The sequence below is a fragment of the Tauraco erythrolophus genome, chromosome 3 (genome assembly GCF_009769465.1).
Source record: "Tauraco erythrolophus isolate bTauEry1 chromosome 3, bTauEry1.pri, whole genome shotgun sequence".
In the NCBI taxonomy this organism is placed as follows: domain Eukaryota; kingdom Metazoa; phylum Chordata; class Aves; order Musophagiformes; family Musophagidae; genus Tauraco; species Tauraco erythrolophus.
This window is the reverse complement of record NC_141467.1, coordinates 73,679,388-73,823,566: the sequence shown is the minus strand read 5'-3', so window position 1 is coordinate 73,823,566 and position 144,179 is coordinate 73,679,388. Positions and strand designations below refer to the sequence as shown.

At 38.8% G+C, this 144,179-nt stretch overlaps 1 protein-coding gene across 1 annotated transcript; it reads left to right on the top strand.

The window, feature by feature from the left end:
* Positions 1–29,757: 29,757 nt before the first annotated feature.
* On the top strand, positions 29,758–141,506 carry LOC147529047 (uncharacterized). The gene is made up of 3 exons (XM_086609323.1): positions 29,758–30,076; positions 31,772–31,966; positions 141,028–141,506. The coding sequence occupies exons 1-3, from the start codon at positions 29,758–29,760 to the stop codon at positions 141,504–141,506; spliced, it is 993 nt and encodes a 330-aa protein (XP_086465449.1).
* The last annotated feature ends 2,673 nt before the right edge of the window (positions 141,507–144,179 follow it).

Below are 144,179 nucleotides of genomic sequence, written 5' to 3'. Positions count from 1 at the left end.
CTGCCTTTTTCACAAGTAATACGCATAGTAGAGTGTATATACAAGTTATAAACAGCATTTTAAGCAGTTGAGCCAAAAAGGAGAAAGGAGTATATTTAAATGCAAACCTGAACTACTCGGTGCTTTAAAACACCAGTCAAGTCCCCTTGAACCATGCTGCTGCAACTGATTGAAGCAGCCTGAGAACTTTGAAATGAGCTGAGATGACATTTCAGGTTAACATTGATTTAACACATATTGGCTTAGATGAACTAATATTGAACATAACAGAATGACAACACGTTATATATAACTGAAAGAGAGCTGTCAGAAGATAGTTTCTCAAAAAAGTAAATCCAACATATTTCTACAATTCTAGCCTTCATTGCAATCCCTCTCCTGCAAAGTTTTAATTACAGTATCAGCAACCTGTCATTCCAAGGACCATGGTATTACAAAACAAAGGTAGGTCTACTGAGGTCATAGCATTCATTAAGAACATGAATGAAAAATATTAGGCTTGGTTAGCTAAAGTAGATCAATACATTTGTAAAATTTCTGGCAGCTGAAGGTGTCCTTGTTATTATAAAAATACGATTATTATATTAATTTAATTTTAAGCCATATAATTATGATTTCCTTATTTATGCTTCCCAACAAAATGACAGTTGGAAAAGGATGTCTGACAATGGCCAAAAATGTTATAAGAATGTGGAGTAAGTTATCAAAAGGAGATAAAATATATTAAAAAATTTAAACTTAAAATAAGTACACTTTCTTTTTCATAAAGGATAACTACTGGAATGGAGGAACATGCTTGATGCCATGATAAAAGACACATCCAAACAAATTTAAGAACTTTTTGCCAAAATACTTGCTGACCTTTTTGATTTAAGGTTAGATTTCAAAAAATTTTACTCAATATTTTGCCAAGTCTGCACTGTTTATTAGGTAGAGGATTAAGGCACACCAATATCCACAGCCACCGACAGACTAAAAAGCAAGTTTGACTCTCCTGATGACATGCTCAGGTAGCCCTTTATATCTGACTGACCCAAGCACTCCCTCTCAGTTAAAGTCCAGATTAAAATTTAATGTCACACTTTTAGGTTTTATCTTGCTGCTGTGCTCTTAGAGAGATGGATTAGGTGGTCACAGTTCTCCCTCTGACCTTTACATTTCTGAATATAAGTACGTGATTGGATATGCCAGCTTCACCTTGACCACAAAGAAATGCTTTCTTTGAGGAAAATAAAGAGAAAAAGAAAAAGACTTTTAAATTTCACTACAAGTATAGCCAAAAGCTATTTTTTTTCTTCAGTACATTTTAAAATTTTCCTCTAATTCTACAGAAGAATACATTTCAAAATGCAGAGCTGGAGAGCAGGTCTGAAACAGCAAATGGCATTATATAAACCCCTGCCATGCATACAGGAATACTGGATCATCCTGACCCAGATTATGTTAGGAATCAGTTTCCGTTTCTTGATCGTGCAGCTTCAAGTCAAACCTTTAGAGTTGGTGGGGGTCTAGAAATCCATTACTTTTTAAATATAGCCCTAGATGTGTGTGTATATATATACTGGTATATATATATATATATATATATTTTGTAAGGCTTCTGCTAGCTGGAATCAAGCACATCTGCATATTCAAATATTTGCTCTTAACAAAGGTATTACGTATGGAGTCTTCGACGTTTTGCAGAGGGCTTATTTTTTACAATGGTCTAAATAGTGAATAGACTACCGAACAAGCTTGCGGTCAGAACTTTTTGACCTATAATATGCTTATAAATTAGCCAACAGGAAAGTGGGCAGGAAGGCTAAAGGGATTAATTGATTACAGTGTCACAGTGAACAGGTTAGTTCACACTGTAGTGGGTTTAGTCTGTCATTGTAAATGGGAAAGGTGACAGAAATAAGCAAGCAAAGATCAAAGCCAATCTGTTATAAAAAGCTCCCTTGAGACTAACTTTTTTTAAAAACAGTATAGCCTTAAGCAAAATTTGATTTTTTTCCTCCCCATCTAATCTTCCTACTGTGGATAGAAATTTTTTCTCTTTGTGGTTCAAGATGAGGTTATTCTCTCTGTCTAGGACAAAATAGAAGTCAGATGATCTCACAAGTCCCGAAATAATAACAAAAGTTACTACCAGGCACCCACATGATTTCACAGCTAATCCTTGTCCTCTATTGAAATTGGGTTATGTATAAATAAAAAAATCCAGATTTTATTAGGGTTTTTTCCTCGTGTTATAACCTCATTATGAACACACTACTGAATAATACATTTAGAAGTGAAAAGCTGAAAAAAAAGCTGCCAATTTTTAACAATCCTTTTTTCTGAGTATGCTTTAGTGACCACAGAGTTTAAAGGATGGAGATAGAGTAAAAAGAAAACAAACTTCTAAAGTCGATGAGAAGGCAGTTAGAAATCATGTGAAGGCTCACCTCCAGTTCACGCCACTCTATTAACAAGTGTCACCTGTTGCAGGTTGAAGATGTAGCAGGTTGAAGACACGGTATCATCACCTCCACGGAAATATAAGGTAATGCTCCAGGTAGTGTAGCTGGACAAGTTGAGAGAGGACTCATCACAGATTTGATATTTGGTTACTTTGCATTAGTTGATTTTCCAGAGACCAGATTCCTACTCTACACTCTCTTTTCAAACTCACACTGATCTTAGTTGTCCTAAATTAATGGAGTAAGTCTAGTGTCAGAGAGGTGGCCAAACTCAATCTTAACTATCGTACTTTCCTAGTACATATCCATGCTACAGGTCTATAATATAAATGGTAAATAATGCATTACTGTTATAACTGTATTATAATGGCATTAGAATTACATAATTAATAATTAATAGCTCATTATATATTTAATAAAAGGCACACTTTTGCTCATTAATTGAATGTGAAGTGTTGATTTGCAGATGAAAGGGTGTAAATCCCCTTGCCAAATCCCAGCAGCTGGCATACAATCTAATTCTCATTCCTTTCAAACATCAAATCCTCTTATGAATCCCTTTCTTTAATGACAGAAAAGAGATCCTATCTACATCAGTTTTGCTTATTACCAATATCTTTCTGAATTAAATAGTTGAAAATATAAACACATTTATTTGACAGTTTTTCTTAAGAGTTGTCTTTCTAATTGAGCTTCTTAAATGTTGTACATTCTTCATAGCCATATAAAGAAAACCTCTAATAAATTAGGATACTTGCAGTAGCAATGGGTTCTGTAATATAAGATCATAAAAGTTCTAAAACATAAATTTCCAAAATACAAAGCAATATGTAAATAATGTGATTTCTGCTAAAGGACTCTTTACATCAGTCTCTGTTATGTATCACTGTGGGGTTTTTTTAGACAAATGTATCTGCAAATTGGATTTAAGTGAACTGTTTTGCTAACTACTTTTATCATGTACATTTCCATCCATATGATGCCACAAATGGAAAGTGATTTAAGTCAAATTCATGTAAATCAAGAGAATATATCTACTCAATTGCATCATTTTATCATAGAATCATAGAATCATAGAATGGTTAGGGTTGGAAGGGACCTCAAAGATCATCTAGTTCCAACCCCCCTGCCATGGGCAGGGAAACCCTCCACTACATCAGGTTGCCCAAAGTCTCATCCAACCTGGCCTTGAACACTTCCAGGGATGGGGCAGCCACAACTTCTCTGGGCAACCTGTTTCACTGCCTCACCACCCTCAGAGTGAAAAATTTCTTCCTTATATCTAACCTAAATCTGCCCTCTTTCAGTTTAAATCCATTGACCTTTGTCCTATCACTACACGCCCTTGTAAAAAGTCCCTCTCCAGCTTTCCTGTAGGCCCCCTTTAAGTACTGGAAAGCTGCAATAAAATCACCCCGGAGCCTTCTATTCTCCAGGCTGAACAGTCCCAACTCTCTCAGCCTGTCTTCATAGCAGAGGTGCTCCAGCCCTCTGATCATCTTTGTGGCCCTCCTCTGGACCTGCTCCAGCAGCTCCATGTCCTTCTTGTGCTGGGGACTCCAGAGCTGAATGCAGTATTCCAGGTGAGATCTCACCAGAGCAGAGTAGAGGGGCAGAATCACCTCTCTTGATCTTCTTTTGATGCAGCCCAGGATGCGGTTGGCTTTCTGGGCTGCCAGTGCACATTGCCAGCTCATGTTGAGCTTCTCATCCACCAGCACTCCCAAGTCCTTTTCCTCAGGGCTGCTCTCAATCCATTCTCCACCCAGCCTGTTCTTGTGCTTGGGAGTGCCCTGACTGCAGAACCTTGCACTTGGCCTTGTTGTACTTCATGAGGTTCTCACAGGCCCACCTCTCCAACCTGTCGAGGTCCCTCTGGATGGCATCCCTTCCCTCCAGCGTGTCCACAACACCACACAACTTGGTGTCATCTGCAAACTTGCTGAGGGTGCACTCGATCCCACTGTCCATGACTCCAACAAAGATGTTAAATAGCACTGGCCCCAGTACTGACCCCTGAGGAACACCACTCGTCACAGCCCTCCACTTGGACATTGAACCGTTGACCACAACTCTTTGAGTGCGACCATCCATCCAATTCCTTATCCACCGAGTGGTCCATTCATCAAAACCGTGTCTTTCCAGTTTAGAGATAAGGATGTCGTGTGGAACAGTATCAAATGCTTTGGACAAGTCCAGGTAGACGATGTCAGTTGCTCTTCCCCTATCCATCAGTGCTGTAGCCTCATCACAGAAGGCCACCAAATTAGTCAGGCAGGCTTTGCCCTTAGTGAAGCCATGTTGGCTGTCACCAATCACCTCCTTATTTTCCATGTGCCTTAGCATAGTTGCCAGGAGGATCTGCTCCATGATCTTGCTGGGCACAGAGGTTAGACTGACTGGCCTGTAGTTCCCTGGGTCTTCTTTTCTTTTATGCAAGAATTAACAACTTTTCACACTAGCTGCAATCCTCAATGTGGTTTCTATCATACAAGCTTACATCAGCTGCCTAAGCATAGGCACCTAGTGCTACTGGAGACACTCAGTGGTACCTAAGACTTTGCACAGGGCCAGCAAATGTAGTCTAGAACCTATGAAAAACCTTTACCTACTTATGACAGCATAGTAGCTAGATGTCAGGCAGGATGCTCTAGGATATAATGAGTGTAATCAGGTGCCTTTATTTTGACAAATTGAATCCTTTACACCACCCTTCTACCCCTGCCCACAGTAAGCTTTTGAAACCAACACTCACTATGCAAACTTGAAAGCTGTCATGTAAGATATAGTACACTACATTTACATTGACAGTAATACTGTCAATTTTATTATTTTTATATCCCTATCCAAACATAACATCCCAGCTATGACTCTCTAAAACTGGGTTTTGTGTTGTGAAAATTCTGGTGTTAGGGTACTGTGTGAATTCGATGTTGTTTTCATGCTCTTATAGCATTGCTTCCTTTTATTATGAACTCTGGAAGTTCCATCATTCTTCTGCTACAAGATCTACATGTACTGTATAAAACTACAATAAATATTGTGGAAATGTAAATGTGTGTTTCTGTACTGGGTTTCTGTGATGGGGTTTTGGTCGCAGGGGAAGGGCTACAGAGATAATCCCTGTTAGAAGCTGCAAGAAGCTTTCCCAGCTCCAAAACTTGTCGGACCGGCTTCTGGCCAGGTCAGACCCCCTCATCTCCTCTGGCCAGAGCCGAGCCAGTTAGCGCGTCTGCGAATGCCATATTTAAAAAGAGGACAAAGAAGCCCAAAACAGGCTGGATCTACACTGCAGAGAGTGGGGAGGTGGGGGCTGGTCCCTCAGCCTCCTGAGCGGGTGGCTGCCAGCACTGGCCGTCATTGTTTGACTGGAGACAGCCACAGTGGCGCAGCTTGGAGAGCTCTGAAGCGACCCGCTCCCGGAGTGCCCACAGAGCCAAGTTCATCCTGCTGGGACTGCCGAGGTTCATTGGGCCGGTCACACCCTGCACAGCTGTAGAAGAGAGAGGGTGAAGATCTGAGAGAAACGGCCACACAGACACTGGGTCAGTGAAGATGGAGCGGGAGGAGGTGTGCTGGAGCTAAGATTCTCCTGCAGCCCGTGGCGAGACAGCAGCAGCCCCTGCTGCTGCCATGAGTGACACGGTGGAGCAGAGATCCACCCACAGCCTGTGGAGAAGCCCACACTGAGGCAGAGATGCCTATGCCCAAAGGAGTTCGTAGAGGACTGTCTCTGTTGAAAGGACACACACTCTCCCTGCTGCTGGAGACTGATGACAAAGCAGGGATGCATCTATAATCTGTGAGAAGGAACTCCACTCTGGAGCAGGCGGCTGCACGCTAAGAAGCCGTGACTCCATGGGAAAAGCCTGTGCTGGAGCAATCTGATGGGTAAGGATTGCATCCTGTGGGAAGGACTCAGGTTAGAGAAGTCTGTGGACTATTTTCCCGTGAGGAGGGACCCCACATTGGAGCAGGGAAAGTGTCAGGAGTCGTCCCCCTTTAAGGAAGAAGCAGTAGAAACAACATGTCATAAACTGACCTGCAACCTCCACTTCATTCTCTGTCACCACTAAGGGAGGAGACAGAGCCAGGAAGAAAGAAGGGGTGGTGGAAGGTGTTTTTAAGATCTGGCTTAGTTTTTCGTTACCCTCTAAATGAACTGTTAACAAATTAGATTGATTTGTCCCCAAGCTGAGTCTGTTTTACTTATGGCCATGGTTGGTGGGCGATCCCTCCCTGTTCCTATTTGGACTCTCAGGCCTTTTGTTACATTTTTCTCCTCTCCACCTCACCGAGGGGAGGAGTGTGCGAGCGACCTCATGGTGGCTGAGCTGGCGACTGGGCTAAGCCATGGCAGTTACTTTGGAGGAATTACATTTGTGCCTGAAAAATAGAAAACAAATTTATTTTAGTCATCTTTTTAAGTATTAAGATGACTCTGACTCTCATTTCCAGCCCATTCCTCTTCTGAATTCGTTTTGGCGTGAAAGAAAGTCAACATGAATATACATCTACAGTCATTATTGACTGGAACTACCTCAAGGCGTGAAAATGTCTGCTGATAAAAGCAGAAGCTATAGAAAACACAGATCACTGCAATGTGTTTCTAGTTCTTACTCACTTTTTTAAACTTTGCTAGGCAAAAAAAAAAAAAAATGACAGCAGTCATCTGTGTAACAGCAATTTACCAGTGAGGTGGACAGATAGATATTTGATCATCTTTAGGCTTAATAAGTAAATTCATGGTATGTTGTCAGTCTCCAAGATAAAGTTTGGCATTTTTCCATAAATTATTGTCTGTGGGTTTGTTTTTTTTTTCCATACGCACTTGTAGCTTTGATTTCTTATTCTTTATTTTTCTTTATTGCTCTTTTCTACACAAGTAAATTTACTTAAGTGCAGAAACTCTTAATCTACTTTGCGTAAGGAATACTGGTTTTTCTTATAAATTTTGCTAGCTACTGATCATTTTCGTAAAAAAAAAAAAATAAATCCAGCAATGTATTCTGCCTTATTTAGTTCAAATGAGTACTACAGGAAGGCTGGGTTAGTCCAAAAGATCCTTAACAGATCAAGATGGTATTCTTAATCAAATGACTCAAAGTAAATTATTCATTCCATTAGATTTGCCTATTTGTAGGTAGAAGCATCTAAGTTATTCTGATTTACAAGCTAAAAAAAAAGTAAAAGAAAGCCTGTCATGTTGCTCATGTCCTTTTTTCGGTTGTTCACCTGAAGAATCAGACTCAAAGAGTAGATGCTAAGCCTCTCTTGAATTTAGAACAACAGCTCAAATTTATAATTAAATTTCTGCAGTTTTAGAAGTTGATGCACTTTAATTCACTGTGATAACTGCCATGTATACTGTTATGTGCAGACTTGTGGCAATTGAGAAACTTAGCAGAAGTGCTGTTGCTTTTATATTTGCCTGGCAAGTACACACAGGCAGTCAGTTACAGAATGGTAAACTGGTAAACTACCAAAATTCAGAAAGTAGCCAGAGTTTTAATGCAACCAGATTTCATGGGCTGTTCAGAAGACAGAGATAAACATACACAGTTTTGATCATCTCTATAAGACTGAAAGCCAGAAAAATCTAATCAAGAACATAGCTTTGTCTCCAAGGTCAAAGTACTTAGATGAAAGGTGAAGTACAGCATAATGACACTCAGTGCCAATAAAAGCAGTAAGGCATAAAAACCACTTTAAACAATATTAAGGAGCAAGGAAAGCAGGGTAGTATTTTCACTGCAATTTCTTTTTGGAATATTTATGGCATGATGACCTTACTCAAAGAAAAAAATGCAAGTGACCAGGAAAATTTTTTTCTTGCATTTCAAATATGCTAAGAAAACAATAACAGACTTTTATAACTAAACCAGGACATTCTATCCAGATTTTTGTTCTGTTTCTGTGAACAATGTGAAAATACATTCAATTCCTTGCCTATGTATAGAACATACATAGATTCTCTTCAAGTTTTGAGTATTTCTTTTGCAAAGTGAACAAAAGTGAAAGTAGCACAAAATCAGCACGCTTGCAGAAATTCTGATTATTTTATAGGATATAAGGAAGAACCTTTGGAGTAAGCATGGGACACAAAAGTGTTCCCTAAACTTCCACTAGTATGGAAGTGCTGCTTGAAAATAGCAACAGACCAGAAGCAAGAGAAGAGACAAAAATAGATACTATGTCAAGTATTAATATCCTCTGGTTCCTTGTGTCTATGCAGAAAGCATTTAAAAATAAGTAGATGGCTGGTCTGCAGCACAACCTGGAAGATGGCCTACTGTGACACAGAGAGCAAGCTCTTTCTGCTATATAACATGCTCTATAGCTAGCAAGTAATGCTGTCCATTGCTGGAGTTGAAAACAAACTTAGAGTTTACAACAAATTGCAAATATCTCATTATCTTTCAGCAGGATTAGAAAAAAAACAGACACCCCTTTGAAAACCCTGGTTCAGTTTAATGAAAGTTTCTATAGCTTGTAGCTCTACATAAGTAAATTGCAATTACATACCCAAATAGGACTTGTAAATCTTCAGATTCACAATACAGAGTTAATATACTTAACACATACCTAGCATTGATAAACGTGCCCTGTGAAACACAGCAAATGGGAAAAGCAATGTAATATCTTCCAGTTATGGATATACCTCTCTCTTACTGACCCTAACACTGCCTTGCTTTAGCCACCTTTCAAATTAGAGGACACATGCATTGCATTTTTCCAACAATTTTTAGAAATTACAAAGAATTTCCAAGAATTATTACTTGTCATTGTGACAGCAATTGCTTCCCATGGAAAATGTAATGGATGGTGACAGAAGTTGATGTTTCAATACAAAGCAGAACACGTATATGAGGAGAAGAGGGACAGGGGGGCGACAAGAGTGCTGGAGCAGATTGGACATTGATTCAATAGATGGGACAGAACATTAGGTGTCTGTATCTATGTGGGTTGGTCAAGTATTCTCCTAGAAAATAAATTATTCTGCCATCTAGTAGGCCAGGGTTCTCGGATGTTCTTGTGTTTGCCTTATTTATATTGGTTGAACTTGTATAATTTCCTTCTCTAGAAAACCCACTGAGCAGAGGGCAGAGCAACAGAAAAGCTAAGCTTACCCACAGAATTTCTCTTCTTTTGTATCTGGGGAAGTGTTGTGAGGCCTCCTGAATGGCTGACATCAGGCTCCCAAACTTTAATTCACAGATGTTGACAGAAAAAGAAAGAAGTGTTTGTATTTAGATTTAAAAAGAAAAGTGTAATTCAAAGAAACAAACCAGTGACAAAGCGTTTCATGAGGAAAACTTTGACAAAATAAATAAGTGTAGAGAATAAGAAGGCTTTGGGAAACTACAGAATAAGGTAAGTCTGAATGTCACAGGAACACAAACACTTTTATTATTAACAGGAAATAATATAAGATAAGCAAGCATTATGAATAGCATAAATATTATTGATCTATATATATTGAATAAATTTATCCGCTGCCAGTACCATGATACCTACAAAATATAGTAATTGTTTTGTAACTAAACTGACTCTGTAATCTCCACTTTCTGAATCGTCTTCCAATCGTTTTCCAGTAATATATTTTCTGTTAGCATTATTATGTTGATCCATATGACTAAAGCTAAATAGAATGTACTTGGCAATGACAATATTTGTTAGATTGCTATTTATTTTATCTAGTCTCTTAAAGTTATCCTACATGAGTTCTTGTAATACCTTATTCTGTACAATACAGTTATTTCTATAAATATTTTTTAGAATTCCGTAACAGCTCTGTATTTGCTTTGATCTTAAATTTTTCTGGGGGAAAGGAATCAAAGTACTCCTAACTAATAACTGTGTCCAGTTTTGGGCCCCTCACTTCAAGAAGGACGTTGAGGTGCTGGAGCGGGTTCAGAGAAGAGCAACGAAACTAGTGAAGGGTTTAGAGAACTTGTCCTATGAGGAGCAGCTGAGGGAGCTGGGACTGTTTAGTCTGGAGACGAGGAGGCTCAGGGGGGACCTTATCGCTCTCTACTATTACCTGAAAGGAAGTTGTAGGGAGATGAGGGTCGGTCTCTTCTCCCAAGTTATGAATGACAGGACGAGAAGGAATGGCCTCAAGTTGCACCAAGGGAAATTTAGATTAGATATCAGGAAGAATTTCCTTACAGAGAGGGTTGTGAAGTATTGGAACAGGATGCCTAGGGAGGTGGTGGAGTCCCCATCCCTGGAGGTGTTTAAAAGCCGTGTATATTTGTTGTTGAGCAACATGGTTTAGGGACCCTGACAGTGCAGGGTGAATGGTTGGACTCGATGATCTTGAAGGTCTCTTCCAACTGGACGATTCTATGATTCTATGAACATCCCTTCTCCTTGTGTAGGTTGTCTATGTATAAGAAGGCCTACATCTAAAATGGTAGTATTGTAACTCAGTTTGAGGAAGAACTGATTGAAAATATCAGTCATCTGTTCCATTAAAAATGGACATTATTTTTTTAATTCTCTTTTGCTTTAAAAGGCTTTGTATATCGGGTATTCTGAGCTTGCTTGTTGAAATATGCAGAATACTTGAACATTAGTTTGTGGTGAGGCTGCTTTGAGTACTTACAAAAAAAGGGCTCAAGATGAATCATAGTTGACTGTAACAACTTTATTTCCTTTTCAAAGCTACATTTATATTCTTCAAAATTGGAATTTGAATTGCAACATTTCATTTTCCCTGTCATTTCTGTTTTGATTTAAGATGACAGGTACTTAAATATCTGAATTCCTGAATGAATTTTATTTTTGTTGACTATTCGAAGTGATCCTTATGTGTATGCATTAGTGTGCATTAAAAAAAAAAATATATATATATATAGTAATTGATAACATCTGTTTGGGGAAGGAGGAAGGGCTTCTAATGCTTTTTTTTTACTACATTGTTGGCCTGAATTGTGCTATCAGCGTATATAATTGGAGAATATGTAGAATATTATTCTATATCTTAACGGATGCCAGGAGTTTTTTTAGTCATTTCTTTTCCTTCCCTAAAGCTGTGACTCTGAAACAGACAAGTTACTGTCAAAATGTTTGGTTTTGTATTACTTTTTGTCTATGTAGAGAGGCAATTTACTATGTAAGCAATTCATTTTAAAAATGACAGGATTCCTCATTGCCAATTTGCTAGTCTTTATCAAATGTCTTTTGAAACTCTGGTCTTGTTAAGTTAAAATCACTGTTGCTTATGTCACAGTGGGAGATGGCCAAAGGCTAGTTGTAGGTTAAGAAATGTTGGTTTTTTTGAAAACCACATAACAGTGACAAAACATGAACACAATTCTACTGTCACAGTTCCAGGTCAGCTCGCATGCGGAAAGAGCCTATGCTCCCCTGATTAGACTTCACAAAAATGTGGGAGACTATGAAGTCATCAAATTTGAAACCAATCTGAAATCCCTGAACTCAAGTTTTTTATCTCAAATACTACACTAGCAATAGAGAGGCCACTTATTTGAATACTCATAGCTCTTATGAGATTAACCTAATTTAATAAAGGAATTTAATATACAGGATTGGATACTAGAAACTAGATAAATCTTTACAGATAAATGTGTTGTAAAATAGCAACTGTGCATGTGGTGGATTTATGATAGTTACTGCAACTCTCAGACTCAAATTTTTTAGCTTTGTGATACTTACGACTGTGCATCCCAAATATGTCATTAACATATAATATAATTTCTTTCCATAGGAGGCTTAAATTCCTTCAAAAGAAAAGTGCATGCCATCTCATTTCTTAGTCACTGAGGACTGCACATTTTTAACTTTAATTTCTATATGAAGTGTTTTGTGTGATCAGTTTCTTCCCCTGGTACTACCACTGCAGTGCTAGGATACAATGTGCCTTTCCCTTCCATTCTTCTTTTAGGTTCAAGGATATCTCCATCTTTAATGTCCATACTCAGTTCTTATTTCAGGAATATCCCAGAATCCCTTTTTGTCTGAATAAAAGGTGTTTCAGTTACCATACTAATAGGATCTCATGAGAACTTAACAATTCTTCTTGTTCGGTTATCTGGTACAATCCTTCTGTCATTTCCTAGTAGTTGTGTCACTCTCTCATTTAAATTAAGATAATTTACAAAATTGTCCTGCCTAAGGAGCAGGCAGGAGCTGTTTTATTGCATTTTTTATTGTGCACTCTCTTCATCGGAATATATTCTTTTCATATACTTTATATCAAATAAAACTTTTTTCCTGTAGGGAATACTTCTCCATGCCATACATACAGACTTCTCAGAAGAAAATAAATACACCTGCTGTGTTCTGGTGAAAAATGATTGTATCAAGGGAGGTGGCTGTTATTTCTCAGAGTACCAGCTGCTCCATCCTATAACTCGTATTAAAAGTTGCACATTTTTTATTGTTTTCTCAGCATCTTTATTGTACTTACAAATAAAATTGAAATCATGTGCTGCTTGCCCCTTTTGCTTTCCCTCAGGAAGTACTTCCTGCTTAACATAATTCTTCATATGGTAATATCCCCAAATTATTCTTGCAATGTTATAAGGCTATTTTTTACATTGCTCCATTTCTATCTGTAAATATATGCTTGATAACATAGATTTAACGTTAGTGATTTTTAATTACAGATCTCACAACTAAAATTAAATCATGACATCTCTCTGCCAAACAGTAACTTCATCGACAGCTGATCTGTCCATCTGAAGGTGGTGAGGCATTGCTGAAAATCAACACTATTCAAGAAAAAATAACTGCCTTTTTCCTGTTTGCTACTGGAAAGGGAAAAAAATAAATAAATAAAGGAAGGAAAACCTCAGGACTCTTGTGTCCTCTTAGACAAAGATCTCACTTTTAACAGTTATTCCTCCTAAATAAAAGTGGCAACACAGCCTGTCCCATCAAAAGTAACAGAACAATATTGTACAGTTCTTTCTTTGTTTTAATTTGTCCTGTTGCTCCTCACTGATGTTATTTACCCACAGGGAGATTTAGTTTCCTCGTGACTAGTGATTTCTGTAAAAGTAGACTTGGGTTAGTAATCTTTCTTTTTAAAGTTATTTCCCTCAACTTTTCAGCAAGTGTTTCAACATTTTGCTTAATGCCATTGCAGGAGTGGATACCAAGAGTCTTTCCTACTTCTGCTGAAGGCTCTGGTAGTTTCGACTGCAGTGAAAGAGCATTTAGGTCCTATATGATTCACGTCTTGAATCTACCACTCATTGTGATCTACTGTTCAGTATCATTCCTTGCTTCTAGTGATGTAAATGAAGATAAGAAAATTTGTAAAATATTCATGTATTCTCTACCAAATGCAGAACACAAATATATCTCAAGGTATAGGGGAAATCAGAACTTAAATTCTAATTCTATCACTAATTTTAATCAGAAGATTCTATTAAAATATGAAATTATTGTTATGTGTGATCCAAAGGTAGGTAAAATAGCTGAACAATTTCACAGGAAAACTAGCAGCTGCACTCTCAGCCTTCTGCCAATGTCTTGATGTACTGGCACCCACGGAATTAAACACATTTTTATTCTGCTTAAAGAATGGCTGTGTCCATTGTGATAGTAGCATTAAACCATGAAGAAAGCTCCCCAAACCTGGTGATAAGAGACATCATTTGGCTGGAGTAACAGATAACAGAAATACAATGGCTATTGGAAAAGTTCAGTAGGCAGAAAGGGTGGTTTGTCGTTTGTTCTCGAAGACTGGCAGCCCCTAGCCAAGTTGAAGACAGCTTTTATACATTCAACAAACAACTTCATTCACACACACTTAGAGCTTGGCTGGGACACGCAGCTGGAAACTGAAGAACAAAGGACGTTTAATGGGTAGCACAGATTGAAACATTTCGTTTGTAAAAACAGATCTATTTGTGATTGCCATTAGAATCTTTATATAGCTGCATTTTCCTTGGACCTGGGAACCTATACAAAGTTTTAAATTTAAAGCACTTGGAGACACTTAAAAACCAAAGGAAACAGGGACATAGTTGCTTTCCACAGGTGTATGAGATCTAACAGCACGATCCTGTATTTACTTAGTCACAATCTTGCCATTGACTTTAAAGGCAACCGACTCAGGTAATTATTTCTGGAAATAACCTGGAAGCAGAAGAAAACAGACAATTATTTTATTTGTTCCTTTACCATTGGTTGGTAACCATTTACCCATGCAATGATTCCATGCAGTGTCAGTTTCAGGTTTGACAGAAATAATTGATTATATCGTGTTCCTCAGTGGTCAGTATTAGAGCGGGTACTGTTCTTTATTAAGGACATATACAGTGGGATCAAGTGCACCCTCATCAAGTTTACAGATGACACCAAGTTGTGTGGTGTTGTGGACACACTGGAGGGAAGGGATGCCATCCATAGAGACCTTGACAGGCTGGGCCTGTGAGAACGTCATGAAGCTCAACAAGGCCAAGTGCAAGGTCCTGCACCTGGGTCAGGGCAATCCCCAATATCAATGCAGGCTGGGGGATGAATGGAATTGGACCAGCCTTGCAGAGAAGGACTTGGGGATATCTGCGAATAAAAAATTGGACGTGAGCTGGCAGTGTGCGCTCACAGCCTAGAAAGACAACTGTATCTCAGGCTGCATACAAAGAAGTGTGGCCAGCAGGTCAAAGGAGGTGATTCTCCCCCCAACTCTGCTCGCATGAGACCCCACCTGGAGTACTGTGTTCAGCTCTGGAGTCCTCAGCACAAGATACATGGACTTGTTAGAATGGGTCCAGAAGGGGGCCACAAAAATGCTTAAAGGGCTGGAATACATCTTCTATGAAGAAAGGCTGAGGGAGTTGGAGTTGTTCAGCCTGGAGAACAGAAGGCTCTGGGGACACCTTATTGTGGCTTTTCAATACTTAAAGGGGGCTTATAAGAAAGATGTAGAGACTTTTTTCCAGGGCTTGTAGTGATAGGACAAGGGACAATGGTTTTAAACTGGAAAAGAGAAGATTTAGCTTGGACCTAAGGAAGAATTTTTTTTGCTATAAGGGTGGTGAGACACTGGAGCAGGTTGCAAGTTGTGGATGCTCCTATAAAAAAAATCTTTATATCCAATCAGAACTTCTGGTGCACTAATTTGTGTCTGTTTCTTTTCATCCTATAGCTGTACACCTCCTAGAGATTAGAGTAACACTAGATTTACTATATAAAAATGCTCCACGGGAAAAAAAATCTTACTTTGATGTTGAAACTTATCCAACAAAATAAATAACTTAAAATCAGACAAAATTTCATCTGAGTTATACTGCATCAATTCTTGCTCTTTTTTCAACTACACATAATTAGTGATCAGAAAAAAATATTCATCTTCTTGATTGCAATAATTTACTGTTCTTTCAATTATGTGACCGCAAAATTGTGGATGAAGTGATCTATTTCAGAGGCTGTGAAAATTTTCTTATTGCGTCGTTTTCTACTTTGATCATTTATTAATATGCCTCTCACAAATTAAGTTGGTTCTGTCTTGATTTTTGTGTATTTCTATTTGCATTAATTCTATGTTTTCTGTTGAACCACTGAAAATATATCAAAATGAAGTCATTTTTAAAAATACCTCTGAATATTACAGATAATGGAGATGATAGCACACAATCTTGAGTTAAGTTACAAGTTAATGTGAAACACAAGGAAATATTAACTAGAGAGTAAAAGAATGTTCTGGCTAAATGTGATTATTGTCCAGGCTGGTATTATTGGGCAGTGGTAGCCATAGTCAGATGTTTAGAGGAATGCAATTAGCGAAACATATTCCCTCATTTCCATATGAGTAGATGGAGTCATCTTATTCTAGGGTTTTGAGAGGCTGTGGGTTTTTTACATTTTTAGTTAGTAGTTTTTTTCTAATAAGAAACTACAACTCCTCCATACATTGAATCGTAGATTTAATTATTTCTGCATTCATCAAGTAAATCTGACCAAGTTATAAGCCTTTAAAATTCCCGTATTATATGGCTTATATTTAAATTTATAATAATTTCTTCAAATTTATAACAACGAGATATGGTTACATTGTTCATTTGAACTACCAACTGGCATATAACTTATATAAAAGATATCTTTGGATTAAATCGTCAATTACTCTCTAAAGTACTGCACTGTTTGAATCATGTAAGATACTGGATTCTTTTTTTCTATTACATTTTGGGTTTCTTAGGGTTTACAGTTTGTAGGCTTGCAATTTTTACAATGTATTAAGTATACCTTTCACATAGCAGCTTTTAAATTCATCAATTAATATATCATATGATAATTTGTCTTCTATTTTGTGAACTTTGGAAAAATATCTTGAAAGTCACTAGCGATTTTTTTTATTTCATTTATTTTATTTGAGAATAATGCAGTACATTTCAAAGCTGATTATTTTTTTTAGTAAGAAGAAAAATATTAATTTGTAATGTGTCTAAAACCATGTTGAAAGCCTTTATATCAAAGTTACAAAAATTATTTTACTTTTACTTGGTAATCCTTAATAGAAGAAATAATACCAACTCTAAAATTGTTATTGCTTCCAGAATGATCCTCAAATGCTTAATTTATGAACATTTTTATATTTCAAAATAGATATTGATAATTTTAAAGTCAATAGACTGTGTCACGAGGTCTTACGCTGCTCTTAGCTTTATCCTTTTTTCACTTGACTGGAAGCTCAAAAAGCCAAAGCTGCTAAAATATTTCAAATATGTGTATTTCGGGTATAACAGTAGATTAACAACCTTAAAGTTACTATGCAGGTAAAATTACCTTTAAGATCAATCTTTTATCTGTCCATGAATGCTTATAACCTCTGACAGAAGAAAGAAAATCTAGTTCAAACCAATGACTTACTGAAATTTTGTGAACTGTAGCCATAGTGTTTTGAAAATACTAACAAAAGCAATTAATATTTTTGTTTTCTTCTGACTTGTACATTTTTTTGTCTATTTAAAACAGAATTACAGTTACATAATTACAAAACTTAAACTGAACATTCATCTTAAAAGATTGGAAAGAAACTTACATTTAAAGAGTTTAATAGGAAGCATTTTTGATTACTGCATAAATATTTCAAAATCAATTGTTCATAAGTTTTATATCTAAAAATTACTTATTTGTAAAACTATACTTTTTTTTCCATAGTCTTGAGAATTAAGAATGTAATTTGAGAATAAGCTATGTTAATTAGACTCCAAGGAGGGGATTAAAAAACAAAGTCTTAAAATGCATTAGAAATTTTTAAGGTAATGCCAATTATAGACATGTTAGTTTACTTATGACAGCCTGCATTTTCATTAGAGAACTATATTTCTCTTGAAAAGTTGCCCAAATATTTGACAATGCCATGCTTTCGTGTTGCTTTGAGTTCTTAAGATTTGGAGAACATCGTCATGTCTTTTGTGTCACTAAACACTATAATTAGATACTCAGAAAGATTGACCCTGTAGGTGTGACTCCTGGCTGGTATAGGGCTACTTCTTCATATTTTGTTCAATGAAAAATTCCTGAAAAACATCATATGATAAACCTTCACCAATACCTTAGTTAGAGTATTCCTTTGCTTAATATATCTTAAAGCCAAAAATGTTGTATTGATGTTAAATCTACCTTTTCCTTTTTGGTTTAATCTCTTGAACAATACCTGGATACATGACTTTATTCTGAAAGTTTATTCCTTTTGTATATTTATATACATTTTCATATACATAGAGAGAGAGAGAGTATTTTGTCTTCTTTTTTTCCAGAAAAAGAATGCAGCATTTTATTTATTAATAGCTATAAATAAGTTGGTGGCAATTTACAACATGCAGAAGAAAATGTCATCAAAATCTAACGGATTCATATAACAACACAGTCCCTCCTACTCTGATAGATTTTTCTAAGTCTATTAGTTATTCAGAGATGTCTTTAATAAAGAGCTTGTGTTATGTGCGCAGTTACATTTATGTTTTTTTTTATCTTGGCAGAATATCAAAATGCCTTCCATTCCTGCTGATCTGTTTGAGCACTGTTTTCTCCATAACAACCTAAAGAACCATCTTTCGCAGATCTTCCATTCTATCTTGTAGTTCGACATCATTTTTTGAAAAATATAATATTCAATATAATCTACATGCACAAAGTCTTACCCAGGTTTCTGGTTTTTGGAAAGGAGTTTTTCAAATTGACATTTTATATATGTCTTAGCAATATTTTGAAAGATTTTCTGAAAGATGTGAAGGCAACTTCCGAATGACAGGTCTGATAAAGACATCTTAATATCCAACAAGGCTGCTCTTTGAGTTGTACTGGTTACTAGTACTATTAGCTTTACAGTCATAAGCACCGTTTGACTTCAGAACATATTTACATCTTGAAGTGTTCGTTCCTAAATCTTTTCCAAAATATTCATAGCAGCAAGGAATTTGATGTACATAGATCAGTGCCAAAACCACGTCTTTCTCTTTAACCTGCTTCAATCACAATTTCAGAACTGTTTGAATTCCTAGCACTAATGAATATGTATCAATCTCTTCTATGTAGGCGTTTTCCTCAGAAGGCCATTCTTGTTTCTCTGACAGCTATTCTAAATTTTCATTCTTTCAGGTTTTTTCATATATATTAAAGCTTTCATCTCAATCCCAGAGAGCATGTAGCTATTTTTCTTCACTATATTTTCTTGTCCAGCTTCTGTGACCAGATATCAGGCACTCATACGATATACCTTCTCACAAAATCAAGTATCAGCTGAACAGATTTGTTTACAAGAGTGAGAAAACCTCCTGCTTGTTTGAGCTCCTCTTGTGAACAAGGACATGGCATATTTTAGCTCATTTGTCTGTTTCTTTAGAGACACACAGCTGACAGATATTTCAACTTAAATGTCTGCTTGTTCTACTGGCAGCCTTTATGTTTTATATCTATTCAGTCTTACAAAAATCTGTCCCATAAATCATACACTTATAGCAGCAGAAAATAGAAATGCTTTTCCATTCTTAATCCTACCAGAATCTGTATCAAATTAACTCCTTTTTGTGTTTGTTTTCCCTGCTAAATCTTAATTCTTCCAGTAGTTATAAATGGATTTATAGGGTGAAGTGTTTAGTTATCAATGATTTGCTAAGATTAGATTACTGAGAGGAGGTATTGGTCATGTGGTGTTTCATACTAGCATTTTCAAGAATACTACAGCAAACTAAGGTTTTTCCAATCTACAGTTAACATATTGTGTGGCTTTTGTGCTTTCTCTGGATACCTCTTGTCCAGAGAAGAAACTAGGTGCCCAGTGTTAAAAGTGAGGAGAGGCACAGAGGGCTTTGGGGGGTCACCCAGTAAACTTTGCTGGGACTCCTAGCTTGGGCTATCAAGGAGCACAGTCAAGGAGAGGAAGAGTGTAAGGACCACAGGTAAAAGAGGCAGTGGCACAGGGTTTAGGGCTTTGTAGGTAGAGCAAGTAAACAACAGTACTAAGGAGTACTAAGAAAGAAGCAGCAACAGCCCTAGGAGAGAGAGAAAAAAAAAAAAAAAAAGACAGGAAGCAGAAATTTGGGAAGACAGCTAGAAGGCAGCAGAAATCTGGTTTGGCTAAGCTGCCGTACAGCTGAATCCATTGCCTTAGACTAATTTGTACCTCATGGTTCTGCATAAGAACAGAAGACGTACAAAACTCTTGTCAAGCCCTATGGACAAACATATTGGGTTAGTAACTATAGTATGCTTACTTCTTCTCCCTTCTGCTCCCATCCCTGATGGAAAGTGACAAGAAGAGAAAAAGAGTGACCAAAAATTACATAGGTTTAGATTTTTCACTTCTAAGTTATCAAGTTTACGGAAAAGATACAGAGAAAAGTGAAAAAAAAATGAGCAAAGGGATAGGGCAGCTGCCTTTCAAGCAGAGACCACAACACCATTTGATAATTTGAGAGGAGAATGCAGAGAGGGCATGTGATCAAGGTTTATGAAATCAGGAAGATCATGAATAAACGGGATGAGAAATAGTTGTTCTCCAAATCCTGTCATACTTGTGAAAGTAAATGGCAGGAGAAAGTGTCTGTTCTTTCAAGGGTATCTGATCAAGGGCCTGTTCAATGTGGAAGGGGATGACAAGAAAAGGAGGAACTCATAAACGAGAACATAGACAGACACAAACCTGATTGACAAACAAAAGTGGAGGCAGCAGTAAGAACCAAAGCTGGTCAGTCACACTAATTGATAAGGGTATGAGAAACATGGGAATGTTTATTTCAGTAAGACTATCTGATCAAGGACCTTGTCAGACAGGATGCTAAGGAAAAGGCACAAAACACACAGAGACACAAATGTGACAGCCAAAATTAATGGAGACAAAGACAAGTAACAAACCTTGTCAGTCACACTAATTTTGGTGGGTTATCAAGAAACTGCAGGCAAACCAGGGCTTTGCAACTGATAAGAATGTAAACCTGAGGGTTGTTGGAGGGGGGTCGGTGGAACTCTGCAAACTGATGAAGGAAGGTGCAGGGGAAGGAAACTGGGAGGAACAAAGTGGTGAATAGAAAGAAAAGAATATAAAAGGGGACAGTTGTGCGTAAAATGTGGCTGGTCTGACTGAGCCCTCAGCATGACCACTGCTGTCTGTCCTGCCTTCTTGTTAAATACTTTCTAAAAGATCTCTCTGAGTAATCTCACTTTATCCCATGTGTACATGTGCTGCAAAGACTAAGTGCCAGCTACTGCTGGAGTGGACTGAATGCCAGCTATAGGAGTAAGACCAGAGCAGAGCCATAAGCAGGTCTGACTTACGCCAATGCCAGCTACTGGAACAGGTGAGGTCTTGGCCCCAGCCACTGGGGTGGGAATAGTGTGTGTCCCAAAAAATAGCTACTAGGAAGGACTAGCATGTGGGAAGTGATGGGCTCAATGCCAGCGGCTGGAGTGGGACCACAGGTCACAATCTGTGTACATGGTGCAGGCTGCTGCAGGGGGGAGCATCTGTATCTTCCCCAAACTGGGGTGGGGGTAGTAGGGGTGTGGTGAGGATGCATGTGTCCTTTGCTATCAAGCCTTAAGCTGGACTATGTGGCAAGGAGGAGGTCCTGGGTCCAGGGAGGGGTATCAAGTGGTTGGAGAGTATTTGAGGTGGGGTGTGATGCCTGTGGGGTTAGTGTGTGCACCATGTGCTTGCTAGCCAGCACCAAGCTGGACCAGCTGGTGAACAGGAGACTCATAGGGCAGGTGAGGAGTCCTGGGATCTGGATAGGAATACTGGGCAGACAGAGGGGCTATGCTGGAACTCAGGGGATCCAAGAGTGTGCATGTGCTTGGAAATCTAGGGAGTGTGGGGGGTGTGTGTGTGTCTGCACTAGTGACTTTCTATCTCTATCAGCCAAAGCGGAGAATGGGGACATGGCTACTTGTTCTTACGTTTTATGTTGGTCCTATATATAGGTGCTGTTGGAGGCAGCCCCTTGTCTGTGGCAGTCTGTGTGAGCAGCCATGCCAGTGTCCTCTGTGCATGTATGTGTCTGTGGGGTAGATGCTCAGCTCCCTGCTCATTGAACCTGCAAATGGGAAAGCAGCATCTGCATTCCTCAGCCTGGGAAAAGACCTCAGGTCTTCAGGACCCTCACTCCAGCAACTAGGAGCTGCTGGAGGCAATCACTGCTCCTATTGTCCTTTACCAATACTAAAACGAGACACAATTAGGGAAACTAACATGAGATCAGTTTAAAATCAAGAAAATAATATAGGCTTTAGATTTGGGGGTGAGGGGTCTCCACAGATGGTATTAAATTTCTCCACCTGGCTGTCACAATACGTATTGAAGTCTGATAGTTCAGCAGGTCTCAGCAGTTTCAAAACCAAAACAGATAAATTAATGAGAAGCAGTCTCTAAAGAAAACGAAAAGGCTGGGAAGGGATGTGCCCGCTGTTATCCCTAATAATTGTGGATGCTGGAGGAGCTGGAAGAGAAGGAACCACAGACCCATGTGCTCCCCTAAATCGCACCTTTTATCAGTACTGTCTGAGACAGAGTTTTGGGTTAGATAAACTTTCTCTTTATATTTTTATGTTGCAACTATCTGTAAGCAGAAGTCTAAAGAAACATTACTTTTTGTTCTTGGAACAGAGGTGGGAAAAAATTTCCTCCGGCAATTCTTGTTAAGCATATTTCTCTATGATAATGATCCTGAATTAGAACAGTACTGCTCAAAAGGAACACATACAACACCATCAAGCTGGCTACTTGAATTACTTGTTTCCAAAGAAACAAGAATATGTAGAAGAAAGACACTTAAAATAACCTCAGGAATTTAATTCCCCTATCCCTAATTTCTGATTTGAACAGTAGATGAATATGAATGATTTTTAGTTTAAGAAAAACCAGGCTATGCAGAAAGTATGTAATACAGTAAGTTTCATGAAAGTCAAGCCAAAAACCTCTGTCTCTTTTTTTGTCCATATAATAAAATTATATTTTCTGAATAAATTCTACCATACTCATCATTACTTTCTTTCCAATAACTCTTTAAAAGCTTGTCTTAATTGCAGCAAAGGTAACTTTCAACAATTTTCTTTTTATTCAATGACTTGTTCTGTTTTTATAATTTCAGAATTAAAGTGTGCACAGTATATCATAACCATTTTCAAAAAATGTTAACACCAGAAACTGCATTAGTAATACATTATTCAGCAGACACAAAACCACTGTGAGTTCAGGTAACTTGGCAAATCAACATCAGTGTAAGTATGACAATTTACACTGTTTAAGGATTTAAAGCTGTGTCTAAAACATATTTCTGTTTTCTATTCAATTTTCTCCAGTTAACTCCCTCTGCAACTGGCCACATTTATCATTCTCCCCTGAGTTCCTCCCTATATTTCTAATTTCAGAACTCACTGTAACATAGTCTCTGTTGTAATTGGTATTCACCACTTTCCTGCTTCAATATCTACCATAAATGTTATTAACAAGCTGATTCCTCCATCTTCTGCATTATTAATGGTGATGTTCATCCGTTCACTGATTTGCAGGTTTTGCATGCAAGGACTGCTCATATATGTTGAAACAACTCCAGAAACTTCGTTAGTCCTTTCAATCGCACTGGTCCACACAAATCTCAGGATAGTTTTCTCCACTGGTAAAACTCAGGGACAAATCAAAATACTTATTCAGAGCAGTGCATTATCAGTTTTCAGGAGATTGTGTTTAACTACTTGTCCTAACTTTAAGGCATGCTTATGGCAACTATGTATACAACAAGCCTGCAGGTACTTTTTAAATTGTTGTTTGTTTTTTTACAATAATGGAATTGTAAAAAGACTCTCTTTTTCTGTTTTTTTTTTCTTCCACTTGTTTTTGAGCTCTAGTAAATCAGTGGTATTGTTCAATGGTTTTGCCTTCACTTCACTGGGATTTCACCTCCAAAATTTTCCATGTATCTCTCTTAATAATATGAAAAATAATGTGGGCTGAGTTAGTCACACTTTTTAAATAACATAAAATCTTGGGACAATGTTAAGGGACAATTTTTCCCTGTCTCAGACTGTCTTTCTTCTGAATCCTCATTAAGTCATTTAGCCTGCTACCAAAAAGAGGAATCATAGAATCATAGAATGGCATAGGCTGGAAGGGACCTTAGAGATCATCTAATCCAACCTCCCTGTCATGGGCAGGGACGCCTCTCAACTAGACCAGGCTACTCAAGGCTCTGCCCAACTTGGCCTTGAACACCTCTAGGAAGGGGGCATCCACAACTTCTCTGGGCAATTTATTCCAAAGTCTTACCACCCTCGTACTGAAGAATTTCTTCCTAAAATCTAATCTAAATCTCTTCTCCTTCAACTCAAACCCATTTCCCCTTGTCCTATCAGTGGACACTCTTGTAAAAAGTCCCTCCCCAGCCTTCCTGTAGGTTCCCTTCAAAAAGTGTAGGAACCACTTTTTAAATTCTGACAGTAACAAACAAAAGAATCAAAAGATTTTTTTTGTGTATATCAAATTTATCCATATTGTAGTGTACTAACTTGGTTTCCTGACTGTTGTAGATCGTATAAAAGGATGGAGTATAAGGCTGATTTACAGAAAAAGAGAAAAGTTGCAATGATGTAACAGTAGTATTTCTAATCTTACATATCACAGTTAGTTCTTTAGAGTGGGTTACTGCAATGAGTCTATCAGATATTTCAGAACTTTGCTCTAGCACATAAAGAAAGAAGATACATACATTTCCCAAAGAAGGTTGTGTAAGTGGGTAGCATATAGATAATTTTCCTATCCAACAGTAAAATTCGCCGGTAAAATAATGAAGCATCTGTGAATAAGAATAGCACATGCTAAAGACCTGGACAATAAATGTGGTTTTTATTTCTCCTGAATGATGCACATAAGCATGTGGCTTTTAGAAAAGGCTTCAAAGATTTTCTCAAGCAGAAAGGAAACCTAAACATCTTTCTTCTAACTAAAATCCAAGTTCTCTTTTTTTGCTTTGATCATTAAATGATCATTAAATTACTACTGCAATATAGTTTAGGAAATGGTTTATATTTTTATTCTTAGTGCAATACAAAAGCAGAGATGGAGTTGAATGTAATGGATGGGGGGGAAACAAAGCAAGCTATTGCAGTTTGCAGGAAGGGTGTGCACAATAAAAAGCAATGTGAGTTCCTCTGCAGTTGCAGAGCACAGACCCACTAACTTCAGCAGAGTCAGCGTTTACTTTTGATCTAGAGGTTACTTCAGATATTAGCCAGGAAATTAGCAGCTGCCACACCCATTAAACTAGAGCATTAAAACAAAACTGCAAATCATGCCATCATTGATGAGATAATCTCATGGATCTGTATAAATAAATACCAATATGAAATAGTCCAAGTATGTCTTTGTTTTTTCTGAATGAATTTTCATTTCATAGAAACCCATATTTATTCTCATTCCCTTTCAAATCTTAAAGTAAAAGGATTAAAGATTAAAGCAAAGAAGTGTAGATTCCAGTAAACCAGCAAAGTTGCATTGAACTCTCAAGTGCCCCAACTGCCAGGTAGATGATGTCACCAACGCTGTAACCTCATTGTAGAAGGCCACCAAATTTGTCAGGCACGATTTGCCCTTAGTGAAGCCATATTGGCTGTCACCAATCACTTCCTTTTTTTCTGTGTGCCTTAGCATAGTTTGCAAGAGCATCTGCTCAATGATCTTGCTGGGCACAGAGGTGAGACTGACTGGCCTGTAGTTCCCTGGGTCTTCTTTTTTGCCCTTTTTAAAAATGGGGGCTATGTTTCCCCTTTTCCAGTCAGTGGGAACTTTGCTGGACTGCTACGACTTCTGAAATATGATGGATAGCAGCTTAGCAACTTCATCCACCAGTTCTCTCAGGCCTCGTGGATGCATCTCATCAGCTCCCATGGATTTGTACACCTTCAGGTTCTTCAGGTGGTCTCAAATCTGATCTTCTTCTACAGTTCTTCATTCTCCCAGTCCCTGCCTTTGCTTTCTGCGACTTGGGCCATGTAGCTGGAGCTCTTGCCAGTGAAGACTGAGGCAAAAAAATCATTGAGTATCTCAGCCTTCTCCATATCCCAGGTAGCCAGGTCCCCCATTTCCTTCCAGAGAGGTCCCACAGTTTCCCTAGTCCTCCTTTTATTACTGGTGTACCTGTAAAAGTTTTTAATGATGCCCTTGATATCCCTGGCCAGGTTTAATTCTATCAGGGCTTTGTCTTTCCTAACATGGCAATTTCTCTATATTCCTCCCAGGCTACCTGTCCTTTTTTCCACTCTGTATAGGCTTCCTTTTTGTGTTTGTGTTTGTCCAGAAGCTCCTTATTCATTCATGCAGGCCTCCTGGTGTTCCGACCTGACTTTCTCTTTGTTGGGATGCACTGCTCCTGAGCTTGGAGGAGGTGATCCTTGAACATTAGCCAGCTCGCTTTCTTGGACCCCTCTTCCTTCCATGGCTTTATCCCATGGTACTCTACCAAGAAGATCCTTAAAGAGGTCAAAGTCTACTCTCCTGAATCCAGAGTAGTGAGCTTGCTGTGCACCCTCCTTGCCACCCTAAGAATTTTGAATTCCACCATTTCATGGCCACTACAGTCAAGGCTGCACTTGAGCTTCACATTCTCCACCAGCCCCTCCTTGTTGGTGAGAACAATGTCCAGCACAGCAATTCTCTTTGTTGGCTCCTGCATCACTTGGAGAAGTCAATTATCATCAACGCATTCCAAGAACTCCTTGCTGTGTTGTCCCTCCAACAGATATCAGAATGTTTGAAGTTCCCCGTGAGGACCAGGACTCGTGAATGTGCGGCTGCTCCTATCTCTCTAGAGAGGACCTCATCTGCTCGGTCTTCCTGGTTGGGTGGCCTGTAGCAGACCCTCATTATAATGTCACCTGTCCCTCCCCTACCTTTAAGTCTGACCCGTAAACTCTCAGTCATCTCTCATGCATGCCCAGGCAGAGCTCCATGCACTCCAGCTGGTCACTGACATAGAGAGTGACACCTCTTCTTCATCTACCCTGCCTGTCCTTCCTAAAGAGCCTGTATCCCTCCATTCCAATCCTCCAGTCATAGGAGCCTTCCCATCACATCTCAATGATGCTAATAAGATCATAATCCTGCAGACATGCACACACCTTTATCTCCTCTTGTTTCTTCCCCATGCTGCATGCGTTTGTTTAGTAGCACTTCAGTTGGGCCCCCAGTGAAGTTAACTTACTCGTTGGAGTGGCTGGAATTTCTTCCTGCTGCTGTTCAGGTGCTCTCAGCTTGTCTAGAGTAAGCTTGATATTATCCCCTCCCGCTTCAAGTCTAGTTTAAAGCTCTGTCAATGAACCCCACCAGCTCATGAGCAAAAACCCTCTTCCCACTTTGAGAAAGGTGAATCCCATCTGGTGCCAGCATGCTTGGTGGCACGTAGGCCATCCCATTGTCAAAAATCAAAAATTGTGGCAGTGACACCAGCCACGGAGCCATGTATTAATAGACTGGGCATGTCTGTTTCTTCCAGTGTCGCTGCTCACAACTGGAGAGAGAGAGGAAAAAACAACCTGTGCTCCAGATTCCCTTAGCAACTGTACCAGGGCCCTGAAGTCTCTTTTGATGGCTCTTGGATTGTCTGTTCTTACTGTTTACTATTCTTGATTTCGTTATTTAAAATCTGGCTACTGGAAACGCAATTTCTTCTTTCCAAAGACTAAGACAGAAGTTACCTGGTCCTTCCAAATTTCAGTTTTGCTGGTTCACCATGTTCTACTTGTAGCAACCTTATCCAGCCATCACCTCAAGTCATGCTGGCTTACATTCTTTGCTCAGCATAACTGTCTTTGTTGAAATTTTAAGGCAAAATACTCCTTTATAGGAGCCCTCTGTACATTACAGTTATATTAAATTTCATTCTTATTGAACTGAGGCCTTACTCATCCTTGCCTATGTTCTGTCCTTATAGTATTTTATAGCTAAAAGACATGCTTAGTACTTATTTTAAATAGCTTTATGTGATTGAGCACAGCTTTTGTCAGGTCTCACTTTAATCCTGTTCTCATTTTGCTGTCTTCAAAATGTATTTCTCTTTCTGATCAAAAGATTTTTTTTCTTTTTTTTTTTTTTTTTTCCTTTTTGGCTCTCAGCATCCCCTTAATTCTATTTTTAGAAGGTTATTCATCCATCTCAATTTCAAGCCATTCCCTGCTCATTTGCCTTGTGCTTTGAAACTAAGCACTACTGCTCATTATCATGTAACTCTTGCACGCAGCTATGATGTTCCAAACAGACAAATCACAGCGAAAGTCAGCTACAATAAGCTTCAGCTTTCAACTTGTGCACTGTTTGTGTGATATGTTCAGTATTTTGTCTGGGATATATATCAGGGTTTTATTTTCAGGGTCACTGAATACCATTACCCTGTACTCAAGGACACATCCCAGATGTAGGGTCTGAAAAATATTTCAGCTCATTATAGCTTACTCATATTATTCAGTAGTCAATGGATAGAGAGAGGTTATCTTCAAATGGGTGTTTCTGCTCTTATTAACATGTCTTCCACAGAAGCTGGTGAGATTTAGTCTCGACACTAAGTCAGAGAGTCTGGCTCTTAGGATAGAGATTTTTTTAATAGTCACAAAAAGTAGCTATATATTTAATTAATGGGCTTTGTAATTTTGAATGACAGGATCTACCTACATATTTCAACTTAGTTTTCCAGTAAATACACAAACATTATAATTTAGGACTGAAAAGGAACTCTACTATTTAATGAAGAAACATAAAGATTACTTTAATTTTTGAAGAGCATTTCTCTTTGTAATTCTTTAATGTAACTTGAGTTCAGGCAAAAGCCATTTTTATTCAAACATGAACTGCTATACAAACCTGAAAAGATAATTTTGTAATCCCTTTATCAATTTAAAACAAAGACTGCAGTGGTTAAGTTTAATTAAGAAAAAGTAAATTGCTTTCTGTTAAGCAAATTAATATGTATCTATGAACCATGACTCTTTTCTTTCATTTACACTGGAAAATTACTCAAAATGATAGTCCTTTTCAAACTGTTTGTATAAAAAAGGAAAATGAATATCATCAGATTAATCCAAGCTGGGATGGAAAATCATAACTTTTTTTTCTATTATTTTCTACAGGAATTTAGCTGAGAAAGGGTGAGAATTAATTTGAAAATTACCTTCATTTTTATTCCTTCCATTTATCACTTGAGCATTTTCAGTCAGTCAGAGTCAGATTCTTATCTGATGTAAACTGGTGTATCAAGATTTATTTTTTTAAACTTCACTCTGATACAACAATATCAATCAGAAAATCTAGAGCAGAATCGTTGCCTTCATTTTATAAATGAGGTAACTGAGGCACAGTGAAATAATTGTGTCTTGTCCTCCACCATTTTGTGAACAATAACCAGTAACAGATCCAAGAATACAAGCCAGAATACCTGAAAGATGATTACACCACTATGGCCTGACACTCCATACTAGAAGTGCTACTTTACATCAGATAAAATTTTAAGGAACATTCACTCCAGTAAAAGCAGCTTTAGCTTTCAAATCAAACCTTGTAAATACCATTGTATAAAACATGAACTTCACAAAATAGAATTCAGTCTCATCTGTATTACTATCAGTTGAAGTATTCCGTCCGCAATATCAGTGTTACAACTAAGAATTTACCATAGGAAAATAATCTTTGTTTTCTGATATTCAGAATATAATTCTAGCACCAGAGCCTTGGAGTCATGTAGCTATAATTCCAGGTCTAGCTGGTTGGATCTACATGGCTGTACTGGACAGTCTTGAGGCAAGGCTTGAAAGCTGTACATCTAGATCATTTATGAGCTTTAGTGCCTTCATGGCCAGGTCCAGAGCAACCCCTTTAGCACTATGGAAGAGTAACCCCTCAAAGGATGCTCCAGAAGACTGTCCACTTGCTATTCAGAGAATTTCAACAATCTGCTGCAGACTTGGCTTTCTGTTTGACAATAATCCATCTAAACATGGCATTTCATCCTTGCTGAAGCACCACATCGTCAAAATCAGACTGTCAAACCAGCTTCCAGAGGAACCTTCAGTGTCAACTGTTGCAAAGACAAGCGGGGTTCTTAGGCAGCCTGAAGTGATTTTAGGAACAAAATCCAGAAATGACTTGAAATGTAGAAAATGCACATCAGGTAGGAATGTATGAAGTTTTTATGCCACACTGAGAAGCAATCTTTGTGCAGAAGGACAGTAAGAATAAGCTTGTTATTCAGAAGAGAAGTGGATAGTTTTAAAGAGGGTTCAGCTGTCTCTGCCAAAATCACAATACCCCTAGGAATTCCCTATGCTCAAAAACGCTTCCAGGTCAATAATGAAATTATAAAATTCCCCTTGTCAAACCTTCGATTTCCATTTAAAAATTTACATGAATCACCCGGAGAACTCCGTGCTTTATTCTTTTGCTGATATTAATAGCATCATTCACATCATCTCACAGTTTGAAAACAGTTAATCCAATGTTGTACTCTCATTGTTAAGGCAGCTTGGTCACGTGTTATTTTAATCTATTTCACTTCTACTCTCTCCACTCCTCTGTTTCACAGGATTTCCTTTATATCTATTTTTGAAGCCTAGCATCATCTGTCACACTGCAGAACCTAACTGCCACTTTAAGCAACCCAGAAATCAGAACCTCAGATCCCACTTACATCTTAAAAGCTCTGGTGGGATGTGGTATCTCTGTGCTCATGGATAGGTCTGTGAGAAGGTGACAAGTACTGCAGCCCTTTCTTTCCTTTCTCACTTTCACACTCCCCAGTGCATCCCACATTTTTTGTCACAGGACATGGGAGCTGTTTCAAACCCATGTCTAGACACGTTCTCGTTTCACCTAGCACCCAGATTTATTTACTCCTAATGTCATATGAAATGCAGTTTCAAGAAAAACTTCTGTTCTTCTTCAACCCTGTAGAAGCGTTAAGTTAAAATGGCATTTCTGGCTGATGTGGTCCAAAGATTTCCCACATTTTGTGAGAAGAGAGAACCACCACACAACAGTCTATCTATAAAAGCAATGTTGAGTTTTCACTTTTCACTTCCCATACACTCGCCAAAGGGAGCTGCGCCGGAGCTGGACCGACCTGCTGCGGAGCGGCAGACCTCTGCACACACAGGCTTTTCCTTAAGAAGTCAGGAGGTGCTCAGGGAGCGAAGAGACTCCCTCCCAGCAGCCGGCACCTCTTGTGGGAGATGCTGATGTGACCCGGGCGTTGCCAGAGCAATGGTGGTCCCTCTCACCCCTATAAAAGACCCGCCCAGTAAGCACGAGCATCCAGGGTGGGCAAACAGGGCGTGGCACTTTGCACGGAAGGGCACAGGAGAAGGGCGCAGTCAGTCAGTTGGGCTGCCCACTCGAGAGGGGAGTTCAGTTGCCGGCCGTCACCCTTTCGGAAAAAGATCAGCCATGGTGGCCACCTGATGGAAGGCAAAGACCTCTGCACCTGTCAGGAGGGATGTGGGAGCGCAGACAGAGCTCCCATAGAAAGACACGGCTGTCCAGGTCTCTGGCTGCAGGGAGTGTCTGAGCCTCTGCGTGGTAAGTGGTAAGAACAGCTGTGTGAGGTGCGACCAGGTAGATGATCTGCTCATCATGGTTGCAGAGCTGTGGGAGGAAGTAGAAAGGTTGAGGAGCATCAGAGAGTCTGAGAGAGAGAGAGATCAGTGGTGTCAGGCACTCCCTGACCTGAAGCAAAAACAGAAAGAGTCACAAAAGGAAACTCAAAATGAAGGGGATTCTGGTTCCTCACTCCACAAGGCAGAGGGCAGTAACTCAAACGTGAGCCACGAATGGAAAAAAGTCTGTGCTCGGGGCAGCAGGTGAAACCCCTCCTTGCCCACCTCAGGTCCCTGGGTGCCCCTGCATAACAGGTATGAGGCTCTGGAGGTGGAAGGCCCATTGACGGATGACACGGCTGAGGGACCATCTGCACTGGAGGTGTCACCAGGGTCAGAAAGGACTACCCATTGTATCAAGAGCACCTCCACAGGGAAGAAAAGAAGGGTAATAGTTATAGGCAACTCCCATCTGAGGAGGACAGAGGTCCAATATGCTGTGCTGACCCTGCTCAGAGGGAAGTCTGCTGCCTCCCTGGAGCCTGGGTTAAAGACGTCGCTAGGAAACTTCCTAGCCTGGTACGGCTCATGGACTACTACCCGTTATTACTCTTCCATGTGGGAGGTTATGAAGCTGAAACACAGAGTACACAGTTGATCAAGAGAGATTTCAGGGCCCTGGGAAAGCTGGTAAGAGGATCTGAGGCACAGGTTATCTTTTCTTTTATCCTTCCAGATACAAGCAGTGACACTGGAAGAAGTAAATGCATCCAATCAATTAATATGTGGCTCTGTGGCTGGTGCCATCGCCACAATTTCAGCTTTTTTTGACAATCAGATGGGCCACATGGCACCAGGTTTGCTGGCACCAGATGGGACTTGCCTTTCTCAAAGGGAATCAAAGGTCTTAGCACAACAGCTAGCAGGGCTCATTCACAGGGCTTTAAACTAGATTTGAAGGGGGAGGGGGATAATACCAAGCTTGTTCAAGATATGCTGGAAACACCTGAAGAGCAGCAGAGAGGAATTCCAGCCATTCCAGCCAGGAAGTCAGATTCATCTGGGGTCCAACTTGAATGCCTCTACGCTAATGCATGCAACATGGGGAATAAGCAACAGGAGTTAGAAGTGTGTGCGTGCCTGTTGGAATATGATCTTATTGGCATTGCGGAGACATGATGGGATGAATCCTATGACTGGAGTATCAAAATAGAAGGGTACAGGCTCTTTAGGAACAACAGGCAGGGGAGAAGAGGAGGAGATGTTGCCCTCTATGTCAAAGACCAGCTGGAGAGCATGGAGCTGAACCTGGGGATGGATGAAGAGCTGACTGAGAGCTTATGCGCCAGGATTAAAGGAAGGGCAGGGACAGGGGAAATAGTAGTGGGGGTCTACTACAGGCCACCTGACCAGGAAGACCAAGTGGATGAGGCCCTCTACAGACAGATAGGAGCAGCCTCACGTTCATGAGCCCTGGTCCTCATGGGGGACTTCAACCACCCCGATATCTGTTGGAGAGACAACACAGCAGGGCATAGGCAATCCAGGAGGTTCCTGGAATGCATAGATGATAACTTCCTTCTCCAAGTGGTAGAGGAACCAATGAGGAGAAGTGCTTTGATGGACCTTGTTCTCACCAATAAAAAGGGGCTGGTGGGGAATGTGATGCTCAAGGACAACCTTGGCTGCAGTGACCATGAAATGGTGGAATTCAAAATTCTTAGGGTGGCAAGGAGGGTGCGCAGCAAGCTCACTACTCTGGATTTCAGGAGAGTAGACTTTGGCCTCTTTAAGGATCTTCTTGGTAGAGTACCAGGGCATAAAGCCATGGAAGGAAGAGGGGTCCAAGAAAGCAAGCTGGTTAATATTCAAGGATCATCTCCTCCAAGCTCAGGAGCAGTGCATCCCAATAAAAAGAAAGTTGGGCAAAAATACCAGGAGGCCTGCATGGATGAACATGGAGCTCCTGGACCAACTCGGGCACAAAAAGAAGGCCTACAGAGGATGGAAGCAAGGACAGGTAGCCTGGGAAGAATACAGAGAAATTGCCTGAGCAGCCAGAGATCAGGTTAGGAAAGCTAAAGCCCTGAGAGAGTTAAATCTGGCCAGGGACATCAAGGGCAACAAGAAAAAGTTCTATAGATTTGTCAGAGATAAAAACAGATCTAGGGAAAATGTAGGACCTCTCCGGAAGGAAACCGGGGACCAGGCTACCCGGGATATGGAGAAGGCTGAGGTTCTCAATGACTTCTTTGCCTCGGTCTTCACTGGCAAGAGCTCCAGCGGCACCGCCCAAGTTGCAGAAAGCAAAGGCAGAGACTGGGAGAATGAAGAAACACCCACTGTAGGAGAAGATCAAATTCGAGACCACCTAAAGAACCTGAAGGTGTTCAAGTCCATGGGACTTGATGAGATGCATCCGTGGGTCCTGGGGAAACTGGCAGATGAAGTTGCTAAGCCACTATCCATCATATTTCAGAAGTCGTGGCGGTCTGGTGAAGTTCCCACTGACTGAAAAAGGGGAAATATAGGCCCCGTCTTTAAAATGGGAAAAAAGGAAGACCCAGGGAACTACAGGCCAGTCTCACCTCTGTGCAAAAGAAGACCATGCAGCAGATCCTCCTGGCGACTATAGAAAGGCACATAGAAAATTAGGAGGTGATTGGTGACAGCCAACATGGCTTCACTAAGGACAAATCCTGCCTGACTAATTTGGTAGCCTTCTATGATGAGGTTACAGCATTGATGGATAAGAGCTACTGACATCATCTACCTGGACTTATCCAAAGCATTTGATACTGTCCCACACGATATCCTTATCTCTAAACTGGAGAGACATGGATTTGATGGATGGACCACTCGATGGATAAGGAATTGGCTGGATGGTCGCTCTCAAAGAGTTGTGGTCAACGGTTCAATGTCCAAGTGGAGGCCAGTGACAAGTGGTGTTCCTCAGGGGTCAGTACTGGGGCCAGTGCTATTTAACATCTTTGTTGGAGTCATGGACAGTGGGATCGAGTGCACCCTTAGCAAGTTTGCAGATGACACCAAGTTGTGTGGTGTTGTGGATACGCTGGAGGGAAGGGATGCCATCCAGAGGGACCTTGACAGGCTGGAGAGGTGGGCCTGTGAGAACGTCATGAAGTTCAATAAGGCCAAGTGCAAGGTCCTGCACGTGGGTCGGGGCACTCCCAAGCACAAGAACAGGCTGGGTGGAGAATGAATTGAGAGCAGCCCTGAGGAAAAGAGCTTGGGAGTGCTGATGGATGAGAAGCTCAACATGAGCCGGCAATGTGTGCTGACAGCCCAGAAAACCAACTGCATCCTAGGCTGTATCCAAAGAAGCATGGCCAGCGGGTCAAGGGAGGTGATTCTGCCCCTCTACTCTGCTCTGGTGAGACCCCATCTGGAATACTGCGTTCAGCTCTGGAGTCCCCAGCACAAGAAGGACATGGAGCTACTGGAACGAGTCCAGAGGAGGGCCACAAAGATGATCTGAGGGCTGGAACACCTCTGCTATGAAGACAGGCTGAGAGAGTTGGGGCTGTTCAAGAGAAGGCTCCGGGGTGATCTTATCGCAGCCTTCCAGTACTTAAAGGGGACCTGCAGGAGAGCTGGAGAGGGACTTTTTGCAAGGGCATGTAGTGATAGGACAAGGGGAAATAGCTTTAAATTGAAAGAGGGTAGATTTAGATTTGATATAAGGAAGAAATTCTTCACCCTGAGGGTGGTGAGGCAGTGGAACAGGTTGCCCAGAGAAGTCGTAGATGTCCCATCCCTGGAATTGTTCAAGGCCAGGTTGGATGAGGCTTTGGGCAACCTCGTGTAGAGAAGAGTTTCCCTGCCCATGGCAGGGGGGTTGGAACTAGATGATCTTTGAGGTCCCTTCCAACCCTAACCATTCTATGTTTCTATGATACAATCTCTGCTAGGCTGCTCTGTGCTACTGCACAAGATACATTGGATACCTCTACATTATACTTCATCCTTTTGTTTAAAAAGATGCTTTATACTCCATTTGTTAGAAAGAGTGGAATTTACAAGATTCTGTAAGAATCCAAGCTACAAAAAATTACTGAATACCGAAAATAGTTATTGAATTTTCTCTTTTGACTGCAAACTGATGATCTTTCTGAGTTTCCCACAAAGAAGCTGATTTTTCTGGAATACCTTTTCCTCTTCTTTTCAGTGTCTTTAAGCCATTGCTAACAACAAGTATATCAATGTAACTAAAAAAAATAAGAAAGACAGAAATGAGAACAGAATCGAGGTTAACTTTTGCCAATAGTACAAAGAGCTGACTGAGTTTCTCTGAAATGTCCATCTTCTCTCCGATTACCTTCTCTGTCTTCTGATTGTTTAGCAAGCTTATTCTGTTATACTTTTTCTCCTTCTTTTCAGCTTATAAATAATCTTCCTGACTTCGGTGATTTGCCTTCCTAAATATAGACATTCTTTTGAAAAAGGAACTATTCTGCAAACTAAGAATGAGATCATTCTTGTACGGGGATACAACAGTACTGAGTGAAGGCATATGTATCATAATCATGTAATTACCATCCCTGCTTCTAAAATGATAGCAGTGTATCAGAATCTCAGAAACACTTTTCTTATGAAAATGGATCTAGTTATTTATGATTAAGCAATTGTTTGTGTTACATACATGCAATGAGTTCAGTAGTGTCTACCTGAACTTCCACAAAAATTAAGGTAATAATGTTAAGTGGAAAGTAAATGCTCCATCTGCCTGCCTTGATGGGCTATCTCAGTTCTTATTTCTCCAGGAAATGCACATCCCAATCTAAATAATCATTCAAGGAGAAGTGGTGTACATGAGGTGATACCCACTAATTCTTGCTTAAGTAGAATAAAGTCCTCTGATACTGACCTTACACCAGCCAGTGCATGCTATTGAGACTACTAGTACAATAGTTAAAATACAAAGTGATACACTGATGTAAACATGTGGGAAAGATTTGGAGTAACATTTCTGCACTGTTTGGTGGGGTTTTTTTTGATATCTCTACCAGTAACTGACTCCTAACCCTACTCCTCCCCTAATGTTTCCAACACAAGAGAGCCAGATTCCCCCCCTGCTTTGCTCCAAACATGGAGACTACGAGTGTTTCAGAATGCTTCTTAGATGGCACCATTCAGCTTTGCAGTTATTTTGTGAAAAATTTGAAACAAACAGAATATTTTTCAACTAACACAAAAGCAGAGTATGTCTGAGTGAAAGTGTATTGCCTGTTCCCAAGGCAGATCTGTAACTACATTTTTTGAAGATTTACCTGTTTAAAAAATTCATAATCAATTTATCATTCCCTGGACTTAAAAAATTAGACCTTTTTCTACATAAAAACTGGGCACTAGTAATTCCATGAGTCTTAATGTAATGAGAATAATAGATATGCAGTCGTGTAAAAAATGAATATAATTATGTGAAGAAGTCCTTGAAGCATCATAAACTATGCACATGGTAGTTAAGCCTTTTGCCATTGGAAGCTTGAAATGGGTAATTTCCTCCTCTTTGGCATATTCTTGCACCCTTGTATTTGTTTATATACGACACTAACTAATTTAATAATAATCTTTTCAAGTGACCTTGGTTTGATTTTGTGTAATCTTACAATTTCTCATACTACTTGAATGAACTGCAGTTTGTGAGACAATATGTAATTGTATGTGAAATTCAATTTTTCCCTCTTTCAAGTTTTTACCATACTAACATCCATCCTCCTTTGTAATTTAATCCCTTGCCCTCACTCCCAAGCCTGCAGGAGGTTATGATTCATGCAGTTATGCTTATGAACTAGCAGTCTGTCCCAACACCTTTATTTCATGTCTTCTTTGCCCTTTCTACTCCTCTACCCGTGTCTCCTGTCAGGTGAAACAAACTACTCTTTTTCTTCTCCTAATCAGCACATTTTTCCATGGAATCCAAAACTTACCTGTTCCAGGTGAGTCCAAGATATAGTCCTGAACTACAAGCTACCACCACTTCTTCATGACTATTTTAAAAATATATTTTGCCAAAGTTTGGAAGGACAGTAACAATGCCCTCTAATTCTCTTCCTTACCCCCCACCCTCCACGTTCCTCCTGTTATTCCTTCAAATATCAAACCTATGCAGATGTTGCCTCTCATTCTGTTGCTTGGGAAATTTCAACATTACCTAAAGACCTTCTTCTCCAGAAATACTTGAAATGTTCACTGACAACTCTAAGAGGAGGAAGAAGGGAAGAATGCTATTACATACAGTTGTACGGGTAAGAAAGACTGAGATCAAACTGTTAAAATATTCACCAAATGTCTGACAAAAAAGTGGAGGTCATTTCATTCCAGATTATATCACAGTGCACTTCACTGCGTACAGCATTCATCTAAGAGATCATGTCCTTATGACTTAATCTATTTTTAAACTCTAGATAAAATTATGTATTCTAAATTTATAGTTTTATCAATTTCAGGCTCAGGACATGGACAAACATTTCATTTATGAACTGTTTTCATTTGTTTTAATTGCGCTTTCAGTTGATATTTAACACTGTGGTGTGTCAAAATAAATTATTTTATCAGCCAAGCAAAAGTAATTGCTCTCTTACCAGGGAACAAAGCAAATAACTCCAAACTGTGTACACTATAAAAGTTAAACATTTGCATAAAATATGGTAAATCTAGGGCTTCTTATATCCCATGGGTATTGTGCTAGCTAATAAACTCTGTATCAAATTAAAGGTACAATTGGATCAACAAGACTTGATGTAAGCAGAAAAATATTAAGGAAATTTAAAACCAAATGTTAAATCCATTCTTGGTTTTGATGACAAAAGAAGAAAGTGTTAAGGTCAACCAGGTCAACCTGGCCACTCCGGCAACTGAACCCTACACAGTCGTTCACTCACCCTCCCCCAGCCCCAGGGATGAGGGAGAGAACTAAAGGATAAACAGGAAACCTGTGGGTTGAGATAAGAACAATTTAATACAGATGATTTAATACACAGTGTAGGTGCTCACCACCCCCTCGTATGCGAAGCCCATCTCGTCCCGAAGCTGCAATCCCGGACGAACGCGAGGCCCCGAAATAGAGAGGAGGAGAGAGAGATGGTACTCCAAAAGTGGGAGTACTGGGAGAGAGAGGGAAAAAAAAGGCAATAGAGCAAAAGCGCAAAAGAGCAAAAGCGGCGAAAGAGCCAAAGCGCAAAAAGTCCTTCCTTCCAGCTGTCCCTCACCTTTATACTGGGCATGACGCTGCATGATATGGAATACTAATTGGCCAGTTTGGCCCTCAATCTTAAGTTCCACCACAAATCACAAGGGGAATCGTGGCCCCCTTGTCCCGGCTATGCTTCCCCCTTATTCCACCATGCTTCTGGACTCTGGCCAGAGCACGGCACACTGAAAAGTCCTTGGAGTTTCACTTCCAACTCCAAACATCAGCTTGCTATCAACATTCTTCCAGAGTGAGCCTCTGCGTAAAACCAAAACACGGAGCTCTTCTAGCTGCTAAAAAGAAGAGCTAACTCTGTCCCAACTAAAACCAGGACACAAGCACAGAAAGATACTGAAGAAATATACTTGTTTCTACAGGGAATTACCAAGTTTTGTAACTGCAAGTGTCTTTTTTTTTTTCAGTCGTTGTAGCACAATCATGATTGCAAGTTAATATAATATCTAATGCTTCAAGAGATAAATCCTGAGGAGAAACTTGGGGTGAGGGAGCTGTTTATTTGCTTTCTTCCCCCATAATACAAAGCACAGTTTTCCCCTAATATTCACTGATATAAAGAAAGAAGCTACGTTTATTTTTAAGAAATCCTTGTGACTTGGAACTGAATTCAGATTAAGTACTTCCTAACAGGGAATTGCAAAAGATATTTTACAGTAAGCTTCATCTCCTTAGACACCTGGGGGATGAATCCAAGTAGTCATCTTCCTTTAAACTAGTGAAGAGAAAGAGGCGTTTCCAGAGGACAACTTGTATTTTCTATTTAAGAAATCATTCTCTGTAGGTGACCTACTCTTACTTTCATTGTCTTTTTGACTATAATGGAACTTACACAACTAAATTGGGTTAGATGTGTAAGTGCTGGTTAGTTTAGGATGCAATTTGTCTAAGGAACCTGAAGGTGCACAAGTCCATAGGACCTGATGAGATGCATCCGTGGGTCCTGAGGGAAGTGGCAGGTGAAGTTGTTAAGCCACTATCCATCATATTTCAGAAGTTTGGCAGTCCAGTGAACTTCTCACCAACTGTAAAAGGGAAAACATAACCTCCATTTTTAAAAAGGGAAAAAAGGAAGACCCAGGGAACTACAGGCCAGTCAGTCTCACCTCTGTGCCCAGCAAGATCATGGAGCAGATCCTCCTGGCGACTATGCTAAGGCACACGGGAAAAAAAGGAGGTGATTGGTGACAGCCAACATGTCTTCACTAGGGGCAAATCATGCCTGGCAAATTTGGTGACCTTCTGTGATGGGGTTACAGCATTGGTGGATAAGGGAAGAGCAACAGATGTCATCTAACTGGACTTATGCAAAGCATTTGACACTGTCCCACATGGCGTCCTTATCTCTAAATTGGAGATGCATGGATTTGAAGGACAGAGGGACCACTTGTTGGATAAGGAATTGGCTGGATGGTTGCACTCAAAGAGTTGTGGTCAATGGCTCGATGTCCAAGTAGAGACAAGTGACGAGTGGCATTCCTTACGGTTGGTATTAGGATGGGCATGGTTTTAGTATCTTTGTCAGCAACACGGACAGCAGGTTTGAGTGCGTCCTCTGTAAGGTTGCTGATGACACCAGGCTGTGCAGTGTGGTCGACACACTGGAGGGAAGGGATGCCATCCAGAGGGACCTTGACAGGCTTGAGAGATGGGCCCCTGTGAACCTTATGATGTTCAACAAGATGAAGTACAAGGTCTTGCACATGGGTCGAGGTCAATCCCAAGCACAAGAACAGGCTGGACAGAGAAGAGGTAGAGAGCAACTGTGAGGAGAATGACTTGGGAGTGCTGGCTGATGAGAAGCTCAACATGAGCTGTCAAGGTGTACTTGCAGCTCAGAAAGCCAACCGTATCCTGGGCTGCATCCAAAGAATTGTGACAAGCAGGTTGATGTAGGTGATTCTGCCTGCCCCTCTACTCTGCTCTCGTGAGACCCCACCTGGAATACTGCATTCAGGTCTGGGGGTCTCAACATAAGAAACACATAAATCTGTTGGAATGAGTCTAGAAGAGGGCTACAAAGATGATCCAAGAGCTGGAGCATCTCTACTATGATGACAGGCTGAGAGAGTTGGCGTTGTTCAATCTGAAAAAGAGAAGGCTCTGAGGAGACATTCTAACAGCCTTCCAGGACCAAAAGGGGCCTACAGGAAAGATGGAGAGGGACTTTTTACAAGGGCATGTAGTGATAAGACAAGGGGAAATGGCTTTAAACTGAAAGAAAGTAGATTTAGATTAGATGTAAGGAAGAATATATTCACCCTGAGGGTGGTGAGGCACTGGAATAGGTTGCCCAGAGAAGCTGTGGATGTCCCATCCCTGGAATTCTTCAAGGCCAGATTGGATGAGGCTTTGAGCAACCTGATGTAATGGAAGGTGTCCCTTCCTCTGGCAGGGAATTTGGAACTAGATGATATTTAAGGTCCTTTCCAACCCAAACCGTTCTATGATTCTATGAATTCAGCTGCCCATACATTGACAACACATACCATATAAGTACTCTAGGATGTCCGGTAACTCACATGGGGCTGACATATGTGATGCAGAAGTTCTATGCTTTTCTGGAACAACAGAAACTTTATGTCACCTCAAAAATTTCTAGACATCTGTGTCTTGGCATCAGAATCACTCTTTAATGTCCTAGTCACATAAATACTGCTCAGGCATACACTAATCCTATACTATTTGTATAATGACCTACCCAGTGATAGATGTTGTTATACCAGTGCTATGTGAATGATTTGGGGAAAAAAAAGCCTTTAGATTTTGTAATATTTTAATCAAGCTAGAGTTCACAGAAAAAGTGGCTATTTTCCTAGAAGTTACAGAAACACAATGTACTTTCTCGTGCTTTATTTCCACATTTAGAACCTGTGTACACAACAAACTAACTGATACAAGAAGAAATACCATCTGATTTTCTCCTTTAAATCCTTATAAGGAACGAATAATGAGAGGAGCCACTAGTAAAAGATGTGACTCATGAAGGACAAGGCCCTGAGCAACCTGATCTAGTTGGAGATATCCCTGTTCCTTACAGGGGGGTTGGACTAGATGACCTTCGAAGGTCCCTTCCAGCCCTAACCATTCTATGATTCTATGATTCTATGAAACACATTCACCATTTTTCTGTTTTGTTGTTGCTTCAGATGTACGTAAGTTTCAGCAACATACTCCATGCAATATTGATGAGCTCCCTGGCGAAGTTCTGACTGCCATCAAGAAGTGTTGAGAGTTTTTGGTTTCTGCTGAACAGGGTACAAAAGGCAAATTTTTAACATAAAACCCCAGTATTAGATCAATGAAAGTTCAAATAAAAAGCATTTCTTTTTGCAGTATTGCCTGTTCTATTTAATTTGCATTGGTGTACTATTCTTCAAAGTCAGCAGGGTGAATTTCACTGACAATTATGAAAATCCATTCTTTTCCATTTACCATTAAATATTCTTCAGGCACAGCAGAATCCAAATAGGTACATAAACTAAAGAATGTGTCCTGATCCGGTTATAAACAGGTTTTCTCATGCATTACAAAAGGCATAACTTGTGCTTACAGTATATTTTATTACACTTCTATCTTATTCAACATTAAACTTGTTCCTTTTGTAGTGCCTAAAATCACTTTATCTTGAATGATAAATAATTTTTTAATAAAAAAGAGTGAGCTAGTATATTCTGAAATGAACATGTTATGAAATCTATACTGTTAGGAAATTTATTTACATGCATTCAAAAAGATTTTATTGTGAGTTAAAGAAAACCATACCATTGTTAGGACATCTTGGAAAAAGCATTCTCCCCTGGTTAATATTGTCTTTTTATATATTAAATCACTCATTGCTTTAGTGCTTAAAAGAAACAGAGGGGTACATATTGAACTTATGTGCACGTAGATACCCTGACAAATGTTGATTACTCCAGCAAAAAATCAATGAAATCTTTCAGAAATTTTTCCCTTTTGGGTGACTTTTTAAAAATAATTTGAATAGAAAATTACAGATACTTTTAGGCTACAAAATTTGAAATTAAATGCTATACAGCTTCAGTACATACCTTACAATATAGCTTATTCACCAAGGTACAAACCAGAAAAAATAAAATATAAATTAAATTTCTAATTATTTTCGTATGATTATCTCCATATAAAAGTCATGTATTCAGATACAATGGCTGTCCTGCTCTGTTCCGTTTGAGTTTGGGAGAAGCCTTGACTCTTAATTCTCCAGATTAAGTTTTATTTTGGTGTTTTCTTGATGTTGATCTACAAGTCCTTCTATGAAAAAACTGCACAGGGATTGTTCTGGAGTAATTTAGTTGCAACTGCTACCAGAGGAATTAATATTCCACAGAGTTCCTCAGCCACGTCTTTATTGCCTTAGGTGTTACCAAAGGCCCTAGTTTTGGTGCATGCTTAAAGAGCTCCACATTTGTCCAGAGGTAATTTTCCCTGGACTGGTCATGTGTGACGAAAAGAGACTCGACTACAAGATCCAAGCAAACGGTTTATTCGTGCTGCACTTACAGGTTTTACTGTAAGGTCCAAGATAACAATTTACTCGAACTGCACTTGCAGATTCAATATGCCACTATTGCAGGTTTTTATGGGTACAATGGGGGAATGCACTATCGCAATTTTAAAAGCAAAATATACACTATTACAGTACACTATCACAGCACACAAAAAAAGTCACGGAATGCACTATTGCAGCACACAAAAGAGACGACACACAAGCGCACAGACCTAAAGCTGCTAAATAATCACTTACCCCTCCAGGTAAGGGCTCTCGATCCCAGGGAAGTTACCTTGGCCGGTGTCCCGATCAAGCGGGAAAGAATCTCCTCACAGACCAGCTGTGTAGTTGGAGAAGCAGCTCCTGATTCCCAACCCAAATCATAGGGCTTTTATCCCCTGATTTACGTGACCGTGTAGGTACCATGCCTGAGGGGGGCTTTGGGGGTGTGACAGGGAGTTTCCCCGTATCGATCGTCTGAATACACAAAGTTGTCTGAGTACGCAAAGTTGTCGGCTGAAGCAGAAACCTTCCAGCTTCCCTTTGCCTTATCTCAGGCAACTGGACAATGGTTGGATTGAGACTCAGGGCATGTTCTTTGTTGAGGGATTTCGAGGCTCAAATCAAGTTTTGGTTCTTTGTATAACGCAGCACTGACTCATCAGACAACTCAGGGCTGAGCGATCGACACAGCTCCCCGTGGGTCGCCTCTGCCTCAGTGCAATACAGAGCTGGGTCACTTCTGCAACCCCCCTGTGCCACCTGTGTGCTGGGCATTGAGTCGCCTGTGTGCTGGGCATTGCCGAGAAACTCGATTTGGATCTCTGAGCTGGATGATCCATACAGCATGATGATTGAAAAAAAAACAAGTTCTGCAGCAAGGTAACCTAAAAGCATTAAGAGGGCAGAACAAACTCAGCTTGTTGCTGTCGTTGTAGCAAATCAGTAAAATAATATTATTAGATTTCTTTTGTCATTGCAACTTTATAGTAGCACTACTTAACATTTATCTAGTGTATTTACAAATGAGTTATATTCCAAAGCACTTCATAAACTTTAAATAATTAATGTCACTTGTAGAAGGCAATAAAGATTTATTTTTTTTTTACTTCATGACATTTACAAATCAACACAGCAATTGTAGCATACAGATGCCTCATGTATTACAAAAAAAAAAAAATCTTCTCATGATGCGCTTATTTAGCTGTTTTTCAGATATAGAATTCTCTTCACCTTTTCTCTGTAATTATGCCCACAATTGGTTTTAAACACTTTTAAAACATGTTGGTATTTACTATACACTACATGTATATAAGGAATATATATTTTCACATAGGTAATTCAGCCTTTTGGTTTCTGGATAAGCTAGTGAATATCAAGGTCATCTTTACTATTTTTTCCATGTTTTTATGATTTTTCTGAGTAGTATATGCTGGTATTAATACGTAACCACACTGAACTGTCATAAAGCTAATATGGCAGTTTGAAAACAATTCCAAGATACTATTAAATACATCTCTCCTTATCCAAATACAAGTGAAAATCTTTCAAAGTCTGAAAAGGTGATCTTGCAAGAGTTTTGTAGATATACATTTTCTTCTAATGCATCATGTTAACAATTGGATATTTTTCTATATTTTTTTCTTTAAATTCAAAACTGTTTAAATATAAGTGCGATGATGTGAAGTTTGAGCCAGAAATATATTTGACTGTCTTTATAATTGAAAGCATCTGAGGACTCCTAATGAGATCAGAGAGCCAAAACTTGTATTGCAGTCCAGAACGGAGAGTCTTGCTTGGTTGAGATTATTTAGTCGACAGCCATAAATCAAGAAGTGAGTAAGAAAAAGAGCAACAGGTATCTTTTACATGTTTAATAAATAATTTAATTTCTAACCCTTAAAATATAGGCACTCTTTTTCAAATAATACCTTAAAGACAGTCAGTTAAAAACACTCAATTGTGATGGGAGAGAATTCCTGTCAAGCTTTTGACTCTTTCCCCAGTGTCTGCATCTCCCATTACTCAAGGATTCTGATCTCTCTGATCAATAACTTACTCCAGTATCAATACTGTGACTGAGGTAGTATCAGAGACATCAGAGCAGCCTTGTACTGCAGACAAAATCATTGTTGCCAGTACAACTGCCTCACAGCTAAAAATCCAAAGATTTTGCAAATCTGGAGAACACTTTTATTTAATGTCACTTTTGCACAAACTTTGATACATTGTTTTACTCATTAAATGAGCGGTTTGCTCAGGCACAGTGCATAACTAAACATTCTTGAGCAGTATCTACTCAATCATTTTACCATTTTGCAAGATGGAATTTAAATTAGTTTAGTTAAGAATGTCAATTTGTTTTTCTAAATGGTTATACTTTTTCATGCCACTGTGTCAGAAGAGATTCTTTGCATTTGGCTATTCAAGTTCATTTATAAATAATCAGGCTCAAATATATACAGTCATGTCTGGTGAACTGTTAGACTTTAGCACTGTTTTATCATCAAGCCTAGCTGCTGTTTTGTCATGGAAAAGTACCTTACTAAGCACAGAGAGGTAGCCTTCATCTGAGACAGGTAAGTTTTTAGTGCTAAAACACATGCTACTGTCTTTAGGTAGTGAAATATATAAAACAGTGTGAATCGTTGTGGATCAACACGATATTCAGACCAGAAAAAGTCTTCTGGAATATCCCTGTGTGCAAGATGTCTAGAATAAAACAGTACAAAATAGAGATTCATAGGATTCTCTTGCTCTATAAAATTTAAAAGAGAATGGTCTTTTACACCTCTTCCCATACATTCTTTGTTTTACTTCCATCTTTTCTAATTATCTAAGCTGTGTATAATTCCTAGTTAAATTCAAGGAGATATTTCTAATATATATCTAATTGTTTTCATATTGTTTAATTCTAAATCACTGTTCTGTAGCATAATATATTCTGATAGCTATGACAATAGTAAACCACAGTGTTAAACGGCACTTTTACTAGTACGCTTTAAGACATTTAATGAAATACCATTTTAGAAAAACATCTGTCAGTGATCAACTTTCTGAGCAATAAGCAATGTGGAAAATCTGCCTTCCTGTTAAAAAAAAAAAACCAAAAACAACAACAAACAGTATATGAGTGGATTAAAATAAATTATCAGCTTCATCATTAAGTTTAAGCCTGCGGACAGTGTTCCACGGGCTTAAAGGTTTGTGTCTAGATACATTTTTCATTTCTAAACAAGCAGTCAATGCTGAATGCAAAGATTCTGGAAATGCTTTAGGGTCTTAACCCACCTGATCGTTATATACCAGAAACTAGCCAAGCCAGAAGCCATTATTACTCAAACAAAATTAATTACTGAAAAGTTATTTTCTGGTTTTGCATCTTGCCTAAAGAAAAAGTAGATGCATTTCCTCGGCAAGCGTGAAAAAATAGCCCGGCATGTTCTTTGACGTTTGAAGCCTCTCCACCTGCCAGAAACAAAGAGGTAGATGTGCTAACAACAACAACAAAAGTACCCTGTTTTACAGCCTCTGATGTGTGTCTGCAACATATGTTTACTGTTCGAGAAGCGAAGGAAGCGGTGTTCTGCCTTGAAGGAATGTGCGGGACTATCCATGGCGCTGAAAACCAGGAGTGTGCATGGTTTGAGATGCTTCTTGCTGAATCTGCGCTGAGAAACTGTGAGCCTGTCTTCATATCTGAAATAGCAGTGAAAGTGTGGCCTAGGTGAACTTCTGTAAGTCAGACAGGAATAATGTACAGAACTGTTTCTACATTTTTTCTGAATATGTTTGTCATTGTGAAGGTTGAAATAAAAGCTTGCTGTCTCTTAAATAAGATGAGCCATTTGTTTCTTTTTACACGTAGGTACTGTTTTGTTTTTTTTTTTAAATAAACATATATTTACAAAATTAAATTCTAATATATGCAAATGCTATTCTTGATACAATACTTCAGCTGATTTTACAAAGGATTATTTCCTAATTTTTATTATTGTCTTATGTAAATACATTAGATAGAATATAAAAAATACTGAATTCTGTAGATAGTTCAGAGCTCTGGCCTTCATTGAAATCTCTATTTTATTAAGAAGTGATGGATCACATGCTGCAGTCAATTAATCTTACTACTTTCTTTGCAGTCAAACCAACACAGTACAGCATTTGGCTTTTAATATCAACTATATTTTTAAAACGAATTAAATTAAAAAAATTGTAATCTCAGTGCTGAAATGTGCTTTGATTTTGGGAAAATGAGATCTAAATGTCAGCTGGATGAACAGACCCTGAAGTTACTGCTTCTGCTTAGTATTGACTTTTACAGGCATGTACATATAACTAGATTACTATCACGCCAAGATAAATAGAAAGAACTTGTAAAAACTTCCAATTCAATTTCATTTTATTTTCATTTTGTGTAGTTCTGTTCTGTTGCTTAAAGGCATCACTTGCTCTCCAAGTTCTCTGTGAGTTTCAGAAACATAGCGTTGCATTAGTATTTGCTGTGTAATTTCAAAGAGCAGTTCCTCTATGTCCATAAACATATCATAAAAAAATTTCGAAGAAAAATCCCTGAAAATAAATATTGGTTATTCTTAAACTGATTATTAGAAATTATGGAATCCATTTAACTTAAACTTCTACAAAAGCACAGGAGGATTAAAAAAATCTTTGTTTAACATTACCTATGAAATAGAAAATTATGAACAATTTAGTATCAGATCTAAAATTGAGCCTTACATTAATTACTTTTCTTTATGCAGTTACTTCTTTTTAAATGTGTGCCATAAGGTTGGCAGTCATAAACAATGCAGTTCACTTGAACAAGTCATCGTGTAAAGAGAAGATTTCACTTACCTTTGTCAAACCTAATTATTATTCTGCTGGTTATGAAGTAAGTTCTAATACACTGAAGTTTGAACTAAATTAAATATATCCTAGGATGAAATGCTGCCCTTCCACTAGTTTACAGAGACTAAGATCTTTTTTTCCTGCCTTTCACTGTAGATATTGTCAGCTTTACAAATGAGAGATTCGAAAGCTGAGAGCTAGCTTGTTCCACTGACATAGTGTCAACTCTGAAACATTTGACTTCTGAAAAATCAGACATATTTCCTTAAATTCTTTTCTTTATAGCTTGGGCTATTGTTCATCAGAAGCATGAGAAAATGTAGATGTATTTTATAAGAATATGTAGAAATACATACTTTGTTGCAAATCGATTACATACAAGACAAAAACAACCATTATTTTTTTTGCTACAACATGTATAACAATACCAGGTTTTTTGTTCAAGAAGAGTCAGACTTAAATGAAATGAGATTGTCTACTTCTATTTTTTTTCATTTTGAAACATTTTTTAAAATCTTATTCTAGAACGAAATATACCCAAACCAATGTATGTACACTTCACGATGACCTGAGAAGCATCTAATTCTGGGAAAAAAAAAAAAAATATCACATGTGAGAGAAAACACTGATGGCATTGGTACCTTCCCCAATCCTTGGCATGATTCTGTCAAATTAAACTAAGAATTGGTTCTTCCCTCCCATTTTATCTTTTTCTCAATTTGTTCCCTGCAGACCAGTTATTCAGAAACTTTTTGCACTAAATGTGGTGGCAAAGACCACTCTTGATGGCAGTAAATCCCAGAACAATGTGAACTCCATGTATCATTTTGAAGTCAGTTTGAAAGCTGCAGGCTTAAAGTAAACTATTTTAGACTATTCAGACTATTTTAGACTATTTTAGACTATTTACACTATTAAAATGAAGAACATATTAGCTATCATTAAATGTGATCCTGCCTGGGACTTGTACATGTTACCACAATAATATTAAAAAATATTATCAATATTATTGAGTATACGTCTCATAGGTCTGATACTGACTGTACTGACTTCACAGAATCTAAATGGAGTCAGTTTCATCTTTTTAGCTAGTTTATATTCTCCATAGATGTTTTAATTATATCATATGTTCACATAACAAGAAAATGCAATTATTTATTTATTTGTTCATTCATTTTACATGCACCATTAGATACAGTATTGTGACTAAGCTGTTTTACTTATTTCAAGATCTATTTATTTCAGTCACACAGACTTCTTCCAGGTAGTTAAAATATCATACTATTAATTTATATGATCATGCATTTTTTATAATCAATAACTGATATTATGACATATACATTTCTTTTTCTGAATATACTAAATCTCAAGCACTATAATGAGTCTACCCACAAATTTTCAAATTCCTGTAAAATTCTAAACTCCCACAGCAAAACAGAAGCAGTTAAGTTTGTTCCCACAGTGCTGTCCAAAACAAAAGGCAGGAGTACTGTTGGTTGGTTTTTTTATTTCCTGGAATTATTTCATGTGGCTTTATTTCTGAATCTAATGTTAATCAGTAATAAAGTAAATTCCTTTTGACAGCTTCTTAAAATTCTCAGAGACGTTCCTCCAAATTGAAACCACATTGCTCTCATAAAGTGAACGCTATCTGACAGCTTGCTGACTTTCTGTCAAGGAACACACACATGCTTCTGGGGAGCTGAAGTTTAAAAAAAAAAAAAAGGTACAGAACTGAGTTTTCCAAAATGTACATACTAATCTCAGTTTGCCTAACAACAAATGCCCATGAATTTGCATACACGCACATCTATGGAATTTGAGTGTACCTTTGCATGAATTTTTAAACATTTGAGTGTTCAAAGGCTAGACTTTGTATAAAACATTAGAACATTTTCAACAACTATTTTAATATATTTGATTCACCTTGACTCACAAAATATTATAGATTAAATGGGTTGGACTGTGTGTATGCACAACACTCATATTGTGGACCAATTACTTTACAAAGGGAATCTGAGCTGCCCAGACAGCTAATGTACAATCTGAGGGCATAAGAACCATTGCACCTCATGGGTCTCCTTCCAGAATATTTACCCATAAATCTGGGTGGTACCTAACAATACAGTCTACCCAAATGCCTGCTCTCCTGTTTTCATTTCATCTACAATGAAAGCACTTTAGTTGCATTTGTTTCTCACAGATGCACAAATCAGTAACAGCAGCGAAGTTATTCAGTATCCAAAATTCCAAAAGAAGGCACAAACAACATAAGATTATGCGGTGACTCCAATTCACCGTTCAGAAAGGAACAAAGCACTTGCGTCAGGAGAACTTTCATTGAGCAATGTGCCAACTTGTTCCGTCTCTTTCCCCTGTTATAATGAAAGCCTGGATTGTTCTGCATCAAGAAACATGACTGTCCTTTCGGTTCTCTGAGGCACAATGGCCTAAGCTGCAGCCTTCTGTGTCAATCATAACTCTATTTTCGCCTGTTATGTTTGATGGTGCTGTAAGCCTAAGGCTTACTAGGAAAAAGAATATAGAGCATTACTCCTTCAATAGCATATGCGTGTTTGACCATCCAACATCCTCTCAGTTCACAGTGTTCAAAAGTTATTAATATTTTCACATATCTGACACAGTAGCTACTGCTGCATTTTAATAAGCATGGTAATTCAGACTGCAATAAATACTAATGATGACACCAGCAAACAATCCATTTGCATTTGAATGCTACCAAACAAAAACCATAGTCCTTAGCAGTATCCAGTACCATGAGATAGTTGAGGAGATGAATAGATAGATGGATGGGTAACGAGCAAGTAAGCAAGCAACATCTCAGACAAATGTTAAGAATCACAGTTCTCAGTAAAACAGATCATAAATCAGTGAGTCACCTGATAGTAAAAAAGTGAAACAGTAGAAGAAATTGCACTTAAAAAGACTGATAATATCTTTTATTTAAAGTAGATTCTGCTTTCCTTATCCTTAGTGGTGTTGCGGATATCGAGGTCAGGTACATCTGATCAAATGAAGCAAAGCATTTCTTTGGTTACTATTCAAAAAGGAAATTCTGGAGGCACAGGAGCGAGCTGTCCCTGTGTGCCGGAAGTCGAGCCGCCGGGGTAGAAAACCAGCTTGGATAACAAAGGAGATTTGGGAACATCTCTAAAGAAAAAGGGATGTCTATAAGTCTTGGAAGAATGGGCAGGCATCCAGGAATCAATACAGGGAGGAAGTTAGGGCATGTAGGGAGATAATCAGGGGGGCAAAAGCCCAATTGGAACTTAGACTAGCCTGCTCCGTAAGGGACAACAAAAAGTCTTTCTACAAATATATTAATAACAAAAGGAGGGCTAAAGATCACCTCCAGCCCCTACTGGACTCAGGGGGTACGTTAGTCACTAGGAATGAGGACAAGGCTGAGGTCCTTAATGCCTTCTTTGCCTCAGTCTTTAATAATAAGGTCAGTAGTTCCCAGGTGAGCTGGCCTATGGTGTCTGAAAGCAGGGAGGGAGAGCAAATCGAAGCTCCTGTGATCCAAGAGGAACGGGTCAAGGATCTGCTCCTTCGGCTGGATGCCCACAAGTCTATGGGGCCTGATGGTATCCACCCAAGAGTCCTGAGAGAGCTGGCGGATGTCATTGCCAAACCCCTGTCCATTATCTTTGGGCAGTCTTGGCTCACTGGGGAAGTTCCGCTGGACTGGAGGCTGGCGGATGTTACCCCCATTTACAAAAAAGGGCGGAAGGAGGATCCGGGGAACTACAGGCCTGTCAGTCTGACCTCGGTGACGGGCAAAGTCATGGAACAGGTTACCTTGAGTGCTATTAATGAGCACATACAGGTTAACCGGGTGATCAGGCCCAGTCAACATGGGTTTATGAAAGGCAGGTCTTGCCAATCAAACCTGATCACCTTCTATGACAGGGTGACCCGCCTAGTTGACGAGGGAAGGGCTGTGGATGTAGTTTTCCTAGACCTCAGTAAAGCCTTTGATACAGTTTCTCATAGTGTTCTGGTTGAGAAACTGTTAACTGCTGGCCTGGATAGGCACACCCTCCTTTGGGTTAAAAACTGGCTGGACGGCCGGGCCGAAAGAGTGGTGGTAAATGGGGCTAAATCCGGCTGGAGGCCGGTCACCAGTGGGGTTCCCCAGGGCTCAGTGCTGGGTCCAGTTCTGTTTAACATCTTTATCAATGACCTGGATGAGGGGATTGAATGTACCCTCAGTAAATTTGCGAACGACACCAAGCTGAGAGGCTGTGTCGATCTGCTTGAGGGTAGGGAGGCCCTTCAGAGGGATTTGAACAGACTGGATCGTTGGGCTGAGGCCAATGGCATGAGCTTTAATAAGGCCAAGTGCAGAGTCCTTCACTTGGGGTATAAAAACCCCAAGCATCGCTATAGGCTCGGGGAGGAGTGGCTGGAGAGCTGCCTGGCGGAGAAGGACCTGGGGGTCTTGGTTGACTACCGGCTTGATATGAGCCAGCAGTGTACCCAGGTGGCCAAAAAGGCCAATGGGATACTGGCGTGTATCAAGAATAGTGTGACCAGCAGGAGCAGGGAAGTGATCCTGCCCCTGTACTCGGCACTGGTGAGGCCGCACCTGGAATATTGTGTCCAGTTTTGGGCCCCTCACTTTAAGAGAGATATTGAGCTCCTGGAGCGAGTCCAAAGAAGGGCAACTAAACTGGTCAAGGGGCTGGAAAATAAAACTTGTGAGGAGCGGCTGAGGGAGTTGGGGCTGTTTAGCCTGGAGAAGAGGAGGCTGAGGGGAGACCTGATTACAGCCTACAAATACTTGAGAAAAGATGGCGGGGAGGTGGGGGAAGGGCTCTTTACAGTAGTGTTGGGTGATAGAACAAGAGGAAATGGGTATAAGCTTAGTCAGGGGAGATTCAGGTTGGATGTTAGGAAGTATTTCTTCTCTGAAAGGGTTGTCAGCCGCTGGAATAGGCTGCCCAGGGAGGTGGTTGAGTCCCCATCCCTGGATGTGTTTAAGAATAGGGTGGATGATCTACTTGAGGATATGGTTTAATGGGGATTAGGAATGGTTGGACTCGATGATCTCTAAGGTCTTTTCCAACCTAGAAATCTATGAAATGAAGTCTATGAAAGCAAAGCATGAAATACCTGTAGAGAATCAGCTCTCTCTTTAAGGGATCCTTTTGGATACCTCTCTTACAACACAAAAAAAAAACAAAATAGGCTGCTCTTACAATTTTGATTATGCATGATGTTCAGCAGATCTACATTCCTTACGTAGTGAAGAGACCAAAGAAAAACAAAAGGCTAAACTCTGTGTGTTACATCCAAAAATACAGTTCTTTTTCACTAAAAAATGTAGGATACAAGATCTGCTGCAATCACTGCAGTTTCACAAAAAGAAACATAATATTTTTCTCCTTTCCTTATTCAATTCACAGAGCTACCCTGGCTAGGCATTATGAAGTGGGTTTACCTTTCATAGTAAGAAAAAAATGTCAGAAGTGTTGTTATACTAATGCCCATGGGGTTCCTATAAAACAAATTCAAAAACATGTATTTTGAAAAGAATGACCAATTCTCAGCTGTTATAGCTCCTTGCCAATGAATCTTCAGCCAGTGGAGAGGTTGTTAATGAAGTCAGAAGAATTTTATATATACATTTCTGGAACAAAATTTATCAGATCCTTCAAACAAATATTTAATCTTAAATTAATATGTCAGTTTCCTTCAGGGAAATACTTAGATTAGGCATTTAAAACTAATTTTTTCACTTCATTTTTTCATAGAAATGTTTTTGAAATGAAATTAATTTTAATGCAGGGTTTTTTTCCACTAAAAAAGCAAATATTGCAACAGATGTTCTGATTTTATCTTGACTGAGTGAACTAAATATTGTTTTGTGTTCATGTCACATTTTATTTGAAAATTCTGCGAGTTTGGTTATGTTGCAGAATGGGAACAAAGTCATGTCTGTAGAAATTCCCAGAAAAAAAAAAACAAACCTATTTCACATTCAGCCTAACTAAGCAATTTCAGTGACTCATTTATTAGTCTTTCATGAAGATGGAAGGAGAAGGAAGGGGAGAATAGAAGATTTCAGAAGTGCCCTTTGGCACGAAACACCCCAGTAAAACTCTTCAGACCTTAGAATTCTGGGCTTTCTAATTCTAAAAGGGGGAAGGAGGTGTTAAAATTCTTCTGCTTTCCTCCCAGGTCCCAGTTTCTCTACATGTTAGGAAGATTACTAAAGTCTTTCAGTAAAAGATTGAGATGCTTCTTCTCCATACCTGTCTGAAGTTTGGTCCTTTATACGATGTAAGCCAAAGAAGTATTTTCATCTTAGGCTTTTCACCTTTTCTCTAAATATCATACAAAAGGCCTTTTACTTTGCCTTTTTGTAGTCAGGAGAGGCACTGCCTTTAGCAAAAGATTTTTGGTCTCTTTAAAGCACTTCTTCAATGTTTTGTGCACTCAATGTACAGTGGTTCATCTTCTAGGCATTAGATCATACTATAATTCAATTTGTAGCTTTTGTTTTTCAGAAATGAATTAGCTGAATATTCTTAGATGTTTCCCAACATATTTCCCAAACCAGACTACTAATCATTCTAGTGACTCTTCTCTGAATCATTTACAATCTCTATCTTTTAAAAACAGACTCCAAAAGTAAGCAGAGCAGTCCGACCACAATCTCAGAAATAGCACATAGGAAAATAAAAAATAATTACTACATATGATGGCTTAACACTTTTCAGACAGTGCCTCAAAGTGTGAGCATTTCTAATGGAACTTGAGCTGTGGTGTGATGATGAGATATCAGCAGTGGTCTTGTAGTTCTGCAAAATATAGTGAAGAGATTCACAAATATTGAAATTTTACTCTCTTCCATGTGCATCTTATGCTTATTTTTTCTACTAAGTTCAGCACGCATCCAGAAGAAAGGAATGCTTGAATTACAGAGTATCATTCCGTTTCTAAATATGGCAGCATCAAGGGAATTCCTCTAGCCTCTGTAAATTTTGCGTAAAAATAATTTCTCCTGATGAGATTTTACTGGTTTTGATTTTCTGAAAGGAGCTTACAAACTGTCCCATTGCATTCTGTGCCTCTGTAAACAAGCAACGTACTGCTTTGGTTGGCTTTACTGTAAGATTTGAATGTGAAATCATTTCCTGTAGTAAGACTAAAAGGTTAGGATGGAAACCAGTTACTTCTGAATGCCAAGAGAGGCTTGCTTTTTATAGCATTACAGTGATGACAGTCTCAGTAGTCTCCGTCTCTGTTTAAACACAAAAAAAGTTGCATAATTCTTCGATTTGGGACGATTTTCTCATAGGATCAGTTATAAAATGAAGATCTAGACCTGTAATAAGATTTTAAATATCCCTAAAGCAAGTTTCCTTCATTTCTGGAGATATGTAATTTGCTTTAATTAGCTGGAAACAAAACATAGCAAAAGCTTCGCCAAAATTCCTTCATGTTACTGAAAAAAGAAAATTGGTGGGGTTTTTTTGGTCTACTTGGTTGATTCAATTTATCATATTCCAGTTTCTTTAGAATAACAGTAGAATTTTCACTTGCAGAGTCAGCCCTGACTTTTATGCTTATCCAGCTTCTACATCTTGCTGTGTGTTTAAATTCTCTTCAAGAGAGTTTGGAAATAAGCCTGGACATAAGATCATTTTGAGTGATTCTCTTATGGTACAGCTAACTGCTCCTTAATGTCACTTCTTAAATGAAAAATCTTAAAAAATTAAATCAGTTTACATAAAAAATGTCAAGCAGTCCATGCTGTAGGTAACACTGCAACTTCTTAAGACTACAACACTTTATTCTTTTGAAGCAATTCTCTCAAATTCTCTAAGGTATTTGATCAAGTAAGACATTTATTTATGTTTGAATTGGCAAATGCGCTCACCCAGATAATTAAGTAGCTGAAAATTATTGATCTGTTAGGCATAATGTGGTCAATGTCAGAAATGTTTACTAGAGTAACATTAACATTAATACATTCTATTCCCTTGTAAGATTATTTGGTTAGGTCTGAAGACCACATCTCTTTCCAATAATCCTCAAAGATTCAATAGAATCTTAGTTCCTTCTGTTCGTGATAAGCGAGGCAACTTAAAAACGTTTAATACAAGTTTATTTTTGAAGCCAGTGAAAATCTCCCCTGAGATATACACAGCATGATACTGTAATATGTCATGATCAGTCTGGTCACGAATTTCACAGTAAGTTTGCAAAAGATATAGTAGATTAATTAAGAGTCTGTGGCCACAATGAACATTTAAAGCCGTTAATACAGACACATCAAAATACTGGTATGAAAATTTCTTTCTACACTGTGCCAGCAGAGATACTTCTAGTGCTAGTTTGGCATGTCACCATAGATATAGCACATGATCATTCTATTGATCACTAGAAGTAAATTTGAAACTTCATGGTGAAACTAACCACTGAAAACACCAGCAAACATTCTTTGCTTTCAGCAGGACTATGACTTGTGACTTTTCATTGCAAAATCAGATCACCAGTTATTTACAAAAGTATTGCTTAAAAACTGCTAATTCATCTAGGCCAGATAGACCAACCAGTTTTTCCAATTTATTTATTTCTGTTGTACATACTTTCGCTCTACAATTCTGCATTATCATAAACTGTATGACTTCAAGCACCACCAATCTGTAGGGTGGCACCCAAGTGGTTCTAGTCATTTGAAGTAAGGATTATATTTGCACCTCCTGGACTCTATCTATAAAATCCCAAGTGATACAAAGAAAGCAAATAGCTAATGATTGTTCACAGTCTTATTAAGTACAATAACTAAGCAGTGGTAAAAAAAGCTCAAGGTGTTGATTCAAAACAAAGAGAAGGAAGCTGTTCTTCATGTAATTAAGCTGTGGAGCTCCCTGCCAAAGACTGCATGCTAAAAATCCACAGAGGTTTAAGAAGTACCTGGCTTAAATCATGGAAAAAGATCTGTGGCGGGCTATTAAGTATGAAAACAACCTCATTGAGTCAGAAAGTCCCTGAACTGCAATTTGTTTGAGATTAGAGGAATAGTCTGGGGAACTATTACTACATACTTTTTCTTATATTTTTTCCTAGACCTCCACTGTGGACTGTTGTCAGAGAGTCATGATACTGAGCAAAATACATTTTTACTGTGAACAAAGGCCCATTTTGATTTTCTTATGTATGAGCAATATCACCTGGCACCTATACTTTGAGTTTTACTTCTATCTGCTTGAGGTAAGACTACTGGAAAAAAAAAGAAGAAATAAAAATTATTTAAATTTAATTATTTATTTACATTACTTAAAATTAAGATGTCAGATACATGAATGTGCTTTAAATGCATTGTCACAATTTTTTTATTTGTGTTTAAGTGCCCGAGGAATTATTTTTGTCCATTTGATTTTTACCCCGATTTCCTCTTTTTAAAAAAAAATTATTTGTGTAATTTCTTGCTGTTTCTTTCAATGAATAGATAGATGCCTTTCCTTTTTTTTTCCCCCAACAATGGAGCTATAGATTTGCTTGCCTTGTTACCGTGTCATTCCACAGAAGGTTCTTGTCTATGCAAATGATAAAGTTTTTATTAAAAAAACACACATGTAACAAGTACAAATAACAACTACAACAAAGTTACCAGAACAAAAGCTTCATTAGTCACCTTTGTCTGCAAACCTTCTATGACTAGAATGTCTTTCTTTTATTCAAGTGACTATATTAAGACTCAGGATTTTTTCAAAGACTTCATTATTTTTGTTATAGGATAAGAATTAATATAAATTTTAGTGAAATATTCGTGTCTTCAACTGCATTATAGGCTTATACATCCAAAATATAGACTCTAGAAATGACTATATCCTCATTAATCTGATGTTTAACACTAACATTAACCCACATTTTCACTAGACGACTCCTCTCAATATTAGTATGTGATGTCTCTTCTTAAGTCTGACAAACTCAGCACTCAACACATGCATCGATCCTGTGTCATTCACAAACTAGTCATCTCTTCCACCTAACTCACCTCTAATATCTGAACTAACAAGTATACACTTCCACCACAAACAATAAGAAAAGTCAGTGACAGCAACTGGTTTTTATATCCCAATACAACTTCAGATATAGGAGACTTCAGTTCACATTTCTGATCTGGAATAGACTACTCAGACTAGAGATTCCCAAATAATTGTTCCATATTCCATTACACAAAGTGATTAAGTGTAAGCATCATACAAAATGTAAGATCACCACAACCATCTCTTCCTAGTCCAGTCTTTTGTGAGAAGGTTCGACAGTAAACGTCCTTTCAGCCAGGATATGTATGCCCATCTCTTCTCTTCAGCATTTCCCAGTGGTTATCAGCCATCCAGCTGATGCGGATCAGCTCAGCACTTACCCGAATTCTTTTCTTTGACTCATCTCTTCCCCGTGCACCGGAGTTTATAGTCTGCCTTCTGGAACAGCATCTCTAAGGTAGGCATGGTGATTCTTAAGTCTTCTTCATTTATCCATCCTTTACTGCTAAATATTACTTTAAGCAGTGTCATAATAATGAACTTTATTCCCTGTTAAAAATTATAAGCCCTGTCAAAAATTTTTCATCTTTGATTTTCAATCCTGAATACACATATTAGTTTTCTTGGGCCTGATTCCAGTAAAATGGAGACATCTCTTAAGAGAGTGACATCCATGTACAACGGAAGGCAAGGAAGAGTAGATATGTACTCATTTTAAATAATCTTTTTAAGTTTAGTCATCTAACATATAGGATGCATCAAATGGTTGAAGTGAATCAGATCCAGAGCTCAGGTCTCTCACTTCATTAGTAAAGCCAACCTATGACATGAAATGCAAATAGTGGCTATACTATGAGAAGGATTTAAGAAAAGGACTGTCTAAAAGAAAGTAAAAGAGCATAGGAAGTAAAAGAGCATGGGAAGATGTATTTTCTAAGCAGGCACAGTCCATGTTTCTGAGCAGGAAGGTTTCACATTCAGTACCCCAGCTGAATGAGCAGAAACTTTGCAGAAAACATGCAGACACTTTGGTTACCGCAGTCAGACATGATGTAGAAAGATCCACCTCTCTGGTGAATTTTGTGGATTGGCTTTGTCACTGCAGTGATGCTCTAAGTGCAACCTCATGGACCCCAGCATGGGTAACCATCAGCTACCTGGGGAACGTGCAGTCAGTTTAGCCCGTGAATGCTATTCCTAAAGGCAAGAATGTAACTTTCTGGCCTTGAAGTTCTGTGCATCACAATAATAATAATTTTGAATTTGTTCCCCACTGTTACTTACTTGTTTTGTTTTGTTTTGTTTTGGGCTTGGGTTTTTTGGGGCAGTTTTTGCAGTTTGTTTGTTTGTTTGTTTTTTTTTGTTTTCTGCAGAAAGTTATTACAGTGATGTGATCTAGAAATTTTTTCTAAAATGCTAAAAATACCCTGGAAAATTCTCTTTCATTAACCAGTATTTTTAGCATTTTAGAATAAATTTTAGAATGATTTAAGATAATTCTAGGAATAGAATAATGAAATATTATTTGTATCTGGTCAGTTTTAGTTCAGGTCATTTCTTGGGCAGAGATACGTTAAATGAAATTTCTTAAATCTTCTACAAAATAATGGAGTTAAATAACAGGGAAACTACTGTAAGATATTAAAGATAATGCTATTAGCAAATTACAATATAAATTGTGATATACAGCTTACCAAATAACAGTATAGTTTTTTGCTGGTGGACTCAGAAAAGGAAAATGTATTTTCTCCCAGTATTTCTAATGCTTATTCTTATATTGCAATCAATAAACAATTTCCCTCCAAAGTGTGAGCCTTTCCTAGAAAACAAGGTAGAAGAAATAAGGATGAGGAAAAGAATGTCAAGAAAGTTCTGAGAATGTAAATTTCTTTTAAAATCGTGATTTGATTTGGGGGATATTTTTTAATCAGAGTTTTTCCAGATTGAGATCGTATCACACTATTTTCAAATGTCAACAGTTGACTGCAATTAAGAAATAGGGGCAAGGAAGCAAACTCATTAAGAAGAGGAGACCATTTGCCTCCTTGAACTTGTGCATGAAATTAGAAAGCATTTCATTTTCTGGTTAATTTGATTTTGGGAGTTGAGGGACAGGAGTAGTATGCTGAACTAGTTCACCTCCACTTTATTTCAGTTTCACTGTGTTAGATAACCTATTCAAAAGTTTAATCTATCCATTTCTATAAACAAATAGCTCTGGTGATTTGTGTGTTTAATCCAGGAGGGTTTTGGCAAAACAAATTATTAGTTGTGGAATTAATCAAACTATTTATTTCCAAAATAGTTTCTTGATATTAAAGCAACTTTTTAACTCAGGGTTAATATTTCTTTTGAAATATTTGGAAGTTTAATATTTCAACCCTAAAGAATTTCAATTCTTTTTGTGAAAGATGAAATTAATAATATATTCATACCAAAACTAAAAACTTCAGTTAGATAACTTCTGAAGTTTTTCATCAAGATAACTTTTTTCTTTTATCATTTTTGTCAATATTTCCAGATTAATAACTGCAACTGGCTGACCTGCTAAATCACGTATTGCTAGCAATACCTACTATGATTTCACTGCCAAAGACTATAACTGTAAATATTTACGTTTTCCTGTCATGCTGCCAGATGACTGCTAGGAAACATGCTGGGTTCATTTTTTGCTCTTGTTATTTATTTGTTGTGTAAAGAATGATTCACGTCATGCCAGTCTGCATTTGTACTCAGTTTTGTGATAGATTCTTCCGCACCAAGTAACATCACTCTGTTTTCTGTCAGCTCTAAAACCAGTCTGAGCTAGCACACCTTGAGACAACCTATGCAGCCAGTCGAACACACAGCAGCTCATGAAGGATGAAGGTAGGAATGATTCTCTGTCCTGAGCAGTATCTATGACATGCCTAGTTCAGAGCACCAGAGACCATGGTACCATATGTCTCATTAAGGTATCTCTTCACATTCTCATTTCTCTTTCTGCAAACATGACAGTTGTAAGAGACTGTTATATATCCAACAGATAATTGATACAAGGTTCTAAGTCGCCTTGATCTTGCACAGACTTGGAGATTGTCAGCACACTGTCACTGTACTCCAGTAGAGCTCTTATTAGTTAACTGTACTTGACAGCACCTCAGAAACTGTATATTTTATGTTTAAGCGGCTTGACGCTATAAAGGTTATCAGTTTCTTTTCCTAGATAATTACTGTCAGCATTGATAAACATGTATTTCTTGTCCAGTTCATCAGATAACTGATGAGAATAAATCAAGAACACATCTCTTTATCATTTAAATTTTAAAGTTCCTGACACTTTGCAGAACCATTTATTGTTGAAATGCTTGGCTGATAATGTAGGCGTGTATATACACGTATGTATGCATTTATATGCATCTTTGCTTATTTGACTCCTGTCTCTCAGCTTTCACAGTCTGAATGAAGACATGTTTGATCTGAAGAGGAGAGGGAGTTCCAAGGATCAGGACTGGAATTTTTTTAACTTCCTGTGCTTTTATTTATTTATTTATTTATCTTTCAATCTACCTATCTATCTAGCGCTTTGAACCTCAAACACTACAGCTCTTTCTCGTCAAAAACAATCATGCCGATGCAGGAATTTGTTCCTGTAATGACTCTGAAATAAGATAGAAGGGACAACTAGGCTTAAGTGAGGTGATCGACAATCTTGTTTTCTGAGTTGCCCTGCTGTTTTCTGTGCGCATTGTTCTGTATTACAGACTATAAGTACTAGTACCTGAATATGGTCATAATTAGTGTAGTTAAACTCAGCAGAAAACTGTGGTACGAGATTGTTAAAATCTTTATGGGAATCAGCTACAGTTGTTCAGCAACTACAAGCAAAGAGAAACTCCTTAAAGTGGCATGTGGAAAAATATAAGAATTAAGGTAGCATAGCACCTTGATAGGGAGTTCCTAGCAGTGCACGGTTGCCACAGCTGAGCTTCCAACTTTCATTACTGCAGAGTAGAAGAAATATTTGCTTTGCAGTAGACTCTTTCTAGTGAGGTAATAATTAGCTATCTTTGAATTTTCTAATGTGATATTCTGGAGACTGCAGTCTACATTTTCAAAAAGTGACTGGTGATTTGAGTTAGCTGCTGTGAAACAGTTTAGAATGAAAGACTTAGTATCTGCTCTCTGAAAAGCAGATCTTTATTGTTTCCTCAAACTATACATTTGAAAAATTGAGATTTTACTCAGAGATAACCCAGAGATTACTTGTGAAGAATGCAGGAACGTAACTTCCCAGTAACAGAGATATTTTACTTTAGTGGGAGGAACAGATGGCTTTGATAGAAGTTGTCAAAGGGTTGGACTGCCAAAGGATTGGTCATGTTACTTCAGTACAGGAGGATCAGTCATTCTGCTCCCAGGGAGAGCACTCTGCTGTCATGGAGAGCTGCATAAGAATGAAAAACAATTTACATTATATTGGTGCAGGAGTTTAATTCATACTTCTTGAGAAAGTTGAAGCTGAGGAAGAATAGTCATCTTTAGGAATCAAACTTCCAAAGAAGAGACAAAAGGGAGATTGATTCAGGATATTTTGCTTTCATCACTACCCTCTGCACTCAGTTGCTGTGGCTTTTAGTCATATGTTCCAGCACGTGCATTGCATAGTTTTAAGGTATGATGTGGAAACTCAAACTTATGTCATGGCATCATGACCAGCCACAGATCCATTTAGATAGTTTAAAATTAAAGATATTATATCTACAGAACTAGTACGAAATATTTGAACAGCTCAGTTACTCAAAACAAACAGGTTCCTTTACAATAAATAGTCTTTAAGGCACCACAACAGAACCTCAGGAACTCGTAGAATAATAGACAAAATAGGGAGAAATGGGAAGTCTCTCTTTTAACTTATTTTATTTGGGAAGAAAGTGAGAGAGATACAGAGGTAGGGGAGAAAGAGGGTGGAACACATATTACAGTAGTGACTGATTTAGGAAATGCATCTCCTTCATTGTCCCTCAAGGGTCGGTACTGGGACAAGTATAGTTCAACATATTCATCAGTGCTTGGATGAGGGAATAGATTCATAGATTCATAGATTCATAGATTTCTAGGTTGGAAAAGACCTTAGAGATCATCGAGTCCAACCATCCCTAATCCCCATTAAACCATATCCTCAAGTAGATCATCCACCCTATTCTTAAACACATCCAGGGATGGGGACTCAACCACCTCCCTGGGCAGCCTATTCCAGTGGCTGACAACCCTTTCAGAGAAGAAATACTTCCTAACATCCAACCTGAATCTCCCCTGACTAAGCTTATGCCCATTTCCTCTTGTTCTATCACCCTTCACTAATGTAAAGAGTCCTTCCCCTACCTCCCCACCATCTTTTCTCAAGTATTTATAGGCCGTAATCAGGTCTCCCCTCAGCCTCCTCTTCTCCAGGCTAAACAGCCCCAACTCCCTCAGCCGCTCCCCATAAGTTTTATTTTCCAGCCCCTTGACCAGTTTAGTTGCCCTTCTTTGGACTCGCTCCAGGAGCTCAATATCTCTCTTAAAGCGAGGGGCCCAAAACTGGACACAATATTCCAGGTGCGGCCTCACCAGTGCCGAGTACAGGGGCAGGATCACTTCCCTGCTCCTGCTGGTCACACTATTCTTGATACACGCCAGTATCCCATTGGCCTTTTTGGCCACCTGGGTACACTGCTGGCTCATATCAAGCCGGTAGTCAACCAAGACCCCCAGGTCCTTCTCCGCCAGGCAGCTCTCCAGCCACTCTTCCCCGAGCCTATAGCGATGCTTGGGGTTTTTATACCCCAAGTGAAGGACTCTGCACTTGGCCTTATTAAAGCTCATGCCATTGGCCTCAGCCCAACGATCCAGTCTGTTCAAATCCCTCTGAAGGGCCTCCCTACCCTCGAGCAGATCGACACAGCCTCCCAGCTTGGTGTCGTCCGCAAATTTACTGAGGGTACATTCAGTTCCCTCATCCAGGTCATTGATAAAGATGTTAAACAGAGAATAGAGTGCATGGTCAGCAAGTTTGCTGATGACACTAAACTGGGAGGAGTGGCTGACACACCTGAAGGCTGTGCTGCCATTCAGAGAGATCTGGACAGGCTGGAGAGTTGGGTGGGGAGAAATTGAATGAAATACAACAAGGGCAAGTGTAGAGTCTTGCATTTGGGTAAGAACAATCCCATGTACCAGTGCAAGTTGGGAACTGAACTGTTGGGGAACAGCACAGGGGAAAGGGACCTGGGGGTCCTGGTGGACAGCAGGATGACCATGAGCCAGCAATGTGCCCTTGTGGCCAAGAAGGCCAATGGCATCCTGGGGCGTATTAGAAGGAGCGTGATTAGTGGGTCAAGAAAGGTTCTCCTCCCCCTCTACTCTACCCTGGTGAGGCTGCATCTGGAATATTGTGTCCAGTTCTGGGCCCCTCAGTTCAAGAAGTACAAGGAACTGCTTGAGAGAGTCCAACGCAGGGCCACAAAGATGATGAAGGGAGTGGAGCATCTCCCTTATGAGGAAAGGCTGAGGGAGCTGGATCTCTTTAGCTTGGAGGAGACTGAGGGGGGACCTCATTAATGTTTATAAATATGTAAAGGATGACTGTCATGAGGATGGAGCCAGGCTCTTCTCACTGGCATCCAATGATAAGACAAGGGGAAATGGATATAAGCTGGAACATAGGAGGTTCCGCTTAAATATGAGGAAGAACTTCTTCCCAGTAAGGGTAACAGAACACTGGAACAGGCTGCCCAGAGAGGTTGTGGAGTCTCCTTCTCTGGAGATGTTAAAAACCCACCTGGGCACGTTCTTGTGTGATCTGATCTAGGTGGTCCTGCTCCGACAGGGGGATTGGACTAGATGATCCTTTGAGGTCCCTTCCAATCCCTAACATTCTGTGATTCTGTGATTCTGTGATCTCATTGGAAGGAAGTCAAATAGGTTTAGCTTTCAATATTTTAATAGTGTCTAGGAAACTTCAATAACATGGCATAATTTTAATAACATTTGTGGGAATTTTTTTAATATTTTACACACACATTTTTATTTGGTATAGAAAAACTCATAACAAGAAATAAAGACCAGCCTGTGAAACTTCTAAGAAATTATTTTAATACTTATGTTGTATACAATCTGTAAGTTTTATCTGCTGTGTTTACATACTGAACACTGGGTAGTAAAGAACTATTGTCTTTGCTCAGAAATGCTCTCTACAATCACAGAGGAATTAAAAACAAAGGAAGAAGGCTGAGAGTAGAATTTGCCTCTTAAAGGTAGCCAAATTCATGGTGCACATATCAAATATTTCACAACATATTAAGTGTTTCTCATCTTCCACTATGAAGAAGCTCATTCATAGCATAGTTGACATTGAAGAAGGCCAAATTAAGTGCGATCATGGGCTTCCTGAAGGGACTCTTCCATAAAATTGGTTATATTTGTAAAAAGCTTAAAATCCAGAGACCTAATGAAAACCATCTAACAAAATAATCTGACCAATTCTTTGCTCTGTGGACATGTACCAATGACCATGATGTTTTCCTGAAAAAATAATTAAAATATCTCTGAAAGCAGCTGGTTATACATTTCAACTACTTAAATACACGCTTCTCTGACAATTTATATAACACAGTATTTTAATGGGAACTGAAAGTAGTTATTCTCCCCCTACTGTCTGATAACTTTTTAAGCCTCGTCTTCTACATTTGTGTGATAGGGGTTGAGCTGAGATACTTAACCCTTCTGAAGAAAATGTTTTCCTAGTCTTTTGCAATATTAAAATAGCTGTCTGTGATGATCATACAGTAACTGGTAAACTCACACATTTGAAAGAAAATAATTAATAGATCCTGCAAATCAAAAGATCTTAAATTTTATGGCAAGATTTATGGATCAAAATTAAAATAGAATTTTTTAAAAACTATATTTTCACCATTAATTATTCAGAAGAATCTGTCACTTTTCGTCCTCCGTTTTGTTCCTAGTTTCTTTTGAAATCAAGATGCTTTTTCATTTATTTGCAATGTTTTCTCTTTTTAGCTTCTTTTTCTGAACTCAGTACAGTTACATTTTTATTTGGTTCGATTTGTTCCTTTCCCTCCAGTATTGAAGTATATCTGAAATGACATATATCACATGATGTGTATAGAAAAAGGTCAAATCCAAGCCTTATTTTTTGTTAAGGTTCTTAAGGAACCTAAATGTTCAGAAATTCTCATTTATAATGAACATTACTTGGACACTTAAATGTTCAGACATTCTCATTTATAATGAACATTACTTGGGTTTAATTCCTCCGTTATTAAAAACAAATTTAAAATAATATAAATAACTGAAATTCTGAGGTATGAAGTTCTCATTCCTAGTGGCAAGCAGCAGCAGCTATTCAAACATGTAACTCTTTCCAATGGGATTACTCAAAAAAAGTAAATGATCTGATATGCACCTAATGGGTTTACGGTCTGGTTTTAAAAAGGGAATACTAAATTTTAATTAATTAAGCAATTTTTTTAATGCAATGTTTAACTAGCTCTATTTAAAACATAAATTATACTGGTTAAAAACAATTAAATAGGAAAGAAACTAACAAAAAAACATTTCTCATGTCCTATGGTTGGACCATTTCTCATAATTTCTAATTTTCTCATGGCCTATGGTTGGGTTTTAGTAAAGTGACTTGAGATCCCATGATGCAAGTAACAGAGAAATCCCTAGTATCAGTATAGACTGGGAGAGGAATAGACTGAGAGCAGTCCTGTGGAGTAGAACTTGGGGATACTGAGGGGTGAAAAACTGGACATGAGCCAGTAATGTGTACTTGCAGCCCAGAAAACCAATCATATCCTGGGCTGCATACAAAGAAGCGTATATTGGGTTTGCGTGACAAGGTTTTGGTAGTAGGGGTCTACAAGGGTGGCTTCTGTGAGAAGGTACTAGAAGCTTCTCCTTTGTCTGACAGAGCCAATGCTAACAGGCTCCAAGATGGACCCACCTCGGCCAAGGCTGAGCCCATCAGCGACAGTGGCAGTACCTCTGGGATAACATAGTTAAGAAGGAATAGTTAACTGCAATGGCAGTTGCAGACAGAGAGAGGAGTGAGAATATGTGAGAGAAACAACTCTGCAGACACCAAGTCCAGTGATGAAGGAGGGCGAGGAGGTGCTGCAGGTGCTAGAGCAAAGATTCCCCTGCAGCCTGTGGTGAAGAGCATGGTGAGGCAGGCTGTCCCCATGTAGTCCGTGGAGATTAACAGTGGAGGAGAGATTCACCTGCAGCCCATGGAGGACCCCACACTGGAGCAGGTGGATGCACCTGAAGGAGGTTGTGATCCCATGGGAAGCCTGTACTGAAGCATAATCCTGGCAGGATTTGTGACCCCATGGATAGAGGACCCCACACTGGAGCAGGTTTGCTGGCAGGACTTGTGACCCCACAGGGGACCCACACTGAAGCAGTCTATTGCTGAAGGAATGCACCTCATGGAAGGGACCCGTGCTGGAGCAGTTTGTGAAGAACTGCTGGGACCCCATGCTGGAGCAGGGGAAGAGAGTGAGGAGTCCTTCCTCTGAAGAGGAAGGAGAGGCACTGACAACGTGTGAAGACCTGACTGCCCTTATTTCCCATCCCACTCTACCAATCGGAGGGAGGAGGTAGAGAATTTGGGAATAAAGTTCAGCCTAGGAAGAAGAGAGAGATGGGGGGAAGGTGTTTTAAGATTTGAGTTTAGTCCTCATTACCCTACTCTGACTTGATTTGGAATAAATTAAGTTAATTTTCCCCAAGTCAACTCTGTTTTGCCCATGACGGTAATTGCTGAATGATCTCTCTCAGTCCTTATCTCAACCCACAAACCTTTCATTATATTTTCTCTGCCCTGTCCAGCTAAGAAGGGAGTGATAGAGCAGCTTCGGCGGGGTGGGCACCTGGCATCCATTCAGGGTCAACTCACCACAAAGCATGACTAGCAGGTCAAAGAAGGTGATTCTCCTCCTCTGCTCTTGTGAGTACTGCATCCAGCTGTGGGATCGCCAGCGCAAGACAGAGATGTTCCTGTCAAAGATACCCAGTGAAGGAGCACGAAAATGGTCAGAGGATTGGAACACCTCTCACATGAGGAAAGGCTGAGAGAGTTGGGTTTGTTCAATCTGGAGAAGAGAAGGCTCTGTGGATATCTCTTTGTGGCCTTTCAATACTTAAAGAGGGCTCATATATAAAGGGAAAGTCCTTTCTAACTAATGTGATATCTTTCCATGATAAGGTCACCTGCCTAGTGGATGAAGGGAAAGCACTGAATGTAGTTTTTCTGGATTTTAGTAAGCCTTTTGATACTGTCCTTCTGGACAAGTTGTCCAACCACGAGATGAGCAGGTATACAGTGCACTGAGTGAAGAACTGGCTGAAGGGCAGAGCACAAAGTGTTCTAGTGAGTGGTGCTACATCTGGCTGGCAACTGGTTACTAGCAGTGTTACTCAGATTTCAAATCTAGGGCCAGTTATGTTCAATATATTTATATCTGGATGCAGAAGTTGAATGCATCATTAGCAAGTTTACTGATGATGACAAACTGGAAGGTGCTGTTGACACTCTTGAGGGACAGGCGACCTTGAAGAGGGATTTAGATAGACTGGAGCATTAGGTAATGATTAATAACATGAAATCTAAGAAGTCCAAATGCAAGATTCTGCACCTAGCATGAAGTAACGCCAGGCACAAGTGTAAATTGGGAGGGGAGTGGCTGCAGAGCAGCCCTGCAGAAAGGGATCTGCAGGTGTAGGTTGACAGTAAGCTCAGTATGAGTCAGTAGTATGCCCTGGAAGCCAAGAGGGCAAACAAAATCCCGGGGTGCATCAAACACAGCATAATCAGTTGGTCAGAAGAGGAGATTATCGCATTGTACTCAGTGTTGGTTCAGCCTCACCTTGAGCAACTGTGTGCAGTTCTGGGCTCCACAATTTAAGAAAGATGTTAAGGTCCTTGAACGCATCCAGAGGAAGGCAACAAATCTGGTTGAAGGGACTGGAAGGAATGTCCTGTGAGGAGCAGCTAAGGACTTTGGGTTTGCCTAGTTTGAGAAAAAGAGGCTGAGGTGCAACCTCATTGCTCTGTACAGCTTCCTGAGAAGTAGAGAGGGAGGTGCTGATCTCTTCTCTCTGGTATCCAGTGACAGGATGCACGGAAACAGTTCAAAGCTGCACCAGGGGAGGTTTAGATTGGACATTAGGAAGCATTTCATTACCAAGAGGGTGGTTAAACCCTGGAACAGGCTTCCTAGAGAGGTGGTAGATGCCCCATACCTGTCAGTGCTTGAGGCATCTGGACAATGCCCTTAATAACGTACTTTAACTTCTGGTCAGCCCTGAGGTGGTCAGGCAGTTGGACTAGATGGTCATTGCAGATCCCTTCCAATTGAACTGTTCTAGTCTAGTCTAGTCTAGTCTAGTCTATTCTGTTCTGTTCTGTTCTGTTTTGTTCTATTGTAAAGACAAAGACTTTTTACCGGGTCTATAGTGACAGAGCAAGAGGCAATGGTTTTAAACTGAACGAGTGTAGGTTTAGATTGGACATAAGGAAGAAAGTCTTTGCTATGATGTTGATGAGACACTGGAACATGTTGTCCACAGAAGCTGTGGATGTCATCTCCCTGGAAGTGTTCAAGGTCAAGTTGGATGGGGCTTTGAGCAACCTGATCTAGTGACAGAAGTCCCTGATCATGGCAGTGAGGTTGGAACAAGATGAAGTTTAAAGCTAACTTCCAACCCAAACTGTTCCACAATTCTATGATTCTATGATTTTATGATTCTGTGCTTCTATGAAATGTAAGCTGAAGAGCAGTTTCAGGCTGGAATATGTTACCAAAAAAAGCTTCTTTCTTTTTTTCCTTCTGTTTCCTCTGAACGTCTCTGAAGAAAACATAAGACTAAAACACGTTTTGCACATCTATTAAAATACAGTCTGCATGACGGAGGGATCTCTCGTCTTTTGTTCCTTCTTTTATTCATGCTGATCTGCTAATACGTCCCAACAGCTTTGACAATATTGGAATCTGAAGTAGTTTTTACTTTGACTTGGATGTTGCTGCTTTGGGTACCCAATGTCATCTTAAGACACTTGATGGAATTATCCTGGTGGACATTCCAATTGCTATCCACCTTGTGAATAACAAGAACTGAAGGGGAAAAGAGAATAATCAAGTGAAAGAGAAACATGCAGGAATCTTTGGAAATTGCCTATTGGCTTACATGTCTTTACAGTTGGTATTATCATTAGTAACCTTTAAATATTGTCTCAGTCCAACCACCACAGTATAAAAAGTATATTTTTTGAGACCAAAAGACAAATTTGACATGAAATATGAAGATTTGCCACTGGGCTTAATGCAAACTCTCTCTTTACCAATAACGTCTTATTGTCTCCTGGCAAAAGTTTGACATTTGTTACTTTATATCCCTCTCATGAGCTGCATACTTTAAGCAATTAATTCAATTACATCATGTAAACAGACACTAGGGAGATTTGTGTCACCTTTACAAAGTATAATGGACAATGTCATATGTGTCAGTGCCTACCAGTAAGAGATTTTCATGGGTGTTTAATGCACTTTACTCATGTAACAACAAAAAAATTACAAAGGAGTTAAAAATAACATAAAATAAATGATCTAAAAATTCAAATAGAAATAGAAAGAGAAAAGAAAGAGATCTGGTCACAGACAGCTGACCTGCACAGTTATGTTTCCTGATAAATTCAGAAAACATCAGAGGTGAAATATCCAAAATAAATGTAGTTGCTCTATATTCTTCTTTTAGACTGCTAAATACTGTATTCCCCATTTATTATATCACTATCTTTTACACTATAGCTTTTTTTTTTTTAATCCAGTCTTCTTTACTCTTAGTTTAAATCAATTTTTCCTGCTCTTAAAGCATTTCAGTGACATTACACATTTTCCTGTATCTGGCTCTTTTGTTTAAAATAAGATGGCTAAGCTGTGATACAACAAGTCTAAATTATCTACGTATTAGTCTGATAAATGGAAAGTCACATCAGGTGTTTAATTTCAATGTCTGCAGGAGCTCTCTAAGATTCATAGATTCATAGATTCATAGATTTCTAGGTTGGAAAAGACCTTAGAGATCATCGAGTCCAACCATCCCTAATCCCCATTAAACCATATCCTCAAGTAGCTCATCCACCCTATTCTTAAACACATCCAGGGATGGGGACTCAACCACTTCCCTGGGCAGCCTATTCCAGTGGCTGACAACCCTTTCAGAGAAGAAATACTTCCTAACATCCAACCTGAATCTCCCCTGACTAAGCTTATGCCCATTTCCTCTTGTTCTATCTCCCATCACTAATGTAAAGAGCCCTTCCCCTAACTCCCCACCATCTTTTCTCAAGTACTTATAGGCCGTAATCAGGTCTCCCCTCAGCCTCCTCTTCTCCAGGCTAAACAGCCCCAACTCCCTCAGCCGCTCCTCATAAGTTTTATTTTCCAGCCCCTTGACCAGTTTAGTCGCCCTTCTTTGGACTCGCTCCAGGAGCTCAATATCTCTCTTAAAGCGAGGGGCCCAAAACTGGACACAATATTCCAGGTGCGGCCTCACCAGTGCCGAGTACAGGGGCAGGATCACCTCCCTGCTCCTGCTGGTTACACTATTCTTGATACATGCCAGTATCCCATTGGCCTTTTTGGCCACCTGGGCACACTAAGGGGAGTAGATAGCTAGGATCAGCTGAGAAATCCATAGGGAGTTGGGACAATACAAGGAAAGCCAAAGTTAGAAGGCTAGAACAGACTGAGACAGTTGAGAAATTTGCCTAACAAAATAATAGGAGAGACAAAAGAGTTAGTGAGGGAAATTATATGTTAACTGTTCTACCAAAAATTAAGTCTGGGGAGGATGGTAAAGAAATGATTGATCAAGAGAAAGCTGGCAGGTCTATTGAAAGGTTTTCATGAGAGATGCCAGTGTGATTGCTGGACCAATTTTGATTAAGGAAGGCCTTCAAAGAAGGAACCAAAATTAAAACTAAACCTAAACAATTTCTAGGAAGTTTAAGTTTGAACTCTAATTTTGTGCCAAAATGCCTTGCTGGATTTCACCTTGCTCTCTTTACCTAAACAGACTATTGCATAATGAAGAACCTTTCTCTACTGTCTTTTTCTCAATCCAAGTGCTCACTTCAGATTCTCTTGTGCCCTGCTATCTATCCAGGCTCAGATCAGCTAATACTCTATCCTGTAATTAGGTCATTCACATCTAAACATATATATTGAAAGCTTTACAATCCTCGGAGTGTTGCATGAAGGATTATGAACAAGACTTAGGAAAAAAGCAAATTCAGGATTTCAAAAACTTCCTTTAAAGCTGACTTGAATGCATGTCCAGAGGCATGCTGAATTTAGTGACAGTTTAAACTGTTCAAGGAAGTTGCTTTGCAAGTCAAGATATTTCTTTTTTTTTAGTCTAAAATATCTTATTTAAAGTTTATTTACAGTAATAAAAAAGGCTTTAGAAAAAATGTTGATTTAGGTGGAATGAACTACCTAGATCATGCCTCCAGCTGTGTTTTATTGTTTTCCCAAGCAGGAAAAAAATGTTTGACATGATACAAGAACAGTGCTTTTTTCCAGTTTGGTCAGGGATCAAAGAATGAATTATTCATACAACTGTATAAGAAATTCTTTGTTCAAGCTACCTAGCTACTCCTTCTGGCCTTGAAGGAGTAAATAGAGATATAGGTCGTCTTAATTCTACTAGGAACATGTAGAAGAAATAAGTCTTTAATTCTGTAATGTCCCTTGGTTGATATAGGACTAGAGGTTCTATAAGGCATTGTAAAATTACTGGCACTGTCCTAACAGAGTCAACAGGTGCGGTTGAATGGCCTAGAAATTTCTTAGATGCCATTTCCTAATTGCTATGTTTGTATTTATGTATTCCACATTTGAGGCTTTGTTCAGAGCTTGAATTCATGGTCTTGCATCTTGTTGGCCATTTCAGCATAGCAGGCTTAGACAACCTCGTGGCTTGACTATAATCCTATTTGGGAAAAAAAAAAAAAAAAATTCAGGAGAGGATCATATTTGGCCTGCTACACCATTGTTTCCTAATCAAAATGTTTTGAGTATGCTTATACAGGACTACATAGTCAGCAGCCAGCAAAATGGAAAGAGACTTTCATAGTTAAATAAGTTAAAAGGGAGGGGTGTTTTCTTTCTGAGATTCTTGCTCTGCCCAAAAGCCAAAAATCTGAAGACAGACATTTAACTATGGCTTCTATTACTACTTCTGCCTAGGAAAGTCCAAGGTTTCTTCACGTTTAAATTTTTGTGTTTATATTTGATCACAAGACAGCATAATGATAACATGCTATGATAAGATCAGAAGGTCATCTAGTTGTTGTTCTCTTTCTAACTGAGAATATGTAAAAACTTACTGTTAATGGCTTGCAGCAGAAAACTACTGAAATACTGCTAAGTGACTTTAAAAAAGACTGTAATAATATCTAAATTTTTCTCAGTGCAAACATAAATAACATATAAATGCTACAATGGAAAAAGGAGATACGTGTTTTGTGCACATTTGTCCTTGAGTTCGGGGCAATTTTTCTGTGTATTGACACATCGCAGCTTTCTTCAGTAATCTCTTTCATCACCAAGAACTGGATATTGAATGAGCAAAGCCAGAACAATCTAGATTCCTCCTTCTGTATTCTGAAAATACCAGTGTTTCTGGGGAGGGCTGATGGAAAGTCTGAAAAGATTCAGAAACTCTCAGTCTCACCATCACTCATTTTCTGCCCTGAGGTGTAGGTAGAAGTTTGAATTTCGGTTGTGAGTATTGCTCTCAAGCTCTCTGTTCTTTATTCCTCTGTGTCAGTGTTCACAAGGAGACTAAAACTGGAGAGGCAAATATAAAGCCCTTATTCACCTTGATCAAGCTAATCAAAGGACAAAGTGTTGTAGAACAGGCTGTAGGCTGAACAAAAAAGGGACGAATTCCAATAATACTCTTCCTTATTCCGGAAACATACACACGTCACCGAGAAAGAAAAGGCGTTTACTTTGTGTAATAGCAACACTAATTTCATAAACTGATGTCAAGGATCTAATTGCAGCTTGTGATTCCTGACTTGAAATATAGATCCTATATCCTATATGGTCTAGGACTAAAAATAAGGCAAAGAATGTGAGCAGCAAGAATAGCCTTTATTAAAATGAAGTGAAATATGTTACCTCTCCCCATAAACCTTGCCATATTAATTCCACAGATGGTGTGTTTGTTCTCTGGAATTTAGATTTAGTCCATGCTAGTTGATAAAGACTGCAAATGCTCGGTCTCCTGAACTGCAGAATTATGCAAACATCAACAGATACTGAGTAGAGTCTACATCGAATTCAAAATGTATGATGCCCAAGGGATAACACTAGCTTAGGGCAAGCAGAGACATTGTGTCCAGTTGTGAGTCCATCTCATATCTTCTGTGACCTGTAGCAAAGACCTGGTAAGAAAGTGACATCAAATCGAAGCAAATATGCTTGATCCAAGTTGATAGCTGCTGTTGCAGTCCAGGGAGAACAGTTGCGCAGGTCTGGCAAGTAGGAGGCAGAAACTAGTTAGAAGATGCCTGAGGGAAAGAGGAGAGTTAAAAATGCCTCTGAGAGCTAAAAATGTCTCCCTGCCATTCTAATGACATTATCCAACATATGAAAAATACCCATATGTGCAAGCCTTCTGTGTCGTTGAATTACCACAGGATGCTTAGCAAAGTCATGCTGCAAACCCTGCTTTCGGATTTCCTCACCTTTTGTCCCTATTCACTCTGCAGCCTTGCCGTTGCGTCACTGCAGGTGTAGGCTGGACCAAGCATTCAGCTGCGTGCAGAAAGCAAGTTCTTCGTAAGGTTTTAAACTGCTATGATCAAAACAGTGCTGAAGTGATCTACCAGGCTTCCTTTTCTTGGGTATACAAATATTTTGATGCTTATTTGAAAGGAGATTGAGTTCTCATTAGGGAGAAGATCCTCACTGATGAAATTTTTACTAAATCCTGCTTTTCTGAATGTCGTTCAACACTAAAGGACCTACTGTCTTAGTGTCTGCTATCTATGCTCTGTCCTTGTGCCAGCTAGGTGTATGCTATTAAATGAAACTAGGAAAATGTAATCCACAGTAACGACTGATAACTGTTTGAAATTTGGCATTTCCTAAAAATAATAGTTTATCTAGACACCTTTTCAAAATCACACATCAGATGGATAGGGAAAAGTATGACACAGCAGATTAATTAAAACACCACAGGAAGAATCTGTATGCTGCTTTATATGCTAATCTTCTAAGGACTGCAACAATTTGTTATAAATATATCAAGTGAATAGAGATTATTTCTTCCCTGAACTTCTGAATTACTGTCAGAGTGGCAAATGCAAAGACATTGAGAACACCTTTTAAACACTCTCCTCAAGGCTTTGTTTCAATCTTGAATAATCTTTTAGTTATTGATGCATTGTTGCCAGCTCCACAGTGTCAAAGATCATGCACCAGGATAAACAACGAATGGGGTTTTTTTTAACTTCATTATTTCTAAGTCAAATAATATATGTCGGGTTCTTTTAATTTCTTTCTGACCTTCGACATTTTCTCTATCATGTCTTTCTCCAGAATATCTTGAAAAGAAATTCCTATTTTAAGGTTTTTATACTCCTTTTATTACTTACATAACAAAGCCAGGAGAAAAAATATATGCACAGGCAATATGTTATTGATATTTTATTGAAACCAATCCATGCAAACATTAGAATACTGAAAATAATCATTCTTCAAGTGAGTGTTCATCTTATTCACATGTTCAAGACATCAGGCTTCCAACGGTCTCACTGCAAAGCAAGTAATGTATGATTTGTTCTGGAAAGATATACTTGTTCTATTTATAAATTGAACCCTATAATACAGTAAGTGATAAGGTATTTACATTGATCGTCCAGTGAATCCTTCCAGTTCTGATGGAAGAAATTCTGCTGGTTTAGTGTGATATCACATGATTGTGAAAGAATTTAGTGTGACAGCCTGCTACCATTTCAAATGGACTACTAATGAAAAAATATTGAGTAAAAATAGAATATACTAGAAATAAAAAATAGTAGAAATCCAAATGTCATTAAGACATTCATGCCAAACTTTCTTTCAGAATAAAGTATTATCATTTTTAAAAAATTATAAGTTCTGATTTGTGGAATTTTAATTTAACTGTTATAGAAATAAATACCAAAGCCCATACTTACCAAGATTTGAAAATTCCAACATACTGTCAGAGCTAAAAAGCATGCTTTGTTCTTTCTAGAACAGATTATAGAGCTGTGTTTATATTTTTGAAGAAAAAAATTAACACAAGGATTTGGCAGGAAATTAGTTCAGTTAAGTCATAACTTTTAGATGCAGGTAAAAATGAAGATGTCACATAAGACCCATTAAACAGCATAGTCAAGTTATTACTGACAAATATTAACATATCTAAGCTAAATTTGTCAGAAGTGAAGCATCAGAAACTATTGACAATTCACCAAATGATGGAAACTGGTGAGTCCAGGTGGCTGGGATCTTAACCTACAGCATAAAGATGACTAGAGAAAAAGACAATTTTTCAACAAATGTTATAACTAAAATGTGAGGATCATTTCATTACTATTTTTCTTAACTTTAACAGAACAACCTACATCAGTAAGCTAAGGAAGATTGGTACAATTGAAAATGCATAAATCAGTCCTTTACAGTACTGGAAAATTTATGGTCTTTCTAGCTGCTTTCCTCTTTCCACAGTTTTAATAAATATTTTCAGTATTATTTTGATTTTTATACAGTTTTATACATATCCAATAGATGTAATTTGTAATTCAACATATAAAATACTTTCAATGATAGCTTTATATTTATAGATCTGATGTAAACAAATAAAAAACTAAATAGAAATTAGTAAAAAATGCAATTATTTTATTGAGATTAAAATTTAAAATTTAAAAAATACAGATTTTAAAAAGGGATTTCTTGAACAAAGTAATACAGTTTAAATTTTAAAAGAGTTTCAGTTAAAGTATTTGAGGCATCAAATGGATAAAATCAAAGCAAAAGTTGTTTCCAATTTAGAATATTTTGTAATTTTAATTCTATTCTGTTAGTAGTTGACTGAAAGAGCTAAATCCTCATCTATCTCAAAGTAGAAAGGCATCTAGGACAAGGAGTATTTTGCTATAGACACATGAAAGGAAAAAAGCCATGAAATATCAAAGGATTAACCTTCTTTGAACTCTCATGTGCTGTATTTCCAATAATACAGCCCCAAATTAATCTAGGTACAGTCATATAGGCAAAGACCGATGGACTACAGAAGAAGTAGATTACCTGAGTAGACCTCAGGTGTGCTATTGTCTCTTATGAACATCCAGCTTTGTGAATGCCTTATCTGGCCTTTCATGAAGAAGTGATTTTCACAAGTTGGGTCAGAAACCTAGTGCCTCTCAGGACACCATTCTGCAGAAACTTCTGATATGCGTGTTACAAAGAAATCTGCTGAATCACTTGCCAAGAACTATCATTTCTAGTGGCAGTGCCAGCTGTCATCACAGTAAGTGAAATAACTCCTCAAACCTGGAAATAACTTCTCATTGATTGTTGTCTCTAGGAGCTGCTTCACTTGACAGATCTGAGAGTAAACTGCCATTACTTAAAATGAGGACATGGTGCTGCCCTCAATTCCCCATTTTATTCATAATATTGAATCTTTTGGGTCCTAATTCCTTTCATGGACAAAAGTATTTTGATTCATTTGGTAGCCTACAGAGGAAACTACAGATATCAAATATATAGTTACTTGATTAAATAGTCTCTTGTAGCTTTGTGCAACTACTTCAGCAAATTAAATATACCAAAGACTTGGCAAAATTAAAGTCAATCTCATACACTGTAACTCAGTCAGCATTTATGATTGTGTTTATTTAAGATGTGATGACAAGAATTTGGGCAGAATCGAGTTTCAGCTTGATATTGTTCAACTTAATAGTAGTGCTCCCAGTTCTTGTTGAGTTGCTTTTATTATTTTAAAACTAAATAAAAGTAGAGACTTTCTGGCCTTATAGTTCTAATGTAAAACATTCAGATCTAGAGAGACAGTTATTGTAAAAGATAAATAAAATGTTTTTGGGGCTTCCCAGTTCTCCACAGGGACTTTAACTGCTGCTATCTGTTACAATTGGATTGTCAGACTTCTGATATTTTTTCACGTATAAAATTAGATTCAACTAGTCATGATGTTGGTGTTTTGGGTTTTTTTAAATGAAAGTGCAAAAAAAAGCTATATCACACTCAGATTTCCACAGTAGCATTAGATACTTTTAACCATTTCATAGACTTTGTCTATATACAGCAGTCTGCTTGCATCCTCCAAGATCTCCCCTTGGTCAACTTACTTTACCCAAAGTACGCAAAGTGAAAAGAGAAGGAAACACAAGAACTGACATTGCAAAAATTTACTATAGAAACAATTTAGTTCTGTTTTTTTAGAAATACTAACATGTTCTTAGATCTATACTGTCACATTGAAGCCAGAATGATCGTGGTCTATATCTTTAGTTGCATCTATTTTGAATATGTTCAGAATCAGACCCTTGGGTGAAAAACATACTGTAGCGGACAAGAGGAGCCAAAGCAAAAGTTGTAGGAGACAACGAGAGCTGACAAGAGCTGCTGCCTTCTGTTTTCTCTGATTCCCTTTGTAAAATCATTTGTTTCTCCTTGCCAAAGAAATAGCATCTTAAACGCTCAGGTTCTGGTTAACCTTTTCTTAATCTTATTAGAATTTCTTGAAAAACAGAAAGGAAATTAAATTTGAGAAGCAGTAGGGAATATCCTTATGAAAAGCTCTAGGCACCCTGGCAACTGTTTAAACAAATTATGTGATTAAATGTGTAAAATACGTTTTCAACCTCGGATTAATAGAACAGGTTTAGAAACTCAACTATTTAAAAAATAGCCATAAAATTTTTATATTGAATCTCAATAAGCTCTATCACAACGTTATTTCTCAATAAAATTTTACAATGCGGCACGTCCTAGATGTTTATACAGCATCAGACCCTTCATTTCTTCTTACCTGTCTGTCCTGTTTTTGCCTGGGACACAGTTAATTTTTTCCATAGTAGCTAGTATGGGACTATGTTTTGGATTTATGCTGGAAACAGTGTTGATAACACAGGGATGTTTTAGTTATTGCTGAGCAGTGCTTACACAGAGCCAAGGCCTTTTCTGTTTCTCACACCACCCACCAGTGAGTAGGCTGGGGGTACACGAAAAGTTGGGAGCAGACAGTTGGGACAGCTGACCACAACTGACCGAAGAGATATTCCATACCATATGACATCATGCTCAGCATATAAAGTTGGGGGAAGAAGAAAGAAGGGGAGGACACACAGAGTGATGGCATTTTGTCTTCCCAAGTAACTGTTACACGTGATGGAGCTCTGTTTTCCTGGAGATGGCTGAACACCTGCTTGCAACTGGGAAATAGTCAAAGAATTCCTTTGTTCACTTTGCTCGCATGGGTGTTTTTTGCTTTATTTCTTAAACTTTCTTTATCTCAGCCCATGATACTCTTCTGCTTCTCTCCCTCATCCCACCAAGATGGAGTGATTGAGCAGCTGTGTGGGGCTGAGTTGCTGGCTGGAGTTAAACCATGACACTGTCAGATTCCCAATGCAGAGCAGCCAAGATGTTGCAGTGAGAAGTGCCCTTCTTGTGTAACTTGACATTCAGTACCAGTCAATCATAGAATGATATTGGTAAACAAAGAATGCCATAGATCTAGAGAGCTGCCTCTGCATACTTTGCTTATAAATACCCTTGGATTTTTTCTACAAACTGCATCAAATCAGAAAGCAAAGCATCACAACTTATATCATAGATGGAACAGCTCTGCTTGTCTCAGTAATCAAAGCCATTGAAGCCACAAAGTCACTGAAGCAATTGAAGTCATGGTGATGAGAGAATTAGGTAATGTTTCAACACACTGAGAACACAACTATTTGTCACAGGATGCTAGTAAAGCTTCATTTTCAGTCGCTGGTCCAGAAAGAACTTACAAAAAGCATTCAGCAGTAACAATTCAAAAAAGTATATTGCTTTGAATATTCCCCTGAGATTTAAATTAAGAGATTTTGAAGGGAAAGTTTTCCGTTTGTTGTTTTTAATCATTCTTGGTATGATTGTTTTGTTTTGATTTTAACCAACAGATGTAGGATCCTCAGCGTGTGTACAACTGCAGCTGCAGATTTTGTGTCTCATGCATATTTCATAAACAACTAGCACTGAAATGAAGAAAAATTGCTTTTTCTGAGTCACTCTGAGGCCACATATTTGTTTAATTTTAGTACACTTCTCCCATGCAAGAAAATACTCTCAAGAAAAGCAAACAAGTATCTGAGAACATAAGTGAAGTATTTAGATACACACAAATATACTAAACAAATCACAGACTCTTTTATAATAAATGGAACAGACAGCAAGGATTTGAACGTATGAAATTGTCGTGCCACCTCATATTGGCTCCTCTTTTAAATATAACATATTTTCTTCATAGATCCAATTTCCAGTCTTCTCATTCTCATGGTATCAATTCAACAAAGTGTTGAAATACGTGAGTAGTCTATGTTGTCCTCTGGTGGATATCAGTCAGGGTATTTCTAAAATCTCGGAGTTACTGTTGCTGGAGGTATTAAAAAGATGTGTCGATGTGACACTTGGGGACATGGTTTAGTGGTGGACTTGGCCGTGTTAGGTTTACAGTTTAACTCAATGATCTTGAGGGTCTTTTCCAATCTAAATGATTTCACGATTCTACTATTCTATGATTCTATGACTAAACAAAAATTAGGATTGTTGATTAAATTTTCGAGAAAAAGTGCCGCTGCTGTGAGGGTCTTGGCATGGTCACTTGCTATCTCACACTGGCAGCCCCAGTATTTCTTTCTTATGAATCTTTAAAGCAAATGTATATGTAAATACTCCACTGTTTAACAGAGAATGTTCGCAGACAATTTAATTACTATATAAAATTTCCATAAAAACATAACAAATGTATTAGAAACTATATTTAGAGATGTTCAAAACTTAAAATGCAGACTTGATTCTTTCACTTTTATATTGTATAGCATGCCTAATATCACGCTTAGATAAATATATTTGATGAATGTGCCATGAGAATCAAACAATTAATTAGTGGAGAAAACAAAACACCCTACTTGAAATCATCACAGTAGGAGAATTCATAACTGGGGAAATCATCTCTTCTTTAATTTTTTAAAAATCATGGATGGATCAGTGTGGTTCAGAATGGATTCTATATATGGGAACTTCTATCTGGGAAACAACTGAAAAATCTCCTATCTGAATTCTCCTCTTCACATAACAAATGATTTAGTGTGCTTGTTCAAAAGCTAAACACTAAATCTGACTGAAAATTTCTGGCCTGGATTTAACAAGGAGAGCAGCATGAGGAGGGAAGGAGCACAAATTCTGGAAAGAGATATTGCCCCTGATTAGTCAAAACCGTGTTTTCAAAAGCTTTCTTTTTGGAATGCACTCGATCCTCTGCTCTTCCAGGGCACCTCTTACCATTTTTCTGTGTAATTCCCATTCCCAGTCCACAGTCCCAACGTCATGCCTGCCTCCACTGCCTTCTTCTGCTCTGCCTGTTCCAGCGAGACCCTTGTAGCTCCAGCTGCCCATGTCCGTACTCTGGCTGCCTACTGTGATGGCTTTGGCGTGGACTCAGACCAGTGAATCCCAGCTCATCCTATGCCAGAGATAGAGCTTGAGCTACCAAGTAGGCAATATGGGCAGTCAGGATGTTGGAGCTTAAAGGGTGAGTTTGATCTCCAAGCTGACTTGACAGCACAGATAATACCATAATGCCTATGCACACTGTTCTACCCAAGACAGAAAGCAAAGACAAGGCGTGGCTAATATGAACAGAAGAGAAAATTATTTCACTCTTCCGCTATTATTCTTCATTGTGGAGTCAAGTCCAGATAGAATACGACAGTTGCTACATTTCCAGACACATTAAGGGCCACACAAGACAAACGCAAGAAATAGCTTTGTCAGAGATGAGTTTTACAGTATTTGATTTTTCTGCTTCAGCCCAGGAAATTTAAGGCTAGACAAAACCAGGAACAATTCATTTTCATCGACTTGATGTTTATCTGTACAAAAACTCTTATGCTACCTTAATACAGAATACTTTGACAAATGTATAGCTAAAGCATCAGTATGCTTCAGAGATATCTGAGGATTTTTTCGTTAGAAACATTTGAAATGTCCTAACACGGACACGGAGCTCTTCTGGCTGTTAAAAACTCCGTCCCAGCTAAAACTAGGACATATGTTTAGGAATTATGTTTGCTTCTTCATTGGTTAATACCACATCCATGTCATATTTTTAACAGACAAGAGATTTTTTTTTTCCAATTCTAGCTCAGCAATAAAGGTTTTTAATAACTTACATACTTAAATGTTATCTTTTTCTTGCTCTATTTGGCACTGTTTTCATTTGTATTTTTGTCTTGTTTTCTCAAAAAGTATCTTATTGAAACGAAAAATCTCAAGAAATACTGTCTGAAATGATTTTTAGAGGAATTGTATTGAAATATGAAGTGGACACATGAAATTAGGACCTAAATTATACACCCAAGATCTGAAAATTCTCATGATGTACCTTAACTAGCTTCAAGAATATGTACAATAAGACTTAAAGAGAAAGAATCAATGAAAATATTTCAACATTTTATTTCTTAGTATTGTGTTGCAAGCTTTGGTAAATATAGTAGTTAAAGAGTAAAGGAGTGGTGAAATGGAAGAATATCAGTAGCTTATGTACCCAACTGGATGACTGAACTATACCATGGATCTACTTGGGTAACATGCCACAGGCACTTTTCTAATCTCCAGGATTGCTAAAAAGTATGTAACACATTGAGATTCCAAGAATGCTATCCAATTTTCATTTACTTTTGCTTAACTGATAAATAATATAAAATGAGGTTAAGGCTCATATTAATCACTTTTTCTGAATTTGGGATGTGGGAGGAAGGGTCTAACTCACAGAACAGGAAAGAAGTTAACCGCATCACACACAGTTACCACAGTATGGAGAGTGTGGCAGTTCTAAACTGACTCCCAGCTTCAGGATTGCCTAGTTGTTGCTGCTCCACGTTAGCACGGTCACTGCATTTCACTTTATGGCCTAGCCACAGGCATATGCATATGTATGCGAGTCTGGAGTGAAGGAGAGAATCATGGCATGAAGAAATCTGTGTCATATCTGAGTTTTTTGAGAAATCCACCCATATGGTAGATTATCTCTTTACTGGAGGAAACTACACAGCTGCTCGGCAGGCTCAGCATAACAGCTGCAAAGCAAGTATGGATAGCAGTCACTAAAGTTGGATTTGTAGGGGAACTGGCCATCAGCAGCATCAACAGAAATCACTGGCATCCTCAACTGGATTAGCTCTGAGAGGTCTCTGAAATTACACATAGAAATGTAGAGAAAACCATGACACAGTCCTTCAGAAGACTGAGATCTTCAAATAGTTGAAGGTATTAAAGGTCAGGTTCTAATGAATGCCTCTCATATCACCAAGGGATCTTTTTATTAAATGCTAAAAAAATTGGACCTTGTATTCATAGAATCATAGAATCATTTAGGTTGGAAAAGACCTTTCAGATCATCGAGTCGAACCGTTAACTTAACATTGCCAAGTACACCACTAAATCCTGTCCCTAAGCACATCTTCACATTTTTAAATACCTCCGGGGATGGTGACTCAACAACTTCTCTGGACAGTCAAGCTTCCAATGCTTGACAACTCTTTTGGTGAAGACATTTTTCCTAATATCCAATCTAAACCTCCTCTGGTGCAACTTGAGACTATTTCCTCTTGTCCTATCACTTGTTGCTTGGGAGAAGAGACCGAGACTCACTTCGCTACAATCTCCTTTCAGGTAGTTGTAGAGAGTGATAAGGTCTCCTCTCAGCCTCCTTTTCTCCAGGCTAAACAACTTCAGTTCCCTCAGCTGCTCCTCATAAGACTTGTGCTCTAGACCCTTCACCAGCTTTGTTGCTCTTCTTTGGACACACTCCAGCACCGCGACGTCTTTCTTGTAGTGGGGGGCCCAAAACTGAACACAGTATTTGAGGTGCAGCCTCACCAGTGCTGAGTACAAAGGGACAATCACTTCCTTAGTCTTGCTAGCCACACTAATTCTGATACAAGCCAGTTTGGTATTGACCTCTTGCCCACCTGGACACATTACTGGCTCATATTTAGCCAGCTGTCGACCAACACCCTCAAGGTCCTTTTCCATCACGCAGCTTTCCAGCCACTCTTCCCCAAGCCTGTAACGTTGCATGGAGTTTTTGTGATTCAAGTGCAGGATTCAGCACTCAGCCCTGTTGAATCTCATGCAATTGGCCCAGGCCCATTGATCCAGTCTGTCCAGATCCCTCTATAGAGTCTTCCTTTCCTCAAGAAGATCAACACTCTCGCACAACTTGGTGTCATCTGCAAACTTACTGAGGGTGCGCTCGAACCTCTTGTCTGGATCATTAATAAAGTTATTAAACAGAACTGACCTCACTATTGAGGCCTGGGGAACAACACTTGTGACCAGCCACCAACTGGATTTAACTCCATTCACCATAACTCTTTGGGCCTAGCCATTCAGCCGGTTTTTATCCAGATGCATGCATGGAATCTAATAGAACAGATATGACAAAACAGGTGCAAACTTTTGATATATTTTAGTAAAGATAGGAAATCCTGTGAATTACCTTGAATGATATCTCTGGTTCAATATGCTACTTGCTTTTAACAAGGAGCTGATATCCATATCCTGGCATAAATAAGCACCATTAGATCAGTGAGTTCACTTTCCATTGTTAGGATTTTAATTATTTAAGGTAAATCTTTAGAGGGTGCTTTTTCCTATATTTTTTTTTATCATTATTTTTTAAATAATTTTTCACGTAGAGATATGGTTCGTAGTTACAAACATACAGTTTGAAAATACCTACTAATCTCATCTACAAATCATATAATCTTTCTATTATACCTTCTTTAATCTGATGAATGGGAGTAATATGTATTCTGAAACTGCAGATTTCAAATATTGAGTACCATTTCTAAAGTTCACAATCAGTTTTGTTGTCATTAATAAGAATTTTGTTGTGAAAGTTTCTACACTTTCTACATTCTTCAAGCAGGAGAAAAAACTATTTATGTTATTCCATTTTAAAGTATTATGTAGTATTTTATCATGCAGGAAAAAAACACTCAAAGTCTGTTTCATATTTATGTAAATCACATTTTCAAATTTTAACAAAGTGCTACTGAGTCTCCCATGTTTCCCTTTCTATAATAAAATCATTGTAGTCTTGCTGTATTACTTCAGCAACAATTTTTATTTGAAAAGAATATTTCTGTCATAAGTTCCCTTGGAAAAAAATTGAAATAATAAACCAATTATGTTTGCCAATTCCCCACTTCCCCGAACAGCGCTTTCAAATGTTGAAAGGAATCCCATAGTTAATTCTTTTTTCCATTCCCTTGTTAATCTCTCTTTTTTTCAACATCAAACCTATTCATTTAATCATTAAAAATACCATGAATAGCATTCAATTCACCTAACTTTAGACATCTATATTGCAGATCTCCATGTGAAGTACTTAGTTCAATTGCATTAAGCAAAGAGAAACTAGTACGTTTAGGATCATAGGATTATAGAATGGTTTGGGTTGGAAGAGATGTTTAAAGGTCATCAAATTCAAACCCCTCTTCCCTGGACAGGGACATCTTCCACTAGACCAGGTAGATCGAAGTCCTGTCCAACCTGACCTTGAACAGTTCCAATGATAGGGAAGTCATGAAGGCACAACTTCTCTGGGAAGCCTGTTCCAGTGCCTTACCACCCTCATCATTAAAAGATTTCTTCCCTATATCCATTCTTAACCAATCTTCTTTCAGTGTAAAACCATTGCCCCTTGCACAGTCACTACAAGCCCTGGTAAAAAGTCTTACTCCATCTTCCTGATAGACTTCTTTAAGTGTTGAAAGGTCACGATAAGGTCTCCCTAGAGCCTTCTCTTCTCCAGGCTGAACAAACACAAGTCTCTCAGTCTTTTCTTCACAGGAGAGGCATTCCATTCCTCTGATCATTTTCGTAGCCTTCCTTTGCACATACTCTGAGAAGTTCTCCTGATTTTGTATGTTCTTCCTTTTAGCAGATAGAAGAGCTCTGTGTTTTGGTTTCAGTCTGGGAGTCGTTATGCGAAGAATGTTGATAGCGAACTGATGTTTATAGCTGGCATTGAGACATCAAGGACGTTTCAGCTTCTCTTGTTATTTCATTGTGCAGGAGTACAACAGGCTGCAGGGGGAGCGTGGCTGGGACGGAGGGTCCACAACTCCTGGTATGATTTGAACTTAGATTTCAGATTGAGGGCCAAATTGGCCAATGGAATATTCCATATTGTGCAATGTCATGCCCAATATAAAGATGAGGGTTGACTTTGCTCTTCTTGAGGCTCTCACTCTCTGACTCTCAGAGTGCCCTCTATCTCTCATTCTCTTTTCGGGTCTCTCATTCATCTAGTTTTGCAGTGTTGGGACTTATTCTTATTGTTTCAAGATTGTTTGCCACGATGAGACAAGCACTGTCCACTGAATGGTTACACTGTGCATCATTTGTTTGGATATATTATTATTATCTTTATACATATATATATTAATATATTATTATTATATCTTATCTCAACCCACAGGTCTCCTTCCCTTTTCCCCTTTAATTCTCTTCTTCATTCTCTGGGGGTGGGGGAGAGTAAGACAGCTGCTGTGTGACATCTAGTTGCCGGTTGGGCTAAACCACGACACAGGTGCATGTCTTTCTTGTGCTGGGGGCCCAGAGCTGGACATAGTACTCCAGGTGGAGTTCCACCAGAGAGGACTAGAGGGCAAGTATGACCTTCCTCACTGCTTGCAACGCTTCTTTGTATGCAGCCCAGAATATGGTTGGCCTTCTGGGTTACCAGTACACATCGCTTGCTCATGTTCAATTTTTCATTCCCTGGTATCCCCAAGCCCTGGAGATATCTGCAGAGCTGCTCCCTATCCATTCAACCCACAGTCTATACTGATATTGGGGATTGCCCTGACCCAGGTGCAGGACCTTCCACTTGGCCTTGTTGAATTTCATGAGATTTGCATGGGCCCACTTCTCAAGCCTGTCAAGGTCACTCTGGATGGTACCCTTTCCCTCAAGCATATCAGCTTCACCACTGAGCTTGGAGTCATCCACAAATCTGCTGAGGGTGCACTCAATCCCACTATGTTGTTAATGAAGATACTGAACAGTATTGGTCCCAGAATGGTCCCTTGAGGAACACCACATATTATTGGTTTCCACTTGGACATTAATCCATTGACAGCTGCTCTTTGGATGTAGTCATCCAGCCAGTTTCTTATTCATCTAATAGTCCATTCATCAAACCTTTATCTCTCCAATGTAGAAGTAAGGATGTTGTATGGGACCATGTCAAAGGTCTTATAGAAGTCAAGGCAGATGACATCAGTTGTAACAATTCAGATGTCAACATTACAAAATAAACATGTACATTGCCTGTTGTTTTCTACCTTGGTCCTTACCACTATCTTTTATAATCAGAAAGTATCAAGTTTTACTTTTCATTAGTTCTCTCTTATTAGCATTTAAATTTTGGGAACTGGTCAAACAGTCCAGTGACCATTCCATAGCAGAAACAAAAACATTTTGTTTCATTTCATTGGAGAGAATTGACCAACCTAAAAATTCCTAATATTTTTGCAGAAATATTTATTCAATGAGTATACACAGAAGAAATAAAATGATATAACAAGAGCGGATGCTGACATTTTCATTTTGAGATCTAGCGTTTCTATGCCTTGCATGGGGAGGGGGTGGGGGAAACAAAACCACAAAAAGTAAGATAAAATCCTTTATCACTTTTTTTTCATCAATCTATTATTTACATTACACTGATCACAAAATGGTACTGTAGATGTTTGTCTGGATTTTTACCAGGCTGAATGTAAGGTGGTAGAGCTAGGGATAGGAAGCTAGAAAGCCACTGAGATAGTTTCAGGGATATATATGTGTCCTCAACTCAGATGGAGCTTTGCATATGACCTTGATCAAGTTATTGGGTAAGGAAGCATAAATTTATAACACCCTGTAACCCATGGCCAAGGAGTTCATCTGTCTGTGACCAAAAGCCCAGTTTTGTGTAGTACAGCTGGATGGCTTTCTGTCAGAGAAAATTGTTGCTAAGGTATGACAAGGTACAAAAGTTACAGCTGAGAAAGATAAGAAAAGTAAAAACATAGATAGAATTACAATTGTTGAGACAATAGTAGTTACCAGTTCAAGGACTCAAGAAAGCAAAAAACAGACTGACAAGGTTTCTTGAGGAATTAAGTCCTAAGAAAAAAACACAGAGAATCAGAAGACGGGCACTTAGGAAGATTGAGGATCACCCCTTTTCAAGGAGCAAAGAGGCAGCACTTCTGCAGTTGACTGATGACTGCCTGGCCAGCAGAGACTCATCAGGTGTCTCATCAGGGCCGGTGAGTAAATTAATGCTAAGCCTAGTGGCATGAATTTGCTATCAACTGTGTATAAGAGACAATAAATAATTGCTTTAAACATTGCTTGTAGGATCTCTGTGAATGGTAAAAAGAGCACAAAAAAAAGTGACCCAGTTAAGAAGGTTACAGTTCCTCATTTTACACTAGGAAACAGTTTCTGCATATGGAATATACCCCTTGAGCTTTTCATTTACTTGCACACTTTGACGCAGTGTATGGTAGTGCTGGTCCAGTGTTTAATTATTGCACTGACCAGGACCACGTCAAGAGTTCACGTCAAGAGAGAATTTGCTCTAAGAAGAAATGGAAAAGACATTTCTGGAGCTCTGAAAACTAGGTAAAACCAATCCTGGGGAAATTCGCAACATCTTTGCATGCTCGCACAAGCACTCTTGGTTCTTCCTAATAGATTTTACAAAGCTGACATTCATTTCTAAGGTAATTGCTGTGACTTCTGTAAGTTGCAATTATGTTTTATAATCCTGATGATATTTTGCCGAAGTGTGTGCAATGTTACTACAGTTAGTTCTTTACATAGTGAAGATGTTTATTTTCTTACGCCTCCTTTCTATTTTACTTCTTTTCTCTTAAATCTCTTCAACAATTCAGCAATTTCTGCTATTGAATCATAGAACCATAGAATCATCTGGTTGGAAGAGACCTTCAAGATCATCGAGTCCAACCATTCACCCTGCACTGTCAGGGTCCCTAAACCATGTTCCTCTACACCAGTCCACACGGTTTTTAAACACCTCCAGGGATGAGGACTCCACCACCTCCCTAGGCAGCCTGTTCCAATACCTCACACCCCTCTCTGTAAAGAAATTCTTCCTGATATCTAACCTAAACTTCCCCTGACGCAACTTGAGGTCGTTCCCTCTCGTCCGGTCATTAAATATGTCACTAATAAGTTCAGATCTATATTTTTTGCCCACAGGAAGATTCTAACTGTGAAACAGACCTCTCAGGTAACAGACAGACATTTCAATGTCCTTTCTTTCCCCAAGTCTCTATACAATAGGAGTTAAAATGGTTCATCTTCCATATATATAATATTTTGGTAATTTTATAGTAAAAATTGCTGTATAATCTGCCAGTTGCATGACAGCTTGCCAAAACAGTAGTAAAGGACCTCTAATAAACCTGAATCACTTTTTACTACTAAACTAGTGCCCGTGTCAGTAGTTCTTAGGTATTTTAGGCATGTGTTTGTATGTGTTTCTACATATATTCCGTTGTATACACCTAATTAAATGCTTTTTGAGCTTTAAGAAAAGTACTGCAGCTTTGACATCTAAAACATTTTGCCAGTAGCCTTAATCAATGTTGTGTGTTTTATTATCTACTAAATAGCCACAGGCACTGATCAATACAATAGCAGAGCCACTCGTCATTAATCTCAATCTGTTCTAGGTTAGCATCCTGATACCTTCAACTGCGAATTTTTAATGCTCATCTGATAATCTAATATATTCTTTTCCTATTCCTTGGCATTGTACTTTTCCTATTCATGCCCTAGCACAAGACCTAAGCTTATTTCTGGTGACTTCTATTTGAACCTTAAAATAAAATTCAATGTTGTCAAATGTTGGGATTTTCTTTTAACAAATCCATTTCCAACACTGCAATAATTTTACGTTCTTGCCATGATAACAGTAAATGCAGTCTGCTGGCATCTGCTTGAGTTACATTCGCTAATAGTTGTTAGTATTCCATGTTTTGGACAGATATGATGATTCTTGACATTAAAAAAGTATGGAATCCATAAACTGTAAATCTATCTCTGGAAAAACACAGGTTCAGGCAAATATTCTAGCTCTGAAGTGTTTTCTACAGTAGCAAATTGCACTGAACCGAGGAGCAAAGACAATAGCCAAACGGCCAGCGGGTCTTCTAGACCTTGTGAATGGCATTCATTTAATGTAAGCTATGGTAAATCAAGACCTCAAAACTAAGAGGTCCAGGGTCTGTTTAGAGCCAACAGGGAAAAATGTGCCTCCAGAGCATAGTGTCTCCCTTTCTAAATTGAATATGCAAAAGACAGGATAAACCATATAATCCCAGTTTGGCAGAATGTCAGATTGTTTATCCAGCCTTTCAAGATCTGCTCAGCAGACAGCGGGCTTTTTTTTTTTTTTTTTCAGTCTTTGGTACTAGCAACAAGCATTTGGATTCATCTCGCATAACTTTGGCCATTAAGAATAATTAATTAATGTGATCGTAGTATGGATTTCTGTGTGGAATCGATCATTCTTTGGCGATGCCTCTCTCATTTCCTTTCCAGTGATTACAAAGGGAGATAACCAGAATCGTTTATAAACTTAACATTAGTAGTAATGTCAGGCTGTTTTGCCTGGAGTAGCATTACGTTCTCCAAATTTTCAGAAAGAAGCTCAGTGATATCAGAATAATGAAGTTATTCAACAATTTTCTTGGGATAACAGCAGCCAAATACCATCCATACAAAATGAAATTAAAAGTGTCTTATTTTTACCTATTAATGAAAATTATAATTTGTTTTAATAAACAAATATTCACAATTTACTTATATAAAGAGTGATGATGTACTAAGACAGGAGAACTACTTAGGTATTTCTGCTGATAAAAGGAATCCTAATGTTGCAATAGATATAAGCAATTAATCTGTCATGATTTAACCAGCCTGAAAGTAATTAATTTTGAGTAATTGTGGTCATCTATTAGGCTTTTACTTAATTATCCCAGAAATCAAAACAAAGAACAGTTGTGTGTATCCATATTGAGCTCCACTTGAATTGACTGTGACAGAAAGCTGAAGTATCAACATTTCACATTAAAGGTAGAGAGAGATGGATCTTTCTGCCAGATTAGCATCAGAGACAATAATCCCATGGGACAAGGACTCTTATTTCCCAAAAAATTTGAACAAGGCCTTGTGTATTGATGCCCTGGGATTATTTTTTGTTGTTTAATTTTCAATCATGCTGTAATAATAATTAAAAAAATCTCCTTTAAAACATTCTGGATTCTAAGGCATAAAAGGTTCTTAAAAGGTTTCTCGAAACAAATAGGTCTTGAAGATGGTGGCAGTTCTTCCATTTATTTCCACTTATTGTGCGGAATGTTTCTAAAGTATAGAAACTATCTCTAAGAATTGCTCACAATAATATGTACAAGCATCCTCTTAATTTCTTAAGATTTATCTAGTGTGTCATATAGGACTTCTGTGTAACACCAGCAGACCTACGTCACTGGTTATAAGTAGCACGCCCAGAGAAAGGAATGTAGAGACACTCTGGAAATGCTACAGAGCACATAACAGCAGAACCTGCCTGGTAACCCAAAACAACCCGTACAGGGTACGTACTTGAAAGAATCCCCAGCTCTGGACCACTTCCACCATTCTTCCACAGTAGGTATGTAGCATAAGTCTATTGAAGAATTGGAAAAATTTGTTTATTTGGGATTGCTGGAAAGATATACAGAAAATACAAATGTAATAGAGAGTATGTCTGCATCATGCACAGATTCCTCAGCTAGGTTTGAAACTAGAATTATTGAAGTCTCCTAAACACAGTGCTCTGTCACAGCTAATTAAGTGCTATTGAAAAGATGAGGCAATTAGCTTGGGAGCAACCCTTCACTGACACAGTCTTATCTTTTCAGGTATCAAAACTTCTGAACCATGTTATTATTATCATTATAATAGCATTCCATAACAAGCTAAGGTGTCTTTTATGGGATAGTATTGACTAGAACACACAGGGACTTCTCAGCAGCTGTACTGGGCCTGCAGTGCTGCCATTCGTTAAATGCAGGGTGCAGAAAGATGACAGAAACATCATGACTCAGTAGCGTGGTACTAGAAAGCTGAACAGAGGCAAGAGACAGGGTCTCTCCAGGCCTCAGGTCTTGTACCGCTTCCTAATACCAGCAGTGCCACATGCCTGTGGAGGTACAGGAAAGGGGAGAGGGCCCATGATGGTAAAGCCAGTGTAAGAGATAGAAGGGAAATAGGGAAGGATGACATAGAGTAAAAGGCAGAGCCATGAGGTCCATCTCATGGATGATGAGAGGACTTCCAAGGTCCATCTCATGGATGAGAGGAACCCAAGCCATGAGGTCCATCTCATGGAAGTCTGAGGACTTCCAAGGCTACATTTATGTAAGTGAATGTGTATTTTGGGCAAAATAGCTGTAAATAAAATATTGTATTTGCAGTTTAGGACAGTATTTATCTTATGCCTCCATCTATCCAATAGCACGCGCCCTTGATTTTCACAGCACAAAAAAATGGAGAAGACACAGGGATGATTTTATCAATATGTACAAAAAAACAGATGCAAAGGAGTGAAAAATACAGAGTCAGACTCTTCTCAGTGGTACCCAGTAACAGAGTAAGAGGCAACAGGCACAAACTGAATTATGGAAAATTCCATTTAAAATAACTACAAGATTTTTTTTCTGTGATGGTGGTCAAACACTGCAAGAGATTGCCCAGCTAGACAGTAGAGTCTCCATCTTTGGAGATACTCAGACCTCATCTGGACAGAGTCCTGGTCAGTCTGCTCTAGCTGACCCAGCTCTGAACAGGAGTTAGACTAGACAATCTCCAGAGGTGCCATCCAACCTCAGTTGCTCTGTGACTCCACAGTGGGTCAAACATTCACATCCTCCACTCAATACAGCAGTTTTAATGAAAGCCACTCAATAGTAGTGGTTTTCGTTCCTAGACCAGATGTGCCTTACCTAAATGATGATGTAACTAGATTATGAGTTAAGGGGTTCCTAAATAGTTTATTAGCCTCAATTTTAGATTAAATTTGTTGCAAAATTTTATTCATGTTTCAAATTAGGCTAAAGAATTAAGAAAAAAAAAAAAGATTGCTTGAAATACTTAAGGAAAAAGTATTTGAGTGCAATCATTTAAGAATAATGCAGAGAAATCTAATAATTAGCTGACACAGTTCATTTAAAATAATAGGAGTAGAATGTCAACCGGGAACACAAGCAATTTGATTTATGTGTTTGATTTTGAGTTTCAGCTGAAATACAAAAGCTAAGAAGCTAGAAGGACATAATATGGGATAAAAGAACATACATAATTACATCCTGAGCTCCACTGATACTCCAACATACTGTTGCGTAGCTGGTATTCATACCCACCTTGTTTTTAAGAGAACATTCTGACCTCAGAGAAAACACCAGGAGAACTGGTTTCTCATCACATGCCTGTGGAAAAATGTTCACCTCAAGAACAGATATTTTCTCTGATAAATATATATTTTACAAAAGGTCTAAAGGTTAGGCAATAAACAGTAGGATTTTTTTCTTTTGGTCCAATTGTAGGGCTTTCTAGGCAAGTACTTTTACTATTTTCAGTGGCACTTTTCTAGAAGTTGGATCCAGGAAAGGACTTGTGTGTAGCAAATCTCCAAGTTGCAGAGGCAAACTTTTAAGTAGTGTTTATGGTATCAGAATATGCAGTCCTTTATATATCATCTATATAATGGATAGAGGTACATGTACATGTAAACCAGGGAAAAGAGAACAGTCTTAAATCCTTCCCAGAATTTACTGCCACAAAACTCTTTCTTTTACTTAGGATTTGCTGCACGTACACCTATCCTAGACTCAAGGCATAGCTATGTCTTTTCCAGAAATTTCTTCTGCTTGGTAGATGCATTAAGCTGATGCAGCAAAAGGTTTGGTCTAGATCTAGAAGCCCTTCCTAACTTTTGTAAATCAACAGCGGGAGCCTACAACAATGCCAACAGCAGCATCTGTCTGGGAAACCTCTCTTTTTTTCACACTGCTGTTGAGTTCAAAAAATGCCTTTTGATTGTCTGTTCAATGTGACAATATCCTGAGAGGTTTTGAAACCCCACTTACTCCCACCGAGAACCAGTGAGCATGTAAGAAACTGAAAGGATGTTCATAACATTTAGACCTCAAAGTTAGCTGCAAAACACATGAAAAGAACTGCTGTTTTGGGGACCAGAAGTGAGCATGTTAATTACTATGGAGCTGACCTGGTTGTCACTTTATGAACTGGAAGTTCAAATGCTAATGATTACAGTTAGTTGAAAGAGATTAGAAGTAATGGCACTGCTGTGAGCACAGGCCCTACTGTATGTGCACTTTTTTTTTTTCTGTACCTCCATTGATGATCTAGAAATGAGACAGAGTGCACTCTGAAAATTTGAGCATGATACTAAATTAGAGGGAGTGGTTGACATGTCGGTTGATAGAGCTTCAGTTCAGGGTACCCTGAGAAACTTAAGAGTTAGTAGCAGCTCTGCAGAAATGGACTCGGGGATCAGAGCTGATACCATCTGAGTTTGAGTCAGCAGTGCTCTCTTATTGTATGATACATGTCAGATACTCGATTATAGTATGACCAAAGTGTGGATAGAAGACTGCAGGGAATCGTTAGTCTTCCCTGCTTGTCATTGGTTTGACTGGACTTGGAATGTTTTGCCCACATTTTGTGTCTTCTTCATGGTATCAGGAGGTATAACAAGGGCAGCAGTCACAAGTTCCAGCTTGGGAGCTTCAAAATAGTTTGGAGTTTGAGATTTGGCTAGACAAAACCACTGCTAAATTGATCGAGAGTGAGTAACAGTCCTGCTTAAAGTAGGAGGCAGGAATATATGACCTCCATACGTCCCTTCCAATTCATAATTTTATGACTCTGTAAAATACTGATTCAAAATATACTATTCTGCTCCTCTTGGCTCTGCTTGGCTGAACAACTGAATAACAGAGAAGACAGGAGTGTTAGGTCTTAGATGTACTGTAACATATTGCACATTCCTGCCATAGTAAACTAGGAAAAAAAAAAGAAGTGACTGTATTCAGAATGTCTGAATTTTAATATTTTTTAACTTTAGCTCTGCAGTATGCAAGAGAAAAAATAAAAAGCATAATGAAACTAATAAAAGAAAGTCAGAGCAGAAGTGATCAGATGTATAGTAATATGTTTCTCATCCTTTTTCAAAAACCAGACTGAATAAACCGATCTTTACTACTATTAGTAAAAAATCATAGCTTTAGAGATCGTATAAGTAACACGATTAAGCTAAATTCTTCTGCATTAGTGTCAATTAAAAAAAGATGTAGGATACTATTTCAAAGGAATTTGAAAGGTATCAGATGAAATAGATTAGCACTTCCCAGACATTACAAAATGTGAAAGAAGTTAATTGTCATGTCATTGCAGACAAAGAATAAAAAGAATTTACAGGGAAAAACATTGAAAATTACATGGATATATTTCCATATTTTAAATTACTTCTATTCAACACAACTATCAAAACTTAAAATATACCTTAATTGTATGACAAAATTCAAAGAAAATACTATATATATTTGCATAGAAAATGAAATATATAATACATATTTTAAATTACAATTATTATTATAAAGCAGTCCTGCAGTCCTTACGCTAGAGGTTACATACAAGCCTAAAAGTAGAAGTGATTTTTCTCTTGCTTCAATTGTGATCATACGAAGCAGTTAAAAAAGTCTAATACTCCTGATACAGCAAAATCTGGAGCATGACTTGTTCCTTCAGAAGTTTATATCCTTGAACCACAAAATTCTCAGGGAAAAAATGCTAAAATGTGTTGCCATCACAATAATCCACAACTCCTGCTCTTCTCAACTGCAGAGCTCAGGAGTATGAAGATCTTCAGTCCTGTGACATACAGGTTTCTCTGAGCTAGAACTACTGATACACCCATTCACTATGACCCTTGCTCAGATTTTTCCTCTATGTTGAGCCAAGTCCAAGCGAAGTGTAACTTTACACCTCTGGAATGCAACACAGGCATCAAAGGTAGGACCCTTTCAGAAGTAAATTTTGTAATTAAAATGAATGAGAGTGGTTTTTCTAAAAAAAAAATAAATAACAATAATTAAAAAAAAAAACAACAACAAAAAACCAAACACATTTCAGTTAGAAAATATTGATTTGTCAGTACAAAAATTGTTGGTGAACGCAAGTTCATTTAAAGAAATTTTATCAAAAATGTCTCTCAGGTTTACAGTGGAATTTCAAAGAAAAAAATAAAGTGTCATCCCAGCACAGTCCCAAGGCTGAGTCTTCAAATCAAACAAAGCCGTGACCTTTTGTTGCATCTCTTAACTATCCCAGCCAGAACCAATACACTACACAGTCAGCACACCTCTGTCTCTCCTCTGGCAAAATGAATTTTTAATTATTTGTACAAAATTTAGGTAGGTCCAACAGGAGAAAAAGAGAAACCAGCTGATGCTAAACTTGCAGACTAGGACATTTATGCACCTTGTGAATCCTTTCTTCGAATTAGCAAATCAGAGACTTTAGCCTTTTTCTTAACCTTCTCTTATCCACATGACAGATGTGTATTTCAACCACCACTTTTTTTTTTTTTTCTTCCCTGGAGTGGCATTCTCCTTCTTCCTTCTTTTCTATAAATTTTCAGAAGTTGTATGTTCTTCCAAAGTTAACAGGCGGAGGAGGAATTCTTTTAGTTTTTTTAATTGTTGACATTATTCCTTTTTCCTTTTCCGCTGAGCATTGGCAAATTCACAGTTCATTGCTTCTAGCGTGTGCACAGCACCTGAGCATAACTCTTAACATCTTCAAAGTAGCAAATATCTGCTTTCGCATAAACTGTGTGTCCTAAAGACCTTATTAGATAGCACCTGCAAGGAATGCTGGAGTTTATTTGAAAGGCTAGTGGTCACTCAGATCACTTAGGGTTCCTGCTAAAACGGGATCTGACCTGAACATTTTGAGTTTTGATTTGAACATCCTAAAGTTCACATCATGTCTTACAGCATGCCTGGATTCAAAACCTAATCCCATTGCAGAAGCAGAGGAAAAGAGAAGATATATTTTTGAGAACTACTTCTAAACTCTGCAAAATGAATTTAATTGTATTTCATGTATACTGTTGGTATTAGGATGGGACAGACACGAGAAAAGAATTTGAGAAAGCTGTGACTCACACTAATTTTAGTTTGGAAATAGAGATCAAAGCTGAATTACTATGGACAGAGAGCCTGGGTTCACCATTATCATGTCTAAAAGAGGCAAAATAACCTTATTACTTGCAAAATAAGCATATGTAAAGTGAAAAAAAAACAAACAAACCAAACCAAAACAAACCAGCAAGCATTATCAACTGCACAGTCAGTAGGTGAAGCAAAATGATTTTTCCCTTTCTGTCTGGCATTTATGAGTCTGCTTCTGGAGCACTATGTCCAGTTTGGAGCCATTCCAATACAAAACAGACAAACAGGAGATTGCCCCACGGAGGGCCACCAGGTTGGTCAGTGTGCTAGAGCACAGGACGTACAAGGAAAGACTAAGGGAGTTGGGTTTGATTAGCTGCAAGAAAAGAAGGTTAATAATCTTACCGCTGTCTTCAACTACATATTGAGTAGTTATGGTGAACATAAAGCCAAACTTCATTTGGAGAAGCAACAATCATAAAAGATATTCTGACTAAACATTAAGAAGTAAAAATCACCATGAGGGCAGTCAAACACTATAGCAAGTTGCCCAGAGACTACAGAATCTCCGTTCTTGGAGGTGTTGAAAAGGCAGCAACTCAAGCAACGTGACCAAACACTGAAGTTCACCCCGCTTTGAGTCAGGGCTTGGACCAAATTATTTCAGGAGTCCCTTCCAACCTAAATTATTCTTTGATTCTGTTACTCATCCTTTAAGTGAGGAATGTGTCCTCCTGATATGTCTCAGTATTCTTGAGACTACAACTCCACTCCTGCCCTTGAGTCTTTCTCCATGTATAGATGAAGACCTGCAACAACATTTTTTTCTGTTGGCACTTAGAAGTGTTTGACTCAGCTAATAAAAAGCAATATTTGTTCTCTTTGAGAAACGTATGCCTTATTTCAGTGCAACCCAGTGTAATGAGTGCACAGGAAACAATAAACCACAAACAATTAGATTGGTCATTTATCTCTTTCTAATATATGTTGGTAATCAATAAAAATTACCAACTAAGCCATTATTTCCAATAACAATGTGCACACTTTAATTACAAAGAAACTGATAGTCAATAGGATTCATTTAAGGCTGACAAATTAGGATAGGCATTCACTGTATATGTTTATTCCCATACATTTTATCACAATGAAGAGTTGTCAAAGGAGATAAGGAGACACTGTGTAACTGAAGATATGGAATGATTCAGCAACTGTTGTCCATAAAGGCTTATTATGGGCTATAACATTTTATTAAATCTACAGAGACAAAATATTCTCTTTGAAGAAATGCAGCAGACATAAGGCCTGAAATTGAAATCATAACTCTAATTTCCCAATTACAGACAGTAGGACAGTATTAAGTATTCTGTTAAAAATAAAATACTCTTCTTGTGTTTGTCTGTAAGCCAGCAATTTTCAAGATGGGTAACTGGCTGTTGAACCAATAGAGATTTTGCATGTGGCCACCGAATAAAAATGAGTTGCTATTACTCAGTTTTTCTGAATTAAACTGCAACTACTCTTGCCAGTGTGAGTATGTTGCTATGATATGTTAAAAAATCCAAAACATAAGAGCTTATCTTAGAAGCCATATGTTTCCATACCTAAAGTATACATTCCATACCTAAAGATATTGTCCTAGCCTCATTTAGCAAACTGTTTGTCTTTGCTTTGCAATAACTGGTTTGTGTTTGGAAATTACTTTGGAAATAGCTATGATTTGATTAAAACAGAATAAGAATTATCCTGTGTCTTTATAACATCCCATTTAAAGAAGAATATGTTTTGAGTACAATTGTTGAGAAGCTCTCATGCCATGAATTAGAGAAGAATAAAACAAAACAAAACAAAACAACAAAACAACCTTTAGAAAACAGTCACATTTGTGGGAAAGTGCGAAAAACATAAATGAATTCTGCACATTGACTCTATTTTAATGGATGTGTGGGGAGAGGGAGGCTCTCCAAAGGTGGAATTCCCTCAAAGACTGAAAACAATGTTTATGGCACAGACTGAAATTCAATAATTTAAAGCTGTAACAAAATTATCCAACCTGCAGGCTTCATATGTCCATCTAACAAAGGGATTCACCTATATAAAATACTTCTTTGAGTGCCCAGAACAATGATTTTCTAACAAGTAGTTTTTAGTCAATTAATGCTTTATAGGAAAGGCAACTAACTAGGAATATTGTATTTCATTTTAGCTCCAAATAGCTGTTTTTTCTGATACAAACACCTTACCTCACTTATTTTTTTTCCTCATTCCCTCTTGTCAAAAAAATAATGATGTGGTAGCAGGACTCAGCACGGCACTTGGTAGACTGAGAGTTAAAAGTATGAGTCATGAAAGCAGAGACCTTGTATGACTGATGTCAGTGATTACTCCTGTCAGACTAATTGGCCAGACTCCTGAGTTTCTCAGCCTTAGCTCACATCCAAGACTGACTTTTGCAAAACAGGAGCCTTGACCCTGGGAAGCATTCTCTTCATGTTTGAACTGGAGCTGAATGGAGCCTTCATTATACATTCGGACTAAAAGTGACTGTGCGAGGCCTTTTCCTTGATCTAACCAAATACTGCAGTGATCAGCATGTCATCTTTTGATATGGAAAGAAGGTAGCTTTGTGCAGAAGGTCAATTAGAATTGAATACTTATACATTATTCCAAGCAAGCTCAGCTAAGAAAGTTACCAGTTGGGAAAGTTCATAGCTTTGGAAAATGGCTCATAGCAACTCTGGTTTTAAATCACCTTAGAAATAGAAATGCAGAAACAGTATATAATGTATTGGTCTAATGATCAAGAAAAAAGTAAATTAATGGGCAGAAAAATCTGACATGGGCCACTGCTTTTAGTTATAGTGTGGAATTGACTTTCACTTGCGAAGCATCTTTGCAAAAGATGGGTTTGGATAGCAGGTTCAACTTTTAGGTAGAAAAGATAAATTTCGCTCACTGAAACAGTACTTACTTAGCAGAAGTAAGTAAGGAAGTAGTTTTACATGAGTTAAAATGAGGTTTAGACAAAGGTAGGAAGATCATTACAAAAGAATCAAGAAGTATTCAGCCTTCTGAAATATTTATAATGGCACTAATAGTAAATACAGTGTATTTGTTTGCTCCCCTTGCCATAAATCATCCATCAGTGTGGACCTGAGCTAGTGCATAAAATCCTTAGCATACCAGAGAATCTGTATGAATATACAGCACTAGCAGGTAAATAAACATCTTCTGGCCTTAAATGTATTTCTTATTCCACTTCCTACAGGTTCATGCCATTTGTATTGATTTTTTCCAGGCATAGTAAAAACCACAGCATAATATGACTCTCCAGTGTACTACTTTTTTTTCATTTACAAGAGTCTGAAATATTTTTCCTAATGACTCGAAATGTTTACACAATCAAAATGAATCCATTTTGTCAGATCATTAGTAATGCAGAATGTTGGATACACAGGGCTGGCAATGAGGGGTCTTTTGTCCATAAAAATCTGCAAACTAGCTCAGTGAATGAAATTTAAACTCATGCATGAATCTTGGAAAAAACAGGAGTAGTTTAGAAGGGTTGTGAAACGTAAGCATTTTAAAAATTGCAGAACTGAGTGGACTATTCTGCTAACTACTTCCTATCTTCAAAAGGTAGCAAGACTTGGCCTCCTGAAGGATCACAACTGAAAATATGCCTGTGACATAACCACTATATTTTTTTTAATCTTTAAAATAAGTGTTCTTTTAAAAAGATTAGAAGAAAGTAAAAATTTTAACAATTTAATTTAATTAAAATTTTAAACGGACATAAATGGTCCATTTAACTTAATAGTGCATTAAAATAGTTTAAACATTTATGGCCATATAGGACCTAAAATAGTCTCACATTATATCCAACATTAATATACTGCTGTTCACAAGCCTGCATATCACCATCGCTGCTTCAACAAACTCATTTAGTTTGTTACCTAAGTATCTTTTCCTGCATATTCTTATTTTCCCATGGACACACAATTTTATACACAATTGCATGTTATTTTTGTGCTAAGACTCAAGGACTTCTTTTTCCTTTTTTCTTTTTTGAATAATAACTCTAAAACTATGTGTGATTCTTTTTTTTCTCTGAGTTAATTCTCTTATACATTCAAGAGCAGATCTTACACCCACTAAGGCTGATTTTTGTGTTTTGATCTGAACTCAGTAATCTTCAATTCTAAGTATACAGAAGTTTCCTGAATCAAGGCAATCTTTCAGCACTATTCAACCACTCTAGTAAATGTTAAGTTTTTTCCTCTACCAAATCCACTAGAGCAGCTGATCTGTGAGGATAAAGGGTGTGTAGCAAATCTGTGATCTTCAGTAGCTCATCTCTGGATATCAATATGTCTCAAAGTCTGGAAAATCATAGAGAAAAGATATTGATTTAGTGTCACCTTTGCAGGCATATCCTTATAGCAGACCTGTAAAGACCTGATACCAGCTCTGAATTCCCCACTGTTTTAGGGGTTTAGACTTTAATAACAAATAGAACTACTAATCACTTTTAACTTCAACCACTTAAAGGTAGATATTCAGAAAAAGTGAGTAATATATTTAATTGTGAATCTTCTCAGATGCTTACAGGATTTCAGTTTATAGAACTGGCCTTGCTTGTATAAAATAACGTACAGAAGAAAGTGATATGCAATTAATAAATTGAAACTGCATTGCCACCAAAAGATAAGTATTTCTTTTGCAAGACAGGCACTATCTTACAGGTATTTGTCTGTCATTCCCTTTAACCACTTTACAGTTAAACTAAGATATAGAGACTGAGCTTCAGGGTTGTTTTTTTTTAATCAACATTATCTCGTTAATATGGAAAATTCCCTGACGTGATCAAATATCAGCAAAAGTGCCCTGGAAGCAGACACACCCGTGTGCTTGCACTGCGGCTGCTAAGCAACAAGAACAAAAATCTCGACACAAGTCAATTCTCATTTAAAGAGCTGATGCTAATTTCATTCTTGTTTTGGAAAGAGAAAGGAAATTAATGCCAAGTGAAAAAAAAAATACAACCAAGTATGACTTTTATTAACAACTAGTCTGAGTGAAAGGGAATAAAGATTTGCTGCTCTTATTAGGCACATGGAACAGAAATTCACATGATGATTAGTACAATGAAGTCTAAATCAGTGACCAGACTGAAATATTCCTACTGTCAATAAAATTGTGACTTTATTAATCAGTGTGCATTTCCCCTTTTTCAATTTCGATTCTTGAGTTGTTCCTCTGATCAGATCCAGCAAAATAAGCCTTTGTGTGCAAACTTTGGTTACCTCTTGATGAGATGAGATGACCTGTTCTCTGCAGCAATGCAAGTGTGAACTCCTACCAAAGAGTCTTCCAAGAAAATCCAAGCTTATGTAGAAGTTTAAATGCAAAGAAAAAATGAAAGCAAGTACCCAATTTAAAATATGACAGCAATCGCCACATTGCTCTAAGGCTGATTTCTCCCATGCTCAGATTATAATTTTATGAACGATCTCACATGCTGATATAAGCAAAATACTTGTAGTTTTCTGAGTTTCAGCCACAAACTCTGTCAGTATAAACATCCTCTCCCTTGAGTAATGTCTACTTAGATTTATAAGCTTTTTTGCTCTATATATTTTTGAAAGCAATTGTCAGAGATTCAATATTTGGAGTTCTAATATCTGCTTGATTTCTGTCGTAAGTTGATCATCTGTAAAAGAAATACATACAGTATCCTATAGCACTGGCGTGGTACACAAAGGCTATGAGAGTTGTTTTCCTGTTAGACTGTAAAAAAACATGAGTAACAAAATGCTACAAGCCTTGCAGATAAATGTCTGGTTTGCCACATGGTAAGTACCACTGCAGAGCAGACAGCAAAATAACAAAACACTTGGCAACTGCCTGGATATCAAAAGCTAATGGATGCCCTCTGGTTGCTGATAAATTCCAAGACAGATTGGACTCTGTCTGACAGCTTTCACAAGACGAGTGAGAAAGAAATTCTTCTGAGGTGCATTATTCCAAAATATTTTGGTATGGAATTGATTTTAGACAACCTAAGTGTAGTAGTAAGGTCAGTGGGCTGAGAGTACAACCTGCATTTTAGGTACCTGTATGGAAGGGAATATGTAAATTGCTGTATAAATGTAATCTGATCTTTGAGAAAAGATGAAGTAAAGAAATGTGCTTCCAAAACTGAAGCAAAATCAGAGATATGCTCTACCAGACCTCTTTGCTACTGATGGGACCGGGTCAAATTTGTTTCTTGCCTTGATTTCATTGTCAGGAGCAACTGAGAGATGTGTGCCCAACGTATTCCTTTTGAGATTAGAAGAAATATCCTTAAAGCAACTTGGAAGCAGCGCTTACGACTAATGAAGAGATGCATCTGGACTGTACCTTACCGGCCTACTGACCTTTATATCCTACTTGCGTGATATCCAAGAGGCCTGAAGTAGAAAAAAAAAAAAAACTAAACACAAGTGAAAATTGTTGGAGGGAGGGAGGAGGCAGGGAGTATTTTTTCTTTAGCATGAAACAAAATGAAGAAAAGAAAAATGCCAAGTAAACATGTACATGATACCTAGTGAGTCATTCTCAGAGGCCAAGGAAGATGCGACAGTTCTCACCAACATGAAGAGAAGAGGCAAAGACAAAGGCGATGTAACCCCAAATGCCCATTACTAATCTCTCAATTACAGTCCTTTATTTCATATAATAAATTAGAATGGTTCATATATCTTTAAATTATAATATGATTTAATGGAACTACATGTTCTGGTAGAGAATACAAAGGATATGTGTGTTCTTGGAAACTGAAGATGGGTTTTACTACTCTGATGCTCTAAAGGCACAATCTTTTTTCCCATGTGTCAATGTGCTGGTTTTGACTGAGACAGAGGCCATTTTCCTCATAGCAGCTAGTGTGAGTTTTGGATTTGTGATGAAAACAGTGTTGATAACACAGGGATGTTTTCATTATTGCTGAGCAGTGCTTACACAGAGTCAAGGCCTTTCGTGTTTCTCAGTAACATTTTCCACATGACACTGTCAATGTACACTTGATTTGTTACACTATGGTACATCTAAACATTTTCTTAGTGTAACAGAGGATTAGTTCTATTTGAATTGCGTTATAATTCATGCAAATTCCAAAACAAGTATCCATTGCTTGGAGAAGAGAAGTCTCCGAGGTGATCTTACAGCAGCTTTCCAGTACCTAAAGGGGGCCTACAGGAAAGCTGGAGAGGGACTTTTTACAAGGGCATGTAGTGATAGGACAAGGGGCAATGGGTTCAAACTGAAAGACGGGAGATTTCGATTAGATATAAGGAAAGAATTTTTCACTCAGAGGGTGGTGAGGCACTGGAACAGGTTGCCCAGAGAAGTTGTGGATGCCCCATCCCTGGAAGTGTTCAAGGCCAGGTTGGATGTGGCTTTGGGCAACCTGGTGTAGTGGAGGATTTCTCTGCCCATGGCAGGGGGGTTGGAACTAGATGATCTTTAAGGTCCCTTCCAACACTAACCATTCTATGATTCTATGATTTATTTTAATGTATAAGGATGCGTTGAAGTCTGTTTCTGTTCTGATGTTGCTTTTTTCAGTGTATCCAATTTGTTATCTAATTTATGTATATAGCTCCCATTGCCACAAGAATCTAAGACCTCAAAATTATAGTGTTACTACCTTTATAAACACTTCTGTGTGAGAAAGCAGAGCCTTCACCACATTTAACAGATAGAGGACTAAAATTCAAAGAACCAGAGATGAAAGGAGCTGATTTCCTGTTAAAACCAGAGGAATACTGCCCTGATAGTCTGAAGATCTTCACCAGAGAGACTTGTGACAAGATTCACAAAGGATTATAAACTTGGTGACATTCAGCATTCAGTGTGAGTGTTAGTTACCTGACTAAAGAGGTGTCTGGATGACTAAAGGCTGCAGTATCACTCTTGCTCAGGGTTTGTTTGACTTTTGTGGGATTAGGGCCAAGAAAAAAAAGAGAATGTAAGACAAGCTGACAAGATTTTTATTTATATGGGAAGAAGTAGATATCTGAAAATCATCTGAGTGTCTTTGGAAACCTTCAGTAACATCCTGTTGTCAAGACACAATGTGGGTTCTGTACACACAGCACGTGCAATTAATAAGATAAATGTGTTGGTCTGACAAATCCACGTTAATGAAAGAGATAATCTTTCATAATTAAGAGCAGCCCTGAGGAGAAGGACTTGGAGGCTTTGGTTGATGAGAAGCTCAACATGAGCTGGTAATATATGCTTGCAGCCCAGAAAGCCAATCGCATCCTGGGCTGCATCAAAAGAAGTGTGGCCAGCAGGTCGAGGGAGGTGATTCTGCCCCTCTGCTCTGCTCTCATAAGACCCCACCTGGAATATTGCATTCAGCTCTTGGGGTCTCAACATAAGAAGGACATGGAGCTGCTGGAGCGAGTCCAGAGGAGGGTCACGAAGATGATCCGAGGGCTGGAGCACTTCTGCTATGAAGACAGGCTTAGAGAGTTGGGGCTGTTCAGCCTGGAGAAGAGAATGCTCTGGGGAGATCGTATAGCAGTCTTCCAGTACACAAAGGGGGCTTAAAAGAAGGTTGGAGAGGGACTTTTTGCAAGATGATGTACTGATAGAACCATAGAATCATAGAATGGTTAGGGTTGGAAGGGACCTCAAAGATCATCTAGTTCCAACCCCCCTGCCATAGGCAGGGAAATCCTCCACTACACCAGGTTGCCCAAAGCCTCATCCAACCTGGCCTTGAACACCTCCAGGGATGGGACATCCACAACTTCTCTGGGCAACCTGTTCCAGTACCTCACCACCCTCAATGTAAAGAATTTCTTTCCTATATCTAACCTAAATCTGCCCTTTTTCAGTTTAAATCCATTGTCCCTTGTCCTATCACTACACGCCCTTGTAAAAAGTCCCTCTCCAGCTTTCCTGTAGGCCCCCTTTAGGTACTGGAAAGCTGCTATAAGATCACCCCGGAGCCTTCTCTTCTCCAGGCTGAACAGCCTCAACTCTCTCGGCCTGTTTTCATAGCAGAGGTGCACCGCCCCTCGGGTCATCTGCGTGGCCCTCCTCTGGACTCGTTCCAATAGCTCCATGTCCTTCTTGTGTTGGGGACTTAAGAGCTGAACACAGTATTCCAGGTGGGGTCTCACGAGAGCTGAGTAGAGGGGCAGAATCACTTCCCTTGACCTGCTGGCCATGCTCCTTTTGATACAGCCCAGGATACGATTGGCTTTCTGGGCTGTCAGTGCACATTGCCGGCTCATGTTGAGTTTCTCATCCAACAGCACTCCCAAGTCCTTTTCCTCAAGGCTGCTCTCAATCCATTCTCCGCCCAGCCTGTACTTGTGCATGGGATTGCCCTGACCCACGTGCAGGACCTTGCACTTGGCCTTGTTGAACTTCATGAGGTTCTCACAGGCCCATCTCTCCAGCCTGTCAAGGTCCCTCTGGATGGCATCCCTTCCTTCAGCGTGTTCACAACACCATGCAACTTGGTGTCATCTGCAAACTTGCTGAGGGTGCACTCGATCCCACTGTCCATGTCTCCAACAAAGATGTTAAATAACACTGGTCCCAGTACCGACCCCTGAGGAACACCACTCGTCACTGGCCTCCACGTGGACACTGAACCGTTGATCACAAGGGCCAATGGCATTAAACTGAAGGAAGGTACATTTCTATTAGATGTCAGGAAGAAATTCTTCACTCAGAGAGTGGTGAGGCACTGGAACAGGTTGCCCAGAGAAGTTGTGGATGCCTCATCCCTGGAAGTTTTCAATGCCAGGTTGGATGAGGCTTTGAGAAACCTGGTCTAGTGGAAGATGTCCCTGCCCATGGCAGGGAGGTTGGAACTAGATGATCTTCAAGGTCTCTTCCAACCCAAACCATTCTATGACTCTATGATTCTATTAATTTCATGACATCTAAGATGAACCGAGAGTCTCTAAAGGTTTCTTCTTATAAAATTATCTTGCTCCCATTGAGTTATGAAAGCGAAGGAAAATGTGCGATTATTAAAATATTATTTAGAGTCTAAGTGGAGAAAAGTCTACTTTTACAGGCTTATTTTCAATACCTCCACCAGTGTTTCTCGAAGAAATCCGATTTATTCCCTTGAGCTAAACAAATCAAATGAAAAGCTAAGATTTTTTTACTTTCTCAGTGCGGTGGATGCACCCCCCCTGAAAAAGACCTGACAAAAGCCTATGAAAACTTCCCACCACAGCTCCTGTTACAGGCATAAATTCAGCCCATATGCATTCCAGCTGAAAGGTGAGGAAGTTGGGATCCTCAGCCAATGGTGAGACCACATGACCGTATTTGACCACAGATCAGGTTCAACTAGGGTATAAACAGAGCCCTGTAGGAGAGATATTTTGTGTCAGTCCTCCTTGGAGCAGTGGGTCTGCACTTGGGAACTCTCCCCTTGGGTTGGGATGCTGCCCAAGGAAACTCCTCAGTGTTGACAGCCCTCCTTTTTTTAGGTGAGTGATAGTGCATTTTGGGTCATCGACCATAAACCTCAAGAATTCTTGAGTCAGTTGCATAGCATTAACTCCCAAGCAACATTCTGAACTTGGGGATTGTTAGTTTGTTGGAGCCTCAAAGCAGTTTCAGTTAGGGCAAAACTTAGTTTGGTTACCATCTTGTGAAAAATAAATCCCATTTCTAGTTTGTTAGTCAGTCTGGCTTGGTTTTGTGGGGTTCTGTGACACTCAGCTACAGTGAGAAAGAAACATAAGGTAATGTGCTATGGGGATTTTTCCTACCTTATTTTTAATTCGTTGAAAACTTAATGTACAGGTGACCTTTCTATGCCCTGAAGGGAAATCAACATAGAATCATAGAATGGTTAGGGTTGGAAGGGACCTTAAAGATCATCTAGTTCCAAGTCCCCTGCCATGGGCAGGGAAACCCTCCACTACACCAGGTTACCCAAAGCCTCATCCAACCTGGCCTTGAACATGAGTGATACAAGGAGATGTCTCAACCCTACCTCAGGCCACAGTTAGAAGGGCCTAATGGTCTGACCCATGTAGTCTTCTTCCTGAGATATCTGACAAATATGTCAATCTTAGATGAAGCATTTAGAAAAGGAACATAAAATGAATGAGCTGACAAAGGCTAGTTCTGACACAAGGTAAGACTCTGCTATGCCTAGGGAAAATGGCTTTCACTACTTTGAGAAGTACTGTGTTCCTGAAAGGGAGAGAATGTTCATCAAAAGTTCTCAGCAGGATGGAAATCTCAGTCACAAGTTCACCATCTCATAAGTCCAGTTTGACCTCTTTGTCAGAGGAAAGACTGCTCAGATATCATGCTAAGGGACCTCAAGATCAGCTGGCAGTGAATCTATTCTCCACTTGGAGTGCGCAAACTATTTGATGATGAAGGACTAGTGAATGCTTCATCAGTCACCTTGAAGACGCAGAAGAAGATCGGACATACATGCCTCTCTCCCTTTGGACCTGATTCCCTTCAGATCATAGGTTTTATAAGTCAATTGTGTCACCAGGGTTGCTGATCAGAAAGGAAGTCATAGTTGGTCAGCAAAAAACACTTAGAAAGACATCTCTAGGTTGTTATTACTGTTGTGTAGACAAATAACAGTTCTGTTTTCACCTGAGGCTTGCTTTGTTTCCTGCTCCTGCTGGTTTTCCTCTTTGGACACAATTCCCACAGTGGCATACACTGAGAAATATCTCTCCTAAGAAACATTTACAAACAGTCCAGCACTATTAGTATTCACTCTTATGGACAGAGAATGTCATGAAAAAAGTAAATGAGGATAGTAAACGCTACAGAATTTTTTAATTTACTCAAAGCTATTGATAAATGATCAGTATCAGATGACAAACTCATCCAGGCAACTGTGGATAGGATGCACCTCAGGAAACATTAGACAGAAAAAAATAGGTATATACTATAAAAAATAGGTATATAGTGTAAGATAAGCTCTCTAAATACCTTCCAGGATTAACAGAGAGAGATGGTTATTCTTAGACTGTGCAATTATTTTAGATTGCACATTTCATGCTTTGATGGACGAAGTGAGACAAGATGAATCTCATCCTGAATCACCAGAAAAACAATGTCACTTTAACAAATGTCACTTTCATTCAGAGCTTCAGAAACCATCAGTATCAAGAACAATAAATAGTCTAAAAAAGACCTACATCTGTTATTTTCATTATGGTTTTTTTTATCCCTAAGAAACTGATGCTCAGAAATATATTGCCCTCTTTAATTTCAGACTATGATGACAACAGTGATGTAAGGCAAATAAACAAACATCAGTCACTTCGTGTGGTGGAGGAAGTTTCCCTTCAGCTTCAGACTTCGAGTAGCAACACATGTACTGAAGAAGATAGCAATCTTGTGTAATCCTCAAAACTGTTTATTTAGAGTCATGGGATGTGTACAGTGCTTTTACAGTAATTCTTGTAGCACCAAAGCACTTACTTTAGCATTGTGCTTCTCATTTGCATGGATGCTCAAGAACAAGAAGGCAATCTCTATGACCTATTCCTGTATGATTTTTAAGCTCAATATTACCCAGTGATGTGGCTTATATTTGTAGTTCTACATTTGTTGAAGATATTTGTCTATTGCATATTTTGTTTATACATTCTTGTTTCCTGTACAGTACAGTGCAGCTCTAGTAGCTGATTTAATAAAATACGCTGCACATCATTCTGAGTAATTAGAAGAGCTGATTGAGCTAACAAAGGTCTAAAAAGTATAGTATTAAGAAAATATTTCCATTAATATATCATGGCAGAATGTATGTGTTTCTGTTGTATAAAGATCCTTTTGATCTAAAAATACTACTCTACAAGCAGGTATGTTTCAAGTAAAAGCTCTCAGAAGACATCAACTTTAGTTTAGAAACAATGACATATCCTTAAACATTCAGGTTAAAAAAAAACCATACTAGAACATCACAATTTAAACAGATATCTGAAGTAGTATCTGAAATGGGTTTGCCATATTCCTGTAACTACAGTACTTCAATTATTGTAGACTGGCATCTTTGAAAAGTCTGTTTAATAGAGCTTGTGGGAAATCTCATTTTTATTCCCAAGAAATATCAAAAACTCTTTGGTTCTGCTTTCTGAAGCAGAATGAAAGCTGAAAATTCCACAGAAATATTTTTAATGTCATTCTGGAAGTTCAGTTTGGAAGTATAGGTTCATTTTGTGTTTTCAACATGAGTTGGCAGTGTGCTCCTGCAGCAAAGAAGCCCAACTATGTATTAGCCAGTGTAGCCATTAGGCCAAGGAAACTAATTATTCCTCTCTATTTAGCACTCATGAGACCTCATCAAGTACTGCCTTCATTCTTGGGCTCCATCATAAAAGAGGAGCATGGATAGATCAGAGAAAGTCTAGCAGAGGGGCGTTAAGATGGTTACAGGGCTGGAGCTTGTGGCGTAGAAGGACAAGCTGAGAGAACAGGTTCTGTTCAGTCTGAAAAATGGGAGACTCAGGGAATATATTATTGCAGTTAGCATTTACCTGATGGGAAGGTATAGAGAAGACAAAGGTATGAGAGGTACTGTAGAAGAATGTGAGACAATGGACACGAATTGGAATATGGGAAACTCTGACTTCATAGCGATCAGCTACACTGAGAAAAAAAGTGTTCATTATGAGCATAGTAAAACATTGGACTAGTTGCTCAGAAAGCTGTAAAATCTTCATTCTTGGAGATACATAAAATTTCACTCGCCTCGGCCCTGAGCACCTTCCCCTAACTAGAACAGCTCTGAGCAGGAGGTTGGACTAGATAACCTCTGAAAGTCCCTTCCAACCTACATGATTCAATGGCTCCATGATTCTATAGAATGGCCTGTATAAATTCTTGTAATAGATTATGGTTAATATTTTAACAAAGCCAGGAAAAAAAGCGATTAAATGGGCAATTTCTACCTGCAAATTAAAGCTGTGCAACATTATTGTTCAGGTTTGTCACTTTTTTTCAGCAGTATTTTGCCTATAGAAATCCCTCCCCCAAACAACACAGTATTAGTGAATGTTTTGATGCCAGAAACTCTGTTGTTTTAAAGGAAAGTTTTGGAACACACGTTTTGAGTGAGCTTTTGCTTCATGGCTGTATCAATGAAAGATAGTATTATCTCACTGGACATGACCTTGAATCTGGGCAGTGCAGAATCCCTCTGTTCCTGGAGCAATGCCAGCTCAGCCAGCCAGGTCTGCTGGCCAGCATATGGGCAAGGCCAAAACCTTGTCTCCTTTGACGCCTCTTGGGTACAGGGGCAGAGAAAAGAGCAGCTCCTCATCATTCTCCTAGTGCAGTCAGGGACTAGCCACAGGTTTAAGCAAAACAGACAACGAGATACTTTGTAAGTTCTCCCCCCACTCACCTGCCTCCTTTAAGAGTGAATCAATGTTGAGGAAGGTGAATCCCCTAGCTCATCAGGGAAGGTATGGAGATGAGAAAGGAATTACTATCCTAGCAATAGGAAGTAGTTATTCTGTCTTTGCTAGAAAGCATGGCTTTAGAGAGACATTCTTGTAGCTCATATACTTGGATTTGGACTCTAGAAACTCAGGTTAAATAATCTAGGTAAGATTTGCTGCAGTTTCTGTAAAATTCTGTCTTGTTAAAGATACCCAAGACTGCTCTAAATTAGCTTTTCCATATATCTGCAGTAGACAGTTTTCACTTCCCAAACTATCTTTCTGCTAAGAAATGTGTTTCTTTAGAAATACGTTTCCCATTGCATAAAGGAGGATGCAGAGTGTGATGGAGCAGAGGAACATTTGTGAAGTTAGTTATGCAGTAGAAGGGTGTAGTCCTGTTCTGGGACTGGTGGAGACTGGAAGGCTCATACTGGCTCTGCTTTAATCTTTATTCCTCAACAAATATTCAAACCTACCTAAGCAAAGTTTATACAGCAGAAAATTTCAAGAGACCAGGAAAATCTGAACGAGCAGTAGCCCTCCTTTGAATCACACATAAGAAATCTTCAGAGTGACAGCTCTGCAGGTGAGACACCTTATCTTTGTATGCTCTGCAACTTGGAAAAAAAAAAAAGACAACAGCTGTGCAGGCATCCAAAACCAGGCTGAAACTGGGAATCAGTCTACATTGTAGGACCACATGCCAACAATGCAGTCAGCTTGATGTGGGTTTAACTGGTTATAGTGATATAGCCAAGAGCGTAAATCTGTTCCTAGCCCTTTCCATAATGCGAGCTCACTGGGGAAGTCTTTCAGAATTTTTTAGGAGAAAAATAATTTAAATATTTAATTATGCTTTATATTTTCACATCTCGGCGTCTGAACTTGCTCCTTGACATTACTATATGATAGTTTGTTACTACAGTTTACAAATTCTCTCCCAAGCAAGGTGCCTTTAAGATGACATACATTGGTTTGCTTGCATTCAGTTTTTACTAAGGAATTTCTCTAAATTTTTGCACTTGCCAGAAACTCTACAGTGTTATTTTATTGTTGTTTGTTTTTAAGTCATAACACATTTGGTGTTTTCAGAAGTATTTTAAAACTGCTTCGGTACCGAAGCTGCCGTGCAGATAAATCGGTAGTTGCAGTGCATGGGTCATAGCACTTTTCTTGAACCATAAAAATGGGATTTTAACCAAGAGTGCTAAACATCACAAGCCATTTATTCTGTGTTCACAGCACAGTTGAAAGAAACGTGACTATGTTACCTAATAACTGAATGCCAGAGAGCAAGATTTATTCTAGACTGTTGACAATAGAATCATGGCCTGATTATGCTGGTTTTAAAGGCCATTAAAGCCTTTTTGAGGGAGAAAAAGGAGAAGGGCAATATCATAGTATGTCTTGAATTTCAACATACTAACACTATTAATGTCAGACTATGAGAAAGAATCATTAAACCCAGGTTTGCTAATAGACTTTATATTTTCATTTAAAGCCTTTGCAAGCTTGATTTCTGCCTTGTCCTGTTTAAACAGGGATCTGTAGTCAGAATTTCTGCTGTCCTGGGCAGCCCAATGCCACATCTTCATTTTATTACTGAAGAGATGTAGTAATGATGTTTAAATTAGATGCTTACCACAAGAGGACTATATAGTTTAAAGACACCAAGATCTGCCTGCCTTACGTTGTAGGCTGTTGATAATGTATAGCTGGATGCCTAACATGTCCCACATGGTCCTGTAGCGCTGTCCCAAGACCAGTCAGGTGTATAGATCAACTGTGGGATGCTTTCCAGAGCAGTCGAACCTTCACATGCTGCATCCATTTTGGAAGCAGCCTGTGGCTGGTCTCTGCATTGGACAACATAGATGAAGGAAGATGACTGAGGGGTCAAGCCTACTCTTCCCTCTGACTGGGCCTTACAAAGTGCAGGACAAATGTTGTCCATGTAGTATGGTGGTGAGTGTAGAATAGCACTAAAACCCAACGTCTGCTAAGGGATACGCTGGGACTGCCTGTTATTGGCAGCTTGTTTAATTAGCACAGCTACTCTTGCACCTTCCTCGTCCATGTTTCTTTGCTCTCCAGAGTGTTAATAGAGTGGTTAATACTAGTGCTAATTACAGCTATGGAAAGAACCTGGCCGTGACCACAGGTTCAGGCCTGAGATTAAGTCCACCGTGCAAACCCACAGTGCTGCTGCTTCTTCCAGGGGCTGTGCAGAAATACATTGTATGACAAAGTTTTCTACTGACTTCTCTCTGTAAGATATATCAAGTTGAGCAAGCATAGTAGTTTCCTGAAGTTCATACAATTGAACTACGATTTAGCCACTGTGATCTTAAAAATTTGATTGGGCCCAAAGATCCCCTGAATAACTATTTTTAACAATCAGCATACCAACTGTGCCTAAAAAACTGCATTTTGGAGCACTGCAATTAACGTATTATCAAGAAACAGTTATGGAGATGACCTTCTTGAGGGCTTGCAGAAATGTCACCCGTGGGGCATGCTCAGTAATGAGCTGCTCCCAGTTCCAGCTCTGTTCAAGCTGAGACAAGCTGTCCCTAGTTAGTGTGTTAGCTCGCCTCTTTCTCCTGTGGTTACTTGCCTCCTCCCCAACTTGTGACTACAATTTGATCCACTAATCACTAATTAATTCTGTAAAGAATCCAGACCGTGATTATCTGTAAGGAATCCAGTGTATTTCCTGTACAAGCAAAGTAACTGCCAAGAAATATTTTTCTCAGAATTATTTAGAAGACAGAAAGAAAAGGAAAAAAAAGCAATCAATGAAGAAAACCAATAATGCAAACACACAAACACACATAACGCACAAACAACACAACTACAGCAAGATGTGTTTTATTCTATAAAAATAACAAAAAAAAAAAAAACCTGCAATAATGGAGACTATAAAAAAAAAAAAAGAAAAAAGAAAAAAAGAAAAAGAAAATTGGTGGGCAGCTGAAGTCCAGAGGACTAAATTTGTATATGATAGTCCTTAAACTATTCTGGAGATGGCTTTTAGTATTTTGGCCCTTGCATGTTGTTTTTGGTATATTCCAGGAGATATTTCATATATATGTATGCATATTTTTGATATTGTATACATATGTATGCATATATATACACACATATATGTATGTCTATATATGTGCATATATAGGTGTGTATATATGTATACATATATTCTGTAACTGGGGAGAATCACTGTTGCACTTGTCACACTTAACTAAGTTATCTTGAATCAAGTTAACTTCAGCATGAAAAATAGGAAGCCACACATTCCAGATATTAATTTAAAGGGATTGAACAGGAGAAACTCTGCAGTGTCATTGCCCTTGTCATCCTGAAGAGATAAATTTAACCCAGTTTGCATGTCTGAAGTTGCTGTGCTCACACATGTGATTGCATTGTAAACATGATCTGCAGCCAGGTATTTTCAAGGGAAGAGACATTAAATGGACGCAACGTTGCTGCACAACACCTGAGCAAAAGAGGCTCCAGTGTGGGGCTGCAAAGAGGAGGGGACAAGAGAGGCAGAAGCAATAGGGGGCAGCTGAAGAGGAAGAGTGATTATAATTTCTTGAGGATGAAGCTCAGTGCCAGCTAATTTACACCACAACTCTCCTGCTCCACAACTCCCTTCTCCACCCACTTCTGCTCTCTGACTCGTTACGACTTTTTTTCATAGTAATTTTTTTCCACATCTTTTATTATCCTGGAGCTCTAGAGAACTTTAGTTTTTCTATACAGTGTTTTAAATATTACACAGCAGTATTTTGGAGGGGGCTGACTCAAAAAGAGTTCTAAAAATTCTTCTGAAAACAAGCATGTGTAACATATATCTGTGTAAATGATATGCAGGGTCATGAATTCCGGATGACAACATCAGGTGAGGAAAAGAAAGCATCGCTTCAAAAGAATAAGTGTCCTTTAGAACTCAGCCTGAGAAAATCCAGCTCCTAAACCCTCCATGAGGGAGCTCCATGAATCTTCTGGCTCTGCTAAATTAAACAGCAGAACAGTAGGTGTCTGTGGGAGATTCAAATTAGTAACTGAACTGTGCAAAAATCAAATATTGAGAAAAAGACACTGAAAGTGCTAATCATGGGTTTTGGTGTACAACAGCCCTCCCCGCATGCAGCAGTGAGGACCCCATTAATTAAGAGGGAAGGTTGCAGCAATGGTCTTGCTTGTGATAATGAGTACTAGGCCAGATCATCCAGTTCTCCAAAACCTCATTCTAGTTCTTCATTTCAGCATGCTTTAGACAATTAGGAATTACCGAAAAGATTCAACATGGTTCAATATTTTTTCTCTCTCTGATCTGTGTCAGTAAAGAATTTAAACGTATACTTTAGTTTGTTCCTTCATTCTGTATATCCTCAAGGTCATCTCTGCCACAAAGTATTTGTTCTGCATCTGTATCAGTGCAACTTCATTGCCAAAGCCTGGACCTCTCCATCTTTTAAGAAGGAGTGGAATGAGGTCCAGAAGATGGTTACATGCACATGTGCAGGCTCACATGCGCATGCATACACACACAAAACTTGAAGCAGCAGCTCTCAGTTGCAGAACATGAGGCTAAATTGTCTGGGTGATTAACCAATTTTTTTTCTCCATGACACCTGGAAAATAATTAGTCATCTGTGGTACCACAGAAAAGCATAAACACCAGATGTTTACACACATTGAATACCTTAGCATTGTTTTATGAATTGCTTAATAAAATAACTAAGAGTACAATTTCCCTTAAAACGTTCAGTTAATTGCATTTACCATTGGTTTAGAAAAACAGGTTTTTGTTTTCATAACTGTAAGATTGCTTTGAATTAATATGCACAGATGCATTTGCTGATTTGCATCATTAAGTCTTGAAAAGACTATTAAATTTTTATATCTTCCTATCTATTCTTATTATCTTTCTCAGTAAGAAAAATTTGCTATTAATGGATGAAGTATTTCAGCAAGATTATGGAAGTAACTTTGAAACTGTAGAATAAAATTAAAATATATAAATTATAGTTAACAGAATACCCAAAAATAAGCCCAGTGAGGCTGCCATGTAGCATATGAAGACAAATTTCACAAGTGAAGTGAAAAACTGTGGAGCACATACTCTTGTAACTGTGCTTGCAAATGAATACATTTATTTAGTATAACTTCCAACTGACCAGTAAGTACATAGATTGACTCACCATAATGAATAGGAGTGTTTGGTTTACAGTAGTGATAAATTAAATTGCAAAACCCAGTCCTGAATCTGAAACTAGATTGAGATTTTTTCTTGAATTCTGAGCAATGTGGCAGCGCAGAGAATCATATTCACTGTTCTGTGACGACAGTCTCCCCTCATTCTCAGTTATAGCATAAGGTGGGAGTTAAAAAAAAGCAACATGCTCCAAGGTAAGTTTTAAAATTCATGTATAGTACTGGAAATGTTTAACCCAAACTTATTTTTGAATGGAAATCATGCTTTCTCAAAAACAGAATTAAGAAAATACAGTTTGAAAAGAAAATATATTTTGTGAACAACTTGAAACAGTTGGCCATATTTTGAAAACTTCTTGGCAGAATGTTAGTATTTTTCCTGGAATTTAACAGGATATACTCCTGTAGCTTTCCTACTTCTAGAATTGTACCCCTTCAGGAGACTTCACCTGCTAAAATCTGATCCTAAAGAACGCTACGTCATCTCAAGCCACAGACAGCTACTGAGATTGCAGTAAATAAGCTTATACAGGAATTTAATTTAAAGGGTAAGTCCCAGTACTTTAATCTTTTGAAAGACTGTGGCTTTAATCAGTATTTACCACTGTGCTGGTGGATAAATCTACCCAGGGAGTAAATTTTTGATCACCTTGCTGAATAATCTCATTTTGTAAATATTGCATCTCACTATTTCATAGAAAATGTTGGTTTAGAATAATATATCTAATATTTGATCTGATGTATTTGATTCCCAAAATGCAGCATCTCAGTGTTGGGGTACTGTAAATTTTTCACTATTGCTGCAATAAAATGGAAATAACTATATTATAGAAATGGAATAACATTCTATTGCTTGCTTTTGCTTTATGGACAGCAATTCAGCCACTGCACAGGTTCATTTTGTGACTGTTCAGCACAGTAGGTTAGATGAAGTATTAGCAGTTTAAAATAGACACGTACGCTTTCAATTTCAATGCAGCCCAATGATTTTTCCTGTCTTGTCTGTTGGCATCATTATGCAATCAAAACAGCGCTCTCGACATTAACCTCCTTGGAAGTTTTGTTTTGGCTCAAGGACATGTTGAGTGGCTAAACCTTGATCCTGTTCCCATTAAAATCAAAGCTGCCTTTGATTTCGGTGGCATAGGCAGAGATCTTAGCGAAACAGCAGGATCTGTCTGGTAAATTACAACAATAACAAGTAGGGATACATTTGTGAAACTACAAATGTCTTCTGTGCTGTACTCTGAATGTTTTGAAAGTATATTACTGTCGTGGTTTAACCCCAGCCGGCAACTCAGCCAGTTTAACCCCACACGGCCGTTCGGTCACTCCCTCCAAGTGAGATGGAAGAAGAGAATCAGAAGGGTGAAAATGAGAAAACTCGTGGGTTGAGATAAAGACAGTTTAATATGGAAAGCAAAAGCTGCACACAGAAGCAAAGCAAAACAAGGAATTTGTTCACTGCTTCCCATCAGCAGGCAGGTGTTCAACCATCTCCCGGAAAGCAGGGCTCTGTCATCCATAAGAGTTACTTGGGAAGACAAACGCCATTGCTCCGGATGTCCCTCCCTTCCTTCCTCTTCCCCCAGCTTTATATGGTGAGCATGACGTCATATGGTATGGAATATCCCTTTGGTCAGTTGGAGTCAGCTGTCCTGGCTGTGTCCCCTCCCAGCTTCTTGTGCACTCCCAGCTTACTCACTGATGGGGTGGGGTGAGAAGCAGAAAAGGCCTTGACTCTGTGTAAGCACTGCTCAGCAATAGGGAAAACATCTCTGCATTATCAACACCATTTCCAGCACAAACCCGTAACAAAGCCTCACACTAGGTACTGTGAAGAAAATTAACTCTATCCCAGCCAAAACCAGCACAATTACCCACAAAATATAACAAACTTACACAGAAGAATTGACCCACTGTTTTGTTTGTACAGTAGAATAGTTCTTTTCTGAATTATTCGCTCTAAGTATAACTATATTGCTCACTCATTCAGTAGTTCGTATTCACTGCTTCTGTCTGTATTTGATCTACAAACAGAAGCAGTCACTTCACCTTTTATAAGCGTTTTCTTCCTACTGCAAACAAGAACTGAATAATTCATAGTCATTATCTTTTGTCAGTACATGTTGGGGAACAAGGACTTGAAATTTTCACAGGTTTTTTGAAGAACTAATAAACCAAAGCTCTTGTTTTGTAGGTTGTGAATATTCACAATTTACACAGTGATAGTAAGATTGCATTAAATTGTTTCTCTCCACTGAGTCAGGAAACTAACACAGCGTGAACTCTGCATTGTGCAATCAAATGCCCCATTAAAAAAATAATAAAAAAATATCTTATAATAATGATTCAGGCTTTTAAGTTTAAAATCTGTTTTCCAGGGAGTATTTGTGTGAGGAAAGCATGATTGTGCTAATGTTTAGAGCCAAAATGGAAAGAACGTGAATAAAGATGAGTAAGGAAAGAAGAAGGAAGAAGAAATGATAGTTGTCCTGCACAAAAAAAATAAGCTAAATGGGAGATCATTTTAGAAAATGTTCTGTTTAGTCAGATTAGCACTCGCTGTTCACTCCAAGGTAACTCTTCTCCTTCTTTCCCTTAAACTTTCAGCTCAGCTGGTGCCCCATCCATGCCATGCTGCTTTAGCTCTCTGCAAGAGTAAAACCAGCTGGAGTCCCCTCTCTATTTGCCAGTCACCAGCTACTGCCTGCCACTGCCTGCCTGAAAAAAGAGAGAAGAAATGGAAATATAGTCTTTCTGCTACACTGACAGGCCAAAATTCAGGGATCAACCAAAGGGAATCACTTCAGGTTTTGGTAAGCACCTGCAGTCAGTTGTGTCCTTGCAAACAGGGCCCTTGAGTGCAGTCAGTGAGGATGTTTGTAGCTGTTGACAACATCACCCTGACTCTGTACACAGGGAAAAGGACTAATAGGCTCCGCCAATGAAATATCTAACAGGTTCATGAACTTCACCTTCAGCTTGGTACGCAGACTTCCTTTTGGTTTCAGGCAACCATGATTCTTTTCTTTAGGCAGCCTAGTTTTCTGAGGATTGGACCCTCAGTAAACGTAAGGTGATTGTAATTATAATATAATGAATGTAATAAATGCTGCTGTAATACAGTGTTAAGTGACAGAAAATTGCCAAGTACTATAGATACAGTTTTGCCTTTAATTAGAGAGAAGCAACCATCTCATTTATTCTAGTTAAATCAGAGATGTAATTTTTGAAGTTAGCATCAAAGACCTCATGATTTAACCTTACCAAGCACACTAATAATAATAATTTTAAGTGTACTTACATTAAGCAATAATAGTGGCTTTTCATTTTATTACAGGATAATAATTTGGTCTTATGGTAGATAAACTAGGAGATGGAAGGCCAAATCAGTGAACTGCAGAGTACCACAATACTATTATTAACCTTCTGCTATTGCAACCATCACTGAAACTGATGTTATAGAGCTGAAAAAGCATGTACCTCAAGTGTTTTAAAATAAACATTTTTGAAGCTTAAGAGAGTGTGAGCTGAGGTCATAGTGAAGATTTCAATATGCAGTACTAAATCATCCTGATTTGCTGAAAGAAGCCACTGCTACTGTAATTAGTAGGCACTTGAATGCATAGCATAATTTCCCAAAGTCAGACCATGTTTCTAAACAGACAAATTAAGCACTGCTTACTTTATTTTTTCTGATGCCACTGTGACTCTCAGGGGAGTAAAAAAACGAGAATATGGACATTTTCCATTTTTCCTAGGGTATTTTGAAAATAATGGCATCGCTTCTTTGCTTACTCATTAGAAATGGCAATGGAAATACAAAAATCCATGCAATATTTTCTGTCACTTTCTAACTTTGTGCTGTAGTATAATATTGCTTCTACTCATAAATCTGATTTGAAATCACTCAAGCAATGGAGATTCCGTTAAGTAAATCATGTCACAATGTATTAGACCTCACTCCATTACTAATGATGAGTTTCCACTTGTTTCATATGATATTGCTCTTTTTGGAAATACCCTTATTCCCACCCTGCCATCACCCTGAAAATATTTATTCTAATGATGTCAGTCTAGCTCTTGCATCTGTCTTTTAATTAAAGCTGTACCCCAGACTACAACTGAAGTAAAATTTTATGATGAATTATGATTATTGGCAAGGTCTTAGGGGACTTTCACACTGCAAATAATTAAGAACTTCAGATGTACGTATAGCAGCTTTCTTGCTGAAGAGCTTCACAACCCAGCACTCGAATGCATTTTCCTTTGGGGTATTCTGATCACTATGCAAAACTGAATCATTGCTTTGTACCATTGTAGGACACAAATGAGCCAGTTCACCTCAGTTTCATTAATCAGAACTGCCATGTATGTATCTCTGCATTCTCCATATTTTCCTAGATCATCTAGGTCTGAAATCTAAGCCTGAAAAATAAAATAACATCAAATAGTTTTAGTTTGGTTTGGGTTGGGTTTTAGGCTGGAAGCAGAGATGGAAGAGAATGTGGGAGAGATAACATCTGATGTAAGTGAAGCTATGATCTCCATCCGAGTGGAACTAACTCATTAAATTCTGGGCAGGAATATATGTTTATATGTTTATGATAAGTTTATGCCATAGAGATTTTGGTGTATATTTTGGGAGCCTGGATACTTTAGGAGCCAAAATTACTCCAGGTACCTACATCTTACTCTTTCAGAAATCCAAAAACTTTTCCAGAAGAGGGCAGTCACTTGAAAAACCTTCACCGCTGACAATTTTCATTTTCATTTTGTGAGTCAGCTGCAAAAAATGGTCATCCTAATTGTTGGAAAAGAAAGGAAAGTTTTCCCAATTCATGCTTTTAGTTTGATTGTTTTTCTCTTCAAAGTAAATGTTTCAATCTGGTAAGTGTCTTTCATTCCATCCTGAAAACAGAATATTCTTTTATACAATTCCATTGTTTTCTTAGGAGCAAAGATGCAGGAATAGAAAAAATGTACTTCCCATTATTGGAACATTTGGAATAATAAAGAAACAAAGTAGTTTTGGCAAGAGGAAAATATTTCCATAGAAATCTTTAGATTTCTCAGAAATGCGACCTTATCTGAGAAATTAAAGCACATCTAGTTTACAGAAACACTGGGAGGAAAAAAAAGTTGCAAGACAGAAGTCAACCAAACATGACTCCCCTGAGACAGAACGGAGATGACATATACCTCTGTTATCCATGTAACCCTCATCACAAAGATGTAAGGAGCCAGACCTACACAACGACACAGAGAACTCAGCTGAGCTGCCCACACAGACATGCACATCATCTCTCTGCCCCTGTTGCCATATTGTAGCAGTTCTCCAGGCTCCACCGATTCTGTTGACTAGATCTCCATTAAATATAAGGAGAGCTTAGACACCCATGCACATATAGATACCTGCATCGCGTCTTATTCCTGAAAGAAATCCCATGTTGAAGAAAACTCAGCACAACTAAAGATGTCAGTTTGTTTCAGTTTTGATATCCTGCACATCCAAACGCTGGTGCTGTCCAGTGGTTTCTGGCTTATTAGTACTGTTCCACTTCCCTCAGTTTTGTTGCACAATTCTACATCTTTCTAGGTTTCTCTGCCCTTCTGCTTGGTATCTCCTCTCACTTGACCTGTCTTTCTATCTAGCTAATCCTTTTAGCTCATAAAACCAATAACAGACACCAGAAGAACTCACTAACCTTCATGCTAATCATGACTGATTGCACTAACCTGATTGCACGCTCTTACTAGGATCCTGGAGAACTTGTAAACTGCAGCACCCGGAGCGTTTACCTGCTGCCTCACTCACAAACACAGCGTGCGCTGAACTCATTTGGGGTGGGAGATACTGTGCCTATAATTTTCTGTAGAAGCTGTTCATCATGCAACATACACAAAATCAATAAATGTGCTGAAGCAAATCATTCAGAGTGCATTCCTGCAAGGTGCTTCTCTGTAGACATTTATCAATAGTATCACATTCATAACCTTTTTAAAAACACTTTACCTAGTTTTAAATCCAGAAGGAGTCTTGCCATACTATATATTTCTTCTGAAACAGTACATAAGAAGCTACATTACTTTGCATGGACTGATGCCATCTATCCTAGTGTGCAGGATTTTGAAATCTGAGCATCAGAAACAAGCAAAATGCAGTTTTCATGGTATTTATATTCCTTTTAAAAGAAGATACAATATATTTCGAAATCCACTCCATTACTTTGAAGGCAGTGAGTCTATGAAGTCTGCACTGGTGAACTGGTAAATTAGAAAATCAGAACACAACTTTTTTTTGTCTCGTACTCCAGCTGCATTAAATGAAGTTGAGGATTGAAAAGCGAAAATAGCAAGAATGGCTGAAATAATGAGATCCAGCCCTGCCATACAAATTCTCAGGTGTTATTGAGAGGTTTATTTTTTTATTTTAAACTACAAGCCTCATTAATTTTCTTTTTCTTTAGGAAGTAAAGTACAACTCACAAACCTAAGGAAGAAAAAGGTAACTTTTTTATAAAAATCCCTTAAGTGATTTAGGAGCTGAAATTGCACTTAAAATCAGTGGCACTGAGACTTAAATCACAGAATCATAGAATCATAGAATTGTTAGGGCTGGAAGGGACCTTCAAAGGTCATCTAGTCCAACCCCCCTGCAAGGAACAGGGATATCTCCAACTAGATCAGGTTGCTCAGGGCCTCATCCAACCTGGCCTTGAACGTCTCCAGGGATGGAGCATCCACCACCTCTCTGGGCAACCTCTTCCAGTGTTCTACAACTCTCATGGTAAAAAATTTTTTCCTAATATCCAACCTGAATCTACCTCCCTCTATTTTAAAACCATTACCCCTTGTCCTATCACAACAGGCCCTCCTGAACAGCCTCTCCCCATCTTTCTTGTAGGCCCCCTTGAGGTACTGGAAGACCGCTATAAGGTCACCCCGGAGCCTCCTCTTCTCCAGGCTGAACAGCCCCAACTCTTTCAGCCTGTCCTCATAGGAAAGGTGCTTCAGCCCTCTTATCATCTTCGTGGCCCTCCTCTGGACCCTCTCCAACTGGTCCATGTCCTTCTTATGTTGGGAACTCCAGAACTGGACGCAATACTCCAGGTGAGGTCTCACGAGGGCAGAGTAGAGGGGGAGAATCACCTCCCTTGACCTGCTGGCCACGCTCCTCTTGATGCAGCCCAGGACGCGGTTGGCCTTCTGGGCCGCAAGAGCACATTGCCGGCTCATATTGAGCTTCTCATCCACCAGTACTCCCAAGTCATTCTCCTCAGGGCTGCTCTCGATCCATTCACCACCCAGTCTGTATTTGTGCCTGGGATTGCCACGACCCAGATGTAGGACCTTGCACTTGGCCTGGTTAAACTTCATGAGATTGGTACAGGCCCACCTCTCCAGCCTGTCGAGGTCCCTCTGGATGGCATCCCTCCCTTCCAGCGTGTCGACGGCACCACACAGCTTGGTGTCATCGGCGAACTTGCTGAGGGTGCACTCCATGCCACTGTCCACGTCACCGACAAAGATGTTGAAGAGGGCCAGGCCCAACACAGACCCCTGAGGGACGCCACTCGTGACCGGTCTCCACTTGGACATCGAGCCGTTGACCACTACTCTCTGAGTGCGGCCATTGAGCCAATTCCTTATCCACCGAGTGGTCCATTCATCAAACCCATGCCTCTCTAGTTTAGAGAGAAGAATGTCGTGCGGGACAGTGTCAAAGGCTTTGCACAAGTCCAGGTAGATGACATCCGTTGGTCGACCCTTGTCCACCGATGCTGTCACCCCATCATAAAAGGCCACCAAGTTGGTCAGGCACGATCTGCCTTTGGTGAAGCCATGTTGGCTGTCACCCACCACCTCCTTGCTCTCCATGTGCCTTAGCATGGTTCCCAGGAGAATCTGCTCCATGACCTTGCCAGGCACAGAGGTGAGGCTGACCGGCCTGTAGTTGCCCGGGTCCTCCTTGTTCCCCTTTTTAAAAATGGGGGTTATGTTCCCTCTCTTCCAGTCATCGGGGACCTCGCCAGACCGCCACGACTTCTCAAATACAATGGCCAGTGGCTTGGCAACTTCATCCGCCAGTTCCTTCAGGACCCGCGGATGGATCTCATCAGGTCCCATGGACTTGTGCACCTTCAAGTTCCTCAGATGTTCCCGAACGTGCTCTTCAAGTACAGTGGCAGTGGTTCATCCTCACAGTCCCTGCTAGTTCTTTCCACAGCTTGGGCGGTAAGACAAGAGGCTTTATCAGTGAAGACTGAGGCAAAAAATTCATTGAGTAACTCAGCCTTCTCTATGTCCCGGGTAACCAGAGCACCAGTATCCTTCCGGAGGAGGCCTACATTCTCTTTGGACTTCCTTTTGTCCCCTACGTACCTATAGAAGCATTTCTTATTGCTTTTTATATCCCTTGCCAAATTCAATTCAAAATCTTCACATAATTTCAGTGTTTTTGAAATTGTTATGTAAAACTCCTGTTTGGAAGGGAGGAGAGGATGAATTGCCAAGACAGAAAGGTAATGTGAAGTTTGAAAGTAATCTCTGGTAAAGCTATCCATATAGTATTTTTAGTGAGTTCGAGTTCAATATAAGGAGCTCTATATATTCCTGTCTCTTCGGACTCATATTTCAAATATAGGGGATATTTGAATATAATAATAATTGAATAATTGGAAAACATATTATGAATCAAATAAATAATATATTAATAATTGAATAATCCAAATATTTAATGAAATGGGCTATCCCAGTGTTGATGCTCTTTCTGTGGGCAGTGTGAGAGGGCATAGGCTGTTGCTAGCTTTCCCTCACGTGTTGCTGAGGAAGAACCCAACCATAATCTGCCAGAAACACAGTGAAGTAACAATTTCTTCTGGAAGAAATAAATGGACTATCTTTTGCTCAGCTAACATGAGCAGAGGATATCTGTCTAAGAGTATGTGTTGATAATAATTGTCTTATGTTCAAATACCTGCATACATATCAGTTTAAATTCATAAACGCCATGAGCTGGCTATAACAGTACTATGAAGGGATTTTTTTTGTTTGATCTCCCTCAGATTCTCTTTTCCTCATATCTTTTCTGTCATGACTCATAACAGCATGCCTCTTACCTCTGTCTGAACAATTCTTGGCACTGCATCTGAGATATCTTTTTTTGGTTTTGAACACTGAAAGTGGCCAAAAATTACTTCTCTGTACAAGCAAGCTACTTTTTGAATTCACGTTGAATTTGTTCAATAATTTTATCTAGAGAAATATTTTGAAAATTAAATTTAAAGAAGAGCCATAGAAAAAGATGGTGTCAGCAGCTTGTATTCAGTGCCTCGACAGTGAGCTGGTTACACAGACTTGGATTAAATTCCACCCTCGCTGTGAACATGTTCAAGCCCACACTTCAACTTTGTAGAGATTGGAACAGTGCATATTAAAATGATAGCAAGTGATGTAGTCCTAGAAATCGGATAGTTTGTTCATCAGAAATTCACGAGGGGAAGGGGGACAGTTCAAAGCCTCTGCTTAATACAGAACCAGAATTTGAACTCATGTACTTTACTTCTGGCATGAATGTCTTAATCACTAGCTATTTAAATATTCCAAGGCAGAGCTTTCACAGTCTTTGCTTATATGTTTCCTCTTTGTGCAAAAATACTTAACTAGTCATTATGCCAGACTGCATAAATGATTCCAGCCTGGCTGTTAGGCCATTTGCCTCACTGATGAGTTCCAGCTGATGCACTATCAAACATCTAACAATTTATCCGAAGTGTGACAGAGGCTGTAGGAGGGACTGAATGCTCTTCCCCAGGATGTCCCTACAGCTTAGAAAGCTAGATCACTCTCTCAGGAGAGTAATTTTCTCACTATCCCTTTCTTGGTTTTCTCACTAACATCTTTAGAGGTGTTTTGTGTCAGATGGAACATTTCTGCAGCAAACAAAACATTTTGATTCAATTTTGCAATGCAGAAAATAATAAAGCATTTTAAAATTTTGGATACATACTTATGGTCCATTTATCTTCTGAGTGCAGTTCGAAGAAAGCAAGCAGGGACTTGCACAGCCATGCCCAGCACCCTGGTATCCCAGCTTCCATCCCCAAGGGCTCATTGTGCAAATAAAAATAGGTGGGAAAGAGCACAGAGAAGCATTTGCTAGAAAAGATGTCTTCACAGCAGAGAGTTGATCTCACAGAAAATTTGAAAAGTCAATAAGCATGTTGTGGAAGAAAAAAGAACAAAAGACTAATCAATTGCCTTGGTTGAAGTAAGATTTTAGAAATGTGTAGCATTTTTATGAATTAATAAATGTTTTAACATTTTGGAAAGCCTTGGTTTATAAAGGCTTTGCACATTATCTGCAGCAACAGCAACTTTATGCATGCATGAACTTAATGAACCAACTAACAAAAACAAAGAAGATTTTTAATGAGACATTTGCTCAAGGCAGGCTAAATGAATTCCTTCTGAGAACATCAGAGAGAGTTCTCTAATTATAGTCACAGAGGCACAGCTGCTGATTTGTTTTTATACAAAGATAGTGGTCAGTGGATTTATTGCTGGGTGACAAAAGAAACAAATTTGGTAGGACATTGGGTACAAAACTTTATGTGCTTCATCTCCTCTCTACTTACTTTCTTTGTACGCTCTTTCCCTCCTCTTTCCTTTCATTGTTCCTATGATTTTTCTTGGGGTTTGTTCCCTAAAATTTATTTTATTAATTCTTTCTGAAATGTTTGAACTTACTTCTTAACAACTACTAGGCCAATGTAATCAGAATCAAGTTTGATATCCTTTTGAAACTTACTCATCATTTTGATTCATTTTTTTCATGCTGTGCTTTGTTTTTTACTGTGCTTAAGGGGACATCTGTACTCCAGTTGAAGTGAAGTTCCCTTCCTCAGAGATAAGGAGGAGAAGATCAAAATTCAACCTTTGGGTCAAGGCATTTTACAACAATTTTCATCTTCAATAAGCCACCATCTCTTTGCAAGGCCTAGGTGATTGTGATCTTCTTGCTTTTGAAGCCTACCAACATTCTTTCAGGCTTGGTCTACAGAGGTCTCATGTCACAAATTAGATTTAATGGAATCATTTGCCCTCTCTTTCTCAAAAGCTTAATTTTATAGAACAGTAATCTTTCAGCACTGTACAAGCAATCTTACAGTACAGCATCAGTAGACTATAAATGGGATATACCCCACACTTAGAACAGAAATATTCTTCATTACAGGTCAAAATTACTCATGCAAAAAGTAAAGTTTTACTACTCTGTTCCAACCTGGAATCAAAAGTACTGAACTATATATCACTAATCCAAACCATTGAAAAAATTTCTGAAGGAATGTTTTCTTTAGTTTTCTGCTCAGTTATTGAATTACACAGGTCTGGTGACTTTAGAACAGAAAAATATAAAAATATCGAATCGCGTATGTATTTTATCTGAAGTGGATATTTGGAAGTTATTCTGTGCAAAAACTCTTTAAATGGTGTCTGTGATAATGATTGTTTACTTTATTTTCAACATCCAAAAAGTGACAGCTAAGCAATGACTCTTCCCCAAACAGATGCTTGCTGGAAGACACAGTTTCCAAGAAAACTGAGGACATCGAAAGAAGAAATTAAGATGGATACTTTATGAAGATGTATACAGAAAAGATTGTGTTAAGAAGAAAAGTCACAATGAAATTCCCAAAAACAATATCCAAAGAATCAGTATCTGACTGGAAACTCCAAATTTACTGTGGAATGTGCATTATTTCAGAATCTCATGTAAATATAAGCAAACAGCAGAATGATCACAAAATGTTAGTTACATATAGTGGAAATATAAGCCCATTTTGCATCATGACATGTCTGATCATGAGCAAAATGTAGAACAAATATTGCCATGAAATCAAAATCCATAACTGTCTCAAGACCAGAGAATAAAATACTTTTGTTTTCACATGACAGAACTAATTGAGCTTGAAAGAAATCATAATAGCTGTACTTCTGGACTTTTACTCCAGGAGCTTTCTCTTAGCATTTTCCGTCACTCAGTGGAGCTTGCTGGTGAAGTTCTGCAGTCTCTGTACGGGTTGGTTAAACAGGTGGTTTCACAGCTGTTATTTATGGGAGTTTCTTTAAGGCAATAAGCTTTTGGTTTTCCCATCACTCTATGTCTCTACTGTGGTTTTTACTCTACTGATGCCTGGCTACTCAGAACAAGATCTGGGTTTCTACCCTACTGTTTCATCAACTCAATAGTATATCTCTCCATAATATGATCCCACCTGTGATTTACATCACCAGAATTAAAACTTAACAGTCCATGAAATTTACTGCATATTGTTTGATTCATTTGTATTGAGCCATACAGAACACAAGCTAAATTGTAAATTTATCTCGTATTGTTTTCAGAGTGAATAATTGGTCATAGTGCACATGCAAATCTGAAGCTACAGTGAGAATTTTAACTGCTTCATAAAAGTTAATGTCAGAGGTTTTCTGATGACTGCACCCATCTTCTTTAATGGCTTTATTTATTTATTTTTCTAGAACAAGCTTGACGCAAGTCATTCTTTCTTACACATTTTCTGTAGCCTTAATACAGCAGTTTATTTTTAGACCTCTTCCTCTTCTTCTGCTCAGTAGCATGAGGAACTGACAATAAACCAAAAATATTTCCTTCCACTTTATAACATTAAATTTCGTGCTTCAATTTTCTGCCCATTTTCCCTCTGTTTAAAACCTTATGCAATTCAGGAGTGTGTTTCTTGATGCATATTTTCCCCTCTGTTTGTCTTATTTGACATTGTTGACACTACTCAGGTCCAGCTGTCTTAGTCAAAATGCTGGGATGTTCTTAGGAACACGCATGCATGTATTAGGGAGGAGGGCAAGAAAATGGGGAATAAGAGGGAGAAGAGGGAAGGTGATGGAGAGAGAAGACATTCAGGGTTTATTAATGGAAAGATACCAAGACCAAGCGCACTGATTGCTGAAGCTATATATATTTGATACTGAGATGGAGCTCTTGTTAAAGGCATGCATCCCGTAGTTAGTAGACACTAGTCCTTCCACCTCAAGATACATGGATTGAACTGGTTCAATCATTCTCAGCCTTTTGGACTGATGTGAAAAGAAGAGGGGAAAAAAATCATGAAGATGTTGCATCAATGCAAACATCATCCCTCAGACAGTTACTACTGCATTAACACTGAAAACATCGAGAAAGGGCGTCACCTGATGAGAAGGAATTAGCTGAGCTAGGCTCAGCTTTTCCTCAGCACACATTCTTCACAGCCTTGGGAATGTTGCTTAGGGAAAGATGCACAAAGTCTATTTTGATGCCTAAAACCAGAATTCTAAGTAATGTCCAAGCACAAAGAGCAGCTCGCTCCGTTACCCATTGCCCTTGTCCCCTGGCTGCTGCCACCAAACAGTAAAGTTTCTAAATCTCACTAGATCTGAAAGATCCCTAGGAGTGATGTTCTAGAGATATTTGTAACTAATCCCTAAATAAAATCTGTAGCAGTTCATATGCAGAAAGGAGAGAAGTCTAGACTCTGCCCAAAGGCCAGGCGGTATCTGTTAGTTAGCCTCAGCATGCTATAGGCTTCCGTACAGCACAAAGAGATGGCATGGGTATTTTCATTCCAAAATCATAGGATCACCATAATCCATCTTCTGCACAACAGGTTTTGTTAAATATAATTTAAATAAGACATAGAACACTGAGGCTATAGAGGAGCCACAACAGGAGTACTAACCGTGTACTGCCTAAATATGTGGCCAAAAAAATAATAGTCATGGGTCTGGAAGAAAATCAAACAGGCTGACTTTCTAGCCAGTTGTCAGGATATTCACTATAGGCCAGGAAAAGAGCATTGTATTGCCTGTAGTTCAGGTAGTTCAGAACATAATGATGACAAAAGGTATTTTTCTACTGTGCTAAGTCGAAACTGGTAAGACTGCCAACTTTAAGGTTTGTCAGCTTCAAAATAGGCAGATTACTGCAAAGTATTGCATATTTATAAAACTTTCAGAAAGGTAACGTCAGATTTGTTGCTGAAAAGAAAGTCACATATTCTCAAAGTGTTCACAATATGACTCTCCTTTTTTATATATCTGTTTGGCATGAGCATTGAACCTTCTTCCTAAATTAAGCAGTGATGTCACTAAGTTATCTACTAGCTTCCTTTTTTTATTGATAAGAAAGCAGAATAAAGAGATTATGATGTGTCATCTTTTAAGATAATTTTTCTGAAATCAACAATATACTTTAGCAATATCAAGTGACTGTGTGACTAATTTACAGCTTCTCAATGTTTCTAATGTATTTATTGCAGGAAGTGGGAAGACTGAGTAATACTAAAGTTTTTTCTTCTCTGTGAGGTGTAGTAGAATTTTAACTAGCCTCGCTACTTCTCAGCACAATCACTAAAATAAATATGTGATATATAATCATATTTTTAGTTAACTCAGCACTTGAAATAACACATCAGCTCCCAGGATAACAACTCACCAACTGTGATGAATATGCAGCAAGTTGCTAATCTTTGCCTTTTTGAAATTTTTGTTCTTTAAGCTTCACATTCACTTTCTGTGAAGGATGGGAGGGTGTTGCATCTTACAGGTATCAAAATTTGAAATGCATATTAAGCCTGTTTATAGCTTAATCGACTACAGGTAGAGACTTTGAAAAGTCATTGGACTAGGTAGATACAACTTTACTGAAAGTACAATTTAGGTCAAAGACTAGTAATAATAATAAAAACAATAAAATAATAATAACTAAAAATAATAATGTAATAGTTGAATGATTTAACTACTAAGGGCTCTAATAAGTTATGTAAGAAATCCCACTAACGTTGGCACAAACAAAAAGATGTCAACCCAGTAGTGAGTCTCATGTCTGGCCCTGTTTACCAGCATAGACTTCGCTTTGTGCTTCATTTCCAACGCTACGACAGATTTGCAGCTAATGATTGTCATTTTACTCAACTGTTTGATGAGTTCTAGTTTTCTAGACTAGAACTGACTAAGCCAAGCTTGTGTACCTCACAGCTGTATGAGATAGGCTCGTCAAAGGTAGATGCTTTGATGCCATTAAGTTAAACACTGTTATACCTGGGGTTTTAGTACAAACTTAGTTTATATGTTAAAGATTACCTGGAAATTTATTAAAAATTAATCTTCATTAGGATAAGTTTTATTTTAAATTTAATAATCTGAAGTTTTGGAGAGGACATGAAAATTTTGGATTGAGATTCCCTTCTACCACTCAATACCACTGTGGGCACAAGAAGTACTTTACAAGATATTTGTAAGTGTTTTGTCTTTGTTCCATGCTATTATTTTATCCTCGATCTAAGTGGTAAATGAGTAGTCAACAAATATCACAAAAGGCCTTCTTTATGTATTAAGTTTCAACATGCTGAAAAAAATTCTACTTGCAAAAATATTATTCCAAAAAAATAAATGCTCTCTTTGAGAAAAAAAGAAAAACAAGGCACTGTGGAAGCCTTAGACCAATACCCTCGGTGCCCTCATGCTCAGGAAGTTAGATACATCCTAAATGCATTAGACTAGCTGTGCCATTCTCAGGTTCTCTCCACACAATAGGACTAGTACATCTTCAGCAATGAAAAATCTGGAATTTCTGGACATTTCTGCAACTGCTTCAGTCGCTCTGTGGGACATCCAGAAATCATGGGCAAGTGTCTCTTGTATCTACTTCCTTTTTTTTCCCCCCATGTGGATGGGATTTCCAAACAGCAGATCTGTGGATGTTTTCCACAAGGCAGAACATCTGGAGAAACCTGAGCATCCTGGTGAAAGCCTCGTCCCTGAGTTTTCTTTTAAAGGGAGTGTTGTCCTGAAAAACAGTGGGACATTTGCTACCCCAACACTTCGATATTAAATAAGGAGGCTATATAAAGCATATTGAAGACAAAACTTCTTTTTTTTTTTAACTATTTTAAAATTCGTACAAAATTTTTCCCAATTATTACTTGCCTGTTATTTCTTATTTCAAAAAACATTCAACTTGAGAAATTTCTGGAACCATAAAATGTGCCTAATGAAATTTTTTTCAAAACTTTTTTGTTCATCACAGACCAGAGAAACTTTGCTAGGTTTATTTAGCGCTTTCATTGGTTTTTGCTCATAATTGTTAATAACAGTTAACAATTATGAGCAAAATTAGAATTTAACAAGACTAGAATGCATTGGAAAAAATAGTACATCTCCCCAAAATAATACTATGCGCTCTTAATTACCTCTATAAAATTACTCGCCTACTTCAATATACTATTTCGGTTAATTTTTCACAATATATTATTTATAATTTCAAGAAAAAAAATATTAAATCATTCCAAACCAACATTATTTTAATTTATAAGTTAGAGTCTTTATGACTAACAAAAAATTATCATTTACATTTTATGCAGAAACCCTAAGAAATTATAATCTTTGTGGCAGCATAGGAAAGTCTTTTCAGTACTTTGTTAAATGTCTTTGAATAAAACTGCATTTTTTGAATATAAGTTTTAAACTTTGATTATTTGGCACTAGATTGAACTACAGAGACTTGGTTATATTTTAACATTTCATTTGGAGGTAACAGAGACTAAAAGTCAGCAGGGTACCAATAAGGAAAACATTTACTTTAAAATTATTGACGTTTAAGAGGATTGTGTGCATCCATAAAACAAGTAGATTGAGAAAACAAAATTCTCAAATACTATTTCTCCCAGAGCACAACATTAATTAGTTGACCAAAACCAAATTGGCAACTAATACAGTATTATTCGGTGCAAATTACCTTTATTATTTTATTAGAAGTAATTAAAGCAGATTTATATATTCAATTAAACATAAACTCATTTACTTTTTACCATGGAAGAAAAGTTTAAGACAAAGCAGCTAATAAATCAAATAATTGCAGTAGTCTGCTATGTCTCATATGAAAACTACTTTTTGATCTCTAACAGAAGGCAGAGTTGTGCTACAAAAACCTCCTTTCATAATTTCACTGTTGTGCTGTTTGAGCATTTAGAGAGGGATGAATGCTTTATGTCTAATAAGGTGACGAAATATTTTTAAATGCACACAATTCAAAATACTTAATACTTTTTTTCAGAAAACTAGTTAGAAATGCTGAGAAAATTCATGTTGACAAACACATAGTTCTCAGACATGAAACATCCTACTGAGATGAAATAAAGGTACTGGAGAAGCAATAGACCTGTAGTGCAAGGCAGTTCAAGGCAAGAAGAAATACCTTAATAAAAACAGTAATGTTACGTAAGAATCTTTAAAGAAAAGGAGCAGTAAATATCTACACACCTACATTTCTGTAGGGTAACTGAGCCCTATGAACAAGAAGCATCTCTGTACACTAAATAAGTCAAAAGAAGTTTAATGATTCCAGTTGAGGTGAAACAAAGAGTATTCTTTGCTCTGTCTAATAGACAGAGTGGAGGAGGCAGCTGAGACCATTTTAGAGGAGAAAAGATGTCATTTTAGCTAGAGTTATACCAGCCAATTATGAAAAGGTAACTTCAACCCTGGATCACTGTGGAGACAACTATCTGCAGGGGCAGATTTTTTTCTGCTTCTAAAACCAACAAAAGGAAAGATAAATAGCCAATCTTCTGATTTAGTTTGGACAAGAAAACAACTAGGGATAACTCTTGCTGAAATACATATAACAAAATCAGAAAAAGACAGATAGACAAGTAGACAGATAGATCAATACATACTTAGATATATACATGGACAAACAGACACCAAAATTGGCTGGTTTTGTCTTAGACTCTATATTTGTACCTCATTTCATTATAGCTATCCAAATATTCCTGATCTGTATTTATCATTCCTCAATCAAATAACTGACAACAGAAATAGAAATTCTAATATTTCTTTTGGGCTACATTATAGCATGAAGCTGTGCTAGAACTCAAATAGTGTAGTATTTGCAGCTGAAGTTGTCACTTCCCTGCTTCCACAAAATTCCCAGCACTGACAAAAAAGACATGCAAGTCCATCACAAACAAATGCCTCCATCAAAGGCATAAGTTTGGTTTTTCTTTGTGAACATCTTTGCAATATACAGTTAGTGGATTGATTTTTATCCAGAATACATCCCTTTTTTACCTCCTCAAGAGCTGAATCTGACCCAGATACACTTCAAGCAGTGTTGTGAGCCTATTCATTTTTTAAGTCAACACACATGCACACACATACATTTCATGCCTTGTCAGAGGTCTGCCACCGTTTGTTATGCGCATGCTTTTAAAAAAACATTTGGAAAGTGACCATTCATCAAAAAATGTTATCTCCAGAAACGAATTCGAATTGGCTGAAGCTCGAGTTATACATTAAGGTCTGTGGAACCTGTGGTTTCATTTATTTAGAAGAACAATTATCTCGATTTGTAACATCAGCTTCCAAAAATACTTTGTAATTCATTCAAATTCTTCTTCATTTTAAATACCCTTCATGCAGCCATGACCTAATATGGCCCTAATGAATACTTGTATTTTCCAGATTGAAACAGATATTCTGTTTCATGATGCAGTTTTGTGTTTCGTCCTCTTTGTTATTCAAATGAACTTCTGATAAGTGATTAATATGAGCCAGTATTTAATTTTTATTAGTGTGTGGAGTAATCAGATATAGCCAAATGACTGTGTGGTCTACAAAGTTTTTATATATTCTGGGCTGCATCCAAAGAACTGTGGCCTGGAGGTCAAGGGAGGTGATTCTGCCCCTATACTCTGCTCTTGTGAGACCTCAGCTGCAGTACTGCCCCCAACATAAGAAGGACATGGAGCTATTGGAGCAGGTCCAGAGGAAGGGCTGGAGCACATCTCCTATGAGGACAGGCTGAGAGAGTTGGGCTGTTCAGCCTAGAGAAGGCTCTGCAGAGACCATTTAGCAGCCTTCCAGTACCTAAAGGGGGCCTACAGGAAAGCTGGAGAGGGACTTTTTACAAGGGCATGTAGTAATAGGACAAGAGACAATGGCTTTAAACTGAAAGAAGGTAGATTTTTATTAGATACAAGGAAGAAAATTTTTACAATGAGCAACCTGATCTAGTGGAGGGTGTTCCTGCCCATGGCAGGGAGGTTGGAACTAGATGACCTTTAAGGTCCCTTCCAACCCAAAACATTCTATGATTCTATGATATGTGTATATAAACACACCTCCTTTTTTGTATATTTCAGACTTAAATACATGTACAATACACAGAAGAGGGCTCAATTCAAATGTACAGTGATGTTAATAAAGATCTCAATAATGACATGGTACAGAAAATGAGGTGTTTATTATTCTATAGATGTCCACAGTTGTTGGATTTTTTTTTACTTCAGAATGCAACATTCTTAAGCCAGTTTAAAAACTAATATAGCAAATTGACACAGATCTTCTCTCATTTATCACATTTTAGTAAGTGAGAACTGATCTATAGGTATTCTTCACATATCTAATTAGATTTACTTTTGGCAAGGTGTGTATCTAGAACATTATATGAACTCCTTCCATCAAGCTTCATTAACAGGACACCAGTGCTTTACCTGATGTATTTTCATGTTCACATTTCAGCTTAATTTAGCTCAGCAGAATTGTACCAAATAACATCATCTTAGAATGTGGCCTGTTGTGGCATTTGAGGTTAGATAGTAAACAAAATTCCAAGTGCAGCTTTCACAAAACAACCTTTGTAATGAATGCTTTGAGATATTAATTCTTGTTTATAACAAATCCTCAATATTTGATCTAAATATAAAGAGACTGGATTTTTGATGGATTATTTGAAGTTCCATGAGAGAAGAAATTAGTCTCATGGCAATATGAAGTAGTAATAACAAGATCTCTCAGTACTATTTGTCTATACGTTAATGAAAGTGCAAAGATTTCAAGAAAAGTGTCTTTAATACTTTGAACTATATGTGTGAATACAAAGAGACCTGATGAAGGAAAGGATAATAGGAACAGAAAATAATGAAACTTGAACTGAAAAATACATAGATGTGAAATAAAGTAAAATCAATTAAAAAGATGTAACCCAAAGAAGAATAAGCTTTTCAGTGATAACATTCAAAGTTCAGCTGAGATGGAAAGCGTCCTGAGCTGCATAGTGACAGAGTTAGAATATATTTCTTTTATCTTAGCTCATTTAAAAAAAATGTGTGGAATGCTTCATTTGGCTTCAAAGTGATAAACTGTCTCAATAGAACAGCTTATAAATACTGTCTTGTAATTAATGCAAACCGATACCAAGCGACGGAATTATAGATTTACCTATTCCTGATTTCCTCTGCTCGTTCCTCTATCGCACAGAAGGAGAAAGACATTAATGAGTCTCTGCAAGTAGTACCTAAAGATGCCCTCTGGAAGGGCTGTGTCCATTTAAGAGATAAGAAATTCCTTATCTGGGAATCTGATGCTACTTTTGCTGATGAACTCGTGTTTTAAGAGAAGTGTGTCTAATACAATGAGGAGAGCTCACAGGAACCAGGAACTTTGCTCCATTTCCACAGCTAGCTGGGACTTTTGTACCAGAAGCAGGTAAAAAACTCTCCTGTTTCTGATTAAAGCTAACTACAGCTGATAGTCACTTTAGCAATAACAGGTATCTCTTCACAGTGGAATTTTAGCATTCTCATGATAATTAACTTTTATCACATGTATTTGTCAGGATGGGATGGGATGGAGACTTTACAACTCAGAATAGTATAATGGGGCTCTCCTTGAAGTAGTTTTTCAACTGTCTTACTCATTCAAATTTAGTTCATCTCATGCTACGCTATTTGGAGGCTCATGAGAACTGAGCTGGTTACCTCAGTCTCATCTTTAATGAACAAATTTACACATGGATTGTAGATATATCTTCCAGGGCTTATAACACTGTCCTTCTTGCCAGCAGTCCAAACATGGAGATTGAAAGCTGTAAACTACAAAGAAATACTTCTCTCGCTTTTTCTCCCCCTCCCCTCTCTCTCTCTCTTCTTTTAGCAATGCATCTTTAGAAGTCCACTACTGAAAAAGTGATATAGGAAGTTTGACTGGAGATTGCCTTTGATGATAGCAAAGAGAGCATTGTTATTGTCCAAAACTGTAAATCTGATATCAACATTCACAATTAAACTGAAAATTCAAAAAAATATTTGCAACTAATAATAAATTATAGAATTGTTTGGATGTTTTGCATGAGGACAAAGCATGTTTGAAACTAGTAGCATTCAGCCGCTTCTTTGAGCAAAAATGAGCAAGAGCAAAAGGACCACTTGAAAAATATTATTTGACTTTAAATATTTCTGTACAATTCCTAGATAAAATGCATCTTAAAAGCATTACGGTATGTACGGAGTAATGCATCTACAAGGGTAAATCGTTACGGATGGTCATTTTATGTCCAGAGATTATGTTGTTTCATAACAGATTTGAATAGTGGAGGTTTTCTTTTCAGAGCAGTCACAATGTTTTTCTGAAGTGCATTAACTGAACAATAGAATCCTTTTTAACTGAAAGTAAGTGAGAAAGCACAATTATACCTAGAATGAATTCCACAGTAGGATGTTAAATGATTGATGTTGAGTAATTTAGCTACAGAACAAGATGTGTTGTCGGGGTTGGCCGTAGCACCTTTTTTCATTTCCCTGTAAGGCAAGCCTGTTATTTAAGGAAATAAATGGACAAGGGAACGGTGAGGTTATACACGTCAATTAATAGTATCTTGCAGGTCCCTCGGCTCTTTGTGTTGCATGCTTTTAGCTTGCAGAACTTCGAGCTTTGTAAGAAAGAGAAAACATACATAATTGCAAGACATGCCATAAGAAAAGACTTTTTTGTAAATTTTGAGTGTGTTTATCTACTATTACTATGAATACTTTTCTGAGACATAGGTAAAACTCCTTGTTAGCTAAAAACACTACAAAAAACTGACAAGTACAAAAAATATGAAATGCTGTAGGCTACCACAACATCAATAACAATTATCAGAGTATTTGAAGATTGACCGTTGAAACTTACCTGTACTCCATTGTTTTGATACTTCAATATCATCCAGATTTTTATGTGCTTGTCTTCAGAATCATCCTGGGATTCTGGTATATCTTCTCATATTCCTTTTAGAAACCAAGACACTGATAATTGAAGACTGATTGTATTATCCAAGGTCACAGAGGAAGGCAGAACTACACCTTAGGCTTCTTGTCCAGACACTGCCCGGTCCTTAGACTCATTATTCTTCCTTTTAGCCATCAAAGTGACTAAACAAAAACAGCTTTATGGGTAAACTCATGGTATAACATGAGAGTGTTATGTGATAAAAGCTCGTCTGCACACTCTCAAAGGAGCACAGAGAGACAATGGGGGAGGTGGGGACAGTCCACATAATACCCTGTCCCAGCTACTCTCCGGCCCATCACAGGAGCCATCAGCACGTTAACCCATCTTGACAAGCCCAGAGAAACACAGGAGCACAATAGGAGGTGGGAATCCAAACAAAGGACTTCCAAGGAATGAAAACCTTCCCTGGATCCCTGCCAGGGCTGCCCCAGAAGATCCTTAGCCCCAGGTGTGAAATCCATCCCTATGAGTCTCCTGTGGAGATCCGCTTCAGAGCAGGTAAGACTGCGACTGGGGAGAGCTGCTGCAGAAAAAAAGCCGAAGAAAAGCTCTTTTTTGGGGGCTTTCTCGAAGCATTTTCCAGCCGGGACCAGATCTACCAGTGTTGGGGGTAGTGCCGGCGTACGCGGGTTGCTGGGAGAGCCGGGGCATAGCCAGCATACCTGCGGCTCACTGGGCTATAAATAGCCTCAGGGAGGCTAGTAGTTGCTCATCAAGTACGAGGCAAGGAGGCCTATTGTTCCTGCCTAACGAGGGGGCAACTGCTGCTGTTTACAGCTCGTTAGACGGGATGTGAAGTGCTTTACTTTGTCAAGGAGTCATGGTGTAGTCTTGGAGGAGGAGAATTGTGCTTTCAGCACCCACTCAGAGGGATATTGGTGTTCCGGTCACAGGCTGTGAGGAATGTCATAGCTTCTGGGAGCAATCCTGAGGATGGCTGTGTGAGGTGTGAGCAGGTTGATGACCTGCTAAGCCGGGTGGCGCCGCTCCAGGATGAAGTGCTGGAGCTCAGGGAGGAGGTGAGTAGGTTAAGAATAATTAGGTAAAGCGAGAGGGAAATTGACAGCTTCCATAATCTGGTTGTGGCAGAGCTCAAAGAAGAAATGGAGAGGTTAAAGGGGATCAGGGAATGTGAGGAATTAGGGGACGGGGCAATGGCACAAGGTCCCCGCTCGACGTGGCAAGCGTAACTGCCTGGCACTTCCCCCGCCCCCCCAGGTGTCCTTGCATAACAGGTACAGTGCTCTGCAAGGGGAACTGGATAACAGTGAGGATGATGGTTCTCCCTGCTTGGAGGTGTCACCAAAGCCTAGTCGGACTGTGTCGGCATTAAAACCTCATCAGTAAGGAATAAAAGATGGGTCATTGTCATTGGTGACTTACTCCTTAAGGGAACAGAAGGCCCGATATGCAGACCGGACCCACTGCACAGGGAGGTCTGTTGCCTCCCGGGGGTCAGAGTTAAAGATGTAAGGAAGAAGCTTCCTTCCCTAGTATGGCCCTCAGACTATTACCCCCTTCTGTTGTTTCAGGTAGGCAGTGAGGAATTAGGAAGAACCACTCCAAGGACAATGAAGAAGGACTTCAGAGCCTTGGGGCACCTGGTTAAGGGATCAGGAGCACAGGTCATGTTCTCTATCCCTCCAGCCATGGGCAAAGATGAGGGATTAGGCAGGAAGTACCAGCAGATTAATACCTGGGTCCGAGCCTGGTGTGTCCAGCAGGGGTTTGGGTTTTCTGACAGCAGCTGGATCTGCAAGAGGCCAGGTCTGTTAGAAATGCATGGTAATAGCCTGTCCCACAGAGGGAGAAGAGTTTTGGGAAGGGAGTTGGCAGGGCTCATAGACAGCGCTTTAAACTAGGTATGAAAGGAGGTGGGAGTGAAATCAGGATCACTGGAAGGGAGCCGGAATGCAGTATGCCAGTGCTTGTGGGGGAGGAATGCACTAGCAAGATCAGGCAGTCTTGTGAATTAGCAAGGGATCAAGGTGTCATGCCAGGTTGCGGACAGAGCACAGGGGTTGTTGAGGAGTTGGTTACTGTGGAAACATCTGAGCATCATCAGGGGGCTCCAGGTACCTCATCAGTGACCCAACTCAAATGTCTCTATATGAATGCCCGCAGCTTGGGCAATAAACAAGAGGAGCTGTGGATGCTTGTGAGCCTGCAGCGCTATAACCTCATCGGCATCACAGAGGCATGGTGGAATGACTCCTGTGATTGGCGCATTGGACTAGAGGGGTATAAACTGTTCAGGAAGGACAGGCAGGGGAGATGAGGAGGGGCTGTTGCCCTCTATGTCAATGAACAGCTAGAATACATGGAGCTCCACCTGGCAAGTGATGATGAAAGAACCGAGTGCCTGTGGGCCAGGGTGAAAGGAAGGGTAGGAGACTTTACAGTGGGGGTGTGCTACAGACCACCCAATCAGGAGGACCTAGTGGATGAGGCCCTATGTAGACAGATAGGAGTTGCTGCTCGTTCACAAGCCCTGGTCCTCATGGAGAATTTTAACCACCCCGACATCAGTCGGAAAAACAACACAGCGGGGAACAAGCAATCCAGGGGATTCATGGAATCTGGATAACTTAACGATTAACGATTACTTCCTTATCCAAGTGATAGAGGAACCAACGAGGAGAGGTGCCATGTTAGACCTCGTTCTCGTCAATAGGGAAGGGTTGGTAGGTAACGTTGAACTCGTGGGTAGCCTTGGCTGCAGTGACCATGAGATGGTGGAGTTTGAGATCCTAAGGGCAGCTAAGAGGGGGAAGCTCAGCAAGCTTGAAACCCTCGATTTCAGAAGAGCTGACTTTCGCCGCTTCAGGAACCTCCTTGGTAGTGTGTCATGGGATAAAGCCCTGGAGGGACTTGGGAGCCCAAGATTGCTGGTTGACTTTCAACGATCATCTCCTCCAAGTTCAAAGGCATTGCATCCCTAAAAGGAAGAAATCAGGCAAAAACACCAGGAGACCTCTATGGATAAACAAAGAACTCCTGGCTAAAATCAAATACAAAAGGGGAATACACAAAGCATGGAAGCAGGGACTGGTAACCTGGCATGATTACAAGGAAGTTGCTCATGTATTCAGAGACCAGGTTAGCAAAGCTAAGGCCCTGACAGAGTCAAATCTGGCCAGTGATATTAGAAATAACAGAAAAGGATTTTATAGGTACATGAGAGAAAAAAGAAAAATGAGAATGTGGGGCCTCTCCGGAAGGATACAGGTGACCTGGTTACTGAGGACGTGGAGAAGGCTGAAATATTCAACAACTTTTTTGCTTCAGTCTTCACTGGCAACCACTCAAACCACACCACCCAAATCACAGAGGATGTTGGCTGCATCTGGGAGAGTGAAGAACCACCCAGGTTGGGAGTAGATCAGGTCCAGGAACACCTAGAGAACCTGAAGGTGCACAAGTCCATGGGACCTGATGAGATACATCCATGGGTTCTGAAAGAACTGGCGGCTGAAGTTGCTAGGCCACTAGCCATCATATTTGAGAGGTCCTGGCAGTCTGGTGAGGTTCCTACAGATTGGAAAAGGGCAAACATAAACCCCACCTTTAAAAAAGGGACCAAGGACAACCCAGGAAACTACAGACCAGTCAGCCTTACCTCTGTGCCAGGTAAAATCATGGAGCAGATTCTCCTGGTAGCTGTACTAAGGCACATAAAAAATAACCAAGTGGTTGGTGACAGCCAACATGGCTCCACTAGGGGCAAGTCGTGACAGACTAATTTAGTGGCCTTCTACGACAGAGCTACAGCACTGGTTGACGTGGGTAAAGTAACGGATGTCATCTTATAGCAGCTTTCCAGTACCTAAAGGGGCCCTACAGGAAAGCTGGAGAGGGACTTTTTACAAGGGCGTGTAGTGACAGGACAAGGGGCAATGGATTTAAACGGAAAGAGGGCAGATTTAGATTAGATATAAGGAAGAAATTTTTTCATTGAGGGTGGTGAGGCACTGGAACAGGTTACCCAGAGAAGTTGTGGATGCCCCATCCCTGGCAGTGTTCAAGGCCAGGTTGGATGAGGCTTTGGGCAACCTGGTGTAGTGTAGGGTTTCCCTGCCCATGGCAGGGGTGTTGGAACTAGACGACCTTTAAGGTCCCTTCCAACCCTAACCATTCTATGATTCTATGTCATTTTCCTGGCAAGGCATTTGACACTGTCCCACATGACATCCTTGTCTCTAAAATGGAGAGACACGGATTTGACAGATGGACCACTCGGTGGATAAAGAACTGGCTGGATGGTCGCACTCAAAGAGTTGTTGTCAATGGTGCGATGTCTACATGAAGACCAGTGTCAAGCGGTGTCCCCCAGGGGTCTGTTCTGAGTCCAGTGCTGTTCAACATCTTTGTCAGCGACATGGATGATGGCATTGAGTGCACCCTCAGTAAGTTTGCCGATGACACCAAGTTGTGTGGTGCCGTGGACTCACTTGAAGGAAGAGATGCCATCCAGAGGGACCTTGATAGGCTTGAGAATTGGGCCAGTGCAAACTGCATGAGCTTCAACAAGTCAA

What these genes read in the sequence shown, in the direction of transcription:
- LOC147529047 (XM_086609323.1), top strand. Translation starts at nt 29,758, where the DNA reads ATGGCCAGGTCCAGAGCAACCCCTTTAGCACTATGGAAGAGTAACCCC. An exon ending in ATGTAGAAAATGCACATCAG is followed by an intron (nt 30,077 to 31,771) that starts GTAGGAATGTAT and finishes GGTGAAACCCCT; the next exon opens with CCTTGCCCACCTCAGGTCCC. An exon ending in AATAGTTATAGGCAACTCCC is followed by an intron (nt 31,967 to 141,027) that starts ATCTGAGGAGGA and finishes TTGGTGACTTAC; the next exon opens with TCCTTAAGGGAACAGAAGGC.